We start from the raw sequence: 144,179 nt of genomic DNA, 5'->3' as shown, positions 1-144,179 counted from the left end.
TATAGACACATAAAGTCAAACACATACAGATGACATGAAAGGGACTCAAGACTCTCTTGGGGAACAAAGGAGATTAATGGGGTGAGAAAAGACGGGACAGAGGGGCAGGATGGGAATTACTCAAAGTACGTTTTATACTTCCATGAAACTGGCCTCATGTAATCCAGTATAATAAAATTAAAAGACCTTAAAGAAAAAAAAAAAAGGTGAATCACTGGCTTTGGAGACAAAAGTCCAGAACAGTCTTTTGTCAGCTTTTCTCTTCCAAATAGTATGTAAGCCTTCAAAACTTGCTAATGCTTGTCTTTCTCAGAACTACAAAAACATAAAGCGCCGGGTGTTTCAACCCTGAACTGGGAGTTTGTTTTGAGCTTAATCTGTTTTGAGCACACTCATATGATTTCATACAAGAGAGCAGGGATCCACTGCTGGGTCCCTTATGAAGCATGGCTGAGAAGAGGCAGCCCAAGGTCCTGGGTGGAGTGTTCTGCTGCTCCATGTTTCCTCCCAGGACAGAGAAACAACCAGTGCTCTCTGGAGATGCCTGAGGAACAACCAGTGCTCTCTGGAGATGCCTATCAGCCTCTGTTTCTTTTCTTTCTTTTTTTTTTTTCTCGGAGCTGGGGACCGAACCCAGGGCCTTGCGCTCTACCGCTGAGCTAAATCCCCACCCCTCAGCCTCTGTTTCTACAGACTCCTTTTCTCTAAGTGGGTTTTGATCTATTGAGGACGCAGCTCAACCTTCACCTTCTTTCTTGTGATTTTCCCTGACAGTCCCCCCAAATATTAAGGCACTGTCTCCACTTTGCCCCACAAAGTAAGCTAGCACATAACCCTTGTGACACTTTTCTGTTTTTGAGCCAAGGTTTTATTCTAAAGATACGTTTATTTACAATCCTTCCCAACTAAATAACCAGTCAGACATATTCTTCCCGTTTTTGTTCTCTCAACAAAGTATCCACCACAGTGTTTGTTGAACAAACGATTAAATTCCTTTTCAACTTGAATGTGTTCTACTCAAAATTCCCATGCAAAGTTAAAACCTAATATGATGATCTTGTGAGGTGGATCCAGTGGGGGTAGAATCTTTACAAATGAAATCTGTGACCTTATCCAATAGCTAAAAGGAAGGACTTAAGCGTTGTCTGTTCTCCACCACATCCAGACATGAGACAGTCCTCAATAGGCACCATGTGATACCTCTTGATCCTCCAGATTAAAAGAAATACATTTGTGTTGTTTACAAAATACTCAGGCTCAGGCAATGTGTTACAGTAGCACAGATGGACTAAAATATAGACTAACCATCACTTTGTCTTTAACTCTATGTTCAATTTATATCCCACCCAAGCCTACCTGTTGCCATACAAATTCAGAAGAAAGGTGGTGTTCTGGCTGGTTTTGCATCAACTTGACATAAACTGGAGTCCTTGGAGACAAAGGAGTCTCCGTTGAGGAAATGCCTCCATGAGATCCAGCTGAAAGCCATTTTTTCAATAGGTGGGGCAAGGCCCAGCCCATGGTGGGAGGTGCCGTCTCTGGGCTGGTAGTCCTGGGTTCTATATGAAAGCAGGCTGAGCAAGCCATGGGAAGCAAGCCAGTAAGCAGCACCCCTCCATGGCCTCTGTATCAGCTCCTGACCCCAGGTTACAGTACTGCTTGGGTCCCTGTCCTAACTTCCTCCAATGATGGACTATGGTCTAGAAGCTGAGTAAACCCTTTCCTCCCCGACTTGCTTTTTTGGTCATGGTGTTTTTCTTGAAGCAGTAGAAACTCTAAAACATGTGGAACAGAGGGATGAAGGGAAGAAAAGCTGTTTCCTGAATGTTCAGCTGTATTGTAGGTCCTGGATAAACAGATCTCAGCTTGATGAGTCAACTGATCTCAATCAATGGTTATACATATACACTTATAAACCAATATATGTGCTTATACAAATACATTTGTACAGGAAGAGATCTTGATCTGGTTGATCTAAGAGAAGGTTTCCCTGGAACCATATCAATCTCCCTAATAGAAGGGGGAAACTAAAGCGAGGGGGTGTGCTGCCTGAGACAGCATTTGCAGCAGGAAGAACACTGTGTTATCAAATAACTGAGACGAAAGGAGAGGCTAAGAGGAAGCCAGGGAGGTAATTCAGAGGCAGGGCCTATGAAAAACCACAGAAAGGCCTGAACCGAGTGATGTTATCAGCCTGACATTGTCCCCAGTTGAGTGCTGTATCTGGCCTTCCTCAGGGGAGCCTCTTTACAACAGCAGGGGCAGCTCATTCAGAAACCCATATAACTGGCCCAAGTACTGAGAATACCGTGATGACCAACTGCTCAGCCCTAACTGAGGCATCTAAATTACTTCTCCAGAGCTCAGAGAACATCAAGGAAGAGGGGACAGAAATAATATAACAGCCAGAGAATGGGGAGTCAAAGATGTCTTCTGGACAATGTGGCCAAGCCACCAAGACTTCAGTGTGACTGCAGTTGTCTGCACAAAATTGGACCTGTCAGCATTACGTCATGGGCTGGGCAGGGCCAACCAGGCCCCATCCTCCCAAGAGACGGTAACAGTTTTCTTCAATAAGTTAGCCTTGCTCCTAAACATACCCTTAACCCACCCCACCCCTGCCTAGAAATGCTAATCAAACTCAGTGAGCTGCACACAAAAAGAAGACAGGAAAATAGGCAAGACTTGTTGAGAAGAAAGGGAGAGAGGGAAACAAGTAAACGTTATTCTCTACACATGTGAAGCTGTTGAGTGATTTAAAAATTAAAAAAAAAGAAGGAGTGAAGGAGGCTTCCTCCTCAAGGAAGCCCACGAGGGGCCAATAGCAGAGATCCAGAGAGGAAGAACGGACTTGGAGCACTGCAGTGGTAATGATGGAGAAAAGGGAAAAGGTAGGCAGAGTTTCTGATGCCAAGCTCAGCAGGATTGGTGGTGACGGACAGGTCAGAGGAGGACAGCATCGGGAGGAGAGACCACGCAGTGTGGGCAATTCACTCTGCACTTACTTCATTCGCGGAGACTAGAGTTATTCCAACACACTGAATTTGAAGGGCCCCCAATGCTGTGTTTTTATAAAAAGATTAGGAGAGAAGGACTATGTTGGGTGGGTGTACAGTCAGGTATGGGGGAAGGGAGTGCCTCTGCAGGCCTATACTGAGGCATCCCTTCCCCCTGAGGGGCCAGCCACACAACATCGGTATAGTATAGAATAGATTTTATCCGGGACATAGGGAGGGGAGTTGAGTTGGTAGTAGAGACAGAGAAAGGGGGAGGGGGAAGCAGCATCTTTTATAGTGAGTCAGGCACACCTGACTGTTGCCAGGTAACTGTGAGAAGGAGCTTAGACAAAATGCTAACACCCAAGACACCAGAGCAGAGCATAAGTGTCTCCCCACTGACCTGTAGGAATGCAGGGAAGTCTGCCCTCTGGCTTGGAAGAACAGACCAGGAAAAATCCAGGAGGGAAAAATACATTTTTCTCATGTTTCTCATTGGAACTAAAGGCCAAGTTTTCTCTGTCTTTGTCTGATCTTTATGAGATTTCTACAGACAGGGCTATCATCTACTGCAAAAACTGGCTTGCTGCAGGGACACATTGCCCAATGCTGCACTACCCACCCACCCATCTAGTCACTCCACAGGTCTGTGTTACTGTTTTCTGATCATTATATCACGTTTTACAATTTTGCTTCCGGCGGCTTTTATAGCTATACGTTTCCCTCATTGTATAGAGAGTTCACAGAGACAAGATCCTTCTCTTGAAGCCTCTTACACCTCAGGAGATAGACCCAGGGAAACACTCTGCCTCAGACTCTTGGTGAAAATCACTTGAGAAAGTTGAAGGAATGCTAAGAAAGTTGGCAAAGATGAAGGCATTTTGAGTAAGGTAAGACCATGCTCCGGGTGACTTTTATGTGTCTGCAGACGAAGTGTTCAGGCACGAGACTGGCCATGCTCTCAGCCTTCAAGCTTTTTATACTCAACCAGAAGGAGCAAGATACCAAAGGAAGCAAAGATTTGTTCTGAGAACTCTGGGGAGCCTCCTGGCCCACCTGCCTGGGTGTTGACTCAGCCCAGCGAGTCTTTCTCCAAACCACCCAAACCACTGTCTTAGTCTCTCTGTGGTCGCTCTAACACGATGCCACAGACTGGGGATATTGAACATAACGGGAAAAGATCTCTCACAATTCGTAGTCCCAAGTATCTAAGATCAAAACACCAGCAGATGAGGAGGTTTATGAGACATTTTGGTGTATCTCAGTCTTCTTATACCAGCCTTCAGTTGAAGGAAGGGATAGATCCCCATGATATTACGCTCTGAGAGCACGTCCAGGTAAAGGAATTCTGCCCCTGGACCTAAATGCACCCTAAAAGCCTCTCTTTCTACGCCAGTGTCCCAGTCCTTCGGGGTTTTGTTCTCTGTCTCCCAAAGCGGAAGAGTGAGTGGTGTACTTCAACCAATGGGAGATGCTTTTTGCGGAAGTCAACAGGCACATGGACGTGGACAGGAAGAGTCTTGTCCAAAGTAGCTGGTGAATGAAAGACGTAGCATCCCTTCTCTCTCCTCCCAACAGCTCTGAGATACTCTAGGGTTGGGCCCTCCCCTTCAAACGACTCCTGGCTACAAAGCCTTCTTCTCTGCATGGGGTGGGAAAGCTCAGATTCCCACATATGGTGGGGTTGGCTGGTGTAGCCTTGGCTTTAGAATCATTCTGGATCCCTTGGTAGTGCCCTCCACTTCCAAGAGAGGAAGAGGGCTATCTCAGGCCCATCACCCTTCCCCTGGATGCCAGAGCCTGGTGCTGTGGGGTCCCTTCTACAACCCAGATCTCTCCTGAACCAAGACTGTTGAGCGCATGAGGGAATTCCTTTGTGCTTGATTTTCTCAACTTTCCTACCAAGTTTGAGTCTCCCTGGCTGCCCCAGGGCTGCAGGGAAGATAATAGGAGGCTATAAAATTCCTCCTAAGTATAAAAGCATGTTGTTGTACATAATAATTTCGATGGCCATTAGTTTTTTTTTTTTTTTTCAGAGTTGCTTGGGAAGTGGTGGTTTACCCAAATTTCTGAGCTTGGGATAATTAAAGAATAATTAAGCTGTCTTGCCCCGGGGCACCTGGGCATCAGTGTTAGACACACACAGAGCAAGGTTAAGCTGAAACGCTGGCTTACTCTGGGAAATGACAGGCTTGTTTTGCAAGGTGTAATAATTTCATTGCTGCAGACTTGTGGGGCTGAGCTCTGCAGTGACGAAACGCCGGTCCGCATCTCTCATCGGCCCCGGAGTTTTTCTTTCATGCTGGATAGCTGTTAAAATCAAAGTCTGTAATGGCCCAGGAATGTTTAATTCTTTACATATGGCTGTTGTTATCTTTACACTCTTGATTATTTTCTTAATCTACTTTCCAGCTTACTTATTTTATCAGCTGAAAAGCTGGAAAATATTCTTATGACTGAATACTTTGCTGTTTATTATTTCACTTATTTTTTTAGCCAAACCCTATGATAACATTCTAATTTGATAATGTTCCATTAAACACATTAATAGACGATGGGAAAATGCAACAATTAGGGAATGTTTTAGTAGTTTTTAGTCGAACGCATCCTCTAGCATAAAAGCACTTTTGTTTAGCTTTTCAGGCATTTGGTTCATCTGTGACAAATGATTTATACTCACGAGCTCCAGGACTATCAAATGTGCACATTTGGAGACACATAAACTGGAAGAGATGTCACAGGAGTAATGTTCAAGAGCAGCATTATTAAAACAAAGCTCATATGGGCCATGCATGGCGGCCCTCGCTTCCATCCCAGTAGTCGGGAGGATGAGGTAAGAGGGTGGGTCATACATTCAAGCCTAGCCTGGACCACAGGACAAGACCTTGTATTGAAATAGAACAAAAACAAGCAGGCAAAGAAAACAAACAAACGCACAACAACAACACTCGTTACACCAACAAATCCCCTAGCTTGCCTTCCTTTCCACCATGAACTGAGAAATACAGGAAGTGATGTCAGTTTACCATACTGGCGTCGACATGATCAACTGTGCCCAGAGACTTCTGAACATAAGTCAGAACTTGGGCTCTAAGCACGTTCCTTCCACAACAAAACCAACTTACCTGCCATTTCATGTCTAATTAAATTGGATGTTACTATGTATACGTGTTCTTTTGTTCTCAGCTTTTGTTATATTTATTTATTTGTATGCATAGCGAGTGTTCTCTCTTGCACTGTCTCTGTCTCTGTCTCTATCTTTGTCTCTGTCTCTGATTCTGTCTCTGTCTTTGTCTCTGATTCTGTCTCTCTCTGTCTTTCTGTCTCTCTCTCTCTCTCTCTCTCTCTCACACACACACACACACACACACACACACACACACACACAATATAGAGTTCAGAGGAACTTGTGAGGTTTGGTTCTGTCCTTCTACCACGGGGGTACCTGATTGATGGACTTAGCAGCCAGCCTTTACCCACTGAGCAATCTTGCCAGCTCTTGTAAACATTTGGAATGTAAAGAACTTCTGTTCTGTTAGGATTTAAGTTACTGCTTTTGTAAGGTCAGCATTGCAATCAGGAAGACAGAAAACCCAAATCATTATTTGTTTACTCAGCTAAGGAGACATTGCTGCTAAGATAATCGCACTAACCCCACCCTGAACAACAATTCTTATATTTGGCTACCCTAAAAGTCTGTATTTATTTTGTACATTTCTATTCCCCCCACATTGTTTTTTTTTTTTTTTTTTTAGTAGCAAAACTATTCCAAAATTCAAGTTTTGATTCTTGTTTTTAGGAAATAGCTCTAGAGGTGGTGAACATCTATGCAGCTTCCTAAAAATTGAAAGTGAGGAACCCCGAAATCAGTAAGACTAAATAATACTGTTGCTGAACCCCTTCCCTGGGAGAGACGTAAGAACCATGTACCCCTCTTCTTAAGAGGCACTGTTCCACTGAAGTTCAAGCAGAGAAACTGTGAGTTCATCAGGAGTACAGAGCAATGCGTAGGAAGCTTTGATCCTGGGGATCCTGGTGGGTCGAGGCAGAGAGTACGAGGATGCTCTTCTTCTGATCATCTCCATCCTGAGCAAAGACTAAGTCTTTCAACATATTGTGATTATTGTAGAAGTCAAGCCTTCTACCTGAAGGTATCCTGGCCCCTGTTTGTATTTTTCTACAGGACATGTGTACATGTGCTGGGGCAGATGGGACTCCGTTTTTCCCAGCAGAGTATATCCAGTAACGTTTCTTTTTTAGCATTTGATACCTTGTGGTACTGTATTACTCAGCCTGCTTTCCTGCTAACTTCATCTATTGGTGCATTTATCTTGTTATTCCCTACATGGTAGAAGTCTTCATTTGACATGTGCAACCTTCTTGGACTTTTCCCTCACTGTTTCCAGGCCATAGACACCTACATTCCTAGAAGAGACAGACGCAGAGAAAGTGCCTACTAATAGCTTAGGGCCCAGTGAGGGTTTGTTGAATGAATGGATGGATGAATGAGTGAATGAATGAATGAATAAATGAATGAAAAATCATGTGACTCATTATTTCACTTCAGCCTCCACCCTCAGCAATTCTTTCACATCGACAAAATGAATAAAGAAGATGGTGTCTTCTCAAAGCCTCTAACCTCACCCCACTTGTAGATGTGTCCCTCCAGTAGCTACGTCTGTGGTCACGTGGCTTTTCCTCTGTCTGTGGTCACGTGGTTTTCTCTGTCTGTGGTCACGTGGTTTTCTCTGTGTGTGGTCATGTGGCTCTTCCTCTGTCTGTGGTCATGTGGTTTTCTCTGTCTGTGGTCACGTGGTTTTCTCTGTCCGTGGTCATGTGGCTCTTCCTCTGTCTGTGGTCACGTGGTTTTCTCTGTGGTCATGTGGCTCTTCCTCTGTCTGTGGTCACGTGGCTTTTCCTCTGTCTGTGGTCACGTGGTTTTCTCTGTCTGTGGTCACGTGGCTTTCTCTATGTGTCTTTATCCTCACTTGGTATTTCACTCTTTGCAAAAGTGACTCCAGTTATATTTTAGTGGGACTCACCTTAATCACATTGTCTTGACACGTTGACCTCCGCAAGACTGTTTCCAGAGCAAGTCGCTCCAGGAGCAAGGGCTTAGTGTGTCCTACAGGAGGACACAGTTAAAGCTCCCCAAGAGGCTTTTTCTTACCAGAACTGAATGAGCTTCCAATCCTTCCTAAATAACACGGACAGCAGGCCTGACAGCAGCAGTATGTATCAAGCACTGAGGGAAGCAAAATGACCTCCCAGGCTTAGCGAGGCTTACCTTCGAGAAAGCAAGCACTCGTTCCAAACAAGCTGACCACAAATCTTACCAGAAACAGTCTCTGCGCCTTTAAGAAGTTACAGACCAAACTTAGGAGGGTTTTCAAAAGATATGAGAAGATGAAAGACGGAGCACATGATAATTATCTCTCATGATGTAGTTAGGCCTCCATGGCCAGAGGCCCTCAGGCTGGCCTGTTATTATGCCACGCTTGAATTATTGTGTGTGAGGAATGCCGGCCCAGCTTCAGTTTGGATGCTCTGGGATTGCTGTCGATGCAGCCTGATATCTGTGCAATAGCGAGAGGTGCACAAAGGATCCACACACACATAACACTGGGGTTTGAGTGGAAAGGCAGGTAGAGAAAACACAATGGCGGACGCCATTGCAGTTCAAGAAGATTGTACACCATTATTAGGAAATGCTAGGAATATATCATGAGGGAGAAATGGTACTAACACAGATGGAGCAAGTTGGGAGATAGAAAACATTTGATGACTTTTACTTTGAAAGGAAAAATAAGGGAAGTGGGGGGTAACTATTGGAGTCTTAAGGAGAAAAGGGAGAAGGGGGAAGGGGCTCCCTATGTAGCCACAGATCTGAGGGGACTGTCTAAGACAAGTGGTGTCTCTCAGAGTGAGAAAGTTATTGGGAATTTCTTGACATGCTAACAACCACAAGCTTTTTAGCCTCTGCTCCATAAGGTTCCTGAGAAAGTCTCATGCTGTGGGCAGATGTGAGGGTGTTAATTAAATCACCAAGATGACCTGAGAAGCAAGGTTGAGGAGACAGCCAGGGTTTGCTTCATGAGTAGTCAAGAGGGGAGGGAGCCAGGGTGCACATTATATTTTTAGGAAATACAATTATCAAATGTGTGCCTGAAGGTGGGAGTAAACCACTGTTCTGTGAGACTGACCAGAGTCAGTAGAGAGCTTAGAGCCAAGTTTGGCTTGTTTTTCTTGGCTGCTTCTTGCCAGGGTAGGAAGCTGCTAAAAGTGAGGTTGGGGGCTCTTGGGGATGAGAGCTATCTGTAGGGTTGTGAGGTGGAAATATTCCGGGGAGTCTGACACAGACATTTAAAGTTCAGGGCACTTGGCCAAAGTCATCACCTCAGCCCCATGTGTGGTGCCATGCAGTGAATGGCAGAATCCCCAAGAACCATGCACAAAGGCTTAGAGCTGTGGCGATGTCCAGAATCCAGAAACGCCACAGCTGTTACTTGACTATTTTCTGGACTTTCCTAACATAGAAAGTAAACTAGCCCATTAGAGGGTATCCCACACACTTTTGTAGCCATATTGCTTCCTGCGTGTGGCTCCTTTCCCCTGGCTTTCCAAAGCAGGACCTCATGTTGTTCTTCATGATTCTAGCTGTTTTTCTGGAGGTCATCAAGGGCATGGGATTTGTCCAAGACACAATCATGGTGGAATGAATGTTGATAATTCAGCCAGGCTTATTGGGTGTCTTAATTCGGATTTTACTGCTGTGAATAGACACCATGACCACGGCAAGTCTTTTTTTTTTTTTTTTCTTCATTTTTTTTCTTTTATTGGATTTTTTTAATTTAAATTTCAAATGTTATTCCCTTCCCCTGAGACATCCCCCTACACTGGCAGTCTTATAAATGACATTTAATTGGGGCTGGCTTACAGGTTCGGAGGTTCAGTCCATTATCATCAAGGCAGGAACGTGGAAGCATCCAGGCAGGCACGGTGCAGGAGGAGCTGAGAGTTCTACATCTTCATCTGAAGGCTGCTAGCAGAATACTGACTTCCAGGAGGCTAGGATGAAGGTCTCAAAGCTCATGCCCACAGTGACACACCCACTTCAAGAAGGCCATAGCTCCAAATAGTGCCACTCCCTGAGCCAAGAATATTCAAACCATGATATTGGGAGACAGGAAAGGGAAAGTTAGGGGGAAATTATTCTGAATGGGTCAACAACTCATGCTTGTAACTGTTTTGCCCACTGCTAATGATGATGGGAGGAGTAACTTGGTATTTACCTCCCTCCCTTGCCTTCCGCCTGTCTGGCTCTCCTGCAGTAGTAAGCTATTCCCTTTACATGGCAACAGAATATTAAAGCCAAAGAATTGAGAATCTGACTCAATGGGTTGACTGACAGCCTGCTAAGAGTCATCCAATAGGACAAAGAAATCTTGTCAGGTCGCACGTGCAGTGGAACTCAAAGCAAATACCCAGAGATGGATCAAAGACAGACCGCTATTAATGGGAGAAGTAGGAAACATTGAGTTTTGTTAAAGCAGCAAGCGCTACATGATGGCCTCCTCCTTGCCTCCAACACTACTTGGATTGCCTAAAAAGCTGAGGAGGAAGATTTGTTGGTCAAAGGCTGCTATTTATTTATTTATTTATTTATTTATTTATTTATTTTACACCATGTTTCAGAGTCAAAAAGCTGAGGAGGAAGATTTGTTGGTCAAAGGCTGCTATTTATTTATTTATTTATTTATTTATTTATTTATTTATTTTACACCATGTTTCAGAGTCAACCTGGACCAGGAATGGTTAGGAAGAAGGTTGGGACAGTGGAACTGTGGAAGCTTATCGTGTGAAAACACATCTTTACTTGACCCATGTCTGACAGTTCTCAATGTCTGTCACCTTCTGGCCCAAAGTACAGACTTGCTTTTTGCACTGGCTGGTTTTGTGTGTCAACTTGACACAAGCTGGAGTAATCACAGAGAAAGGAGCCTCAGTTGTGCAAATGCCGCCATGAGACCCAGCTGTAAGGCATTTTCTCAATTAGAGATCAAGGGGGGAGGACCCAGTCCATTGTGGGTGGTACGGTCCCTAGGCTGGTGGTCTTGGGTTCTATAAGAGAGCAAACTGAGCAAGCCAGGGGAAGCAAGCCAGTAAGTAACATCCCTCCATGACCTCTGCATCAGCTCCTGCCTCCTGCCCTGCTTGAGTTCCAGTTCTGACTTCCTTTAGTAATGAACAGCAATGTGGAAGTGTAAGCTGAATAAACCCTTTACTCCCCAACTTGCTTCTTGATCATGATGTTTGTGCAGGAATAGAAACCCTGATTAAGACACTTGAATTTGTGGCTGAATGCCTGCAATTTGAGGCGGACACAGAGGAGACACCAGTCAAGGACATGAGACAGCCACGAGAGTTTGCCAGTGCTGACCATGGGTAGAAGCAAGTTTCAGGCAGTGGAAAGGAATATGGGCCACCTGTTCTGTGTGATGCATGTGAGTCAGTTCACTGATGATACCCGGATGAATAGCAGTGATTATGAAGAAAGACATGGCTGTCTGCTTTGAAAAAATGTCCAGCAGAGGAGAAACACTCAGCTGGGCATTGTGGTCCATGCCTTTAATACCAGCCCTGGGGAGGCAGAGGCAGGTGGATCTCTGTGAGTTTGAGGCCAGCCTGGTCTACAAAGTGAGTCCAGGACAACCAGGGTTACACAGAGAAACCCTCTCTCAGGAAGACCAAATGGGAAAGCAAAAATCTGCTATAATATCTGTCTACACATAGGGAGGGTGTATTGACTTACACGTTGAAAGCATCCAGAATAATCAATTATAGACTTGTAAGGTGACTGCTCAAAGTTTAAATTGTGTGTGTGTGTGTGTGTGTGTGTGTGTGTGTGGTCTGTGTGTGTGTGGTGTGGGGGTGTGTGTGTGTGGGTATGTGTGTGTGTGTGTGTATGTGTGGTGTATGTGTGTGTGTGTGTGTGTGTGTGTGTGTGTGTGTGTGTGTGTGTGTGTGTGTGTGTGTGTGTGTGTGTGTGTGTGTGGTGTGTGTGTCATGTGTGTGTGTGTGTGTGTGTGGTGTGTGTGTGGTGTGTGTGTGTGTGTGTGTGTGTGTGTGTGTGTGGTGTGTGTGTGTGTGTGGTGTGTGTGTGTGTGGTGTGTGTGTGTCATGTGTGGTGTATGTGTATGTGTGTGTGGTGTGTATGTATGTGTGGTGTGTGTGTGTATGTATGGTGTGTGTGTGTATGTGTGGTGTGTGTGTGTGTCATGTGTGGTGTATGTGTATGTGTGGTATGTGGTGTATGTGTGTGTGTGTGTGTGTGTCATGTGTGGTGTGTGTGTGGATGTGTGGTGTGTGTGTGTAGTGTGTGTGTGTGGATGTGTATATGTGTGGTGTATGTGTGTGTGGTGTGTGTGTCATGTGTGGTGTGTGTGTCATGTGTGGTGTGTGTGTGGATGTGTGTGTGTGTGTGTGTGTGTGTATGTGTGTGTGTGTGTGTGTGTGTGTGTGGTGTGTGTGTGTGTGTGTGTGGTGTGTGTGTGTCATGTGTGGTGTGTGTGTGTGTGTGTGTGTGTGTGTGTGTGGTGTGTGTGTATGTTTGGTGTGTGTGTGTATGTGTGGTATGTGTGGTGTGTGTGTGTGTGTGTGTGTGTGTGTGTCTATGTGGTGTGTGTATAGGTATGCAAGAGCTATAGAGGGTAACTTTTGCCAACAGGATCTCACCTTCCACCTTGTTGCGTCTCTCTTTGTTTCTGCTGTTGGGCAGCGCACTGCAGGGTAGCTGGCTCAGATAACTCCACTGTTCTCCCGTCTCCATGTCCCATCTCACCATAGGCGTATTGGGAATAGTGACGTGCACCACATCCAGCTTTCCACATGGCTCCCTGTGACAGAACATAGGTGGTTGGGGGAATACACTAAGCACGTTGACTCATTAGACCATCTCTCCAGGCCTTCTTTGGGTAACATTTAGAAAATAAATAAATAAATAAATAAATAAATAAATAAATAAATAAATAAATAAATCCTTTTCAACAGGGTAGAATGTCCTCTTTTCTGGCCTCCAGTCTCGTGACACCTGCTCCCGGGAGTGAGCGCCATGAGACCTTCATTCATATAACACCCACGACTGTACATTAGTCCCTCTGAAGTGCACACAGATAGCATGTTGTACCACACCACAGAATTCTGCATCTTGCTGTTTCAGGTCCCAGAGGACAGTTCTTACAGCTTAGGGGTTGCCTCACAGCCATCTGACCTTGGTCACCGTGCACTCATTCTGCCTCACTGTGCGCACGCACACGTAGCTCCCTCAAAACCACTACGGCGCCCTCATTTTACAGGCACGGCGTCCGTGGATCACGTTTTCAGTTCACTCGTGACGCTGCTGTGAAAGCCTCTGCTCGCACGTCCTCCTGCATCACTGAGTTTGTCTGGGATCGATGCCTACAGCCACACATCTGGCACGTAACAATGACTCCTGGGCTCCCTAAAGTTATTTCGCCGATCTATAATTTCAGCAAAATACGAGGCTTTTTTTTCCCCAACAAAAGCAAAATTGGCCATTCACTTGGCTAAATTGTACGGTTGCCTCTTGATTCACACAAGCCTTTTTACGTACGACGGGTCTAGATAAGAGGAAACCTCACACAAAGCCTGTGGGACTTGAGGCTGATTGTATTACCGCCAGGTTCCTGTGTGCTTTCGCTGAGGAATGTGACTGACGTGTCGCTTTGAAAACAGAGGTTTCACAAGCCACAATGTGGATCTCCATATCTGCGGCTGACCTTGATCCACTGTGGTGCGACTCGAAGTGAGAAGGCTAACAGGGACCGGAGATGTAGCCAGCCCCAGGGGGACACAAAGTTGAACTGAAATGCAAAGCGATTGTTGGCACACACTTAGAAGGTGCGCCCATTTGTCATCGCAGCACAACCTTGCTTATCCTAACTCGCACACAGGCCGGAGGACGGCAGCAACCACGGTGATTTTGAATGGGATGAGTCGAACAAACCTATGTGCACCCTGAGAGAACATGTTTCCAAAGCTCTGCTGTGCAGGCTGAGTGACTTAAAAAAAAAAAATCAAGAACCTCCTTTTTTGCTCAAAAACAACTATTGTACATTGTAGTAAGTAACTACATGTTTCTCTAACCATGTTACATGTGTATATAATCATGTTACATGTATCTCCAGCCATGCTACATACATACTCACATTCCATGTGTTTCCAACCATGTTACAAATGTGAATATGCATACTACATGTGTCTCCAACCCTGTTACACATGTGCATACTCACACCACATGTGTCTCCAATCATGCTACATATGTGTTTACACATACTACATGTATCTATAGCCATGTTACACATGTGCATACTCATAGTACATGTGTCTCCAACCATGCTAAACACATATTCATACTATATGTTACTGCAGAATAGAGCAGGAGACACCCAGCCTTCTTATTCAGGAAAAAAAACAAGAAACAATTTGTATATTCTGCAAAACCATCCTCCTTAAAACTCTAGAATTAGAACCTGAGGTTCCAGGAGAAGCATGAACTTGTTCTCTCTCTTCTGAATATCACACAGTATTTGGTTGTGTCTGTTTGTTGATTTCTATTTTTGTAATTAAAGATAGACTGGGATTTTATAATTTAGCATTTGTACTGTCTGGTTTTATGTGTCCACTTGACACAAACTGGAGTTATCACAGAGGAAGGAGCCTCAGTCGAGGAAATGCCTCCATGAGATCCATCCGTAAGGCATTTTCTCCATTAGTGAGCAAGGGAAGAGGGCCCAGCCCATGGTGGGTGATACCATCCCTGGGTTGTGATCCTGGGTTCTATAAGAAAGCAAACTGAGCAAACCATGGGAAGCAAGCCAGCAAGCAGCACCCCTCCACGGCCTCTGCATCAGGTTCTGCCTTCAGGTCCCTGCCCTGTGTGAGCTCCAGTCCTGACTTCCTTTGGTGAGGAACTATGATCTAGAGGGGTAAGCTGAATAAACCCTTTCCTCCCGGCTTGCTTCTTGGCCATGGTGTTTTATTGCAGCGACACTAAGACAGCACTTCTTCACTATGAATCGGGAAAGGGTTAGAGGTTGGGGAGACGGCTCAGTGGGGAAAAGTACTGGATGCTAATGGCATGTGTTCGGTCCCTGGGACCTGTATGGTAAAAGAAAAAAGATCAAAAACCACAAATTGTCCTCCGACCCCCACATATTACACCATGGCATAATCAAACTCATGCACACACCCATGTGCACACATGTGCACATGCACACGCATACATAAATATAATTTATATCTGTTTAAAAGAAGAAGAATTAAGACGTCAAGGGACTTCTAAGCCATTGTGATCCTCAGCGTTAACTCGCCCTCTCTAGGAATGAACTTTGGAAACTGAGTTGTAGTGATATATGGGGCGGCTTAGGCAGTCCTGAAGCCTGTGATCACAACTATATTCTTTAGTTGTATGTTATTTGAAAAGGAATGTTCTTTCCCCAAAACTATGTCATCCCCAGTCTTCATGTTTGATTTTTAAATTATCTTTTATTAATAAAATAACACAAATAGTAAGAGTGAAGTTATTTTGGACAAGTTATTTTGGTACTGTATTTGACAAAATAAACAGCTGGAAATGCTTTTTAAAAACATTTTTTAAAAAAAGTATATAAAAAATGACAAGGATGCATGGCTTGGAGTTATTTAAGAAAACAGCTTAATCAGAGCATGAGGAATTGGAAACATGGGAAATTACATTTGTGCACAAATTAGGTGTCTCAGTATTCTCGAGTGGGAGAAGGTAAAATACAGAGGCATGAGAATGGATAGCCCAACACTTGAAATTTTACTCATATGCCTCCAACAATAAATAGTTGTTATGCTCTCTCGGTATGGAGTCACCGAATTATACAAAAGCGACACTCAAAAAACACAGCGCTTGACTCTCCAGCTTGGAAAGCCCTCAGGCAAACGGTACACCAGCTACAGAAAAGGAAAAGTGCCTCCCGATACAGTCAACTGCAGGAGTGGTGCAGAGAGAGAGAGAGAGAAAGAGAGAAGGAGGGGGGAGGAGGAGGGGGGAGGGGAGGAGGAGGAAGATAGGAAGAGAGAGAGGGAGAGAGAGAGAGTACCAGCTGACTGCAAACCCTTATTCAAGACACAGCAACCAGCAGATGGCCAAGACCAGCCTAGAATTTGAGCTGTGTTAACTCTGCTTTTTCTTCAGAAATTACAAACTTGTGGTCAATGGACTGAACACAGAGCACAGGCTTACTTACACTGACTTTCATGTGTGTGTGTGTGTGTGTGTGTGTGTGTGTGTGTGTGTGTGTGTGTGTCTGTGTCTGTGTCTGTGTGTCTCTGTGTGTGTGTGTGTGTATGTGTGTATGTGTTTGTGTGTGTATATGTGTGTATGTGTGTATGTGTTTGTGTGTGTATATGTATGTATGTGTATGTGTGTATGTGTATGTGTGTATGTGTGTATGTGTTTGTGTGTGTGGTGTGTGTCTGTGTGTATATGTGTGTGTGTTTGTGTGTGTATGTGTGTGCTTGTGTGTGTGGTGTGTGTCTGTGTCTGTGTGTATATGTGTGTGTGTTTGTGTATGTCTGTCTGTGTGTAAGTGTGCGTGTATGTGTGTGTGTGTGTGTGTGTGTTGTTCTTGTTTGCTTTGCTTTGTCTCATGAAGTTCACAGAAACACAGTTTAGAATGTTCTCTTTCTCGTGTCCCCACTGCCAATGTGCCTTTCTTCAGGCACCTGCAGGCTGAACTTAATTGATGGAGCCAGGCTCCGTCCACCCATGAAGAGCCATGTGGCCACTGCAGCCCTGCACTGATCCCTCAGGCAGCCTTGCCTCTGACAGGTTATGATAAAGATGTTCAACAAATGTTCCCTGCCCTGCTTTGACTCCTCTAAGAAGCTAACCCCTCTCGGACCCGGGAGATAAACAATAGTTCACATTAAAGAAATGCCATTGGTTGCTTACAGTTGTGACATTATATTACCACCTGCCAAGTGTCCCTAACCCTGCACCTGGGTCTTTGCTCTGTTTCTGCAGCTTTCCATGCTACTGAACTCCTATTTTAATCTCTGTTTATGCCTCCCCCTGTCACTCCAGCTTGATGCATAGGTCACCTCTCTTAGAAGACGACCTCGGCTCCTCGCCCGCCTCTCTGGCTTTCATCGCTCACTCTCTTTGGCTCTTTCATAAAACAAACACCCTCCCTGCAGCCGTAGCCTGGTCCACTGGCTCCATGACCCTCCCTCCCCTCCCTCCCCTCAGCAGGTTCTCAGAGGGGCCACCTAGTAGGAGCAGCTGCTGCAGCTCTGTTGCTGAAGTGCTGCATCTGTCAGCCTACCCCTCATTTTGTGGATTGGCTTAGTCGTGGTGTCCTTCTTAAGCAGTTAACTGGGAGAAATGCACAGATGCATAACGTGGTTAAAACAAAGTATAGACAGAGCAAAGAAAAAGGTAGGAGAGGTTGTATATTTTAAAAAGAGGGCCACTGAGGAACGGGATGAGCCTAAAGAAAAGGAAGGATGTATGAGAGGACACTGAGGTAAATCTCAACAAAATATCACCTGTGGTCCTTCCTGTTAGAATCTCAGATTTAGGGATCAATCTGAGGGAAATTCCAGTATGGTTCAGGGGTGAGGGAAAGATTCGAAAGGGGGAAGGAGTAGGGAGGAGAGAGGATACGGACAGGGCAAAGTGACACACGTGTGTGAAAATGTCACCATCTAACTCGTCACCTCCGTATGCTAACTTTAAAAGATAGTAGCCAAGAAAATTAAACCGTAGTAATTTCACTGCTGCATCAAACTTTCCTGAGCGTCCTGGCAAACACAGCAAAAGGGTGATGTGCCTGCAAGTCAGTTCGCTTACGTCTGAGGCAAAACTGCCAGCCAAGCAAAAACACGCGCTATGAAGGGCAAAGAAAAAAGGTTCACTAGGAACTGTCTTTAGGGCTAGGCACCATTTTTTTAATTAATTAATTTATTTGTTTTTGCATATTAAAGATAAACAGACCCTTCTCTGTTTATCTTGATTGTAATTTTGATTGAATATAAAATGAATTTCCCCTCTGAGAGTACAAGAGTCCCTGACATGGTGTTAACTTCTTGGCTGGAATGTTCTTTCCCTGGGAGTGAGGCTAATCCTGGGTCTCCGTGCTGTCTCTGACACAATCTCATTTTACTGAATGCTACTACTTGACTTGGTGACTTTAATTACCACTTAGCACCTGGAAATGGATACTTTGAAGACCAGTAAGAACGGCTTTCCACTCTTTTCTCTTGACAGGCCTATTGTGTGAAATAGACCCATCGTTTCATTATCCACGGACATCGGATTGTTAGGAGCTGTGGCTGTCTCCCCTGCAGCGTGTCCGGGCCTGACAGCTCCCGAACAGAGTGAGTGACATCGCATTATCTCCGGCCACCCTTCTGACCTGCCCTTTGCCTTGCTGCCATCTCCCCTCTGCGGGGGAGGCCACCTTAAGCCCTTTCGTTCAGGGCCTTTGAGAGCTGCTCTTTTAGATGTCCGACATGAGTGCGAGCCAACAAGGGCTTCGCAGAGAACTCTTAATGTCCACCGAATGACCTACCCAGAGTCCTACCTCAATTGCTCGATGGTTTAAAGTGCTGTGCGAGAGGTCCCAGTGTTTTCCTTGAAGGGCAGCTAGCCCAAGATATGGTAAAGTAAAACCATGGGCACATGCTAGTCTGATGGCTTCAAAGCAAATGCCAGGCCTCCCTTATAACGATGGGCAATCCCATCCCTCCTTCTCCATTCTGGCTGATACTAATTTTAGAAACACCATCCTTCAACTCTCAGGAGACAGAGAGAGCAAGGCAGCGGGCTAGGGGGGTGCTTTTCAATTAGCACATTGATCTGCCAATCTACCTGGACTTGCTTGTTTGCACAGAGACCGCAATTAGCTGCTTCAGATGAAGTCTGAGGTAACTATGTGAAAAAGAGACCGCAGTTAACAAAGTCAGGGGACAAAAGCACATCACATCAGGAACCCGGAGACAGGTTAGCTGAGGGCTCCGCTGGGCCAACCATCCCCAAAGCTGCTGCCTCAGGGGACAGGTGGAATGTGGCAGGAACCTCTGAGGAGGAGTTCAGACCTGACCTTCCTGAGAGGGACGTCTCTGCCTTACGAGCTGAGCCTGGAGCTTCCTTGTCTGTTCAGACTCAGGTCACCGTGTGCAAACCTTTATAGCTTGGAACCCAAGAAGGGCTACATTTTTGGCTTTAAAAAAAAAAAAAAAAAAAAAAAAAAGGCCAATTGTTCATGAAATTATCCTAACATCTGTGGAACGGCTAACAGGCCTAAGCGTTCCGTGGGGATCCGTTGGTGGTATCTGGTTGCTGGAGGAGCAGTGCTATAGCCACTAGTAAGGAGATATGCTCCTGTAAGAAAGTCTCACTAAACTCACTGGAATACGCACACAGTAGTGTGGGGAGGGGTAGAGAAAGATAATTGGTGGGGCGGGAGATGTCTCAGTACATAAAAGTATTTGCTTTGAGAGCCCGACTGCCTGAATTTGATGTCCAGAACTCATACAAAAAAGCTGGACTTGAGGTGAAGACAGGAGAGTTGGCTGGAAGCAGGTTAACAGTAAACAACAGACCTGCCACCGAAGGTAGACTATGAAGAGACTGCCAAAGTTGTTCTCTGACCTCCATGACAGCACATGCACACGCACATACATACAACACACATGTACTTATACACATGCATACATGCATGCACACACATATACACATGTACACACATATAAGAACACATGTATGCACATACACACATGTATGCAAATGTATATAAATATGTGCACATATATCAAACACACATGTCTACACATATACACACATATATAAACACATACACACATGTATGCACATGTATATACACATACATATGTACACATAGACACACATGTTTACATATATACACATATACATGAATACATATATATGTACACATGTACACAAACATACATGTATACACACATATACACAAATATATATAAACACATACACACATATATAAACACATACACACACATAAACATATGAAAGCACAAATGCACATATGAATATACACATACATGCAATAAATAAAATCTTTTTGAAAGAAAAAAGATGGGGTGGGAATGATTATGATAAAAATACATTAAATGTATTAAAATGTCATAACAAATCCTGTTACTGTTTATTAATTCATTAATATATAATTAGTATACACTCACTAATTAATATATGCTCATTAAAACATTTAAAATACCCTAATGTACTTGCTACAACTCTGCATTCTCCAGCTACAACCTTGGTAAAAGCTCTCTGGATGCTATTCATGTACTCAGATTGAAGAAGAAGAAAAAAAACCTTCCAGATTCAATCCACAGAAAGAGCATTTCCCACACAGTGCAGGCAGCATTCCCAGGTGTCTCTGGGCCTCTAATCCAAACACCAGGATTTGTCCTTGTTGATGCATGAAGGATGCCAGCCCCACCCACAAGAAGGAGTGGAACGCTCTATGCCATCCATAGATTCTCACGGACAGGACATGGGATAAATCACGATTGCTGAGCCACAAAGCATCGTGGGAGCCTGGCCCAGAGATGGCATCTAGAGTCCTGAAGCTGTCTTGTCAGTTCTCCAAGTACCTGCTGACAGGCAAGGCCATTGGCAGAGTGGAAGTGGTGGGTTAAAACTGGATGAATAACTGAGCTGTGCTCTGTATGGGTTCTGGTTGCCATGGTGTGGGAGTTTTATTTTGCTTCTAGACTCGAGAACTGAAATCCAATGAAAGCAAAGGGCCCGGTCTCTTTGTAAGGTAGAGAGGCGAGCTCTGCAGCATTTCACCATGAGGTTTTGAGAGACACAGGGAGACCATGAAAGGAATATTCTGTGTGGTGGTGGGTTGAAGAAAAGAGGAAGTTCTGTCTTCAAGGGTATATTTTAAGTCACATGTCTTTATTGTTTGATGGTTTGTTCAGTTCAGATAAAAAAAAAATCCAATCTAAGGCTGGTGTGGCAGCACATTCTTCTGATTCCAGCATTTGGAAGGCAGAAGCAGGCAGATTTCTGTGAGCTTGAGGGTAGCCTGATTTACATAGTAAGTTCCAGGCCAACCAGGGCTATAACTTTTTTTAAAAAAAAATCCTATCTACCACAAAACATTTTTTTAAAAAAGACGACAACATGTCCCTTGGCTCCTGGGTACTTCTCTGTATCCCAATGCTACTCCTGGTTTTGGATGAGTTAACCTGGAAGATCTCAGACAGAAAAGCAAGGAGTATAAGTAAGTTGACTTGATTTATCCCCATTGTGGGCATTCAGCCATTTTTAATCTGAAATACTTTGGAGACACTTGGGGACAAACGCCTTTATTTTTTGAGTCTATCGAGGTGAAGAATAAAAGAAGCCGTGACCACATCACCTTCACAAGCACCCTCGTCCTGTCAGAGAAAATACCCTCAGAGAACAGCTTCCCTTCTGGTGCTGACAGGGCTGCTGAGTCTCTGGTTGACTTCTTCGTGTGTAGGCCCCAAACAACCCATCACTTTTCCAGGTTGTGTATTAAAGTGGCTCCTTGGTCCTCTGAGATTTAACAGGGGAACCTCCTGGCTTGTCTCTCAAACTAACTAAGGCTCCTGTGTTCTCCTTCCTAGCTATGGACATTTTAACAATGTGGTTCTATGCATTGATGTAAGCTTCATATAGGAGTTGATCATCTATCTCTTTTTTTGGTAGTGGAAATTGAAACACTCACTCATACCAGGGAAGCATTCTACCGCTGACCTACTTCCCAGACTTTTTTTCACAATGTGCTATAAGACAGGTTTTTGCTAAGTCACCCAGGCTTCCCATACACTTAAATTTTGTAACCCAAGGATCCTCTTACCACATCCTCCCATATCGCTGAGATGACAGGTTGGCACCACCAGGCCTAGCGACACAAACATTTCAAAGCAAGTCACAACCCCTGCGGTTTTGTTCAGCCAGCCCTGTGCACCTAGCCACAGTGAATGAAATAGTGACGACTTTCAGGTGTGCAGCTTGAGGTCCACAGCAGGCCCCAGCCCTAGATCATGGCCTCGTGTGCTGAAGGGACAGTCCAGACAAAGTAGGAAGAGATCAGTGAAGGGCAAAGCATTTAGCTCTTCTGGAAAGAAAGGAAGGCAGGCGAAGGGAGCCACAGTGGCCAAAGCTTATGTTCCACCATTTAACCAGCTTCCCCATCCTGGATTGCAATTTGAAAAACTGACCTCGTGGCCTTGATTGATAAGTTAGAGGCATCAAAGAGTGTTTTCTTTTAGTGAGCCTCTCGCCCACCCTCCCAAGGTATGAGCATGATACTATTTCCTGACTTGGTCATGGGAGGTGTTACATTTGTTTCTAACATAGATACCTCTTAGTCTCAACAGGTCAAGATTGTTAGCGAAATTTTGAAATGCCCCTGCAGGGTGGGGCTGTAGCTCTGCAGTGTACCACCTGCTTAGCATCCACAAAGCCCTGGGTTCCACGTCTACCAGCACAATACAAGAGAAAACCAGCAAGCATAAAACCAGGCCACTGCACTCGTGGCTACTACACTCAGGTTATCTGGGTACTCAGTGTTTGGGAAAGAGGCAAATGTTTTACATTGTTGCAAATATAACATTTGATAAACATGTCCAGGATACTTGGTTTCCTTCGAGAGCAGTTTCAACGAAGTTGGTTTTGTGATGTGCTGTGTGCACTTTGGTTTAAGGGTTTTAAAATATTACCATTGGGAGAAAAGGACCTATGACTTACCCAAACTGCTGAAAGTGTCCTTGACCACCAAATTGATCAAGTGTTCCTTCTTGGCTGCCTCACTGTGACACACTTTTCATAGAAGTAGAGAGTGCCACTTCCTGAAGGAGAGTTGCCTCCCTGAGCAGACAGGAGTTCTTGAGGCTGAGGGTGGGGTCCAGCAGTTCCTGGGGCAGCTTGGGTTCACCAGGCAGGCAGCCTTGCCAAGCTGTGAGTCATCTGTGCCCCAGGAACTGGAAGGAGCAGGTGGGGCAGGCAGACTCCACTTTACAAACTCCAGACTCCCTTGTCTCTGCTTATCTAGTGCACTGTGTAGGCTCCAGGCCTGTCTCACCCTCTCACCCAGGACTTTCATCCCAGCTCTGACTCAGCTTCCTGGGGTAACCATGCACACCCCAGGCTCTGGATGACCAAACCTACTTGTCCCCACTAACCAGGATCTTGACTTGACAGAATTGCATCCTTCCAGAGTCATGTGGACCCAATGTGGGTTCCTTTGAAGCAGCTGAAGCAACCTTGCTTCTATTCACAATGGCATCAGAAGGTGAGAAGCTGAGCGAGGGGGTGCAGATGAAGAGGGAGCTTTGGGGTTTTGCTTGTGCTTCTTGTCTGGGTTCACAGACCTGAATGTGAGTCACAAAGCTATCAGATGCCAGGTCTTTGCTGTGTATAAGAGGGGAGGGACATCTCATTTCCTTGCCTGCACACTGCTCCCAGCTGAAATTGGCTCCTACAATATTCCTCCAGGAGCCCTGCCTTCCAGGCTCCTTCAACTCTCAGCCTAGGGCTACACACGGCCAATGGTAGACATGAACACAGCCCACCTAACCTGTGGTTACCGATAAGATTAGTACATTGTTTGCAGTTAAAAAAAAAAATTCAACCCTTCGATTAGCTCTTGAGCGTGAACTCTGTAAATGACAATTTCCTGCAGCAACAGCAAAGGTTTCACCAGTGGGGTATTCTCAGGACCACAGCTGAGTTCCATTCTCTTCTTGGCTATAGGGGCCTGAAGCTCAGATTGCTATGTCTGGGGACTTAAAGGACCAGTTGGGTCCCCACTCAAGGCATCCTTATAACTGTGGCATTACTGCGGCTATTGCCCAGGTTGACCTAGGCTGCTTCCAACCTTCTTTGCATTGGTAGATTATACTAGCAATAAATTCAAAGTGTTGTCACCTGTGACTTGGTGACCATTAAGCTAAATGCCACAAGAGCTGATAGTGTACTCTTGTGTGTTTTAATCATAACTCTTCATCCTGCCATGAAACGGCAGTGGGTGTGGTTCTTGAACTTAAATAATCATGTTTTAAAGCTCTGCGCTTATCCACTCACTAGATCAGCTACATGGAAATGCTACAACAATGGCAGGCACAGAAACCAACCACAGGCAGCTGTGGACTTTGCCACACCCCACTGAGACAACTGAATAAGACTGGAATACTTTACAGACGAGGACACTGGGACACTGGGTCAGAAGCTGGAATGTGCTATAAGTGAAGAGTTATTACATTTACTTATTTAATTTGTGCTTGTCAGAGCATGGAAGTCGGAGGACAACTTATGAGAGTTTACCCTTTCCTTCCACCACATGGGTGGAAACAAATTCAGGACATCAGGCTTGGAGGCAAATGCCATTTCTGATTGAACCACCTGGCCGGCCCATGTGATCTGATTTTTAATAAGACAAAAAAGATTTTAAGTAGAAAAACAAAACAAAACAGATTTTCACAGGAGCGAGGCAAAGTCACACACACACCTGCAATCTCAGCACTTGAGGGACTAAGCCTGGAGGATACCCACAAGTTAAAAGCCACCCTTAGGTCCTAGGTTAGCTTACAAGACGTCAGCAAATGAAGGTAATAGTATGAGATGAGACTCCTACAGCTGCTCTGTAGGGTCTCAGAGTGTGGGGTTCAACCCACTGAGAAAAGGAGATCATTATGAAGTAAATACAATGAATTACTTAACACACACACACACACACACACACACACACACACACACGCACGGTGAAATGAAAATCTACACAAAGTGTCAGATGATGCCACTGCATATAACAATGTTTCATCATTGAGTCTTGGTTTCAATTGCATGGTGTGTGTGTGTGTGTGTGTGTGTGTGTGTGTGTGTGTGTGTGTGTGTGTGAATGCACACTGTAACCCATAATCGGGCTGTAATCATAAGAATTTAGTAAACACCTCCCCACCCCTATTGGACTGGGTTACATGGCTTTGGGCTTGACTTAACTGACCCCACCAGAGAATGAGGAACTGGTCCCTTAACCTTATCTAGAATAAATCTTATCACTTGGCTTTTGAGCACAGTGACAGCCCTCAGCCAGGTTCCCATATGGTACACTATCTTCCTAGCCAGACTAAAGCACAGACAAGGGAAAATGGAATGAGCCCTCACCTCCACTGTCAACAGGAAGGAGGAAGGCAGCAGACCTCCTTGTCCTCCTGCTTCAGTACCCCTCCCACAAGGATATTCAGGCATCTGGCCAGGAGTAACTTACAGTATCCCAGCCAGGAGGCACACAGGCTAGTGAATACGGATTCTCCTGGGTTAGAATTCAGACACCTAGAGGGCTGACCACCTCCCTGTCTTTGTGTCTTTCATGACCAGCTGCAGGTCAATAAGCGTTTGTGACATTTGAAGGGACATTGTTTTGGTGGGTACAGACATTGTCACATGAGTTGCATTTTACATAAATGTATTAGGACAGACACATAAACGCATCAAAACTGTGCAGGTTTATGAGGCAACAGGACATTTAGACATTTAGATACAGTCATACATTGTATATTATTAACAGGAAACTTACTGGGGGGATTTTGAATAAAACATAGTTTGAACAGACACATAAAAACAAAATTCTGTAACAGTTTCTTCACAGAAATGTACTAGGTGTTGGTACATTCATACTTTAAGACCCAGTGAGCACAGACTCAGTCCTGGGGGAGAGAGAAGCCTGCCTTTCAAGCCTCCTCTCAGCCTCATGTTGCAATGTGACCCTGATACTTTGTCTGGATCCAGAAATTTCTCAGGCTGTGCTGGACCCAGCAGGTGCTTGACCGATCTCCAACCCCAACCCTCTGTGCAAATAGCTTTATGACTGTGTGGTTTTGTTACCTATTTATCATACAGTTTGGAATCATGAAACATTGGCAAAAAATGTTCAAGGAAACGTCCCGGTATTATGCAGCTTGGGAGATACAAGTTTCACTCCTGGTTACAGACTGCTTCTCTCTAAAACCAAATTGCTGACACAATGCAACAGTCCCCGTGGACGATTACCTTCTCTTTGCTGTGTCAAGCTCTCTCACCAAATCTCTGCTTTCAGTCTTCCCCTCATGTGAGTAACCACTCTCATTTAATCAGCCAGTGCTCTGGGAGTGGTGAGTGCACCATGGCACATCCATGGCACAGTTACTCTTGACTTCTATCTCAGGAGGCAGAAGCTACCACCAATCCCACTTTGCACAGAAAATATTTAGGCTCCACAGTTTAGGAGAAAGCCCAAGGTCAGGGAACAGGATGGTCAGGTCAGAAATGCAAATCAAAAACTGTTTAATCTGAGGCCCTTGCCTCCGAACTCTCTGGCTGGGTAAGCACCAGGATCACCCAGAAATCCAAAGCAAAGACACTGGCTGTCTGCCCCACTTCAGAGCAGACTGTCCCCAGCCTCACGCACGAGCTTCTGTTTGTACATGGCACGCCTGCCACTGCTTTATTCTGCTCATGGCGTTATTCTTTTGTGCGGTGCTAATGTATCTTTCCCCCAAACAGGACAAATTGTGACTGTCACGTCAATGAGAAAATGAACACATGCTATAGAACTTACTTAACTGTCTTTAGTTTGTGGCCCTGGAGATTGAACCTAGGGCCCTCTGTGCACCCTAGGAAATGACTCGATCTCTGAACTCCAGAGGTCGAGGACCTCCAGCCCTATCTAACGCTTCAATGAGGGAACTAGTTAAATGTAGCAACCGGTTTAAGGAAGATACAACCAGGTAGATGCCCGTAATCCTGGCACTCAGGAGGCTGAAGCAGAGGGATTGCTGTGATTTGAGGTCAAACAAACAAACAAACAAACAAACAAATAATGGAAGCCAGGCATATAGTTATACTAGGAATATGAAAATGAAAAGTGGGAACACCCAGCTTCATCCACAGTGGCTGCTAAGTCCGCCGAATGCTCAGTGCTATCTTCTGACATTGCTCTCGGGGACTTATAGATTTAAGATTTCTCAATCAAAAAAATCATAGAATATATGAGTCATTTAACCGGGAAGATATGGGTCTGGGATTTACCAGCATGGCCCCTTTGTGTGGGACCTTGATCCTAGCCACTTCCTTGTGGCCTTTGTCAGCCTGCCCCATCCCCTTCTCACTCCTCCCAGTGACGCCAAGGCAGAGTGATCACTAGGGACTTGTGGATCACAAGGCTTGACCCACATCCCACTTGGCCCTTGATGAAGATCTCCGTCATTCCTTTAACAGTGTCCAACTTTCTGTGGAAGCACAGAATCCTCTTTATACCAGGATAACTGCTTGGCGTTCTGTGTGCTGAGCAAACAGAGGTTGAACACAGAGGGATCCCTTCTAGAATACTTCATTTTTTTAGATTTTTTTTTAATTGCATTTTTTTTATTTACATTTCAAATGTTATCCCCTTTCCCGGTTTCCTCTCCAGAAACTCCCTATCCCACCACTCCACCCTTGTTTCTATAAGGGTGCTCCCTCACCCACCCATCCACTCCCTCCCACCTCCCCACCCTGACATTCCTCAACACTGGTGCACCAAGCCTTGACAAAACAAACAGCCTCTCCTCCCATTGATGCCCGACAAGGCATCATCCTCTGCTACATATGCGGATGGAGCCATAGGTCCATCCCTGTGCTCTCTTGGGATGGTGGTTTAGTCCCTGGGAGCGCTGGGGGAGGGGGTATGGTTAGTTGATATTATGTTCTTCTTATGGAGTTGCAAACCCCTTCAGCTCCTTCAGTCCTTCCTCTAACTCCTCCCCTGGGGACCCTGTTCTTCGTTCAATGGTTGGGCTGCAAGCAAGCATCCGATTCTGTATCTGTCAGGCTCTGGCAGAGCCTCTCAGGAGACAGCTATATCAGACTCCTGTCAACATGCACTTCTTGGCATCCACAATATTGTCTGGGCTTGGTGGATGTATATGGGATGGATCCCCATGTGGGGCAGTCTCTGGATGGCCTTTCAGCCTCTGTTCCACACTTTGTCTCCGTATTTCCTCCTGTGAATATTTTTATTTATCCTTCTAAGAAGGTCTGAGGCACCCACACTTTGGTCTTTCTTCTTCTTGAGCTTCATGTGGTCTGTGGATTGTATCTTGGGTATTCCGAGCTTTTAGAATACTTAATGGAGGGGATGTTGCGAACAGTAGCTTGCCATGTTCCCAGCTATCAGATCGGCTTAATAACAGGGGCCTCCTCTCTCACAGGGCACAGCCTTGGAGGACAAAGGTCAAGGTGTCTTTGCATAGAGTTAAAGGTGAGCCTCTCCCTGGCTTATACAAGACCTTTTCTGCCATCTTTGTGTTTCATTTTTTTGTTACCATTCTCTATCTATACATTCTGCAACTCAAGCTAGTTTGGAACTCACTGGATAGCCACAGATAGACGCCAAATCTGTAACAGTCCTGCCTAGGTCTCAACATATCGCCTGAGACGTTCCTTTTCATCTAATATGGTCCAGAGGAGCCAAAAGGTTAGATGCCCCCCTCCTACCATGTTAGAATTATAAGCAGGAGCCGTCTCCTGCCACTTCCTGTCTGCCTTCCTGTGCCCTGGCTCAGTCATACTGTGTCACAGTCTACTCTAGAAGCTTCATTTCATCTCAGTTTTGATACGGGTAGATTTGCACGCTCATCGAATAGTCTGTGAAGGTGCTCCACTATTAACTCTCCTTCAGGACTGCGCTTTTGAGGCTGTGAACCAAAACAGACACGTTGACATTCACTAAGACCGGAAGCAACGAGCGGTTGGCAGACAACACAAGCCCTACCCTTAGCCCTTACAAACCTTGCAGAAGTCTTGTTCTCTTGCTGACCTGGCTGCTGTGTTCCCCAGAGGTACCTGCATACACAGGTGTATGTTTTTACATCGTCATAGCGACTGTGCCTATCGGTTTATTGTACAAAACCAGGAAAAACCAGATCTCGGCTTGGGTGTGAGTCAGAGGCCTATTAGTGTGAAGGGTATATTGGCACCAGCAGCCAGAAGTATAAAACACTTGTCCTTTCCACCCTGGGAAAGAAAAGTGGGAACGGTGTCCTTGTCATTTAGAGACGTCAGGAGATTCTGCGTGGGAATTGTAATGTTATCAGCAATGTCTACATGTCCATTAGAGACTTGCAGCCATAAGAACCCATTGGCAATAAATGGTGCTCATGGGTAAGGCCCTTTGGAAAGCCTGGCCTTGGAGTTTGCCTCTGGTCAGAGGTCCTCTGGCCAGTACAGGGGTATGTACTGCCTTGCAGTTTGCACATGCTCTTTATACCGAACCCCCGAACCCCCACCCCCCTGCCAATAGTTCTTCGAGGAGGGTACTAGTAGAACTATTTTCTGCCATGAAGAAAGCAAAGTTTCAACAGGTAAAATGGCTTCCTCAAGACAGAGCTTCTCCTTGAATCACCATCAACAGAAAACGACCTTGAGAGACCGAGGAGGTGGATCTGTGGGTAAAGTGATATCCTATTAGAATGAAGGCTTGAGTTTAGATGCCCAGGACCCATGTAAAAGCCACGTGTGGCAGAATGTATGTGCCTGTCATCCTAGTGCCAGGGAGGCCTCAACAGGCAGATTCCTGGAGCACATTAGCCGTCCAGCCTAACCAATCAGTGAGCTCCACATTTAGTGAGAGACCTGTCTCAAAAAACAAAGAGAAATGGAAGACAGATGATAGATCACTTATGGAGACCCGAGTCCTTCACACACATGTACAGACACATCTAAAGACATGTGAACACACACACACACACACACACACACAGAGACACAATCATCTTGTGTGTCTGTCATGGACGCTGGCTCTGGGTAGCACTGCATTCTTTAAAGAAGCTCTTCCTATGCCAGATGCACTGGTTTAGAGACGTCTCCCGCGCAAGCTGCTCTGTGAGGGATGCCTGAGAGGGGTGGGGATGTGTAGCCCTTCAGGGGGCTGCATACCTCTAGATGCCTAACACTGGGGGAGAAGGAGCTGGCCGGCCAAGGCTGCTCTTCCTCACCGCGGGACTTTCCCCTAATGTGTTTGCACAGCGCCTTGTAGAAACCTCCTGCAGCTCACACCACAGAGAGCCAGCCCTGTCGAGCTGTCTCCCCACTGGTGCAAACTGGCAGGAAAGAAAGGGAGAGAATCTGAGAGCAAACAGCCGCTCTGGTGTCTCCTCCCTTCCTCCCTGATCACCAGCTGTTGATGGCCTGTGTTTGGCAAAATACTCGAAAGCTGCTCCCACCTTCTCAATTCCTATAAATGAAAGAGAAGTGGAGGGGGATATTCATAATATGGATAATAATAATAATAATAATAATAATAATAATAATAATAATAATAATAATAACAGCTTCTATTTTCTGTCCATGGGAGCCATGACCAAAGCCAGTTTAACATCTGGACAGATGAGGCACAGCTCGAATGTTAGAGATGTTTTCCAGGCCAAAAGGCATATTTCTGTACTGACTTGCTATAAGCTAGCTAGCTTGGAAGGAACGGGAAAGAATGGAGTACTGAACTCCAGTAGGCCACCAGTTTCCTGAGTCACCTTTGCAGACAATTAAAATTCAGAGACAGAGGACCTGAGGTTTCAACTAGGGCCTGTGCTCCACACCAAAATGAAACGTGGTGTGGTAATGAGGAGGTGGGAGGAATAGAGGTTCCTGGATGTTTAGGCCCCCTCAAATGCTGCAAGGCTTGGAGGAAGAAGGAAGCCAGCACCATGCTTCCTCCAGCAGTGTCTCTGCTGGTCCGCCTGCTGAAGTCTTGTTTACGTCTTGGTCTCTCTTCTCAGGCTGTTTGAAGTCTGAATGTGTGAGGACAGTGAAGCTCAGAGTATGTGCTTGTGCAAAGGCTTTTGAGACTAGCCCTGTTTTTCCCTGCGAGTGGGTAGGTGTATGCAGAGCAGGGTCTAAATTGGGTAAAATTCAAGTTCAGCCCTCGGATCCGAATTACTTGGGAAGACTGTGAAGGAATGTACAAACACATGTGTCCTTAGCCCTGCTCATCCTCCTAGCTGCTAAGTGAAATTATGCTAGCTCTTTAATCCTTTAATTGAAGAGATTGAGCCTTATTAAAAAGGGGAACTATTCTCATGGGAGAAAAATCTCCAGACTGTTATGGGTGGTTTATATGGTTGCTGGGGGGAAAAGTGCTGTGCCACTCCCAGACCTACTGAACCAGGGCCTGGCTTCAAGTACAGGAATGTCTCTCTCTCTCTCTCCATCTCTCTGCCTCTGTCGTCCGTCTCAAGTTAATAGAACTGCTTTTTATGATTCTCAGTTACAATTCTCTGTCATTTATTCTCCTAAAATTTAATTTTCCCTAATAAAGAAAATCTATTGCTAGGCTTGATGACTTGTACCTATAATCTCAGCCCTCAGGAAGCTGAGGCAGGGGGATCACACAAGTTCAAGATCAGCCTGGGCTACACAGCAAGTTCTAAGTCATCCAGGGCTTCATTCAATGCATGGAGCACTATTTCTAAATCCAAATGGCAGAATGATTTTAGATGCATGATACTTTCAGAAAATCTCCCTCACACTGTATTGCATGATTCCTGCTTACAGGTCAATTCTGTGTCCCTGAAACTTTTTCTATGCTTCCCGAAGTATGTCACAGAGAGACACATACATGAAGTGAAGACACAGAAGAACCGTATGACCCTGTATATGTGGCAGTGAGACATGGAGAGACACAGGCGGTGAAGACACAGTAGAACCATATGACCTTGCATGTGCCTCTAGATGTATGTGTCTAGCCATTATTTTAACCTCTTCTTTCTTAGTTCCAGATTTGGGTCCACAAGGATAGAGTTCCCACAAAGAGGATGGTGCTGAGTATTTAATGTTGCTTGTGTATATAGATTTCAGGACTGACCATTTGGTATTAGATTATCCCTGGCAAAGACTGGTTCTCCCTCCCTTAGCAGAACTTGGTTGCCTGGAATCTTTATCTAGGAGTTGGACCCAGTGAGAGGCTCCTTCCATGTTACCTGTCTATTGGTGCTGTCATTGCTCAGGTCTTGTTCCGGCAGCCATGTTGGCGAGGTATATTGGTGTAGCTTCCCTGTCATTTCTAGAAAACACGATCTCACAGCAGATTTTTTACTGAAAAAAAAATTTTTTTTTTTTTACTACAAAGACTCAGTCGTTGGTCCTATTATGAAGTGCTTTTGGATGTCTTCCAGGTATAAGTGACTTTGTGGTCACGTGGGTGCATTCCTCCTTCTGTAATGCTAGAATGAGGGAAGTCAAACTTTACATGTAAAAATGCATAAGAATGCATGCATGTGTGTGGGCACACACACACACACACGCCTACCTAAGTGTGCTAGAACACAGGCCATACACTTGTGATTAAAACACAGTAAGTTGCATTGCAGACTTTTTTTATTTTTACTTTCGTTTTATTTGAAAGTTTTCAAAGTAAAAGACTAGAGAAGGAACAAAGGATAAAAGATCACAAAATTGGGGGCACAGATGGTGTCTTTCCACCGTGCTATGGGGAGGAGTTCAGAAACAGCTATATTCCAATGACAGCACTCAGAAGTCCACGTCTGAAACCCACAAATATCTCAGCATACCCTGGTGACAGGGTTGCTGCAGAAGTCTTTGAGGAGGGTGTCTGCTCTTTGCTTAAAGAAGGTGGGACAACTGGTCAACGTGCAGAGAATTCTTGTCATCTCAGCCACAAAGGGAACATCTGTATCCCCAAGTCTCAACCACCATCGTGAAGATGGGGTGGAAAGAGGACAAGAATCAGAGGTCAGGGTGGACTGAGGCTAACCAATGGCTTCTGGTTACCATGACAGGACCTTCCCATTCATGACCTTCCCTACACCTTGAAGCAGCTGTAATTGCCTACACGAGATGTGCACAGTCAGTACCCTAGCAGGACAGGGCCTCTTGTCCTGACCCCTTAATCGAGGAGCTGTTGACAGTTGATGCCTTTGGGGCAGGAAATCAACTACATTCCAATGGATGCTCCCCCAACCCCACCCTCAGCACCAACAGGTGTATCTGGAGCACAAATTGAACTCAGTGGGTTATTATTTTTTTAAAAAGAAAACGAGAGATACAATGTTGCGGGGAGGGGATGAGAATGGATCAGAATACACTGTATGTATGTAATTCTCAAAGAACTCATAAAAGTATGAGCAAAGGCAGGTAGGAGGCCTGACTGAGTACCATCAGGGCCGGCTTCTCGCACAGTTCTATCTCCATGGTCATCACCGTATCTGCATTGCTAGAGGTGCCACTTAAACAGACCCATTGTGGTATCAATGTTCTTAGCGCAAAAATGAGTCTTGGAAGCATTACTCTCTGTGACTTATCCACTCTCTCTGGGTCCTTGAGGAGGTGGGTGATTCAAGGTTAAAGTATGTTTCTGCCAGTTGCTCTCCTCCCAGAAGACCCTCCAGGGAACAATGCTCACTCGCATTTGAGATCAAGGCTGGGGCTGCGCACTGGGTTGTACACAACTCTTAAAGTCTCCCATTCTTTCAGAAAGTCCTAGGGGGAGGCTCTGTTCCTGGAGTATGCGGTAAGAGATGGGTAAAACAAAACACCAGGAAGCTCTGTCTTCCAGAATCTGGTTCACCTTCCTCTTTGGAGGTGGTGGTCAGGGCTTCTCTCCCATCCAGGAGACAATCTATACAAATCCACTATAAATTCACTGTATAATAACTATAATAAACACCTCCAGCCCCTGACTATGTGCCCCTTGGAAAAGGGGTTGAGCTTGTCTTTTCCTCATACGAAGCCAGCAGTGTGTGAGTGAAGGTGTGATTAACACAGTCATTATTTCATCTGAATCGTTTCTATTTTAGGAATTGGTAGGAAACCCTGGTCTTTCCGGCCCTGTTTACCAGGAGGAAGGTAGCACAGAATGGGGCTCTGCTAGGAGGCACCCAGTCGCCAGGCTGAGAGGCTGGGCAGTACAGACCAGTATCACTGGCGTGAATTCCATATCCATCTATGTATGTATGTATGTATGTCTGTGTGTGTATGTATGTATGTATATATGTATATGTGTGTATATATGTGTGTGTATGTATATATCTATGTATGTATCATCTACTTATCTATTATCTATCATCTATGTATCTATCTATCATCATGCACTTATCTATTATCTATCATCTATCTATTCACTTATTTTTTCCTCCCCACCCCGACTCCTTTTTGAGCTCCATACTATTGGTAGCAGACAGGACACTCTCTGTAGTTCTTTCCCTAGAATCAAGGAAACCATCAAGTGTAGCCAAGAAATACTCTTTCAGATACATAATCCACATTTAACGTGGGCTGGAAACCAACTGCAAACTTTCCTATTTGCCCTTTAAGGCCAGAGGCAGGCTCTTTACTTCTAAGACGCTCGAAAGAACAGAACAGTTGGACTAAATTTAGCATCCCAGCAGCCAGTTGGCATATATGTAATGAAAGATTTAAAAGGGAAGAAACTCAGCCACAGACAGAGAAGGCAGTGATGGATGACAAGAGGAGTACTAATAGACAAATACATTTTTAAAAAGATGCTGAAGGAATGTAAACACAGTGGTTACCAGCCTTATCGTTTCCTTCCTCACCAGCATCTGAGATGCCTAATTGTTATTCACGGAAGTTTCTGAATTGCTGACTGAACTCCGAATTGCCTATAGGGGATGCCTGTCTTTCATGTTGCAATGGCCAATATTGTGCACACCGCCTAGCATATAATAAGAGATAATGAATGATGCATGTTGTATAAGTGAACAGATTGGTGTGTGTGTATGTGTGTGTGTGTGTGTGTGTGAGAGAGAGAGAGAGGAGGGGGGAGGAGGAGAGAGAGAGAGAGAGAGAGAGAGAGAGAGAGAGAGAGAAGAGCACCATGCAGGGGCTTCTAGACTTGTAGATTAATTCTAGACTTGTAGGTTAATTTCCCGTGTCTCGAGCTACTCTAGCAAGTCCTCCTCTGAGGATGGCCAAAGCCCGTGCTCTCTACTGCCCTACAGGTGCTTCTACCTGAGCTAGAAAGGCTACATTGGCTTGTTGGTTCATCAACTACCCTTCAGTGTGCTGAGACCTTATGATAGAGGTAGCCCAACCTAAACGTAAGAGCAGCCATAGCCCAGGTCACATGACAGGGCAGTGGCTGCAGACATCATTGGTGCTCCAGCCTCAGAAAGTTTTCCCTCTTCAGTGTCAAGCTAGGCTTTATCTAAGCATGACCTGTGTGAATCAGAGGAATATGGGGCTATGGTCATAGAAATCTCGCACCATTGCAAAACATTATTACAATCCTATTATGATTGTGTGTATGTGTGTGTGTGTACGTGTGTGTGCACATGCCACATTGCATATATGTGTGGAGGTTTGTAGGAGTCAATTTTCTTCCACCACGTGGGCTGTGGGGATCATCCTCGGGTTCTCAATTTGGCAAGTACCTTTTCCCGATGGGCCATCTCATCTCTGGAATCTCCAATGAACGCACAGATTAAAAGTCGAAAACTGAGGAGACCAAACATAGTACCTCAGGCCCCAGGATGCGCACACGCAGATCTAGAAGCTCTTCCTTGATCCTTCTTTTTCCACTCTATGGGTCCTAGAGTTACAAATTAATTCCAACTTTTTAACTTCCTTTCATGGTGTCTTAATAAAGCCAGGTCACGCCTGAAGAGGAAATTTGTGGAGCTTAAAGATCCCGGTTGGTTTGAAGCAATTTTCATTGAAGACATCTAACTCCTTTATTATTCTTGGACTTAAAAACAAAATCAAAATCCCTATGCCTCTAACAATAACAGCACATGTTTCCAGACCTTCTAATCTCCTCATTCAGAATGAATGGTATGTAGACAGTAATAGCTCAAACTAGCGACTACATTTTCAGTGACACTTTTCCCTTGCAGACTGAAGAGGTATAAGATGTGTTTCAGATCCAGCATGAGAAGAAGCCAGAGTGAGTTAACGTCAAGTCTGCAAAGAAGGCAAGGAGGAGTTGGGCCACGAGAGCTGGTGGAAGCAAGTCCACCACCACTTACCCATCAAACAATTGGGTTGAAGAGCGGCCAAGAGATAGAGACGTAGGTTAAAGGTAGAGCATCTCCAAGCTCCCGCAAGTTCTCAAGTTTTGTGTCAATAGAGGAAGTCTTATCTCTTGTGAGCCACCTGAATACTTTTTTTTTGCTAACCAACAAGTAAGCCAGTTGTCCATTTTTACACACTGTTGAAGTGACAACTCTGAAAGTCATCATCATTTTTTCCATTGCTAACTCTTCTCCTAGCTTCTCAGCCAGCTTCTCTCAGCTGGTTCTGGAATCTGACAGAGCTAGCCAGCACTTCCTCAGTGGGCAGCATTCTCTCAAGAACCTTTCTCCTTTCTATTGCAAATCTCACCAGTGTTTGAATGAGAAACTCTCAGGTTAAAAGAAGGAAAAACAGTTGATAATACTGAGAGTTACTCTGAAGGAAGCAGTGGGCTGGGAGTTGGCTGATGGAGTTAGGGGTTTTCAGACAGGATGGAGAACACTTGCTTATACCATTCAGCCAAGATACTTCTTAGTGCAAATCTTTCTCCCAAGCAGAAGAGCAAAACCACACGGACACATCTTAGTTCTCTCATCACTGACTCTGGCTAACTCAGTGCGGAGAGTTGTCTCAGAAGAAAGGTAGGAAGCAATAGTTGTGAAGACTTTTACACGGGCATACAAGCCAGAGTCCCATGGTGCCTTTGCCCACGTTAAGCCAAACTAAGCTTGGTATGCAGGATTGAGGGTCCCAGTTAGTAACATGGCTATAAAAGGTGTCATGAAACTTGCAACCAACTGCAACTCCTGGAGCCACAGGAAAATGCTGGAGATAAAACTTTGAAGAATTGACTAAGACCGAGTGCCTCCCAGGGCTTTCTGCTGGTCTGTAACTGAGAGCATTTACACACCAAACACTCGCTGCTGCCAGTACTGGCTAGAGGGAAGCTTCAGATTTCCACACAGGGGTTTCATTGTTACATCTTGCAGGGGCATTCAGAGCCCTGGGCTTTTTCACCTGCTGGGGCACAGCAGTCAGGTCTGGGAAATCCTCTGGCTGGTTTATTGACCTCAGGTGCCATATTTTTTCCCCTTTTTTTTTAAAAAAAAAATTCCTACCAAGTTCTATCCCTCCGGGGTCCAAGGATTAACTGAAGTTAGTTGGTTATCAACTGATTTTTAGCAATGATGCTAACCCCTGTGGGTTGGACGCCTGCTGTTTGCAAAAATTTCCATGGAGTACAAAGATCAAGACCCCAAAGTCCACCATAAGCCCAGAAAATACTCCCAACCGTCAGGTCAGTCAAAGGGGCATGTTAGAACTGTTTCGTTTTCTAAAGTGTGTTACATACCCTTATAAGCACAGACGTGGGCATACGTTTACTGGGCTGAAGCCCATGCAAGGTGACATCAGCTGTTTCCCTTTCATGACTCTCCACCAGACCTCATTTTAAACTGATTGTCCAGTCTTTCCCCAGAAGGGTCCAGGACAACACAGGCAGCTTTCACATGGGGGACCAGGGTACAGGATATCAGATCTCAAGCTTGCATACGTTTACTGGGCTGAAGCCCATGCAAGGTGACATCAGCTGTTTCCCTTTCATGACTCTCCACCAGACCTCATTTTAAACTGATTGTCCAGTCTTTCCCCAGAAGGGTCCAGGACAACACAGGCAGCTTTCACATGGGGGACCAGGGTACAGGATATCAGATCTCAAGCTTGCATAACAGGTACGTCACCGGGTGAGGCATCTCCCTAGCCTCACGTTTTCAATCTGTTTGCTGGACCCTGGCTTGCCTTAATCAAGTTTTACAACGAGTTTTCCTCAAGGTAAAATTTTATGAAGAACATCTGACTTTCTCCGTTACCTTGGGGTTAATCTGCCGAAGAGGTTGACTGACACAGACATGTAATCCAAGTGCATTATTTCCCTCCTCTTTCAGGGTTCACCGTGAGGATGACCGCTCTCACTGTGCAACACAGGTGCAACCAGAGGCATTTCCTACGTGGAAGCCAGGGCTTTAATCAAACTTTATTTGTAACACACGCACAATTTGTCTCGAGAGGTGGGCATAAAAGGATCCAGGAGCAGAAGTCTCTGGGTAATGGTGACTTTGGAAATAACAAAAGGAAGGAAATCATAATACAAAACAGAAAAAAGAAATAAAATCAAAAGAAAAAATAAAAAGGAAAGGAAAATACTTTGAAGGCGCTTTTTCCATAGGAAAAAAATATTTTATTTTTTTAAGAACAAATTCATTTTGAAACAGACGTGGAATGTGACTGCTCGGATCTCATTTCTGGGGCTTAACTGTCATGTGGGACTAAAGCAGATTAAAAAAACCTATGACAGGCTATTAAAATAAAACAAAGAAAAAAATATTTATAACTCAGGCATAATACTGTGTTACTTACAAATTGGACAACGAAATTAAATAAATATTCATGGTACATAATTACGGCACAAATATGCAGCAATTTGGCAACCTTTTATACCTTTTTTTTTTCCTCATTACAGTGCAAAGGGGATGACACTGCCGTTAAACAAGCTGTAGCTAAATACATTGCAAAATTCAGATTTTTATACAAAACATCTTGCTTAGACTTTATAAAAAACCAACATTGCTCTATGTACACAATCTGGGTAAGAAAAGCCATTACTGTCTTGTTTTCATGTGTATTTTTATTAAAAAGGTGAATAAGGCTACTGTAACACCCGAATCCATAGACGGTAAGATCTGAACCTATTTACAGCGTCTTCACTTAAAACAAGATGGTGCAAGCTCCATCCTAGCCAGGCGACTAGGGATGATAAAACAAGCAAGGCATTTACAGTAACTTTCCAAAGCTGAACCAACTCCAAGTAAGGGGACAGTTGGTAAGATTGTCATTTTCTGCACCAGACACAAAACAGACGCACAGGACACTTCTCAATGGGTTGCAGGTAACTCAACTCTTCATCAATTCATCTGATTCTTCACAGTTTAGCATAGAACCAAGACGTAGCCAACCGATGACACAGACATTTGATTTCATTAAAAAATCAGACGGTTTCCCATGTCTCCCCCTCCTCGTCCCTCTCCCCCTTCCTAGAATTAACTTTTGATGGCTTACAAGAAAATCTTGTATGAATGCACAGGAGAGGTTGGGGTGATGGAAAGAATTACATATGTACTGTGGCTGGTCGCCGTGGCAACACTCCACAGAAATATGATATAGATATATATAATATATATTGGAGATATATATTATACATATATGTACACACATGTACCACACACCCACTCATACACACACACACACACACACACACACACACATCGAACCAACATCATCTTCAGGTTTGGGAAGTAGGGGGATAATTTCTGTGACAACTCTTTTTTTGCAGGTACTCACTGGAGGTCTGAGAACCTTCAAATGCTGTCATTAGAATTTTTTTTTCCTCCCAATTCAGAAAGCAAAATGTTACCATAGTAACAGGACTCTGTTAAAGATGTCTATTTTGCATAGCACTTAAAAAAAAAAGGGAAGGCTTCCTGCTTCCTGTTTATTCTTCTGGAAGGGCAGGGATGGGGCAGGAGAGGAGGAGAGACCCACAGCTAACCGGTCAGCTGTTACCCCCTCAGTGTGACCTGCTAAATCCTAGAGAACACTTCAGCCCATAAGGCAAGGGAAAAATCCAACACAGAAAATAAAGGCCAGCACGTCTTGTCGCTGTCTAACCCGGGGCTAGGTCACATCGATTTCCTGGTGTTTGGGGGCTGGCATTCTTAGTCTACAGTTCTTCGAGATTTCCACAGGACCTTGTTGTTTTTGCTGTTTGCTCTCATTATTGGTGTTTTCCTCGTAATTTTGGGGAGTAGCTATCCAATCTTTCACTTTTTAAAGCACTAATCGCTGGGATCACTTTAATCACCACCACCAATGAACTCCACATCTTCTGGTGTGTATTGTGTGTAATCTTAAAATATATATTAGTAAAAATCTTTCATTTTATATCCCTTGTGTTCTATACACCTATTATAAATATGTCCTATCTTCCTCCTTCCCTTCCACGTCATAACTTACTTCCGTCTTAAGGACTCTAAGAGGTGGGCCATGTGTGCTTTGCTTTGACATGGAGCCCGGGTACAGCCTTGGAGCCCGGACAGCACGGCCATAAACCAAAACCCAAAGTGTAAGGCTCAATTAGGGAGGGGGAAGGGGCACTTACGGGGACTGGGGATCTGACCTGCCTTTCCTAATGAGAATTCTCCAATAACCTCAGTGGTGATGGACTTACAGCCTGTTTGACCTTTGGCTTTTCAACTTCTAGGTCAGATTTGGCTCTCTGCTCTTCTCCTAAATGCTTTCCCTGTGTTTAATAAAATGTGGTAATATAGCAGCTGCGTCTGCTTAAAACATCTCCCAAAGCAGACGGACTCTCCCACAGCTCCACGGCTGCACTTTTTATTGCCAGTACCTCAACAGTCCTGCTCCAGTACTTCACCGGAGGCCTGCCCTCTCCTGCTCCCTCTGTGCTCTAGCCGGTCCTTTCACAACAATGGCCCCTTTGTTCCCCTGCAGGAGAGGGACTTTGATTCCCTGCTGCATAGCTGTGTGATGGTGAGCAGCTCCCCACCACTCACCAGTCACCTCCCACCTGTCTCCGACCTCTCAGAGAAGCCAAAGCACTATCTATATTGGTTCCTCCTCGCTTCCCTACTGTGCTCCAGGGGCAGCAGCCAGCACCTTCTCACTCCTCCACACCTCCGTGCTTTCCCCGCTGACCCAGCCTCCAGGCAAGCAGGGTTCTGTACCTAATACCCATCTAATGTGATCTTGGTGTAAAACGGTGAAGCCGGGACTCTCTGGGGTGAGCATCCCGTGATGATGCAGGACGTGGAGTGAGGGGTCTGGGGAGGTGCTGCAGAGCCCTGGTACGAGAAGGAGTGAGTGAGGACTAAACACTAGAGATCTTTGAAAACCATACTGAACCCGAGGTCCGAGTGATAAGTCCAGTGTGCACGGCAGGAAACGTGGAGGCAGAGGCCGGCCTGGTGCGCAACCTTCTCCTAAGATGTGGCTGCACTATCCATAGCCTACCGTGTCCCCCCCGGGCTCTGCAGAGGCCTGAGTGGCTGGGTGCATGGCTTGGAGGTCCGCGTGGGAACGCGGCAGTCCAAGTGGGGATCTCCTAGCAGTCTTCCAGCTTCCGGGGAGGGTCTGTGGTCCCCAGGGTCGAAAAGCTACAGACTACAAAACTGTCCAGATCCGGGCTCTTCCGGGAGGCATCCTGCCCCCAACAGCCAGGCTCAGGCAGTCCCTGCGTGCCCAAGAACAAGGTGCGAGTTCCCTTGGGAGGCGCAGGTCTCAGGCCTCAGACCTTGTAGTAAATGTTGGCAGGACTCTGTGGGGGCATCTCCTGCACGATGTACACCGGGTGCCCATAGTCCCCGCTGACCTTCTCGTAGTGTGGGCAGAAGACACTGTCTGCAGTCCTTAGCGGTATGATAACGTCACTGGGCTCCGAGCCATTGTTGTTGCCACCTCGCTTGGGCGTGGCCAGTGTGCTGAGAGACAGCGTGGTCGTGTGCTGTGGAGAGTGTTTGCGGTGTCTCCTGCGGTACTTGAGCAGCAGCACCACCAAAGTGATGATGATGACGATGAAGATGATGCATCCTGATGCAATCCCTGCGAATAAGGCCACTTCGGAACCCAGGAGATTGTTCCCGGAATGCCCCGCGCTGTTGCCATCGGTGCTAGAACCTGCACAGGAGCAAGAAGAGCGGGTTACCAGAGTCCTGGGTTTGCCCTGTGGCTTGCAAATCCCTCGAAATGTAATACTTATGCCTGTCCAACGTTCAACCCACAGGACGAACTTGACAGACAGGGCAAAGGAGCCTCAAGGTCCAATGCTCACACAATCCCCAACCGCTTCCTTGTCTGTGTCACATGCAGCAGAATGGCGAGACATTCGGACAGACGGCCCTGGGCCCCCCTAGCCTCCATACGTCACGGTGATGTACCAGGCCCAGCTGGAAGGAAGGCACATGCCGCTACTCCAGAGCGCGGTGCTGCTCCTGCCCCTGCCCTGGCCTGCTCTTCCCTCAAGCTAGAAACCAGGTCTTTATGTACCTCTTCAAAGGCCCGCCTTCCTCAGCGAGCCCTGCCCACCCAGCAAAGATGCACCAGAGAGGAAGGAGTGATGGGACCCGGGAAAGGCTTCAACTCGTAACTCGGTTGTATCATTTGATTTACACTTAAAATATATTTGGAAGGCAGCAGACGCTCTGGCACGGAGCAGGCTGCTAACCCAAATGTTAGCGCTAAAGAATTGCCTGGCACCATTATACTATCCATTTATCAGTTTGTCACAAGAATTTGACACATCTTGTCATTGAAAGTTAGAGAGAGAAGGGGGGAAAAAAAAACTTCCTTTCTTGACTCTTGGAAAGAAACAGAATATCCAAATTCTCATGGTCTCCAAACCAGCAAAAGGAATCTAATACAAAAGTAGTGCTGGTGTGTGTGTATGTGTGTGTGTGTGTGTGTGTGTGTGTGTACGTGCACGCCCCAGCTATTCCATACAATGAAGCAGGACTGTGGAGAAAATGAGCCTGTTTTATACAGCACGCTGTACTTCGGCCAGTCAGCCCTTTGATATTTTTTTTTTATTTTCACACACAGAATGTGAAAACCATTAAGAACAGCCACCTGGAAGGTATACCATTAGGCGGCGTTTTCTGAGATTCAGAAAAGGATCGTCGAGGCTCTTTGTGGATTAGATGTAATTAGACAGGGATTAAGGCACAAATTATATATACATTAAATCAGCTTTGGGATGGTGTCGGCGGTGATCGGGAGCCAGCATCAGCCAATGAAAACCCGTCTGGTGGAGCATCACTGGTAACTGACACATCTGGTGAGCTCTGCTATTGTAACTGTAGGACTTCGCTGGGAATGAGTTAGTCTGTCTTATTGGCCAAGTTAATACCGGCTCACTGAGCGCAGTGCACAGGCACCACGGCTGTAGTGAACCCCATCAGTGCAGAAGTACTCTGAGGATTCTCAACCTCTGGGGGGGGGGGTCTCACAGATGCACCCCACAGACTTACACACACATACGCCACGCCACCGTACCTGGATTTGGCTTCACAAAGGGACTTGTTGTTGAACTTCTCCCATTCGTACCAGCTTCTAGCTCTGGACGTCTTGTTGGATCATTATTCCTGGTTGATCCAGCAGAACTTGCATCTATATGAAGAACAAGGGATTAATCACGGCACAGACATCTGACTAGAGCTAGCTTCAGAGCTGCACAGATATCTCAAGAGGCATGAATAGCAACGAACATAAGACTGTTTATGCAAAGCACTGTGAAATACAAGAATATAATCTTCCTTTTTAATCAGAACGGTTATCCTAGTTATCTCGGAGGTTTAGATTGGGAGGCCATCTGTGGAAACTATAGGGATTCTTGCATTTGGCAGTCAAAGCATTGCAGATGACATTTCAATTTAACTGAGCAAGTTGATTGACTACTGTACCGGCTTCTAATTAGAAGGATAATTCTCTCTTTCTGCACAATAGGTTATTCTACATGAAAACATGGCTCTTTGGTTGTCCAGATTTGAAAATGAAGCAGAGCTTGCAGAACCACTGTTTACATACTGGATACTTTTTTTTTTTTTCAATCAAAGAGGTATTCTGCATTTTAAAGAGAAACATGCATATCTGTGGTGATGCACAGATACTCTGTCTTGCTGGCCTGAACTTTTAGAGAGATCTCCAATAAGAAAAGCTGAATATACATACATACATATATATATATATATGCATGTATATATATTACCTTGGGGGACACTCTGCCAGTGGTTCAAAGTGCAGAGAAGGGTCTGCCTTCAAAACTAAGAAGAGGGGTGACAGTGATCGTCACCTGGTGCCACTAGCTGGGGATACACCAGGTCACAGTGGCTTCACAAAGAAGCAGATGATCTTTACCTTGTCCAACTTTCATGAGGATCTTCATGGCTCTTGTCTGGCACACCCCTCCCTCCTGGTTATCCAGGCCCTCCAAAGACCCATTTGATGTAGCTGATCAAAAATAAAATGGACAAAACAAAAAAATAAAGAAAAAATCAGGAAATCAATAGGCAAGATTACATGAACATGAAATGTCTGAAACCAATTTGAAAAATAAGAATTCACTCTTTGTCACAGGTTCTCTGAATGTATGGGATGCTGAAAGCCAAAAAGAAACAGAAACGGAAACAAAGAGAAATGGATCCTGGAAACATTGCTGCACGTGAGCTACCTGCTTCTAAATGTGCTTACACACTCCCTCCCGGACACATCTGATTTAGCATGGCTCTACAGGTAAAGGGGACAGCATCCTCCAAAATGCCCACAGACTGAGAGAGGGCCAAACTAGAAAGCACAAAAGAGTGAACCCGGTAATTTCAAAACTCGGCAATCATCTCCCAACACCTGCTTCCTCCACTCCAGACTTCCTGCTTCAAGAACAATTAACTTGATGCTCTGCTTGTCAAGCGTCCAAGCTCTGCAAACACCGGCAGGGAAGCATTCTCACACCCCCTAGCTCCTTTCTCCAGCCTGAAATGCACTGAAGAAGCATCCTAGAACTCAGGTCTTCCCAGTCTGCCTTCTGCTCACTGTGTAAATGCCACCAAGCATGCATTATCAGCAACCCCCATGAGCCTCCTCAGCCCGGCTTTCTGCAGGGGAAACCTCCAGCTGAACAGAGGTTTAGCACACTCCCTTCCCTCAGTGACAACTTGGATACCAGGCGGGGGAACCACCTTGTCCCACATTTGCCAAGTGGATCCTTTCCACCTTAATGAAGGCCAGAGCAAAGACATCCCTTCTACCAACATCTTTCTATTTTTTAAAGCAGCCATGTTCTATCTCCACACGTAGCTGTTTGTCCTTAGGCCGGTGAAATCTCTAAATGGCTTTGTAGCTCAAGCCGTAAGGAGATGGGCTGTCAATCTGTGTAATGAGGAGCAGGCTTTCAATTACAGCTCCAGTTTGAGTAGGAAGAGAGGGTGGAATGTGTTGGACACTGCCTCCCCTTGAGTTCAAGGGGCAAGGAGCAGAAGTGTTTCATATACACATCTGTAACTTCTATCACCTTCCACTTTGGCTATCAAAGTCCTGTCTACAAACACTACACTCGGAAGAGAACGAGGACTGGACAGGTGTGCTCGCAACTCCTCTTGATTTGGGTGTTTCCTTTTCCAAGCCTACCACCATCACCAAACACTTCTAAATGTCTTCTGAGCAAAAGTTCGCACTCACTGGATAATTGAAAATAAGCGCACACAAATTTCCTTCTGTGTTCTAGAATTGTCAACTTCTATGCTCCTATTTTCCCTAAAAGCAGAGGATGCCTCGTCTGGGTATAGATCTCTTGGGCCTAACTGAGAGCTTGCCTAAGTTGGCTCTCATAATCGCAACTCATTCAGAAGACACTGTTGCTGACGCTGAAGTTTTTCCTGGGAAAACACCTAATAGTTGCCATAAGAACTTTGTTGCGGAGTTGCAGTAAGTTACACAGTATCCACTCACACACTGGAGGAAACAGTTGCCAGAGAAGTCAAAATAATGGTCTAGAGAGATTGCTTCTGGGCACCTAAAAAGGCCTTTGTTGTTATTGTTAGTATTTTCCTCATCTTTCTCTTTCCCTTCTGCAAAAACAGTAGCTCAGCCTCAGAGCCTCTCTCCTAAGGCGGCTTCTCACAGAGTGGGTTCCTCTGAGCGCTGTTTCTAGAGTGATCTAGGGCAATGCTGAATCTTTAATTATTGTTTAGAGTTCTCTCACACCTTTTCTTGGGAGTCAGGATAAGTCTCCATAGAGAAAAAAAAAAATAGAAAAAGTGATCTGGTTTGTTAAATCACCTAGTTTTCTTAATTTGAAGAGAAGGCCAAGTTTTAGACTCACGGATACATAAAGCAATTCATGCTTAAGTGCATCCCATTGAAAGTTAAAGAAACAACTTTTCTTGCCAAAATTCTCAACACTCATCTGACAAAGGACAGAGTAAAAACTAAGCAGGGGGAGGGAGGAGTACAGGGAGCAGGGAGGACTACAGAGGGGAAGAATACAGGTGGCAGAGAAGACTACAGAGGGGGAGGACTACAGAGGGGGAGGACTACAGGAAGCAGAGAGGACTACAGAGGGGAGGACTACAGGTGGCAGGGAGGACTACAGAGGAGGAGGACTACAGAGGAGGAGGACTACAGAGGGGGAGGACTACAAAATGGGAGGAGTACAGAGAGGGAGAAATACAAGCAGTCAAGGAGAAATGGAAGTGGGGTGTAGAGGTATGTGGTGGGGAGGGTTGGGCTAGAGGGGGCAGGAAGGATTACAGAGCTCTTTGGTTTAATCTTGAAGGGAAAAATCAGCTTCAGATTGAAAAAAAGACTGGATACCAAAAAGTAGGCAGGAAGGGAAGTTCCACCACCTGCAAGTGCCTGTACTTGCAGGGCCACTGATGAATTCTAAGCACGGAAGGATAAATACTTTTTTAAAAAACAAAATTTGCAGGTTAGTGCCTCTTCTATACCAGAACATCTGGGCTGAGTTCCCCCAGTTTACTCCAAAAGATGTAGAAGCCACCCCACAGTTGTAAAGATCTCGAAAGAAACTCAAATCAAATTTCAATCTGTGCTTTAGCACCTAGAGACCACAGAATTGTGAGAGGGAGAGGAATTGTGTAAAATGGGAACCATTTCAAAGCTCTAAATGCTCTAACTTTCCCCCCCTTGATTAACCAAAATGAACAAACAAACAAAGGAGTAGGGGAGGGGTGGTGTGCCATTAAGGGGGGAGGGTGGAAAAGACTGGGGAAACAAGCATTCTGACCACAGATGATACACACACACACACACACACACACACACACACACACACACACACACACAACCTCAGCTGCTGTTCCTTTTAAGCTAACTTGGGAGTTGTGAAAGTCAGAAGTAGAACCTGGGAGGAACTCATGACCAACTGTTGTTAAAAATGACTGAACTGTGTGGCACCATTACACGTGCCCCGACAAAAGGTACCGGTCACTGAAATGTGAGGTCTAATCTGACATCAACTTGATTGGGTCAGGAACTTTGTAGGGAGGGCACTTGTGCCTCTCGTGTCTTTGAGTGTATCAGAGTCTCTCCCTACACGGAGACCACTGAGGTGGTCGGATCTGTCCTACACTCGTGTGAGTGGAATCATCCAGTGGGGTCCCTGACAGGATGATGGGCAAAATGAGAAAGGCAGCTGAGGCTAGGCCCTCTCTCTGCTTCCAGACCCCTCTAGAGGAGACTGCTTGTATCCCCTTACACTGCAAGCCAAAAGGAACCCTTCCTCCTCTAAGCTGCGTTTGCCCCTGCAACAGAAGTAACTAATATTTCTAGCACTGCTATCTGACAAATTGTCATGGAAAAACCCATTTTCAGATGTTCCTACCGACAGAAACCTTTAGGAGTGTAACCAGCAATAAAAGCCTTATATGAGATACAAGCCTTGAATCTGATAGAAGTGTGGTTTTCTACATGCCCTCAAAAGTTAGGATAATTCTAAGTCTAGAGGACCTGTCCCTCCTGGAACCCTTGTGTTCTGTCTTGATTGTGCCTGTTTCCTGGCCATGAGCTACTGAAACAGATCACAAGATTAGTATTCCGGTGTCCCCCATCCTCACCCCATCAACCTGGAACCTAGAAGCTTTAAAAGGCTCAGCACTGATTTTTGAAACATAACAAGAAAATTGCTAATACCTGGGGATAAAATCTATTTCCATTTCATTAGATTTTTTTTACAACTATTTATAACTTTCACTTGGACATCCCAGGGAATTTTTTTTTAACTTAAAGAGTAAAAATATACATTACTTCGTTATGCTCAGTTTGCCTTTGTATCAACCCACCAGCATTCTCTAATGCGGCCATGAACGTTGTGTCACCAAATGAATAAAATCGCATTTAATCACCAAGAGACAGGGGAAATAGCATTGCTGTGCTAAAGGTTTTACTTAATGTCCAGACACTTTTCTCCCCTGGCCTGGTTGGGAGGGAAATAGACTTTTTATAAGATTAAAAATTACTTGAGAACTTTCTCCATCCAGTGGAGAGATAGGTTTAATAGAGATATTTGGGCATTTTATAGTTGACTTTCCAAAACTCTTGCTTCTTGGGCCTAACTCAGAGCATTACTACACCTTCCTGTCTCCTCTGGAGGGAGCGAAGATGGCTGCCCAGCAGAAGGGCGCCCTGAACTGGGTGTGGTATCCATGTCTGCAATCTTGGCCACCAGAAGCCTAAGCCATGAGGATTGAGGGTTCGAGGCCAGTGCAGGAAACACAAGAAGACTCAGTCTCAAAACACGAAAAGACAAAAACAACAAAGCAACGAAACAGAGTCTGAGGTGCCTGAGTTTGCAATTATCTGCAGATCTTCTGGGTAGTGACCTATCTGATCGATATGGTACTGGCTATATGAGCGTCAAGAGAGCTAGAGAGGTGGGAGCTGCTAAACAGACCACACAGATGGGTTAGGGAATCCCCACAGACACGAGCCGCTCCATGTGTCATCGTGTGGCTGTATCTGCTCTGCTCCGAGGCCAAGCTACGGCTGCTGGCTGTCCTGAGTCCAATGGAGAAGAGTAGGTTCATTAGGTGGAAGGTGAAACAGCCCACATGTGGACCTTGTTCCCCAAGAGACATTCTACGATTCAGTACCATCCCGCCAAAGGACACATCTTTGGGTCCTGTGACGGATGGTCACACTATGGAGGATTGGCCACACTATTTTAAGTGGCCATGAGGGACTTGTACATTGACAGTCATTTGGAAGTAAATATATCGACTAATCAAAGCAGGCTCACCAAAGAGACACACGGCACTCATATATTCAGGAAAACAACAGAAGCTCTGTCTTTACATAGGGCTGACCTTGAGGGAGTCTCTTTGATTAGTTAACAGTCAGTGTTTTTATAATAATCTCTGTCAGTGCCAAATTCTATCTGTGCTGCCCTTGCCTGCTCACTCTATACCACACAGTGGCCATGCTACCTCCATTTTGTTGGGTGAGATTTTCTACACATGCCTCCCCCAAGCTCAGCACAGGCATCTGAAAAAAACTAGCAGGGACCTAAATGGCAAACTGAAAGGCATCATCCAGAGAGAGAGAGAGAGAGAGAGAGAGAGAGAGAGAGAGAGAGAGAGAGAAAGATGACTTTAATGTCACCCCAACACACAGAACCAGACCGCTGTGTCCTCCCACCAGGGCTGCATCTCTGAGTGTCAACAAAATAAAACAAAAAGGGATTGACATATACATTGAGAAACAAGGACACTGGACAAGATGCAAGTTATTTAATGTCAATGTACCAGCTGGGGAGCTAAGATCTTTTTACTTAGTCCAGTATCTGTTTAAATTCCGGAAAAATACAATTCAGATTCAGGGTATATACCACAGAGACAGGATTCAGTCTCTAGAGCCCAAGTTAATGCATCTTCATGGCTCGGTTAGCAAGGTCATTCTCCAAGATAACTGACACAGAAGGAGAAAAAATCCTAAACACAGAAATAATAATGTCCGGGAAAAGCCAAAAAAAATCAATGCCTGTTTTTCAAAAGGACAATGAGACAGTGTCTGAAACAAACATCAGTTCAAAGCACTGGGAAGAAGAGGGAAATTTTTTTTTTTTTTTACTATGTTTTTTTTCACTGTGGTTGCTGAGGGAAACAGTGGAATGTATCTCCTGGATTTCCAATGAGATAACAGGAATCTGGCTGAACAGTAGGAGTTCAGCCTTCCTTGTCTCAGAGTGTCTCACTCCCTAATACCAAAGCTTGCCTTGTCCGTCAGCAAAGGCACCAGGGCACAGTCCCTCACAGTGTCCCAGGAGGGAACAAGAATGCAAAGTAAGGCATTCTCAAAGAGAAACACTCATTCGGCAAAACACAAAACACGTACACAGCAAGAACGTTCGTTCAACAGAACACAGACACAACAAGAAAGCACCCGGCTTGGCTCCGTGCCTGGCTTCCACTCCCATTTGATGAACTTTCTTGGCAGGTAGGAGACTGTCCAGACTTAAACATCATAAACCAGCAGGACATGTGTGTTCCTCATCCAAGGGAACACAGGCCCGACTCACGGGAAGAATCACTCCCATCAAAACTGTGCACTGTTACTGAATTTCAAAATCTCCAAGTAGACAATCACACATGGAGAATACCTGGCCCCAGCAGCTTCTACATCACAGAAGCTCTTGGCTTCTGTACCGGGCAAATGACTTGGAAAAAGCCAATCTGAAAAATAAAAACTTAGACATCCCCTCTTCTCTTCCAGCACTAAGGATTGATGGAAGCCCTGGATTCAGAGCAAATGGATAGGTTTTTCTTGTGTGGGTGTTAGGAGGGGTGTCTTAATTTTATTTCCTGAGCTCAAGCACTCTATATGAACCACAATGGTATCGTTCACTGATAGCTCAGAAACAGAAGTCTTTAAAAATGTACCCACTTGGACGTGTCTTCCAGCAAGCCATTCTTACGTGGTTATGCACCGGGAAGACTTTAATGGCAGTTACTCGATCGCTTTCAGGAGCTGAGAACACTACATAGCCGTGTGTTCAAGAGTCAGCATGGTAAACAAGGCTTGGACCCCAAGGGACAGCAATCACTTGGGAGAACAGCCGCAATATCTAATTATGAGCGCCATAGCTGAAACTAAGATTTATCATGGGCTACTCCTAAAACCTCTCAACCACGGAGAACTCTATGAAGATTAAGTATGCGCCTATCCTAGATGAGTCAGTTACCTCGGATAAGTAGTCCTCAAAAGAGAATGGCTCACAAAAGAGGGGACAGGAATACACGGTAGACACACGCGTTTGTGCACATGTCTATACAGTACTTGTGAGAATGTGTGTTTACGCACACATGTGCGTGTGCATGCATACATATATGAGAGGACATCAAGAAAACAGGTTGAGGGCCAGGTATGGCAGTGCATGCCTTTAATCCCGGCACTCAGGAGGCAGAAATAGTTGGATATCTCTGAGTTAGCCTGGCCTACGTAGTGACTTTTAGGCTAGTCTGTGCTACAGGCTGGGAAAGAAGTCTCAAGGCTCAGTACCCAAAACTTTGCAGACTGTGGAATCTTTTGGAATCTTGGATATTTGTACAGAGTTGTTAGCACCAAAAGTTTTGGGTTCTGGGCTTTTGAGTATGAGGTCAGGGCTGTTGAGCCTGTACCCTCTGGGCTCAGTACAGGCCCCTGACATTATCCTGAGAAAAGCGAAAGCAGGGCAGGCCATAAACTATCCCTGGTCCTGTTTTAACTCGAGAGATGCCTAAGCATGGAAGATTATTTCTGAAGCTATGTATTTTTCCTCAAGATACTGCCCCCGTTAATTCAGTCTCTTGATTTCTTTTTTTAATGACTTCTGTTGAAAAAAATGTTGCTTTCTAGTGTAAAACTTCACTGTTAACATGGCAGCAACTAGCACAGGCAGGACTTCTCATTAGGTAAAAATTACTACAATAATAAACTTTTAAAATAGCTCCATTTAAGAAGTACTCTTCTTATTTACATACTCTGGGGTGTTTTGTTATTGCTACAATCCAGAGACAGCCATCAGCTGAGAGAGTATAACCAACAACAAAGCAAGGAGTCACCATCGACCTGAACTAAAACTACTAAGAGAATTGTGTTTTAAAAATAGGTGCCAGATGACTGTTTCGATAGTAATGACTAAAGTCATTAAAAAAAAAAAAGAATGATATAATAGTTCTAAAGATAAGACATAATTCTCTATTGTCCATTAACTTAAAACCTCAGATTTTTAAAACGCAAACTTCCTGCTCAAGACGGAGATAACATCTCAGGAAAATACCCTGAATCTGAGCCATTGCATCTGAGAGAATTATTTGTAGCACACGACCCATTCTCTGCCCTCCGGTTTTGCTTTGTTTATTTTTTTTTTAACATCCTCGATTTTTAAAATCTCTTGGCCGCAAAATGGAGATACCTAGCTAGGAACGGGTCAGGGTAGAATGTCCATGTGGCAGTGTGGATGGGGAAGGACATCCCACAATCCTCTTGCTTGCCCGACTGTCACTAATTGCAGGCAATGATATTAATGACCCAGTAATTACAGAAAGAGCAGCACTGGAGTAGAAAACGTCCATCCGAGGACAGTTCATGGCTGCACCGTAGCAACTTCTACAGTGGCTGAACTGATGCCTGCTGACAGCTTAGGACGGGACGCTTCAGAAGAGGCAAGCGTTACTCTGTGGCCTCACAGTTTAGATGGCCACGGCATTTATTTGCATTTGCTTTGACCATTGAGAGGCCAGCAGTAACCCTGATGAAGTGTCCCTGTTTGAATCTGTCCTATGTGTGAGCCTTACTCATACAGGCAGGAGACATGCGCTCTATCCAAGAATCTGGAGCAGTTTCTCAGACTTTTATTTCAATGTAAGAATTAGCTTCATCCCGTAGTTTACCAGTAGAAAGAGGAAAGCTGGGTTGATTCACTAACGCAAAGTAACTTTTAAGTCCAGTTATCATCACTCAGCAACACATAGTCTGGTTTCTCCATATGAGATCCATTATGCTCTTGCCCAAGACTGGGCTGATCTATCAGTCCATCCTGCTATCCAGCCACCCATCCACACATACACCCACCATCCACCCATCTCCTCATCCACCACCCACCATTCACATATCCAACAGTCTACTTATCTACCATCCATATATCCACCCGTCTGTTCACTCACCGCCTACAGGCACGCACGCATGCATGCATGCATGCACGCGCACACACACACAAACACTCACATACACACACACACACACACACACACACACACACACACACACACACACACACAGGCAGCACTTGCATTTAGCAAAGGAAGCCTAATGTCTCTTACCGTCCTCGTCCTATACTGAACTAACTTGATTTTAATTACATTATTACTTAGCAACTTCTGTCAATAGGCTCAAAGTACTTGCAAATGCTATAAAGTCAATCTAGTATAACCTTGTTGGGGGAATAAAAAAAAAAAACACAGAGATTTTAGACTTTTATTAGTAGGTCTAAAAAAAGAAAGAAAATTTGAAGTGTGTATAAGGGTGTTTCTCCCATCTTTCTCCCCTGTAGGCATTGCTATGTTGCCCAGTTAGTGTTCAACCCCTCCCCTTGGTCTTCTGAGTAGCTGGGACTAAGCACATGCCCTAGCACCCAGCCTACCTATACTCTCATAGGATTGTCTTAGTTCAGCTCGGGATGCATGACTCCGCCAGTTATACACTATATCATGTATGACAGGGCACCACTGCCAACATGTTTGATAGAAACAGCGTTTGTTGTTTATATTATAGGAGCTTATAACACAGCTCCATGTGTACTGTCTCTCATCTTTAACCTCTTCATGTATGTGTAAGTATGCATGCATGCGCCAGTGTGTCTGATCCGCTGCACGGTCATGCATGTGCTTTGCGTTTCTGCACACCATCATCACTATTATTTTCCAGGCATACTTTTCTTGCTACCCATGCACATATATCACCCATGTCTGCATGTTCTCATGGCCGTGCACACATGGCCCAGGAGCCATGGTTACACACTTGCAATGGAGACCTAAGGGTTTGGAGGCCTGGCATTGGGCTTGGGCCTGATATTTCATGGCATGTAAAGTGTTCTAAGCCACTAGCACTGTTTGTGTTTCTTCCAACAGTAAAAACTTTCTATTTCCTGTGCTGCTAGACTTGAAAGTGAGGCGGGCATGAAGGCCATAGCACTCCCCCAAGGATCAAACGCATCCACACTCAGAGTTAGCGCTTTAGGAATACATTTGAGCCTCTTAAGAACTATATAAATCAGTTTTTCTCAAAGTAATCTATTTTTTTTTCCTCCAAAATGTCTGTCTATGCCTCTCGGCTATTTTTTTAAGTGTTTTATTTGCTTGAAAATTTTATCTTCGTGATGAATATTTAAGGGCTGTTAAGAAAGAAACGTGTCCTCTTTTATGCACTGGGTCTCTAGCATTGTTCAATTATTTATAAATCTATGTGAACCGTTAACAAGCTATAAATACGAGGGTAGAGATATAAAGATGAGTGCTATGAAATAATAAAGACAGTTTTATTCTGAATAATTCCTGAATAACTTCTTGGTTATGTGAAACCCTTTATTTCTCATCTTACTTAGTTTGCATTCATGGTGTTTATTCTTACTCGATCTTTGCTCCTCAAGCTGGGATCTGTGGTTGCACCTCTCTTTCCTTGGTTACTTTCATTGCAGGGTGTGGTAATGGCAGGCCTGTATGTGTCTGGTTTACATGGCCCCCTTTTCTTGCCCCCTTTTCCAGGAGACGCCAATGACTGTGAACAGACTCGCACCCAGGCAATCCATATCCTCTGTACCGCCCAGGCCAGCACCCCAGCGGCCATGACTCTGCTAGACTTGGGAGCCCCGAGTATCTTGGTGCAGTCTCAAGATAGGCGGATGCAAAACTGAGTTTTCTTTATATTAAATTCCACACGGACCCTGCTGACCCTTGGGAGCGGCTTCCTACAGATGGAACTCATGGGGCTACTTTGGCATGACGACCGATATTTCCCGTGTCCTAGGGAACCAGAACATGCGAGAGGCCGGTGAACTGGAAAGTTAGAGCCCCAACTGTAGGTGCGTGACACTTCTCCCTGTCTGAGTCTTCGGGGTCTGTCAAAGAACCTGCGAGTAGCAAGCTCAGGCAATTCCAGAGCAAAGCATACATTAATGTGTGCTTCTTGGTCCACAGAAACAAAAGGACTTGAGTGACAGTTAAAGAAGACAAAGTGGGAATTGCTGATGAGTAGAAATGCCCAGAGAGGCTGAGGCTGGGCAACCCTCTGTGGTTTTGTTTATGCCCAGACTACAAACCAAGGATACTTTCTGTACCCATCCTTCCCAGGCTCCCCCTCTCTCAATGAAGCCCACTTTTGCCTTCAACCTCCAGCCTCTAATCACCTCTCAGTTCCACTCTTGATTTGCTCTTGATTGGTAGCCACACACGGACACCAGCAATCTGTCCTTGTGGGAAGTGCTTTAGCTCATGAGCAAGGATTTTAAGGATGAGAAGACATCTTGGCACATAAAGCCCAGGGTGGCCAGACTCGGGCTCACAGCTCCCGTGCCAACCGTGTCTCTAAACGTGGCACGTATCCTTCTTATGTTCCTTCTATAGTGTGGCCTCTGGCAAAGTTCCATCACAAGAAGAGCAGTTATGGAGGAACCATGCCTAAATGCCTCCGCTCAGTGAGTGGGTGCAATGACATTATCAAACGCCAATTTTTGCCCCTAAGCCAGGGAACAGGAAGACAGGATGTCGTTCTGTGTCACCAAAGCTATCCAGTATCCAATGAAGGAGCGTACCCGCTGGACATCTCCCATACATAAATAACCCACTGAATAAACTCCATGATCTCTTTACGGCCACCATGTGCTCTTACGTGTTCTAAAAGCATCTGAAAGCTGCTCTGGGATTTAGTACGTTTTTCAGAGAGACAGTACAGGGCACTCAGTATGTGAGTGTCACCTGCCACACTCATCACCCTAAATGAGCAAATCAAAGCCAGGAAAGAAGATGTGCGACATACGCTCCACCAACACGAGGGGCAAACTATTATGTTGGCTCTTTATTTAATATTGTTACTTGGTTTTATTTTGTGATTTTTTCCCCCCTCTAAAATGGGATGTATGCTTGAAAAGAACAAAGGTGCACGTGGATCCTTCCAGGTTTGCACCCTTTCAGTAAAGAGGTCTAAGAAATGGAGGGTCCCCCAGACTTGATGGCTCAGCAAGGCAGACTGAACATGGAGAGCTGACTTTAAGAAGGCACTCAGTGACTTCAGTAAGTCAGAAACAGTGACTTCTAGATGGTGCTAAGGGACTGTGATCTGACTATGGGTATACAGTCAACCGACATTCAAACCACATAGAACCCAAGGGAAGACAGCACCTGCCTTCAAGGCCAACAAAAAGACCTTGCTGACTCAGCTAACTAGCCCTGAAGAAGCTTGGACAGTTTCTCTACGAAAACTTCAGTGGTGAAGCTGGGCACCCAAACAGTAGACACTCTCCTGATAAAGACCGGGCCGGATTGTTTAAAATGATATATCCAGCTGTGAATATTTATTGCAAGTGGATAACATCAGAAGATGCTGCTACTTCATAAACAATTACGCTAAAGGCATGATAAAAATAACTACAGGTTACATGAACCCAAGCTCTGCTTTTAAGGCCATCAAGGATCTAAATGCAATAAAGAGCAGGGGGTTTCAGACTGCGCGGTCATAACATCCCCATCTTTGGCTCATGTATGATTAGAGAAGTTTATTATGCAAATTAAGCCCGAGGCTGATTACTGAAATAGGTCGCTTGAGAAGTCAATTCTAAACACGAAGCGACTCCATATATGTCACTCTGCCACTTGTCAAAGCAAACAATTGTGTGCAGGAGGGTTAATGAGGAGGCCTAGAGTCCCATCATGTCCTTTCTTAGGGGAACCCAGTGGAGAGATGGTGGATATAGAATACACTCCAATTACACACTCATGGTTATCATAAAACCCAAAGATGCAGGAATTTTAAGTTGGGTAACACTACAAGTCAAATGAAAAATCCTTGTTAAAAAACTGGGACCAGATCCTGTCAGCTGTAAAAGTATTGGTGACCGGGCCGATGGTCTGTAGGTCTGACCGTCAAAGTTTGCACAACAGTGATAAAAGACTGTTCTAGAGAGGGAAAAGAGAAGTGACTTCCACCAAGCTCAGGCAACAGACATGAGGTTCTGCACTCCTGGGAGACAACCCAAGAGCAGCAGAGACCTGTGTCCCTCCCCACAGGGGCGAGTCAAGCACTTCTCCAACCACAGCTGCTCCTCCCACCCCCCCCATCTCCCACCTCCTCAGAATGGAAACCACCCCATGTTTTCCTGACACTGCCTGGGGTCAAAGTGCCAACCGGCCAGTTGCTAAGACTGGAGTCAGAAACTCAAATACTGGTATTATTTCCTATCTCAAGGTCAATCAATCCTTTGCGGTATTAACACTAGACTTGCGAATCTGAGCTTTTCCTGTTGTGCTACCCAGACCTCTTTATGAAGAGATATATGAACAGGTATAAAGATTGTTGCCGGCACACACTTTCCTTCTGGAGAAAAAAAAAAAAAAAAAAAAAAAAAAGAATGTGACTGTGACTGTGTGTGTGTGTGTGTGTGTGTGTGTGTGCGTGCGCACGCATCCTGTACACATCTGTTTGACAGGAAAACTGGTGACTTTTTCAAGTCCCCTGGTTGTTTTGTTACTATTTTAAATCTTATCATTTCCCTCCTTTCAAGGGAACTTGTTCAGCAGTGGACACTGTTACGGTGTGGGTGAGAAACTGCTAAGTATTTGAATGCTCTCTTCTGCCTGTGACGTAGGGGAAGCCTTTCAACTCTGCTACAAGCAGCGCTGGGCTTCCTGAAAAGTCCGGAGCCACTCACAGGCCTGGGAATATCTTATTAGGAGAAACATTCTCACACTGCTTTACTGCTTGCACTAGGGCGGCCAACATGTATTTAAAGATACTTAAGGTTTCTAGTTATCTAGTGCACAGAGGAAACTTGTGTGTAGAGTAGAACGGCTTTCCCATTGAGATCATCTTGCTTCAGCCTCTTGAATTACAAGTCACCCCATGCTTTGACATAGAAAATCCCAACTCTAAGGACAGTTCTGAGGGCCAGAGTAGCGAGAAGCATATTAAAGACCTGTTGATGGCCTAATGAGTCCTCCAAAAACAAACAAACAAAACCCATAGATAGGTGCCAGTGTTGGGTAGATGGAAATTTTAACTACAAATTAAACTGTATGGGCAAGCCTAAATCTCCTGCACAGTGATGTAGAGCAGTTGTGACAGGCTCAGACGTACCACGATGCACTAAGAGATGCCGGTAAACCACTCATTTAGCTGCATTTTGTGTATATTATCTCAAACGGAAGGTTAAACCTTTAATGTTCACCAAGCTTCCACTTGTCCTAGGTAGGAAGCTGGGATTTTCAACGCCATCATTCTGAACGTGGGAGCCCTCGGGGTTCCTTTGGCTGCATTCAGCTCCAGGGTCAGGCATTCCCATCTTGGGAAATGCTGATCCCTTTAAGCTTTTCTTTCTCCACTCGCCTGGAGCAGATAAGATTCAAAGATTCTGAAGGGGGCAGTTTCATTCTCTATAAAAGTAATGCTAGATCATGGCACCCGTTAAAAGTCTTCTCGTTTCCAAAAGTTCATCTCCCACTTATTTTACTTTGTAACTACTTTGTATCTTCAAAGATGGCCCTATTATCTTACCACCCCGTCTGCCTGCCTCGTTTCATCTCAGAATGCTTTCATTTTCATTTAATGGTAATTATTCCATTAAATATCTAACTTACCACTTTCTCCTCTTTTTTGTTATTCTTAGAAATCTATTCTCTATGTATCATGTCAGCTTCAAAAAATTATTTCTTAGTCTATGTGGCATCTGAAGCAACAGACAAGATAATCACTGCCCGAGACCACCCTTTGCTTTAATCACTAATCACACGAAGGAACAGAGAGTGTTCCCTGAATGTACGGTGAACTGCTGCTTCTGCGGTATAAGAAGCAGATGAAACAGGAGAAGGGCGGACCTCCAACCTAAGGGTACTGGTAAGGCAGCCAACCTGGGCCCAACTGCACCCCCAAGGAACTGAAGGCCCAGGAGAGAGCACAGAGTGTAACTGGAGGGCTATGGGTGTAGTTTAGTGGTCAAGTACGTGCCAGCACACATCAGGAGTTTCATCCTAAACACTGCAATTTAAAACAACAGCCAAAAAAAAAAAAAAAAAAGACCCATATAAGACTATTCCTTGAACTGAAACAAGTTAACCAGAATCCATTGTTTAAATCCGGTGAGTAGCTGTCTCTGTGTACTAGATTCCACTGTGCCAAGATTCTGGGAGCAAGCCTGCTTGGTGCTAGCTGTAATGGACGCACAGTGGGCATGTGTCGCCATGGGCACGGCTCACAAATTCGCTCCAGATTACCTCCACTGATACCTGCTCTCCACTCCTGATAATGCTAGTGCTAGGACAGACATGGGGGTGTTATTCAGGCCGCACGTCCTTGCTTTAGTCCTTCCCGTCAATGCTACCTCTTCTACTGATGCTTCTCTGCGATGCCCAAGCATCTAAGCTCTACCTATCTGGGCCGATGCTGTCATGGGAAACTGTACCCCTGCTGTTACTCTTTGCTCTCTCGAGTCCTAGCTCTGAAACTCGATTCTTAGAACAGAATGCACAGCGATGAACGAGCGGATGGATGGATGGACAGATGGATGGTTGGCGAGAAAAAGCATTACACAGATTTACCTATCAAAAATCTCACCCGAGGTCCTTAAAGATGGTTTTTTGTTAGTGGAGATGCTAAGTCCCTTCATGTAATTTACTTATTTTAACACTGTAAGAATCCTGGCAGGTTCGCCCCTGCTGAGTAGTTATATTTAATTAATACGGTTACTACAGGGTCCCAAATTAAAATTATCTTAGAAAAAAACAAATGGAAAAAAAAGGCTTCTTGACAAATCATTTACCATGGTGATTTAAAGGAAACAGAAATGAATACAAACCCACTTAGCTTATCCTAATTCCTACGGAATAAAGAGAGAGAGCTATACTTACATATAATGTAGTAATCTTTGTTCTTCTGAAACTCTAGACCCCAGAGGTTAGGGCTGAATTCTTGGAACTTGATGGTGAATTTCACATCTTGGTCCGGTCTGGCACAGTTGAGCAGTGGGGTATTTTCCTTCTTAATAGTGCATCTGTCGGCTTGCTCTTTATCAACCATATACACTTTATAATATTCATACTGGCCAACAGTTTTAGAGTCCACTTTGGGGCAAATAATATCCAATTTGTCTCCTATCTGTGGGTATAGTACCAGGCCTTGTCCGGGTAGAAATCTAAAAAGCATAAAAGAAAAACCACTGAGTTGATACAAGTGAACATCTTAAGAGCGGCCATTAAAGAGCCAGGTGTTACCAATCACCCCAGGCAGGACAGCTCAGTGCTGTGCCCTGATTCACCGAAGGTGTCTTCCTGGGGCAAAGAGCCTTCCTGGGGCCCTTAGGATCAACCCAAGAAACAAAAGCCTGATGAACTCGTCTTCCTTTGAGGCATCGGGACCAGCGGGCTGCCTGATGACACCAGGGTCTCACCCTGCCCTTGCAATACTCCAGTACTCTTTTGTGCGGATTTTACAACAACTCTTCCCCCCGGTGGTGAGTCAGACCATCCCACCTGTTTGTTATTTTTTTTAACCATTGGCATCTGGTTTATTGGGCATGCCAGAGAGATCCCATCAATTCCAGGAACAGAGCATGCACGGAGCCCTTTGTTGTCCTGGTCGTTTCCATGTGCTGTTGATGTTAATTAACAGACAAGTTTCATCAAGAATGTTTCAAATTACTTATCATAATTAGTCAGTCACTGATCAAACAATGGGTTTTTTTTTTATTACACAGAACAAAAGAAATGTCTTACAAACCCATAAAAGATAACCAGAAATAATTAGTGTCTATTGATTCAGCTGCAAGATGAAGAAGAGCCCTCTCCTTTTGAGGACAAGTACCCTCCTTGCTCTACAGATCTTCCCTTTCCCCCTCCCTTGAGACGTATTTGCTCCAATTAATTCTTCGAAGCAAATCTTTAGAACTAAGACTACCGACACAAAATCCCTTGGATGTTCCCAGCTAAAAGCTTCTCCTCCTTTCCTCTCTTGCTGGCCATGTTGCTGAAAGATCTTCCCTAATGGGGAGTTTCTCTGAGCCACCGAAACAAGAGCTTCCTAATGAACATCCTTCTGCGAGTGCTAACACTAACAGCACACTCGGAGAGAGCAGCCAAGCCTGCAGGCTCATTAAAATATTAAAGCTCCGGAACAAAGCAGAGCCTCCCAGTGCTTCCAGCCTGGGCTCTGGCATTATTTAGCCAGAGAGGCCCACCAGCCATGATGACCCTTGGGGCCAGGATGCAGCAACAGATGAGAAAAGGATGACGGGGCTCCCAAAGTTCAAATCCACACCAACTAAGGTGATTTATGTAACCGGGCCACCAATTCTCAGCTAGGGTATTTTGTGGTTACAAAGTAGCAGATAGCCCAGCTCACACTGTAGACTCATACTCAAAACTGATTACTTTAAACTTTGTTTTTAATTTTGTACATGTGTACAATAGATCTTGGCCTTACCCATGTTCTACTCCCTCCTTCCAGGTCCCACTGTATTCCCCTCCCATCAACATAAGTTCCTTTTCCCTCCCAACTTCGTATCTTAAAAGCAAAGCAAACAAACAAGCAAAATACAGCGGTGGCACAACCAGGACTACACAGAGAAACTCTGTCTCCCAAAACCACTAGTAAGACTACTAATGATGGTGGTGGTGGTGGTGGTGGTGGTGGTGGTGGTAGTGGTGGTGGTGGTGGATGATAAGGATGATGACGACCTCTCGCTGATACTCTTTAAAGGTGAACACACACACACATACACACACACACACACACACACAAACGCATGCACACAAAATTGTTTGTTACTTCCTTGGGTGTTATTGTACAATGGCAAAAAGAGGGTGGTCTACTGACATCAGTGTCTTATTGTTGTTTGTTTAACTAAATTAGTCCCTTTAGCAAGAACAGATTTACCATTCACTCACTTAAAAACAACAGTGTAGCAGGCAAAACGGCTCGGTGGGTAAAGGTGCTTGAGACCAAACCTGGGGCCCATGTGGTAGAAGGAGAAAGGCAACCCCTCCAAGCCATCCTCTGACTTTAGAGTACACTGCCATGTGCACTTGCCCTCCTCTGGAGCCATGAGGGAAAAACTTTGAGTGAGGAACGGGATCCATTTATAATGAAATCTTTTCATTTAACAGAACTCAAAATGAACTTATAAAATGGTGACAAATTTAAAACATCCGTGTGTATTTTGCCAAAGAATTCTCTAGGACTTTTGGCAAACCCAGGTGATTACTGAGGACCTGGCATTTTCCACAGTTCTCAGGGGACTTTGTAAAACTACAACCCCAGGGTCTCAAGAGCTTCCCCAGGGAATTCTAAAGCCCATTCTCTCTAGGTAGGTTCTTCTTGCTAGATGAAATTCAACTCCGTTCTGCCAGGCCTGGACATAACCCAGTCCTCCTTCTCCCCAAAGTGATTCTAAAGTGTCCTGTGGCTTTTGCAGGACCAGACAGGGGTGAGGGGGTTGAGGGGAGTGTCGATAGGTGTGACACTAATTCCAGGAACGTTAAATTGCTCGCCTTCCCGATCCTTATGCCTATCCCTCAACCTTTAAAGGAAACCCTTAAGACTTACACAAACTAACGGGCAAGCACTAGGGTCAATTCCTATCTGAGCTCACCACCCCACGTCACATGTTCCCTTCCCTGAAACAGCTCCCCTTGTAGTTGGTACAGCCGACACGGTGGGAAACCATGTAAGTGCTAGCTAGGCTTGGTACACGTCTCCTATATAAAAACAGGTCTGAACTACAGGCTAGTCCTTCCACCATCTTAGAGGGAGAGGGAGTAGTTTCCAGGTTCCCACAATCAGGGGTCTTTGTAACCGAGGTGTATTCCATCTACTCATTCAGGTCTTTGTGAGTGGTTGGCCATGCCCTACTGACCAGTGTATCTGTGAGAGCCTTGGGGATACTCCCCTACCCCTGCCACAGCATTCCTTATGTCTGAAGTCTGGCTCATTAAGGTCTCTCTTCATTCAAATTTCTCCTAGGTCTCTGGGAGGATCGATCTATCTATCATCTATCTATCTATCTATCTATCTATCTATCTATCTATCTACCATATCATATCTATCTATCTATCTATCTACCATATCATATCTATCTATCTATCTATCTATCTATCTATCTATCTATCTATCTATCTATCTATCTATCTATCTATCATCTATCATCTATCTACCATATCTATCTATCTATCTATCTATCTATCTATCTATCTATCTATCTATCTATCTATCTATCTATCTATCTATCTACCATATCTATCTATCTATCTATCTATCTATCTATCTATCTACCATATCTATCTATCTATCTATCTATCTATCTATCTATCTATCTATCTATCTATCTATCTATCTATCTATCTATCTATCTATCTATCTATCTACCATATCTATCTATCTATCTATCTATCTATCTATCTATCTATCTATCTACCTACCTACCTACCTATCTCTTTCACTGCTTAACCAAGGCACCACAGGTGGCTGGCTCCCCTACTCAGATAAGTCTCTTTCATCACCAGGACACAAGGCTCCTGCACCCAACCCTGGTCCTGATGAGCTGAGGGCGCGAGCACATCAGTCAGTGTGGCTTTCACAAATTGCTGTGCTTCTGATGATGTTTTCAGCAGGAACAAATCACGTAAATAGTTTAATGAGTTTTTGATTCATCTTGCAAATCAGCCTCAGTGTTTACTTTCGATTCGGTGTGCACAGTCTGATGATGGGAGCATCAAGGTAACCTGTGAATGGACAAGTGGAAGGGCAGGACCTTACGGATTTAGTACACATATACGATGTGGTTCAGGCCAGGCCTACTCTTCCTAAAGCTTCAAGGAAGATACATACAATACTACCGTATTGAACATTGAAACAGAATTTGATCTGTTGCCTCTAACAAGTTGCTATTCCAAGTATTCATTAAGGGGGGAGGGGTCTGTGTGGCAACCCACAGAAAAGGCCCCAGCACTGTAGTGCTGGACAACTGTACCTGAAGTCTATCTGTGGAGGGTCAGCACACCATCAGTTCAATTGGTAAGATAGGGAGCACAGCTGGGCAGAAAAAAAAAAGCTATCGCAGATCTCCCAACACAGACCTCTGGAGAACCCTCACCTTCCCAGAGCTAGAGCGATACAACTTAAATGACCAAACTGGGGCTTTTGGTGTGAGGCAGGGTGTTGTAGAGTGTTGTTTTCCAATCATGACCAGCGTTTTCATCAGGACAGCTGTGACTACCTCCAAGAGTCTCTTGATCAGGACTGTTACCTGTCGATATCCCCCTTTTGGAAAGAAGGGGTGAGGAGGGCCAACGCACCTTTGGACTCTGGGTGCTCCTTCACTGGCCAGCTAGCTGCGTGTAATTCTGTCCCATGGCCTTGTATTCCCTAGGGGTGCTAGTTAGTGTTCATAAACTGTGAACGGTCACCGAAGGCACGTGCCATTCGTGCAGCCATGGAGAAGTAGCCATCCATGCTGGGCTGAGACCATTCTGTGGTGGTGTCTACTTTGGGGTCATCCATCCTCACACAGACAATCCCTTACCCTGGTCTGTAAACGAGCCCAAAAAACCTCATTGGTTCTTCAAGTTGGGCTTTGATAAAAATTGTACTTTGATTCAATGGTGTCCTATGAGGAGGGGGCATTTGCTCACATCTTCCCAAGGAAAGAGTCCACCCAGGCTGGCCTGGAACTTACTATGTACATGAGGCTAGCCTGATAGTCCTGCCTCGACTGCCCGGGTGCTGGGATTACAAAATTTGCACCAGCATGCCCAGCAAGCTACATATTGTCCCAGATGCTCTGAGGGACTTTAACAGACGACAATTGAGCTTTTAGGGGCTGACAACTCAGCTCCCTGAAGTTGAACCACTCCCATAGTGTGCAATTGATTTCACAGTGAGGGCCCAAGTGGTGATCGTACCATAAGGCTAAATAAAATGATGTCCTCATGGAAAAAACATGAGTGGATAAACAGAAGCTAACAGCGACACATGCTGAAGTCAAAGTGCCCCAAAGTGAAGGTAGGTCACAGATAAGGCTGGTGCTCTGAAGTCAGGCCATCTCACCAGGGCAAATACACAGAAGGGCCAAGCCAAGGTGCCATTCCACTGACTGTCCCCCCAGGTAGTTTCTTGCCCTGGCTCTCTGGGTCTCCACAGCTTTCAACAATCCTGCTTTGTCGAAAGTACAAGGCAGCTACCATTTGCATCTAGGGCTGCAAATCACAAAACCATGGCCAGCCTGAAGCAGAGCTGAGCCTTGCTCCCTGCCCGTTACCCCAGTGTCTAAGTCACAAGTGTATACCTTGTATAAGAGGTAAAGCCCTCAGGGGTGAGAGAAGAAATCCAACAGGAAAAGCCCCTTCCCTGCCCCTCTCAGTTCGCATTGTGTTCACAGGAGTGTCTGAGTCTGGTTCTGTGAATACATGTTTTTCTAAATCAAGCTATTCATTGATGAGCTATGAAGTCAAGGGGGGTGGAGGGACCCTCAATATGCACTGAAGCCTGCGAGAATGCCACAGAGAACTATGGACATCTAGCTGCCTGCCCCTCATCCAATGGCTGGAACACGAGGCGCTTTCTGAGGTGGCCACCCGGCATGCGTCCCTTGCCAAGAGCTCGTAAGGTGAAGAAGTGAGCCAACCACCTAGAATCTGTGTTTTAGATGTAAACTTACAATGGACTCCAAACAATCCAGGCAGATACTATTCGTTCCTCAATCATGCTTAAACACACAGCCATAAAACCAAGTCAGTCGACAGAACTCAACCTTCTCCACAGCGGGAGTCACACAATGACTTATTTTGGCAAACTGGGGTAAGGGTCATCTTGTAACCAAAACCAGTTGTCACCTACACCACTTGTACAGAGGGGTTTGGGTTTAAGGACCAGGGCGATGTTTCTGGCCTAGCTAGGAGAACAGAGCCAGGCCTTCCCTCTCTGTATTGGTTACTGAGCATGAACGCGGAGCTGCCAGCCGACCGGGGAGCATACACCGCCCCAGGGCAACTTCTGCCCTGACTCTCAATCCCTCACTTTCCCTGGGGAGTCCCTGGGGCTCATGGGGAACACTGGGCAGAAACAGGTCACTCCTATGGTTTTCCCCAGTGACTCATTTCCAGTCAAGACAATAGACTCCACGACTTTGTCTCCAGTAGGGGAGAGAAGAGAACTAGGATAGAGTAGGCAACTCTGAAGTACGGTTTCCAAAGTCAGAAGCCTGGTGGAGCGTGAGACGATGCCACAGTCTATTTTTACCTGTGGGCTGCCCTATTGACTTAAGTTTGAAAAAAAAGTGCTCTGCCAAACTTAGAGCCTAACGAAGTATTCCACGCCGAATACTTTGAGCAACTCTAATGATCTGCATTAAACATTAATATTTAGTGATCTAAATTAGATCTCTAATAATTTAAATTAGACATTTCAATCTCATACTTTTCATTGTAAAAAAAAAAAAAAACAAAACAAACCTCGATTCACATCACACAACTTAATATTCCTCAATGTTCACAATGGAGAACGTGGTGGAATTAATGAGCGGTAGAGGAGAAAGCCCTAGCTTGCCTGCATGTGAGCCAGACTGGTTTCAAATGCTGGGATAACGCACAGAAAACATAGTCAAGGATAGAGACAGAAGGCTGAGGCATGCGACTTCTGTGGGCTTAACAAATCCTGTCACCAGGAGCCTGGGGTCAGATGGACGTATCAACTGCTAGCTTGGCCCCTGACCTTTACCCTGTGCCATAGGACATGAGATCCTGGGGGTCAACTGAGCCGAGGACCTGAAGGTTTTCTCCACTTCTCTCACCAGGAAAACCCCAATTTCCCTTACTCATCCTTTAGTGTCCACAGTAGGGATCTCAGTGCAGACACCTCATGACTTCATATGAGTTTCCTCACACTGGCCAATCCTCACAAAGGCTAAGGAAGAAGTTACAACGCAGCTGCTCAGAGCCGATGTTGTCTGTGGCCGTGCAGGTGAAATGACAGGCGATACATAGAAACAGGCAGTCTCCATGTCTGGTGAATTAGGCCAGGTGGGACTCCTCCAGACAGGGCAGCATGTCTCAGAAATGCCAAGCAATGGCTTCTGATGACAAGATGTCAGTCGGTACCTAACACGATTGATTCACCAGAAAAGAAAAAGTGATTTAACTGCTTCCTATTTCTGCACCATTAGGCCAGGTACAAGCATCTATGAAGTCTGGCCCCAGAGTGGATGATGCAGCCAACGGGGTATAGCCACAGAAAACTGTAAGCTTTCCTCACATGCAGAATATTGCAAAGTCAGATTCATAAACCAATATGCAGTACCTCCTATTAAAACATTTAGCCTTCTTTTCATTTGAAATGACATCTAGTATAACCATACAGTTTGCAACATCATCTTGGTCAGTCATGGACTGCGTATGGAAAGGTTCATACCACAATTATCTTAGTCTGAACATCAGATTCCCCTACAGAGATATTCCTTGAAGATGCCCCACTGTTAGGCAACCCAGGACTGTGTATGACCACTGACACAGGTGACTTACTCCAGCTGCAGAAAGGCACATCTGTAAACCATGTGGCCTGCGCTGGACTGATCACAGAGACTGACATACACAGACAGCTGCACCACTGACAGTTACCTGTGACCATTTGGGGCTCTGGTGACTTTTAGGTTTCTGTGGGTTTCAAACTTCTCCTCAGCTAACAGTGGTTTCACGAACAGACTAGACAACTTCAAAAACTAAACTTGCTGGGCCTAGAGACATAGGTCTGTAATCCCAGCTACTCCAGGAGGCTAGGGCAAGAGGGTCACGATCCTGAGGTCTGTTTACACTACAGACTGTTGCTTACAGGGCAGCTCAGTGAGACCATGTCTCAGAAGAGAAGGCAGAGAAAGAGCTGAGAAGAAAGTTTAACCCCCAGGACCCAAAAACTTCAAACAATAAACAAACGTAAAAACCTGAAGTATACTTTTGAACTAGCTTTCTCAGCTCTGGCTTCGGAAAGCGTTTTAGTTGTTTAAAATGCTTATGGATATTTTGACTTTCTGAGGCGATGGCCTTCGAAAGCACAACCTGACACTGTGGCCTACGTGTTAGACAGCCCTCTGGCCCAGAAATTTAGAGCAGACGTTTATCCAGATAAATGAAAAATAAGAGATTAATACAATTAGATTTCACTACTGGTAAAATCAGGAACTGGGCTGACATTTTTAAGGAGCCAGTTTTACAAACTGGGTCATCCTAGAAAGAAAAAAAACCCCAAATCACATTATTAATACATTAGATTATTCCTAAGCCAGCACTGTATATCAAGGATACTTAGAATTTGTCACATTTTGGCAAACATACATACATATATGTATGTATATGTATATATGTATGTATATATATATTATATATATATAATGCTTGTGTTGCTTTTTAACCCAGTGGTAAAGGCTACAGGAAAAAGACAGCCACGTGTAAGCTGGCTCATCCTCCACCTAGTATGGATTCTAGAGCCTTTCAGGATCAGCCTAGTCTCTTGCCCAACTCTGCAATGCCTGTGGTGTCCATACGCAGTTAGGCCAGCATGACACAGCAGATGAAGATTCCTCTCTGGAACGTTCCGTGCAGCGGGGAATATAAATACTCCCCAAGAATGGCTCCGCGTCGTGAGTGTGTGAACCTGATGCAGACAGGCAGAATATTCAGTCTTGTGTTAGTTCCGGTTACTGCTAGAGCTCTGCTGTAGATTAATCGTCTGTTCTAGAAATGCCCTGAACAGAAGGGTTTGTTATAAGATGAATAAGTAAAGAAGCAGCGCCCAAGAAAGACACTGCAATAGCTTCCAGAAGAAAGTCCTGGGAGATGTGGTTTTTTTTTTCTCCCCCTTTTTAGTGAACAGCACTTTACTGCCCCCTTTGGCACTTTAACATCAGAACAAGTTTCTACACAGACTTATTCTGAAACCAGGGAATAGTGGGGTGTAGCTAGCGAGCTCTGAGGTGTCAGGTTCACACAGAACTAGGTTACCAGATACCATGCTTAGAGTAACAAGTAATTACCCTGAAACTTCCAGCAAGCACACCCCTATGCTAGTGGCTTCAAACCTTCAAGAAGTAGGGTAGTAATTGGAGGCTTTAACTGACATTTTCTGCTTTAATTCGAACGTGCATGGGTAGTTGGAACGGTGGCCTGTTTTCACAGGTGCCCCTTTTCTTTCGGTGTTCTAAAACAAATGCTCTGTGCAACCTGAGCCCGATTTATTCAAGGATAAGAACAGGGGCCTGAAAGCAGGCTGTACAATTGGGGGGGACCATTAGAGTGTTCCAAATGGGAGACGGTGAGGGGTGGGTGGGGTGTGCATTTCAAACTTCACACCAACCACAAGCCAAACCTTTTCAGGAGCCGAAAGATGAGAAGAGAAGAAATCCAAGCACCCAGGGGAGTGAGCACACAGACCCAGAACCAGTTCCGCAGCCCCAGCAGGTGGGGAGCTGATTGAAGAAGGGACCAAACTAGTTATCAGGCACTAGTAAGGGCTTTCCTTCTCCAGCCTGATGACCTCACACTGCATCCCAGAGTCATACCAGGGGGGATAGTTCCCTCCAAACATACACCAACGAGTCACAGTGAAATCTCACAGCTTACAGCGCTGTAACAACTGCATGAAAATGAACACATTCTTATGTTAACCTCCTGTTTGTGGTATGATGCTAATTTAAACAAAATACTCGTCACTAGAGTAAATTTGATCTTGAAACACTCAGAGATGATATCCTCACCATTTAAACAGTCTCTTTTCCTCTCCTGGGAACACAGTACAGGTATCTGCTTCCCTTCTACCTATACTGTCTAAACGCCTTCATTCCCCAGAGGGACACACCTGTAACAGGCTGAGGTTGTATTTTCTGCTGATTATCTCCAAGTCAGCCTTCAGCTGGGTGACGCAGACACCACAGCTGGTCCCCCCCCACCCCCTTTCACAAGTTAACAGACACTATTTAAATCTGCTATGGAATGAAGAACAAAACCAGGTCTCCATTTACGTAATTGGCCAAAGGATATTCCGGGCTTATTCTACACCACCTCCCTTCAATTAGAAAAAGAAAAAAAAAAAATACTCACAAAAAATTCTGTGGCCAGCCAAGGCAAGACTTGAGGGCCAAAGCACGGTGCTGGAGTGCTGGAGTGCTGGAGTGCTGGGGTTGTATGTTGAAAAAGCAAGAGAGGTATGTGCCAGGCTGCTCTGCTGGTAAGCCAGCCCGGCCGGCTCCATGATTGAAACTGGGATTTCATAACCCCAGTGACAAGAGGCATTGCGGCCTTCTTTCCCAACCATAATTTGTTAGCACCTGTACGGTCATGTTTCCAGCCGTGCTTTCAGCAAGAGTCTATAAAGGAAGGTGGACCCCATGTTATTTATAGGCCAGGCCCTAGAGGGAAAGATGGCTCTCATGGAGGAAAGGTCCAAAGGGCACCTCCAGCTGGCTCTCTGTTGTTTCAGAGCCATTTGCTCATTTACCTCAATGGTGAAGTCACAGGGATGAAAGCCACCGGTAAATTTAACAAGGAGCGAATGGTTTGACACTCCAAGACCAGGCATCCAGGAGTAGTGTTGGCGGGGCACACCGTCGCTTCCCTCTACCTGCCCCATCCCCGCCAGCGTACGTACATTTCTTCCCTCGTTTTGAAGCCTTCTCTGCCTTTGGGGAAATCGATTCACTCTGATCTAAGGAAGCCCATCCCTTTTGTGAGGTGTCCAGCAAAAAGAAACCCTTCCCTACTGTGTGCCTGCCCCCTCATGTCTTCCCCTACGGTGCCTTCTCAGATGGTGCCTTCTGTGGCTGAAGGAATAAATCTGAGAAGGACAGAAGGGACCATGGTACTCAGTTTCGTGGGTCTGAGAGGTAACCTCTTTGACAGGCAAGCCTCGTAAGTCAGCAACAACAGTTTACAAGGTTGTGTGCAATGGCTTTACAGGCCCCTAAATGGCAGCTTCCCAGGCTCCAGGAGAGGGGTCAGGCATAGGTCCCCTTGGGTGTGGCAGGAATTATTTTCCTCCTGTCACCGCCAGTGGAGAAGAGGAAGAAGAGGAAGAAGAGGAAGAGAAACCCGGTATGTGACAGAAATGAGGAGTGGGAATTGGTTACTGACTGATACAGATCACCCAGCACTGTGTCACATGGTGGAAACATGAACAAATGGGGTTTTTTTTGATAACTCTCTTCCATGGCCCAAACACAGGACACTCCAGAGTCACTCCAGCAGGCTCCCACTGAACAAGAGAACGGGGCAGGGAGGAGCTGAGAGGAAGCCAGGCTGAGGCACTTCAGAGCCTCAGAAGTCAAGATTCAGCTGCTTTGTCAGACAGGCAGTTTGTTCTGGTGGTAGGCAGATTGGGAGTGAAGAAAATGCAAATCCAGAGGCGCCACCGTGGAGTCCAGAGAACCCCAGGCCCACCAATATTCACCGCCTGGCTTCCTTAAACAAACTGCTCCAAACTTGCAGAACATCAAAAGCCAGATGGGCTGAACTGAATGAATCCACAGGCAAGAAGCCAGACTCCCCGTTTGCTGTAGAAATAGGCCTGGACTTGATTTGAGTCTTCTCAGCTCTGACAAGCTGGAAGCTGGCACGGTTCCCAAAATCCAAAATAAAATGGCATTTAATTGTGACTAGACTCTAAAAAAGATGTCATACTATCTCCTTAGTTTGACACACACTCAGCAGCAAACTGGAGATGACTCTGGAAGCCAGACTTTCTCCCAGGGGGAACTGACCAATCACTTAAATTCTTAAAAGGAAAACAGTTGATAGTCAAAGGCGTCATAAGCAATAAATGCATTAATATGATATGGCATAAAAAAACTGCCTAGTCATCCTTTAGTTGGGCTGACAATGACTCTGTTTCCAGCAGTTGGACCTTCTTAGATGTGAGCTTCAAAGGGTCCCTTTGGAACTGTCCCCCAGGATAAAGGAGAGTTACTCCTCACATGAAGAGTAGAAGACCACATTCACTGTCTTTTCTCCACCTTGTGTGGATTGCTTTGAGCAACTACACACTCAACCTACCCACAGCCAATTTCTTGCACCACGTAAGAGACTTGAATAGCCAGACACCAGAGCACTTCAGCCAGATCTACTTCTTAGCTTCCTATGACCTTGGAAAACTTGGTTAACCAACTTTGGTCCCAGTTTCACCAACTAGTATTAAGTGGCTAACACTGTTTCCCATTGGTGGCTCCAAGAAAGTTTAATGAGTACGTATGTATATGTATCCAGCCCTTGGAGCAGTAGCACGTTGGTATTTGGAGAGTGCTGCATTCAATTGTTGTTATGTAAAATAGGGATCTGCAGGAAGCAAGGGTTCTAAACGTGGTGGAGGGTAGGGGGGGAAGGGGGGGTAGGGGGGTAAGCCACACTGCCCATCCCTGAACCCAGGTTGGATTCATATACTTATTCAAGGATGGACATCTTTTATCAGAATACACAAAATGGTTTTTACAAAGAACAGTTGAACAAGAGTGTCTAAGGCTTGTACATGCACTTGTGTTCTAAGACAGCACTGGTGGGGGGGGCGGGGGGGGGAGCAAAGCAAGAGGGTCCAGCCTGGTAATAGAAAAGAGAATTAAAAGGTGCTCATAAAATAGAAAGTCTTAAAGAGTCAGTAGGAATAACAAACAAACAAAACTAAACAACTAGAGAGCTTAAAATACTAGTGTTGGTCTTTATTAGCAAAGTGTGTTTTCATTTTTTTTCCTTGCATGGGGATGGTATTCAGGAGACATCAGTAAACATGATTAACAGTAGCTGATGTCTCCTGGTTTCGGGTGCCAAGCTCAGAGCCAGGCCCTTTACACATTTAATCCTGCCCACAGTTTTATTACTCTCTCTCTCTCCACTATGTGATTGTCTCTAATCTAATGGTAGACGGATGAGCAACACAGAGCATATTGTTCTAAACTGCACAGCCAATCAATGGCTAAGCAAGGATTGGCTCACACAGGTGAAACCCTTGATCAGCCACCGTCCTGGTGAAATCAATAGCCAGACTTGCCCATGATGACACTCACTTTTAAAACAATGGGTACTGATAATCCCCACATCAAAAAGACTGTTGAGATCAATGAGTTGCTGTCTCACAGGATCTGTTTTTTCCACGCATGGGATTTGACTCTGTGCTGTGGATATTCAGAGGCGCAACACATTATAGACGCTGCTCTAGGCCAAACCGTCCTGGCTTGTGCACTGCCGTTTTCCAGCAGTCTACTGTGACTTTGCTTAGAGGTACTGCTCTCATTAAAAACTCAAGTTCCTTCTCGCCTGGACTGCTCCCCTGGCCTGGCTACCTTCCCCTCCCCTCTTCTGTCCTCTCTCTCTACATATAACACCATGATATCCCAGAATGGAATATTTCTGTTTTCACTTGGCTTTCAGATTCCAAGGAGTGACCCAGGGGATGGTGGTACATGACTTTAATCCCAGAACCAGGGAGGAAGAGACAGGCAGATCTCTGAGTTCAAGGCCATCCTGGTCTACAGAGGACAGCCAGGGCTACACCGAGAAATTTTTAAACAAAACAAAACAAAACAAAAACCAAACCAAAGCAAAAATATCAAGTAAAGAGATGTTTCTGCTTTGACTTTATTCTTGGCATAGGGCCTTACTGAATTAATTAACCAAGTTACCACTGCCAATTGTCTTGGGCCCTTGTAACCTCTATAAGGAAGAACAGAGGCAGGGTAAAGGCCAGATTTCCTCCTGGGTCCTAAACAGCCTTTGAAAGTAGGAAGACTGCTAGATTCTCTTCCAGAAAAGGCTGACCCAAGACCGTTCTCCCAAATGGTTTCCCATCACCACCAGTAGTTGGTAGTAGCATCTGGGAACTTGCAATAAAAGTGTTTATCTTCCAGCCCCACCTTAGCCCTCAGGAATCAGAAACTCTGGGTTGGGTCCAGAAACCAGTTTTCACAATCCCCAAAGGCAACTGACTTTGGTACCCTTGAGTTCAGGGGCCCTGATTCTGGAGGGTGGATCTTGGATCTCTGACAGCAGGTGATAAAAACACAGGCAATCAACAACATAAATCTGGGTTGTGCCTGCCCATCCCACGAATACTTACTGGATGCCCACAAGGGTCAGAGGTGAATGAACTGCCGAAATGAAGCAGAGTCCGCCCCTGCCTTGCAGATACGGCAGGTGGTAAGCACCTGAGCATGCGTGGAAGCCGCCCTGTACATAGAGACCTGGGGTTAACTGTCAAGCCTACAGGATCGCAAAGGAGGGCTGGAAAGAGATTGTTTGATGTAGATCATACAGAACAGGACGCTTCTAGAGGAACTCTAGTCTTCCCTCACGATCTGTTTTCTCACACAAAGAGGAGATTCAAGACCTACAAGAGCTTGTTTGAAACCTAAAAGTATCCAGATGACCAGTTACATGGAAAATGTAACTCCTTCAATTAGATACATTGTTGAGTTGGAGATTTACCTGATTTAGCCCACTCGGTGCAATCATTAGAGGATTCTAACTGAGGCTGGATGTGGTAGGGACTCAGGAAGGTAACACAAGCTAGGGAAAGGCAAGGGCTGAAGGGTTTTCATCGAGTGGTGTGACCAACCATACTGTGCCTGGGGATCATCTGCCATCCGGTGAGTAGATGGAAGAGGTCATCTCAAAGGCAACTTTGTCTCCAAGGATAGAAACTCCAAGAGATACACAGAGGCAAGGGAACGGCCCAGCCAGCAAGCTGCCCCACAAGTCACGTACCTCATCACTCCCTGTACACACAAGCGCGGAACTTAGGAGCATCACTCACACAAATTCTAGGGAGGTTCAAGATGAGTGTCCATGAGAAGTACAGATAAATGTCTCGGTGGCTGTCTGCGCCCCACCATTAGGGGAGTGCTATAAATACTGTGATTAAAATTTGACACGACTGAATTTCAACAGAGAAAGTGAGCTGGACTTTTTAAAATCATTCTGTGTAGGATCTATCTACAATGCCGACGAAAGGGATGTCTCCTGAGTGTGTAGCTCACCAGGGGCTCGTCCACTGCACTTGGAAAGCGCTCCACCTGGGCACTTCCAATCTTCCCCCATGCAGGCTGGGGAGGAGGGGAGGCATGAGCTCTACCTTCTTCACTCAGAGCCTATTTGTTCTTCCTGTTCTGTGGAGAGAACTGGGCAGAAGGGTCCTGCTTTCTGTGAGAGAGCTTTTTCCCCACTGTGGTTTTAAAATTTGAAATCAGCCAAGTATGCATCCCAGACCCAGAGTGCTCCGCACTAGAATTATATGTCTGACTTTGGACATGGAAAACATTTGAATGAGCCCCTTGCTAACCCCAATGCTGCAACCCTTGAAATGCTGCCACACTGGGAACCCAGCTCCACTTCCACACAACTTGTCTGAGCCCTCCATTCTGATAGAGGAGGACACTTCTACATGTATCGTGCAGGTACGCTCTGGAGAATGGAGGGCCCTGGAAAGCATGGTCAGTAAACAGATGCAGGGCTCTCCTGCACAGCTCTTTAATCACTTTAACCCTGTGCCTCACGGAAAGCTGGAGGCCAAGGCGATTCAGCTTCTCCTTTTGTCGGGTTGCCCGCCATAAATATGCACCAGTCTGTGTGTGAAAAGCTGAAGGAGGCGGCAAGCTTGCTGGACATTTATCATTCTCTGTTCCCCGCTAACAAGCAAATACTTTAGTTGAATGGGCCATTAGCAATCATTGTCAAATGGAGAATGAAAGGTGCTGGGATGTGACCAGCTTGTAAATTAGGGGTGTCCCTCCCTTTTGATGAATCTCAGCAAATCCAATGGCCCTTTTTGGTATAGATTCAGAATTAAGATAGAGAGGAAGGTGCAAACTAGCAGGTGTTTCGATATACTACAGCGGAAGTCTCTCATAATTCTCAGAGTAGTGAGAAAAGCAGATCCCAAGGGGACCTATCCACACCCCCAAACTATGGTCCAGCGTGAGAACCAGGGAGAAAGTCAATAAAATGGATCTAGAGAGAATATTTAATAACAATCTTTATCATCTAGACAGCTCCCAGATTCCATGTGTAAATTAACCTCCAAGACCCACTCCATGAAGAAAGCCCTTGTCCTGGAGAAATAGTAAGACTTTCTTAAAATGCCAAAAGATGACGATAAAGCAAATATTTCCTTTCTGGTGGCTTGAACCAGTTCTGGGTGTCACTCTGCACCTAACCCAGCAAGGAGTCAATGGCTCGCTTTGTCTACTGACTAAAATGGGTAGTGTAGAAGACCAGCACTAAAGTCCAGTTCCCTTATAAGCTGCTGGGGACAGAGGGCAGTCACAGTCAACGCCACCAAGAGCTCCTGTTCTTGCCTTTAGTGTGGGTTGGCGCCACTATTTTCTAATGGCGTCATTTCCACCAGGGAGCCTGTCCCATCCAACTTGCAGATTACCGATCACAGTGGTCAAGAAAGCCCGGAACCTTTGGAATCCAAGTTTTGATATAATAGATGGATTATTTGAACTAACCAAATCTTACCGTTTTCAAGATTGTAACCTCTTATTTATTTATTTATTTATTTTTTTCTTAAATTTCCCCAGGGAAGAAAAGACCAACCTCACAGAAGAGATAGAAGCCCAGGTAAGGGCCAGCAGCTCAACCCTTTCTTTGCCTTGGCAATGCAAAGATACACCCCCCCACCCCCACCCCCGAGCGGGGGAGGGGGTGTCCTGAAATCAAAAGGCCTCTGTTTTCTTTTCAGATCATTCAAGGCCTACCTATCCTCCTTCTGGTCTCTGTTGCTGCCCAGCAGGCCTCTACCCGAAGCCCAAATAGATGAAGGCAAGGGTGGTGAAGGGCAGTTAATCCTACAGAATGGCTGGCTCTGTCAGGCCAAGAGTTAAGCAGGAAAAGCTTCCAGACCCTAAGGACTGCAGCGAGCTGTGAGTTTTAATCAGCCTCCATCTCGGGTCTATGAAAAGGCTGTCAATGAATGCTACCTTGGCCATATTATCTTCCACCAATGAGCAAGAACTGTACAGCTCCCCTTCTCGGCTTCAGCCGTCCCAGACCACAAGTGGAGCTTTCATGATTCTTAATCCCGGTTCCCAAGTCTGTGTGGCTCTCACATAATACCAAACAGCCTGGAGCAAGGGCCTTCGCCCCACACCCTTTCAGGGACGTGTCATTTCCAACATCAAGCTAATCTATATGTTGCCATGGCTTCCCCTTTATCTGCCTTTACATCTCATGAACTGCGTGGATTTACCACATTATTTTTATCTGAAAGACAGAAAATGGTGGTTTTATTGCCATACAATCAGATTACTGCCGCTAGCTTCTCTATGCCTTTTTACCGTACTTCAATCAAAAGGGATCAGTTTCTTTATGCTCTGCCCTTGATTTACTTTACATCTGTAAAGACGTAGCCGGGGTTGTAATCCCCTTATTAACTATGACCAGGGTTGATTTGCCTAAAAATAAAAGCAAATTGTGTCAGACCCTTTCACTTTGGTTTTTTTTTTTTTTTTTTTTGATTCCGAACTACAAAATGGATTACTAAAGAAATCTTCAGAGTTCACACGGGGCCCCGGTATAGTCCTGAATTTAAAATGAGAATTAAACAAGTTAAACAGGGGAGCCACGTCAACGGCTTGCATCTCCCATCACGGGAGAAGGGCTCACTGCCTGCTTTTGTATTCTTCAGCACTGCAGAGACAATGAAGCCACAGGAGTTTTCTTCCAGGCGGTTCGGAACATGTCTCCTTTGCTATCCTTCCTTTTGGGCTGTTCTTATTCCTGGCCGCGGCCCCCTTCTAATCCACCCCTTTATAGGGGGTGGGGTGGGAGGGGAACCTACCTAGAGAAAGAGCTCACTCCTCTCCAGAAGCTTATAGTTCTACGGGATCTGCATATTTTAACCAAAATATTTTAAACAGCCCAACACTTCTCTCTATGCAGAAGTGTAAGTGACCTGAAAAACAGGATTCTTTACTCAGCAAAGGAAGGCAGTCACTAGAGACATTTCAATCATCTCTTTTGGAGACGGGGGCTTCTTAAATGTCCAATCTGTAATTATACATCTTAAGAATAAAGTTTTCATTAGAATGTCAAAGAAATATCATTCCTTAAAGCAATTCTTTTCCCCAGGGGGGTCTGCTGTTCCCCGCCACTCCCACTTCTATGACGATGTCCTTCAGTCATGCTTGGATCTGGAATAGTCTCCCATTCCGTGAATGCCTTCTGAAATGCGGCTTCAACAGACTAAGCTCCCCGGAGCGACCCAAAATATTTCAGTCGAAGATTAGATAACAAGGATTTAGTTACTCCGGTGCCCACACTGCGGGTCTGAAGGAGGTTATCCTGTGGACCTGCCAACAGGATTCGTCTTAGTAAGTGGGAAGAGGTTCTGGGTAAAGCTAATAAGCCCGCCAGTTCTCCAGCAGACTGGAACCCATTCCAACACAAGGTCTTTTTAGGTGGTCCCTGGGGATGGTTAATTCACCTGTCTTCAGGCTCTAGCTGCAGAGTCAGAACCACTGGGGTCATTTGCATTTCTTTGCATTAGTAGGACAAGTGTCAAGAGCTAGGCTTTGTCAACCATTTAGAACCAAGGGCCCAGCAAATCATCTTAGCCTCAACCCTCCTTTTGGGGCTGGAAGCTGTAATTGCAGGAGGTTAAGAAGTTCAGTCCCGGGACGCATGACTCTCAGATTCTCATCTGAAAAGGCATCCACGTTTGTCTTTGTGTTCTGCCTGCCTCTGCTGTGGAACAAGGGCAACGCACAACCTATAGTCTATCATCCTGACAAAGCGTGAGGACTGTGGATGTGAGCGGTAGCCATTCCAACCCCGGTGCCTTGTGGTTTGCTTCTCCCCCAACCCCCTCTCTATTAAAACCAGCAAGACTGGCCCAAATGCAAACTGTGGAGCACGGTTCAAGGGGCTATTCAATCAAGGCTGAATCTGCATTTGTTTATCTACAAAAATAGAAATTTCAGACACAATGGAAGGTAGGCTGGCATATATATGTTATTGACCGGTTATTTAAACAGTGCTATCCATTGTAGTTTAGTTTATCAACCTGACAGGCCTGTATTTATTCAGAGCCTGACTAGGGAGAGGCCTGTGTTTCAGGTTATCTGGATACTATCCAGCCATTCTTTTGTATCAACTCAGTCAATTTCAGGAATTCAGTATTATGTGTGGAAAAACATTACACGGGAAAAGCAGGGTGCTTTGTAAATTAACTAGTATGTAATGCCTATAGAATAAAAACCCCAGACATAAATTTATACTGGAAGGAAGTCTTCCAGGGTGTAACTTATTTCAGAATACTATGTCAGTGTAGAGTTGCTAATCCTAAGTGAAACTATTACTCACCAAAACAACAACAGGCAGGCACCACTCTGGAGAGGGTATTCTACCGAAATGTTAATTAGAAATGGTTACCAGGCATTGCTCCTCTTTCCAGAACTTAAAAACAGTTGAAAACTGACCTAAGCGGCACCAGCATCTTCAGATACAATGTGACTAATCTGACAGGGCAGCCGCATAATCTTTGAGTACACAGAACTTCTGATTATTACATAAACTCTCCAGGATGGGATGGCAGGCAATGTGATTAAAGTAGTTATGGAGACTCCAGTTTACAAAGGATTTTCCTGGGCTCTACATGCACACAGCTGCTGCGTGCTCCCTGTGTCGACCACCTGCTAAAAAGGCTGACCCCAGAATGAAACAAATCTAATTACCAATGCCTGCTTCATGACAAGCCACTTGTCCCACAGTTCAGGAAAAGTGAAGTGAAGCTTTCAAGCATCCGATTACCCACCTACCTGCCGCATTTTACCTACAGAAACTTTCCTCTGGAAAAGTGAACTAGGGAGGCCATGCCAGGCACTAAATACTAAAAGGCCCTTTTGTATTACTCTTCCTAGGAAGAAGTCTTTCTGATCTCACAGACAGCATTCAGCCACACAGGCTTTCCAAAGACTTCCAGCCATCCTCAGGAAAATTCCAAGACACTTTATTGTGGAGGCCAGGGAGTAATCACACCAATTGCACGGTCCTGCCCCTCCAAAACCCAGGGCCCTAGCAGCTCTCTATACATCTGTGGCCACAGCTCGGAAAACTGTACTGTTGAAGACCAAATAGTAAATGTAAATTAAGTCACCACTCCCTCCCTTAACACGTTTCAAATAGAAGACATTATTCTCCAGGTGCTAGGTGTGCTCGGTGGTGGGGTTTAAACAACTCGTTATTTCTAATCCTTCCGGCTGCACACCCAAGTATAGTGGTCACTAGGAACACAAAAGACGGTTATGTTGCTCGGAAGGGGTTCACTGGAATTTCTTTAAACTAGATTTAAATATAAATATTAAATCCGAACCGAAGGGGGGGGGGGAGAAAGACTCAGCCTCTCCAAAAGAGGCTGTGAGTGAAAGTGCAAAGTGGAGAAAACAGGCAGCCCGGGGAAGGGAGGGGGGGATGGGCGCGCCCACAGCTAGCATTCGGCAGGGAAGGGTGACCTCTGTAGGCACGGCGAGCGTCAGCAGCAGCCACCACCAGGGCCCCAGTCTGAGTGAAGAAGGCTGCAGCGCTCAGATCCCAGCCAGGCGCCTTCTGGCACCACCAGGTGCCTGTAGATCCCGTGTGGCTGCAAAGATACCACGCCAGGAGAGCAAATGCAAACACCTCGCTTTAAAAAACAAAACAAAACAAAATTATTTAACAGATGAAGACTACACTAGAGGGGGCCTCAGTAACTTTAAAACAAGGGCCTCCTGGCAGCACGCAAAAAAACGTTTTGGGTCATTTACAACTGTAGATTATTTTTTGCTCCTTCTTGGGGAAACATGTTTGGTCAGTTATGTTGGTGAATTTAAAATTTACCACTTTCAAAAGAGTAGGTACAATTCTTTGCTTATGGAGTAATTAAAAAAAAAAAAGAAAAAAAAACCAATTCGTTCACCTCTACTCTGAAGCCGTGCACCACACGCTCAACTTCAATTAGGCCATTGATTTTGCTTCTAATCTGAAAGGTCTGAGTCCGGCTAGGAGACAGCCGGGTCTCCACGCTCTCCTAGGGCTGAGTCCAGAATTCCGCACAGCACTTTCTGGCGATGGTTGGAAAATGAGATAAGAGGCAGCACCCAGGCGCGGTTACTGGGGCCATGGCTGCATATACCAAGGGATGGCTAGCATTTTCGAAACGCGGAGCGCACCCTGGGAGCCCAGACCTGAAAGTTACTCAGGCCTGGTTTTCTCCCGACTGTGAGCTTTGCTAAAAGCAAATATGAACAAGGGACTCCCGATCCCCCAAGTGCAAAGGCTGCAGCGTTGACTGGGTAGGGCCCTGAAGGCGTCGTTAAAATTAAGCCACCCAAGCGGACCGCGCCGCACGGGAGCTAGACCACCAGTTGGGACGCGAAAAGAGAGGCCGACATGCAGAGGGCTCGCCGCCGGAGTTTACGGCCGAGCCATCGAGCTCCCCGCACACATTTGGGCTAGGGAAAGGGCGCCGAGGCACCCGGGCTCAGGGACGCCCCGGGCCCAGCGTCCCTACTTCAAAGGGACTCTCCACTACCCCAGACCCTCAGTTCTTGTCGCCTTCTCGCTGGGCCCCGACCCGTGGCTCCCGCGCTCCTCGCAAGCGCAGCATCTCTCCAGTCCCTGTAGCCCGCCAGTGTGTGTCTGTAGCCCGGTTAGTGGCAACGTTCTCCGTCCTCGAAAAAGAAGGGAGGGCCGGGTAACGCCATCAGACACCTTTCCGGACATGCCACCGAGTCGCCAGGGCTTTGGAACCCCTAGAGCACTTGAGGTTGGAACCCCAAAAAGAGTACCCTTGGAACCCGCGCTCTCTAGCTCAGCCGGTCCTCACCTAGAGAAATGTGGAAGGGTGGGGGGTGGGGGCCATGAGCCCCAGGTTCTAGAAACAGGCTCCAAGGCCTCCTCCCGCCCGGACCATACGGCGTACCCACGGGGCGCCGGCCGAGGGCACCGCGGAAGAGGGAAGGATCATGGACGCCACTTACTTGGAGTTCGAGGAATTCCAGTAGATAGGCTCTAAAACTATCGATCTGGAGATCGCAGTTCTGCACAAAACCATCAAAAGTCCCCAACAGTACTTCCACACGGAGTCCCTCCTGGACCGGGCCATGGCCATGGCCAAACCGCTCCCAGTTCTGCGTACTCCGGAGCGCGATGGGACCGACCGCCGGCCGCGACCACCAATCCTCCCGGGCGGACGCGCCGCTCCCGCGGTCGCCGAGGCCAGGTGCGCTCACCCTGCGCTGCCCTCAGCGCGCGGGGTGGGGTCGAACGCGCGGGGCGCGGCGGCTCGGCGGACTCGGGGCTCCGGGGCGCCGCGCCGGACGCAGCTGGGACAGCCGGCTCCCGTGCGGCTCCAGGGTGCCGGGCCAGCCGCGGAGGGCGGGCGCGGCGAGGGCACTGGGCCGGGACAAAGGCCCGCAGCGGAGAGACCAGTCGGTGTGAGGTGGCGGGTGCTGCTCCCCGAGAGGGGCCGCCTGACTATAGATCCAGGACAGCGGGCAGCGGCCCGGGCAAGCGAGCGCCTCGTCGGCGCGGTTCCATGTCCTGGAGCGCAGAGAGAAAGGGCGCCTCCTGAATCCTCGCAACTCGCCGCCGCTAAGCAGTCAGGAGAGCACTGGGACTCCCGCAGGCGTCTGACGCGCGCGGGCCTTTGTGTGCTGGGAGGGCGCCAGGACCCGCTCAGCGCGCAGCTCCGCGATCCGACCGGTGCCTCAGTCCCCGCCGCGGAGAGTCAGCGCGCCCAGCGCGCTGTCAGAGCACTATAAACGCGGGGCCCCGCCCAGTCGCATGCAGTCCATTGGCTTGCCGCGCCGCGAGCACGCGCTGATTGGACAGCACTCCCGTCCGTCTGCCGCCCTATCCGACACTGGGCGACCAGAGGTACGGCGCCCCTGACAGGTGAGCCCCGCCCCCGGGACGAGCCCCGTTGGGCGCCGGGGACCGCGCACTAGTGGCCCCGTGAGGCTCAGGGCACAGGGTTGGCCGCCTCTTAGCCACTCGCGACGGCAGGGTGGCCTCGGCCTGCAAGTGCCTGGGCTGCCGAGTGCCCTCGCTAAGATAGAGCGAGACCTGGCGAACGCAGCGTTCCCCCGTGCGGCGCTGGCTCCCCGCCGCCCCCCGCGCGTACGGCGCCCTAGTCCTTCGCGGATTCCTTTGCGCCTCCAGTTGAGGGCCTTCTAGCTTGATTCTGGCACCAAGTGATCCAGCCCGGCCTGACGCAAGTCAAAAAAGACTCCCGCGAGGCTGCGAGCCTTAGCTGCCCACCGGCAGTGAGAGCCCGTCTGCCGCCCATCCCGACCCCGCGCTCCAACTCCGTGCGCCTCGCGCCTATCTCCGTGCGCCCGCTCCCTTTCCGGTCCTCTCTCCGCAAGAACAGCGCCTCCAAAGCTCCACTGCCAAAGTCTGAGTGGATTTTTCTTCACTAGCTCCCGAGAGACCCCGCGACCCCACAGTGGCCGGGAAGTTAGGGCTGACCCGGACGACTATCAGTCAGAGAAGTGGCAGTTGTGGTTCTCGGTTGCTTGCCCAAGACCGATTTTGAGAACTGCACCACGGCTGTGACTTCTACGGATCCACAGCGCCCACTAGCGCCCACTTTTACCCCTCGGTACTTCAGAACAAGTCGACCAGCTACCGAATCAGATCTTAAGGATCCAAATACTCCCAAGTTGAAAAACACTTAAGAGGCCCGGTAGCAAGGAGAGCACAGTAGGTGGAAGGCACAGTCTCATGTATAGCCCATGGCCCAACAAAAATTAACCACGTCTGTTCTTAAAATGCTGTCCATCAATACCAGAGTTTCTTCATATGGAACTAAGCAGTTTCCACACCAGTATCTTTAAACACAACACCCACGTGGCTGTATGAACACCGGATTTAGTTACTATGGCCCCCCTTCTCTAAAGCAAATTTCGAGCTCTAAAAGTGTTGGCTTTCAAAAACTGTAAGTTAGTGTGTGCTAAGAGTTGATTTGGAAAAACTCATCTTAAACCAAAACACTAAAACATCCAAAGTATTGAGCACACTCACCAAAATACAGCTTTGAGAAAAGCTTTTCTGTAATTACTATTTTTAAGTATGCCTGCAATACGATTGGGGGTGGGGTATTGAGATGGGATTCACACTAGGCTAAGCAAGGGCTACACACACACCAGGAATGTTTTTTGAACTTCCTGACTGAAAAACTGACAGGCACTGCTATTTGACCTTTACTGGGGGAAGAAGAATAAAAGGGCACTTTTTTTTTTTTTTTTTTTTTTTTTTAAAGATCTCACTTAAGAAATTCATAGAAATCTAGTGTGAAGTTAAAGGGTTTTTAAGTCATGGTCTGACTCAGTATGTGTTATGAAATTTAAGTTGTGACCTCTTAGTTCCCCATACATCCTCTCTCTGGTAAACTAAAGGAGGAAATTTGTAAGGTCTGAAAATAACCCAGCTTCTAAAAATACCATTTTCAGTAAGCCAGATATTCTAACACCCAAAGCATTTTTACCTTGGGGTCAGTGTAAATGCACTTTTTAAAAAGCACACACATAATATTCCTACTGTGTGACTTTACAAGGGGACATGGAGCTAACTTCAGATACCTGTAGTAAGCAGATACCTGTGGGCACAAGGAGCCAGTAACTGCACACTTAACATTCTGGTCAACTGTTTATCCAGTAATTTGGGAAATTAAAACACAACCTCAAGCCACTCATATTTAATATTACATTTGTCATCATCCTAGGCAAAAATGTCATTGTGTTTTACACAGACGGCGACCAGCAGAAATTCTAGAGCCTGGCCACACCACACTGAATGTCTCCGACTGGAACTTCATTTTACAAATACATTCTTGGGTTTGTTTTGAAAACAGGACACAACTCTTTGCCAAAGGACAACAAAGTACTTCAGCAGACGAAGTCACTGAATTCTAAAGCTAAGGATGTTTCTCAGTCAGTAGACTTTGGAATTTTAAAAGTACAAGTTATTACAAAATACAAATGATTTCTTACAGAGAGGAAGCAAAGCCGAGTTTCAGAAAGAACAATTCATTAGCCAGTAAAAATGTACCATACACCACACCTTAAAGCCAATGCTAACCACTCTGGTCTTCTGACTGTTCTTCAACTTGACCACATCAAAGGCTCCCAATCTTTGATTTGGAGGGGAAAGTGTGATCACATTCCTTAGGAAAGGGTTGCAGTCAACTGGCTCTAGTTCAACCTTTTCTTTTATGTATTAATGGAAAAATAGTATGCTTCAACTGCAGTAATGGTAGTGCTATTTGTATACTGTAAGCAGTGTAGGCAGTAGGAAACGAAGCGTTTCCTAATGTGAACTGAGGGGTCATGAAGGCCCACCCTGCAAACTGGGTTAGGTAATGCGGTAGACAACGCGCCAGTGTGTAACTGACCTTACCATAAACAAGGTCTCTGCTTTATGAACTGATTAGGTAATTGATAAGGAACATGCAAAGTCAAATGTCACTGCTTGTAACCTACAAATGGAACCACTGACGGCAATACCTAGGTAATAGGGCCATGTTACAAATGGCCCAAGAGGGACTTAGAGTCAACCAGTCCCATGCTTAATTCTTTATCTGCCAATTCAAAGTGAACAGCCATTTTGCCCTAAGAGACCCAAGAGCCACCCACATGTATAGTGAAGAAGCACTTTCATTTTAATCCCATAGTTATGAGATATTTAACAAAATATGACTGTGTGAACCTTCTGAGTCATCAACATGCAGTTCTTTAATTTACTGGTTTCAAAGTTTAAGTATGAAAAATGCAATCATCCTCACATCCTCCGATCAATAATCTGAGGATTGAAAGGGGAACCACGTTCTTTTCAAACAGTACTTGTCAATCCAACGACTGAGTGTAAAAGTTGTACCTCTACATATTTTGCAGAACACTCTAGTACAAAAGCAAGCACTGTGGTTTGCTTTAACAGATGGGGCTGAAGGGCTCTCACCACACTGGAATCCTGCGGACTCTGACCTGCTCTGCTGCAGTGCAAGGAGAGCAGCCCAATCATGACAAATGGCAACTGGCTACACGTGTATGGTGATATGCATTAGCCAGTGCAAACCTACATTAAGGTGACTGTGTCCTTCGCCAGGACGACTCAACTCTAAAACCATCGGCATACACTTATGATGGCAAAGGAATCTAGGCCAGCTGAATGGCAGTCCAACCAATGGACAGGTAAAAGGCTTACTGCTGGGGAAACACTATCTGCATGTCTTGCCTTTAAACCTAATAGCGAGCATTTACCATACTTCTGGAGCTGGTGGTTAGTCCTGTCTTCAGCACCTCTCATGGCCAGTAATGCAAGGTGCACCGACCGCTCTAGGTGAGAGGCAACTGAGGACAACTGTGATACCAGAGGCTTGGGCTAAAAGCAGGATGGGAAATGTCCAGTAACAAGGAGGCTCATAAAGCAAGCATGATTTGCACACACTAACTGGAATGGTACTAGACTCTGTGTTTACTTAAACTGATAAGAAATATAAAGCCACTGGTTTAAAGCACTTAATATACTGAAGTGGAGACACATGCAGGCAGGCAGGCATGTGCAGAGACACACATGCCCACACGCAAGCCTGAACGCAGTGATTAACTGGCCTAGTCATTACTCAGAACGCCAGCAAGCTCACTTACTGCATCCTAAGCGAAACTCAAGTAGTCCTCATGTAATCACATAGGCTTCCCTTCCCCTATTTGAAGCATTAAAGAGTCCTCACACCAAGCTAATTTAAAGGTTTAGTTTATACAGTTGAGATTTCTGCAGACTCCACAATATTAATGGCAATAACTACAAATTTTAAATATTATGATAAAAATAAACAGTCAATAATTCTATAATGCAAAGAATTTCAAGTAACTCAAGAAAACAAGACTGAATTAAAGGCGTATTTATATTTAGTAAGTTAGGGAACATCTGAACTGCTCAGAGAGTAGGGAAAATTAGCTTTTATAATATGTAGAGAAGGGCAGTGGGACAGATGAAGAAACAAACTACCGCACTGCTATAGCACAGTAAAAGGTGGCTGCATTTACTGACAATGACACCCTCTTCCCTGTAGCCTGGACCCAACAGCAATCAGTTACTAAGCACAGGAACAACCCAGTATATCTCGTGGAGTCTCCAACAGCAGACACTCCGTCACCTAGCAACTGATTTCTTTTCACGTGTTGCAGAAGAAACTGAGTGACAGGGTAAAGGCACGAAAAGGCTGATCTCAAGTATCTGGAGCCCAGGCTACTCTTCAGATAGTGCTTAGAACGCTGGCAAAGCAAAAGCAACTTTTAAATAACACGTCCAAACCACGAACATGCAACCGAGAGCAACAGGGACTGGATTGAAGAGTCACATTAAAATAATAGAGTGTAGGAATCAGGAAATAATTTGAGCTAAGTTATGTCAAGAGATTTAGTTTTATAATCTATTCAGGTAAATGAAGCAGACATGTACGAGTACTAAGGTATCCTGTTCACTAAAACCTTCACACTATATACCTCATGCTTATCTTTAAAGATATTTAAAATGATTTCATTCTTCTTTACCACAGTGAAGAGTTGAAACTAAAGCAACAGCGGTTTCCAAAGGATGCAAACACAAAATAACCCACCAATTCATCGCAAGCAACATTTTCAATGAACAGGATGACCTTTCTCCGCGACCCTTGTACTGCACTAAGCCATCCCCACACATCTCAGATAGCATTTTATAGCCTTTCCTGGAGTGTCTTAACATTAGTAAACTTCAAACCAAAGACCAAATGAGGCAGATTCTATTGGGTTATATGTGAGTTTCCACATGCAAAAATACCCAAACAAAGCCCAAGCCCCCAAACCTAGTGAATTTAAATGGTTTTATCACCCACCACAACATGCTAGGGTGAAGACTATTTTAGTCATTTTGAAAGTCCAAAGCCAAGTTCTAGCTGATGGTCCACCCTCTCTGAAAGTAACAATATTCCATAGTTTTAAAACATACTTTCTAGTGTTTATTAAGTATAATTTATATAATTTCTTTAACAGAGGCACAGGTTTGGTATTTTCCAAAGATAATACTTGATGTTATAATTCTTTTATCAGCATAAAGTAGTGTCTGTAAAAATAGCCAGTGAGTACTAATTCACAAGTGCATGTGATGTACATAGAAACCCTGTGAGAAGTATAAACCAGAGGAGATACAGTACAGCTCTATGGCTTCTAAAAGTAAGCCACCCTTCGGATTTGACAGAACTAAAAAAAAAAATTGCTTAAACATATGAATTTAAGACTTTACTTTATTCAGCAAAATCATTTATTTACAGTGGGGAATGCTGGTTTGATTGTGTCAATGAAAGGAACAAGAGTCCGACAGACAGTACCGCACTGCAGGTGCTTCTGTAGCAGGTGACCAACTGTTTCCTTACCTGTTGTCAGGAACGTCAAGAGCCCCAGCATCACAAGGACACTGCTCTAACAACACACCACAGGTCCAGTAAAACCCTGGCAACTTTGCAATACCAACTTTTTCTTTTTTTATAAATGCATAAAAAAACAAAAAGTCAGCAAAACCAGCATTATGACGTAGTAAACAGAGTATAACTCCGAAGTCAGTGGTCAGTGAACACCTTACCAGACCAGCTAGTCACCAAATGACCTGCTCTTCAGCAGACCCAACCAGTACAGAATCCCAACAGGTGCAAAATACACCACTTCTAGAAGATAGCAATGATCTGATAAGGACTTGACTTAATGGAGGAAAAGAGGGAAAAATAAAGGGATTTGCAGAGCATAGCCCCTATTAGAACAAGCTAACTTTCCAGATTTTCCAAATTAAAAAAAAAAAAAACAAAAAAACAAAAACAAAAAAAATAAAAAATAAAAACAAAAAAACCACTTCAACATGAAGCTACAATACGAAGTTTTTTCATTTTTCTTTGCAAAAAGTTCAGAGTTTGCCATTCAATCCTGGGTTTTTAGTGAGAAGGACAGTTTTGGCCTGGACTTCCCCTTGCCCAGGATAATTTTTTGTTCTTCTTTTTGTTGACGCTGTCGTTCTTGTTCTAGTTTCATCCTTTCCTCATGAATCTTTCTTTGTTCTTCAACAATTCTCAATTGTTCTTCAGCCTGAAAGTTAAAGTACAGACAAGATCCGTCAGTCCTGTCTCTCAGTATCTCTCACTAGCAGGTAATAACCTAAAAATCTATCTAAATATGCAGAGACCAGGAGAGGAACAATAACTGAGGGAAGAATTATTTAATACTACATATTTTCTCTATTTCATCTATTAAAAAATATTTTACAGACGTCATGCCTTGATCAAACTGGATTCTGTCTTGATATACCATGAAGATTAACAGTTACGTAAAGCCATGACACAGACTCAGTCCCAGGTATGGTATCTACTCAATTACTATACTTATAATCAGACATATACAAGAATTATAGCTAAAAATTCCCACTGTGCTTCTATATTAAGTCAACAGTGACCAAGAATTTAGCTAGGCAGTAGTGGATCTCTTGAATTCAAGGCCAGCAGTCTACAGAGAGTTCCAGGACAGCCAGGGCAACACAGAAAAATCCTGTCTGAAAAGATAAAATTAATTGTTTTCTATTATCTAAGACCTGTTTTCTTGGAGAGAAATAAAATTAGCAAAGGTTTTGACCTAGCTGATTATAAAATGCTACCTAATTTCAAATCAGCAGCAGAGCTAACAGCACCTTCAATTTCAAGCAGGTGACTCACCACCTGCATGGCTCTATACAGCATTCCCGCCATCACCATGGAAAGTCAAGCTACTCTTCTCCCCACTCTCCTACCAAATAAAACCTTCCCAAGGACCAACCCTCCCATCTCCTGGCATCCCGTCCCTTGAGTCTAACTTTACCCCTTCTCCTAGAGGGCATTAGGCAGCACTTAGCTGGTAATTCTGAATATTATGGTGGGAATGACACGCAAAGGGTAGAGGACAAGGACAATGCCATGACAGCCTGCACAACAAAGAATCCGCACCCGGAATCACAAGTGTCGTTGGAAAGATTAGAAAGATAGGCTGTTTTAACCCTTGAATGTCTCCATCAGTTACCAGCACATGCTCCATTTTTTCCTGACTTTGACCTAAGCATGCAGTGTTGTCCTTTGACCCCTTCCATCTCCTTTCAAAGTTACATGTGCAGTCATTGCGTCTGCCTTATTTTACTTACAGCTGCTTTAAAGACAGAAACCAACAATAAACCCAATGATTTCCCACTACTTGATTACAGCCTTCTGTCCCCTCTACAGTGTCATACAAATCAGAATTCTCTGTTCATTATCACTCCTCTGGCCTAACAGTACTTTTTCAAGTAAAATGCGGTGTAGCTAGAAGTCGTCAGCAAAGGATGGAAATGACTATTGCTGTTATGGAACACAAAACGTGAAATTATGTCCTGTGGCTATCAAAATGGCAGTAGTGTTGAAATGTGGGCCCGTAAGCATAGCTACAAGATGAAAATGGGAGGAACTTAGCAGCACTCAGGGTAGGCCAGATACAAACTCCAGAGCAATGATGGCCCCTGCATTCTCCGTCCTCCTAGGCAACTGTTGCAGTAGCCTGGCAAACCACGTACGTACTGAAGAGACCAACAGCTCCCAAACTCTACAGACTTAATATTTAAACTATTCCACCCTTTCTTAAGCCCATCCTTTGAGGGTCAAGTTCTTTTCTCCCCTTTTCTAATTTTTAAGATCACATTTATTTATTTAGTACATAGGGGACACCACAGCACGGTTGTTGAAGTCAGAAGACTCCTATATGTTTACAGAAGTCAGTGCTTTCTTCCCATCACAAGGGTTCTGAACATCAAACAAACTCAGGCTATCAGGCTCGAAGGAAAGCACCTTTACCCATCTTCTGGCCACTTCCTCTCATTTACTTGAGACAGGGTCTCATGCTGTAGCCCAGGCTGACCTCAAACTCATGGAATCGGATGGGAGCACTGTTATGACTCCTAGGCTTTGTCCTGCCTGCTGTGCCCTGAAACAACCCATCAGCTGGCTCATGACCACTCTCTCACTCTTTGTTGAGTTATTTTCATCCCCGCTGTCCCCACACTGGTTAAAGGGCACACAATGTCTATGCACCTAAGATGCTGAGGCTGTTCACCCTGTACACAGTACTAAGAGACCCCTTTGCCTTCAATTCCCCAGTGATCTCCATGGGAAAGACAATAACAGCCGAACTTTCAAAATTACCATGCTCCGTGAGTGGTAAGAAAGCCACTAAAAACCTACCTACACCAAGTCATTCAAGTTGCTATCTTCCCTAGATTTACCAATGATCACAATACGAAAAGGGAGGTGGAGGGGAGATGGATCTATGGATTAAACCACTGAGGAAAACTACAGTCCAGATTCTCAGAAACCACACATAAATGTCAAACAGGTGAAGCAGCAACATCTGCCAACAAGCTGCCTAGCTGACAACGGGTGAGCTCCCAGTTCATCAGGTTAAATAGACGATATCCATGTTAACTTCAGACCTGAAACCTTCATGCTAACGATCCATATCAAATAAAGCACCTATTGGGGGTGCCAGCGCTAGAGACTAAGCCAAGCTTTCCCCCCATGTGTGTTTGTATGCACTTGTGAAATCTCCAGCAGTTAACACCCAGACTCAATCCTACTTGAGTTGAGCCTAATAACCATTAGGATCTTGTGAATGAGTTGAAAAGAACAGCATTATTCCATGAAAACCCTTTAAAATCACAGATACAATTTTCAATTCCATCAATGTGTGACTGATATGCTTGCTGACTAAATGAAGAGCAGCTAGATTCAAAGCTACTTTATTAGAATTTACTCAACTACTTCAATTTCTGGGATTTTTTTTTTTTTTATAAATGTATCTGTAAATGTGCAAAATTTATAAATATTGTGTGTATACAAGCCAGGTCAGACTTGATGCTGTTCTCAATGACTTCTTTGCTCTGCCTTTGGGGCCACCTCTCAATGGGCCTGGTTAGGCCTGGAAGGCTGGGCTACCATGGCAAGCTAACAGGCCCAAGGATATTCCTTGTCCTACCTACCCAGGCTGGGACTACAAGCCTGGGCTGAAGGACAGTGCTGGGGCTCAGCTCGGATCTTTAACAGCAAGCTCTTTGCTGACTGGGCCATGTTCCTTGACCCCCAGATTCGTAATTGTACAAAGGTATCTATTGTATAGTTTGGGGGGAAAAAACGATGAAGGCTAAATAATTTATAAAACACCTGTAAAACAATATTGAATACAATGGAAAAACAAAACAGGGATGAAAGTGGTGGTGGAGAGATGGCTCAGCAGTTAAGAGTGGTGACTACTTTTCCAGAGGACTCAGGTTTAGTTCCCAGTACCTACATGAAAGCCCACAACCACCTTTAACTCTAGTCCCAGAGAATCAGAGAAGTACTCAAAGACATAAATAGAATATTATTTAAAAGCAACAACAACAACAACAACAACAACAACAACAACAACAACAACAACAACAACAAAGAACTAGAGATAGACTGTTCTGGGGTAAAGTGCTTGCTTTGCAAATATGAGAAGCTGAGCTCAGATCTCCAGCACCTGTGTGAGAAGTTGGGTTCAGTAGGAGTGGAGTTAGGAAGATCTCTGAGGCTCACTGGGCAGCCATAAGACACTGTCTACTTCTGGTCTCCTCGTGTCTGTGCCTGTGTGTATGCACTCATGCACATACACTTAAAATATAGAGAGTCAGTCAGTCAGTCACTCTCATTTTTGTGTCTTATTTTTGTGTGATCAGGGGAAAATAAAGCCATAATATATTTATATATGCTTGAACATGTATTTCAAGAACGCTGGAAAAACAAACTCACAATTTGAATGTCTCCTTTGAAGGTAGAGGATGGGAAGTGGATACATAAGGTTTAGAAGGAGGAACTTAACTGTGCTTAGTAACAAACAAACAAACAAACCAAACAAAAAAACACACACACACACACACACAAAGACTTCAAATATGATCACATTACACAAGCAAAAACTCAGGAGCAAAAATTTTGCTTTAGAGAATCATACTGCACTGAGCTCAAGTCTTCGCTTCGACTAGTTCCCAGTCTAAGATGCCCTTATGAACTGCCTCATCTTGGGATAACCTAGCAAGGGGATTAATCTCCAGCACTAGAAGCACAATTAGAAGCCTTTCCTTTTTCAGTGAATTAACACATAAGCAGCTAGCTTCACATTCCTTGACAAATGGGATCCTTAAACACAAATTAGGCGAGCTCACCTTTTTTAATACCAGGCTCCCCAGTGATGGAAAGTTAGTTTGCTATCTAGTCTATCTGTGAGCCACGCCAATACCTTTACTTGCTATGTATTTTCCCAAGCCCTGACTTCCTCTAATTAACTTCCCAGCCCAGCTGACACAACTCATCTTCTCCCCTTCTTGTTCCCTGTGTAATGAGAAAGAGTGTTTGAATGGGGAAGAAAAAAGCACAATACCCACCTTACCCACAGAAGATTATTCTGTGGACATCCTGTGAGGCCAAGGTTAGGGCCTACAGTGCAGTCATTATGACCACTGTGTCTAGCTAGTATGCCTAGACCTCTGCACCCCACTGCCTTAAAGTAGCTGGTGAAAAGAAGTCACAAGGCTAAAAGCACCTGTCTTAGTGCAGGTCCTGGTTGCTCTTCTGTACCATCTAGTTTATCAGAGCTGACCACACGACATAGTCAACATTCTCTTTCTTGGACTGACCAAACTCTAACAATCTAAAGGACCACACGACATAGTCAACATTCTCTTTCTTGGACTGACCAAACTCTAACAATCTAAAGGACCACACGACATAATCAACATTCTCTTTCTTGGACTGACCAAACTCTAACAATCTAAAGGAAGAAATGCTTATTATTCGTAATGATTAAAGGGACAAGGGGAAAGAACTGAAAACTGCACCAACAGGCACCATGCCTTCTAGATTTTAAACCCTCTAAAGCACAAAACTTGGTTGGCTCTGCTACTTGTATTTCTAATTCTTCCCCCCCCCCGAATATATAATATGTAAATCTGGTTTTTAACAAGGGAATGTTTAAAAAAGAAATTAGTACTATGCATAGAAAGGCACATCCAGCCTTTAAGGGGTCAAGACAAATGGATCTTGAATTCAAGGTCACCTTCAGCTACAAGACCCTGCCTCAACACATATAAACTAAAACTGTTTAAAATGTGATCTGTTGGTCAAACTTTTATACACTTTTCTCTAAGTTTTCATATACAAGACTAAAAAAAAAAAAACACAAAACACAGGTGGGTGCCAAGCCTATACACAGGCTAAGACACAAGCACCTCAATTATGCTGACCCTGATCTTCCTGAGGAAAATGTTCCCCTCTCCTCTAGAGCATTAGTCATACCATCTAAGTGAACCCATGCTCACTGCTTCTACAACCTTTTCTCCTCAAATTTAATTACCTATAAACTCCTAAATCAGTTTGAAACTTCAATTCTAGATACTTTAGTAGATTTTGGATTGCCTAAAATGAGGGTTTAATGTGGGATCTGAACATTCTCACAGCTTCAAAGACTTTGTTCTATAACACTGACAAGAAAAATGATGTCTTCAGGGTTTTCTTTTGACTTTATGTGCTAACATTTCACATTAAGGGCTGGAGAGATGGCTCCAGTAGTGAAGAGTACTTGTGTGTTACTCTTGCAGAGGACTCAGGTTCAAATCCCAGTGACCACAGGATAGTTCACAACCTTATCAATTCAGTTCCTTCGATCTAAATAAAACCTTCTTCTGACCCCAGGCACCAAGCATACATGCAGTGCACACACATACATGCATATAAAAGTGAATAAATCAAATAAACATTTATTCATTTCCTTCTAAATGCCTGCAGGCTTCCTTCAAGGCCTAGAGCTCCCCGCACACAAGATGTCTTTCCCATCTTGTTCCCTCTAGGCACCACTTGGCAAGTTTGCCCATTTATCAATTCTCTCTAAAGCATCTAACTGCTACTGTGTGGACAGAAGACCATCTTCTCACTTTGTTTCTCTTCAAGTCACTCTGCAATGTCAACACATGCACCGAGTTCTGAACACCTGCTTTTTATACTATGTTTCCAACTACACTAACAGAAGGTTAATCTGTATTTTCTTCCCTGAACTCTCATAGAGAAAACCCACCCCTCATCCTGATTTCTTAGTCACTTCATTTCATGTTAAATTACACAGCTGGTGCCATCTCCTGAGAGGAATGTACACAGCACTATTATGTACCCTAACTATTACCTACTCTAAAATGGCTAAGTGACATTTTAGCCTATATTCTCACACCTTAAAGGTGCCCTCTAATTGTGTGATTTCCTGTGTCTATTGTATAAAAAAAGTTTAAAAGAAAAAAATCACCACAGTCTTCACTGTACAGAATGAGAGCAGCAGGTCCTCAGCCAGCATCTTTGGAGCAAAGTCAACTCTGCAGCCTCTGGCTAGAGTAAGAATCTGTTCCATTCCAACACTAACCTTTAAGGCTACTATCACCAAATCTCTGTTCACCTCCCATTAACAGTCCCAGTGGACACAGTCTGCTGTCTGTTCTCAGTCTCACCTACCTGACTTTCCTGTTAACTTAATGGACTCAGGAACTAAGTGTCCTAGCCCCCTCCTGCAGCTGTACCAAAACAATGAAGACTGGGTAAACGTCAATACGGATTTTATTTCTCAGTCCAGAGGTCAGTATTCGAGATGCTGGCTATCCAGTGAGGAGCCTATGACTACAGCACACTACTTGACAGATGAGCACTGACTAAGAGAGAGGAAGGCGGACTCACAGCCTCAAGACCTGAGTAAATTACACTTTATAAAGTGCTTCAATGAAACAAGCATTCAAACAACAGCAGTTTCTAACTAAGTCGCCACACTGGAACCCCCTTCCTCAACACTCCTTTCAGTCCTAAGCATCACTGAGATGGTCTGGGACCTACGCAACACATGCAAAAAGCTGTCTAGAGGTAAAACCTTTCTACAGCAAGTTCTTCTGTGACTTTGCAAAATGCAATATTTTGGTTTTTGTGTTTGGCTTGCAGGCATGTGTGTGCATTGTAAGTACTCAGTACCCACAGAGGTCAGAGAAGTTAGTGGATCCCTTAGGTCTGAAGTTACAGAGAACTTTAAATGGTCAGGAGTTGAACCTAGATCCTCTTCCAAGTACAAAACTGTTCTTGCCCACTGTACAACTATCCAGCTCTTCCCCTTTTGTGATTACCTTTTGCAATCAGGGTAGCCTGAGATTCTCCTAAATAACCAAGCGTTCCTTTTAAAGTCTTTTTTCTTCAGCCTCTTTTTTGCTATTTCCTATGAGGGCTGAGAAGCCTTACCTCCTACACTTGGTTTAGAATCCCTGTGAGTTCTACCTTTCACACAGCTGTAGAACACAACTTAGCTAGCTAAGGTCTTCCCTCTAGTTTCAAATAACACATTTTTAACACTTCTGAGCACTAAAGAAGCACCTGTAAATAATTCACATTTCTATAGTCTTAAAAAACACCAACAATTGGGTTGGGGATTTAGCTCAGTGGTAGAGCGCTTGCCTAGCAAGCACAAGGCCCTGGGTTCGGTCCCCAGCTCCGAAAAAAAGAAAAAAAGAAAGAAAAAAAAAAAACACCAACAACCATGTATTCCCTATTATATGCCTCAAAATCTTCCAATTTCTACATAATTCCAAAGGAAGCTTGATGCAAAACTTTATTCTAGAGTCTAAGTCAAAATGTGTTTTAGGGTTTTACTGCTCTGAACAGATACCATGACCAAGGCAACTCTTTTAAGGATAACATTTACAGGAGTAGCTAAAAGTTCTACATCTTTTCCAAAGGCAAATGGGAGAAGAGGTCTTCCAGGCAGCTAGGTTGAGGGTATTAAAGCCCATGCTCGCAGTAACCCATCTACTCTTAACAGGTCCACTCACAGTGACCCATCTACTCCAACGGGTCCACACCCTCTAATATTGGCACTCCCTGGGCCAAGCATATACAAAACCATCATACTCCATACTCGTTGGCCCCCAAGAATCTATATGTAGGTCATACTTACCCATAGCATAATAAAAAATAGACTTAGTCCAACTTCCAAAGCCCCCGTAGTCTAGTCTACAGCAGTCTCAGCAATGTTAGAACCAAAGTTCAGGTCTCTACTGAGTGTCAACCAATCACTTAACTGTAATCCCCAAAGCAAGACAGGAGGAAACCAGCTGGGCAAAGTCCAAACTCTGCCATCTCCATGGCTGATGTCAAAGCAGTTTAAACTCCTTTTTCATCTTTGTTGACTGCAACAAACTGCTTTCTCCTGGGCTGGTTCCACTCCTTGTTAGCAGCTTTCCTCAGCAGATAGCCCATGGCTCTGGCATCTCAAAATTCTTGGGGTTCTCAAAGGCAACTTTGATGTTCTAATGTCTGAGATCTATCTACACATGATCTTCTGGGCTCCTCCAAAGGGCTGGCATCACTTCTCCAGTCCTGCCCTTTGTAGTACTCAAGCTCAGGTTGATCCACTCTCCACTACTGCTGCTGTTCTTGGTGATCATTCTATGACACTGGCATCTCCAATACACTGGGGTCTTTCATTGCAACTAGGCTTTATCCTCTTACTGCCTCTTTTCATGGTGCCAAGCCTCAACTCCTTTGCATGACCCCTTCAGTCCTGGGCCGTCAACTCCAACTGATGTTGCACTTTCACCAAAAGCTTTCCCTGACCTCTCAGAGTGCCATTCTCAGCTGCTCTCCATGACCCCTTCATGCCTTCAAAACCAGTCCACCAGGGTGACTCTTACACATTACCAAGTTTATCTGCAGCAGGAGGTACAACCTTGGCTACATCTGGAACACAGCTTCTTTGTGCTCTCAGAAAATACCTCCCAGAAGATATCATTCACCTCAGTTATGCTTTAATCACTGCTAATTTCTTAGCTCCAGCTAACCAGCATCAATTGTCCCAGTAGTCCCTTCTATTCGTGACTCTAAGGCCAGAGCCACATGGCCAAAGCTACTGAATTCTGCTGCTTGCTGGAGCTGGAACATGGCCCCTTTGTTCTACTACATTATTACCAGCTTTCTGTTTTCCAGCTCCTTTCCTGCCTAAGCGTGACTGTCCGGGAAATTGCTCTGTAGACTGACTTTGAACTCATGAGATCTGCATGCCTGTCTCCTAAGCACTGGGATTAATGGTGTGATCCACCAAGCCCATACTTGCAGTTTTTCTTCACCTAGAACTTGCTCTGTTCTATGCTGGCCTTGAACTCAAAAATCTGCTTGGCTTTGCCTCCTGAAATTAAAGGCTTGTGCTACTATGCCTACACCTAAACTTAGCTGGGCAGGATCTTGCCCCAAGGTACTCCCTTAATTCAATTTAATACCCTTGAATATAGGATTTAGCTACATTTCACTTCCTGGTGCCCCTTTAATACTCAAACCATATGTTTAATATTTTTCCTTTCTAAGCTTGATATACTTGTTCAAAATTCTCTTCTTGAGACTTGTCCAGAGAACAGTCTGTTGGGCTTTTTTGAAACTTTCTTTGATAAGGCATATACATCTCTTTACCTTAGCCTCAGGTAGACTCTTCAGACGAGGGCAAAAAGCAGCCATTCTTCACCAAAATATCACAAAAACAGTCTCTGGTTCACATATTAAATTTTTTTTCCTCTGAAACCTCTAGAACCAGGCTTCCACACTTCAAATCACCCGCAGAAACAATATCTTCCATATTCCTACTAGGATGGCCCATCAAGCCCCACTTAAAGCATTCCATGACTTTCCAAATCCAAAGACTCAAAATCTACATTCTTCCAAATAAAAGCATGGTCAGGCCTATCGCAGCAATGCCCCAGTCCCTGGTACATCTGTGTTTTAGGGTTGTACTGCTGTGAGCAGACCCCACGACCAAGGCAGCTCTTAAAAGGATAACATATATTTGGGGCTGGCTTGCAGGTTCAGAGATTCAGTCCAGTATCATCAAGGTGGGAGCATGGCAGCATCCAGACAAGTATAGTGAAGGAGGAGCTGAGAGGTCTACATCTTCATCTGAAGGCAGCTAGGAAGAGGGTCTTAAAAGTCCATGCCCACAGTGCACACGTACTCAGACTAGGTCTCCTAATGGTGCCCAAGGTTAAACATATACAAACCATCCCAGCATGTTATCAGAAATGGGTTCTCTTGGAAGTGCCAGGAGGCCCTTGAATGCTTCTTGATTCATTGCCTCCAGGGACATCTTCTAACCACATAAATCTTTAAATCCTCTTTTTCTAATGAGATAAGATCTCCCTAATATATAGTTCTGGCTATCTTGGAATTGCTATGCACCACCATGGGCAGGTAAAAACAACATTTTGAAATCTCATTCTGCTATGTCCTTACTTCAGCTTCTCTGATATATGTCATGAAGTCAAAGACAAACTTCCCTCTACCTTACACTTAAAAGGACACATGTGATGATATATAAGAAATAACTGAGAGCCGTCTTGTTCTTATGATAACTCAATCACACGTGATGATATATAAGAAATAACTGAGAGCCGTCTTGTTGTTATGGTAACTCAATCACACCAGCAAAAAGCACTCCTCGCTATTTTGTCCATAGAAAACAACATCCAAACATTCTAAGAACTAGATATGGGGTCATGTGCACTCAGAAGTAAAACAACAAAACCCTACATTTTCCTCAGAAGTCTTTTCATAGGTATCCATTGCAAAGTGACTGATAATTTCTATTTGAGTGCGTACATCTTTCGACTTTCAAACATGAGATTTCCAACCTCTCACACAGTGATAAACTCACAGAGTAAGAAAAAAACAAAAAGTGAAAGTGACTGAGGAAAACATGTAGTACATCCTTTGGTTTCCACTAGTGCATGCACATTCAAACACACACAATAGAAACAAAATTCTGCATTAATAACTCAAACTATTTTAAGACAGCTGGTTGTCAATTCAAGATCAAAAACTAGGAATGTACCTGCTTATCTGTGTCTTTCACTCTTAAGAGAAAGTACTGCGTGCAAATGCAGTTTACTCATGTAAAAATTTACAAAATACATTTCTGGAAGCAGAATTTAAGGTTTGTGGTATATACCTACGCATTTAAGCATTTTTTGAACCTTGCATATTCCCAACTAAACCCACAGCATCACCATGTAAATGTTTCCATTGTTCTATATCTTACAATAATCAATCAATAACAATCAATACAGAATATTTCCTAAAGAATAAAAAACTCCTAATTTAGCCAGGTGGTGGGCTCGTCGTTAATCCCGGCATTCTGGAGGCAGAGGCCAGAAGATCTCTAAGTTCAAGGCCAGCCTAGTCTACAGATAAGGTTCACAGACAGCCAGGGCTCACAGAGAAACCCTGTCTGAAAGGGAAAAACAAACAAGCAAGTAAACAAACAAAAAACCCCCAAACCATAAAAACTCATAATTTGGAATTGGACCTCACCAAGAGGAAAAAAGATTTCTTTTTTACAGATGTAGATCTATTTTCTAGAAACTACAGTAGTTAATTTATCATATCATATGTAGTTATATGAATGTTTCTAAGTTCTTATCAGGAAGCTGGTCTTTTCAATTTTCAAAATTGGTTACCCTTCCAGAACTGTAAATTCAAGGTCCACTGTCTCCTCAGAGCACTTTCTTTCCTGGCCTGCCTCTTGTTCTCACACACATCCTTCTTGGCACACAGACACAGACACACACACAGACACACACACACACACCACCCCCCCCACACACACACACCACCTCCGGTCTATAACTATTCTCAGATTCTACATCCCTGACTTACCTCAATGCCTTGGCTGTTTTACTTCTTTACCCTCTTATGTGCCTTCTATCCAATGCCTAACTGAGAAGAGATATCTCGTGGGAGGCTCCTGGACACCACCTCACCACAATTAGGTCAATTATATCCTATTATCCACACCACTTAAAGATTCCTGTATTGTTAACTTTTCTTTCAATCAGCTGTCGCCTCAATAAATATGTTAAATGTTTTACAAGAACATAATTCCTTATCTTCCTTCCAAGCGACTTTTGCCAACATAGGTTTTAGTGAATGGTCACCTCCTCAGCTAGAATAGTTCCTATTTCTTTTTCTTACAGCATATAAACAAGCATATTCATTACAAATTCCAGCAGGTATAGCTGCTGCTTCAACCAGACAAGCACCATAGTTGATGTAGCTGAGAAAATTCCTGTGTGTTTGTAAGGACCTACTGCTTCCCCTTCCCTTCTCAAGTCCTTAATTTAATAGCTTCAGTGCCTTGTATCAGACATTCCAGTAAACACAAAGAGCATCAAAGCACAAAGCACATAAAGGGTCAATGTTCAAAAAGCTTTAACTTGCCCCTGCCCTCATCATCATGTACAGTTCATCTTTGACTCTCCCATGAAGGACAGTCCACTTTCTACTAACAAAATTTTCCTCACCAGCCATTTCTAACATTATCACAGTGACCATAAATGGGCTAGATACATCTAAAGTTTTCACCAAAGTCACCAGACGTCCAGGTATTCTTCCACTGACTTTACTGTCATCATGTCATAAGAATGATGTCACTCCCTACAGTCTATGAGCAGACATCTATAACTGCACATCAACCCACAAAGAGAAAACAAGGCATTAGAAGGTCTACAGAAACCTGACTCCATGAACAGACTTAAATGAAAACTCTCTCACACACACCCCCTCTCCCCACCCTACCCCCACTACCAACAACAAAGAAACTAGAGGAAACATATTCCTCATATGGATGACTAACATGGGTAGACCCACACCAAGGTGAGACTATCTAAACCCATTCACAAGCCGAACCTAAAGCAGTCCTCATAGAAATAGTTCACAATCGTATTTCTTTTCTGAAATGTCTTTTCGTCACAAACCAGACTTATTTACCCTTTCAAAGTTCAACCTCCCAAATCTGAAATAAAATGTTCTCCTTTCTTCCACCTGCAGTAGGACACTCTTCCTCCATGCATGCTCTAGTACTAAATAAATACCCTTCTGAACAGTCAGTGTTTAAAGAGAATCAACCTGCTCTTCCCCCTAAACGTACGTCTCAGCAGCAAATATGTCTCTTGATCTTGTTATTTCTACTGCATTCAATTCAGACTTCTCTAGAATCTCTCTTGGGTTGTTCGTACACTCACAGGCTTGTTATCTTTCTTGGGGGTTTGAACTACTTACATTCAGGCTCTCCTTGTATTGGCCGGTTTTAGTTTTTAATTGACCTACATTTTACACTATGAAATAGTAAATTATTCTCTGTACTTCTGTTTAGATTATAAATTCAGAAGTAAAATATGTGAGTTGGTATTAGCATACCTGGAATTCTAGCACATAGGAAGTAGAGCAGAAGGATCAGGAATTCAAGGCCAGCCCAAGATATATGAGACCTAAGGTTGGGGGCGGGGGGATAGACTGTTCTTTGATCAAATGTACAGTCTTCCTTCTGTCTAATGATGGAGTGCTTCTGTGTCAGCTATCAAAAGAACCTGGGTGTTTTGCTTTTTTCCCCCTAATGGTTTCCAGGCCTAAGAAAGGTTAATAAGGTTAAGACTGAGTGAGATACTAGGAACAGAGTAGTATATCTCCTCCAGGAAATGTTTTAAAGCACTGAAAATGTCATAACTCTCTCCAAAACTCAACCTCAAGGTCCTTAAAGTAGCCTCCTCAAGTTTGCCTGATGACTCAGTACAAATCCAATCAGTCTGGAAGACCCCACATGACACCTCCCAAAAGCACAGCACTCACCAGTTTGGCCTGTGCTTCTGCGATTTTCCGGTTATTTTCTTCTAATATCCGCTCCAGTTCCTCACGCTTTGCTCTCTCTTCCTCCTAAAGGGGAGGACATGTTACAATGTTAGAAAAATAAAGTGTTTCCCTCTACAGCAAATATTTACTAATCCTCCTCTCAACTCTGTTGATCTGACTTACAGGGTAGCTTTACAGCTACCTTTCTGTCTGACAAATGATAAACTGTGCAGCCACTAAACAGTTGGTTTCTAACACTAGATTTAAATCATCCCTCCCAGTCCAAAACAGCAACCGACTAAACCCTCCCTAGTAGTCTCCGGGTAATTATTACTAATACTTTAATATCACACAAATCAACAAGGACAACTACAAAACTGGATAGTATTTACCAAATTAAAAATATATATATAAAATATAAATAAAGTGAATATTTGTCTCACCAATTATGGATACCTACGTATTCTTTACCTATACTCCTTTAATCAGCATTAAAAGTTGAGTATTTACTGTCTTGTCCAGTGTCCTGCAGAGTGTGCTCCTCGGCTGCCATACGCGCCAGCTTCCTCTTTAAATGATTTGTACTGTTAGCTTGGCAATACCTGCATCCGCAGCTCAACCATTTATAAAGAAACAACATACAAGGAAGGCTGAGCTGAGGAATGCAGAGGTTTATGGTAAGAAGGAACAAAAAATGTAATTCATCATTCCTAAGGCAAACAATTAATAAGAAAAATACATTTACTGTTAGTGGAAAATACAAATGGTAATCCGTACTAAGGACTGCTTCCATGGGGCATGGACTGAACATCAGATGTTGACAATCACTAAAGGCAGCTTATACTGTTCATCTACAATCTGCACTGAAATTCAGGAATCCAGGGGATGCACAGTCAGGAAATAAAACTCTGTCATTTCTTTTCTTGGAGAATTTAATGAAGTTTTATAATGCAAGCTATATGAAGATTGCTTGATGGTTTGGGCAGTGTTCAGATCACAGCAGACATACTCAAATGATTTTAGTATTTGGAAAGACTTATCAGAGGATTGTGTCCGTGTTAAAAAAAAATGTTAATATGAAACAAAAAGCAAATGAAGAGAAAAAAATCTTGCTATGATTAATAACTCGCTACAAGATAGCACAATTACTCCAAAAATATCTCCATTATTAAGGGCATTGATATAAATAAAAATACCATACACTGAATTTTAGTCTGTGAAACCAACTACAGACAGGTCTATGTAGTTAAGACAGGACAAGGGAAATGCACTGTACAAGCAAAGCTTACTAGAAAGCAGAGACTTAACACAATGTCAACTTGTCCACAGTAACGCCAGGATGAAAAATGACAGTAAGTCATGTGTTTAAGCCGAATATTTACAAATTTATGTCCAAGAAAACATTAACTACAGATTCCCTGTGTCACACAAATGGGATCTGTGTATTTATTAACCAACTGTGAATGGACACTCAGGGCTGGGAAGCGATTAGCCCTGAGTGCTTCTGTGACTTTCGCCACACTTTACGATCCTGGAGTAATCAGTGCAAACAAGCCATAAAGCTTCAGTAGCAAATTACTGTCTCACAGAAAGACATTTTCAACTTCTGCTCCAGCTGCTGATAAAACAAATCATGTGTTTAGCTTGACTCCAGACAAGGACAACCTGTTCCTTCAAAACTCTCTAGAGAAAAAAAGGAGTTGTTAGTAGGTACTTTAAAAAAATAAAAATAAATAAAAAAAGATGAACAATCTGGACATTTTTCCTTAAAAGATTCCTTGAAACACATTAGGAGAATGGAGGGCCTTATAATCAGAATGCTAGAATTAGTCCACTGTGTTGAAAGGATCAAGGGAGGGGATGAAGGATAACAGAAGGAAAAGAATAGTGAGAAAACCTACGTATCAAAAGCAGGTGCTGTCACTCAGTGTCGGGCCCTGCTCTCTGTAATCTGACTGAAGGCAAAAGCCTCTCACAGTCTAGGTAGCAGTGATAACAGAGAAGAAAATGCAACCGCGGGAGGATCTGTAGCCTTTTCCCTTTACCACTCCCTGGTCCCCCACCCTCCCAAAAAAGAATGTAGTCCTGCAGCCATGGCAAAAGTTTCAAACACTTCTCAAATACGTAAGCCAGTTCCATTGATCAAAAATATCCTTGAATAAGTTTTAAGAGAGTAACTTTTAAGTACCAGTCAGCACTTCTGGCTAAAAAATTATCTTTCGCAGCCACGTAAGTTTAGATGAGAAAGGAATTAGATAGTCGCATTCCATCTCGTTCTGGACTGAGCAGGAGGCACACCTGACACTGAAAGTTTTGCCATGGACTGTCTCTACTTTCCAAACGACCGAGCGTTACCTCTCTAGCTTTTTGTGCTGCAAGCTCAGCTTGTCTCTGTCGCTCGAGTTCTTCGAGCAACTGCTTTTCCATGATGCGTTTGGCTTCTTCAACCCTTCGGAGAACTTCTCGCTCAATTTCATCCTTCCTTTTCTCCAATTCTTCTTCTACCCTTTTTGCTACCAATTCTTCTACTCTTCGTGCTGTTTCTTCCTCAATGAGTTTTTCTTCTATTTCCTGCTGCCGACTAGCAAATAAAAGTAGAAAAGACAACTTAATATTTTAAAGAACATAAGAATTAAAACTAACTTTAAGCCTACTAAATCAAAGTGTCTCATTTCTTATGTCCTTAATAAGCTTATTTTCACATCACATTAAAAAAACCCAGCAGTCAGGATAATACAGAAATTCAAATGAAGATAAAAATCTTGGGGGTGGGATCCAGACATTCTAAATAGCGTAGTTAGCACAAAACAAGAACCTGAATTATTAGATTTAGGAACCATAAACCTGAAACAGCAATCTGCCTCTGCTAGAGTCAATGATGATCTTAAGTGACTCTATCCAAGGTTGAGCTGTAGAAAGATCCATTCATTTTCCCTACTCCTTACAAAAAGGGCAGACAACAGAGAGACTACTACTCAGTTAACAGCACTGTGGCCTTTACCTCCTTGAACATGTTTTTTAAGTTGTTCTACAGGCCAGAATAGAAAGGTAAAAATATATTATCAAAGCTAAATAAAGTATATTACTATTCTCATTATTTTAATCCCACTCAAATAGTGTGCTTATAGACTGGAAATAAAATTTTCTCTAAAAACATCTATCAAAGGACTATCATGGAAAAATTGCACATTTTGATAAGTCACTGGTCCCATACATCTATTTTGAGGTTGGTAAGAGGAAAAACCTGAAATGATTTTCCATTTTTATTTGGTTAGATGTTAAATGATAGTATTTTGGATACTATATAACTGGAAGCATGTTAATGCTACACTGATCTTTTAAATATAGCTACTAGCAAATATTAAGATACCATTTTGATCATATCATGTTTCTACCTAGCACTGGGCTAAACAGTATTTTGTACAGAATGAACAAATTTAAAGGTTCTTAACGATGCATCTAAAACCAAAAGAGACCAATTTACTAACACTTCCCCCCAAACTATCAAATTAACAAAACAAAAATAACTTACAACTTTCACCTTTAGAATCTATCTGACATAAATATGTAGGAGAATCATTCAACTTTGTGACTCTTAAGCACTCTGATACATTGTGACTCAATTCCTACCCAAGGGCTTTCAGCTCAACCCATCATTTCAGTCTCTACACTTTCCTCTCTCTCTTTACCAGAGAGAAAAAAAAGACAGAACAGTAAGTCTGGTTTTCCTCAAGGTCCTAGTTATTTCCAACACTGTGAGGACTTATTTGTATCTTTAATATTTCCTTCCCAACTACAATTTTCCAACAAAATATGAAAACCTAAGGTTTAACCCCCCCAACGTCCTATGGGATAAAGAACTAATTAGCATAAGCCTTTTGTCAATAGCCACGTGGTAAGAAACAGCAGATATCCTCTAAAATGATAAACTACGAACAAGAAAAGGACAGTGAATAGAGATCTCTACTCAGTGGCAGTCAATACAGAATAGTTCTGTCTACCGAAAGGGAAAAAGAAGATGAAATGAGACTTTAGACTGTACTATGGGCTACACAAGGATAGTAACAAAGACACACTACTGTGTACACACAAACTTTCAGTTACTTCTATAAAATCAGTTAAATGTAGTAAAGCCTAAGGAACTCAGCTTCATATCTTCAAAAACTCAACTCATCAGGGTGAAGTGGAGCAGAGTGCGAAGTACAACGGGAATAATGCAGCTTCCATCAAGATTCAGGTGAGAGAGAGGCTAGAAGAGGGAGCCAGGGAGCAAATAAAAGCCCTAGGAGAGCTCATCAGCAAGACACAAAGCTCTCACTCACTTTAACAAGAATTGGTAAAAGTGCAAAAGACTCCTTCTTGGGGCAGTCAAGCCATCCCTAAGCAATACAGCAAGAGCCAAAGCAGCTTTAACTGTCCGCTCTGGCAGTCTTCATTCCCAGTGATCACACCAACCAGAGGGCAGATGACAGGCATGAGTTTCTGAACGAAGGTGTCAAGGTTATCTAACTGTAGCTCAGAGACTTTAGTCTACAGCAGTGCAGGATAGGAACTGGCAGCCCCCTTTTTGAATAGGGCTGCTGGTCTCCCTTTGTTCCTGGGGGAATTGCAAGGCACCCCAGCATGCCTCTGATAGCCTCATTTATGCACCCTAAATGGTGAGTGGGAAAGGTCAGGGCTTCTCAGCACTGTGACAAGCCTCACAGAACATAACTTTGATTGTTATTCTCAATAAGATTAAAAAAGCATCTTCAGGATCCAGAGATAAATACTGAATCTGTTTCAAGAATCTGTGGCAAAAAAAAAAAAAAAGGTAAAGTCCATATTATCTTATTCCCTTTCTACATAAAGTTCAGAAAACAAGCAGGCACACAGACTACCAATTTAAGTACTAGTGCATCTTCACTGCTAGCCAAAGTTAACAGGAAACTAACAATAACACCACCATCAGGCCAACCCTTCCATTAAACCAACAATGTTTCTCCAAAAGGGAGCCAAAGCAATTCTGGTCCTGACCTTACAGAAGGACTCACAAGGATTCTCTGAAGCCTGTCCTCAGGAGCTGCTGCTCTCAGGGCCAGGATGCCCTGTTCACTGGTTCCTTGGGAAGGGGGAGGGGAGGTTGCTCTACCTTGCCTTTCTCTAATCTTTGTCTCGACTCATCTGATGAGCACAGAGCTTTGCTGAGAATCTCCTAGGACAAGTTACTGAATCAAGATCAAGGTTTTATCAAGTGGCACCAGGTCCTCATTTCCTCACGTATTTCAAAGATGGTAACTGATTAAATAAACCAAACAAGGGATGGCACAGTTCTTTGGTAATGCTAAGTGAGGCCATGGCTTGCTATGCAGAACTGATGCTGTATTTTAAGGCATCCTTAAAACAAGGGAACTCAGCTCTTGGAACATCCAAGAATTGCAGTAATTACTAGTAAACACTAATTACTTCATACCTAACAAGGTACTAAACACTGGGCCCACTTGGTGTTCATGTAGCATCCCATTATTTAAAACTCCTGATTCTGAGGTAAGTTAGTCACTTTAATGAACAAGAGGAATGTTGTGGTGACATAATGAACCTTAAGAGACCCTAAAGCCAACGGGCTTCAATCTTTTGCTGCCCAGCAGTTTCTTCCAGGACAAAGATGAGGCAAGGATGGAAAGAGAACCAATACCACAGTGAGTGAAAGAGGTCTTTGTGCTTGCTCCATCATTGTCTTAAAAGCTCTAAGTTCCAAAAATACATAGATTCATAGAGTAAAACGAGCTCTGCTTATTTTCCTAAGAATCATGAGTTCCAGTTCATCTGGGATACTCTTAGGCTCCTGATTTGTAATTCAGATAACACTAAGAATTGAAAACTCACACGCCACTAGCTGGAGGAAATTCCTCGGCCAATGATATGTTTTGGACAGGTTGTTTGCTACCTATTTTTTCCAGCAATTAATACGACTTAAAAGAATACCTAAGAAATGTTAATATTGGTATAGTACTTGGATGAGGGATCACGACACTTGGCCAAGACCCAAGGACAAGAGGAAGATCTGATTCAATTTTAAGCCATGCAAACTAGCTCAAAAATGTGAATAAATGTAAAGGTCTGCCTTTTAATTATGTTATTGAATTACCTTAATGAACTAAGATTATAATTACTGGATGCCTTCTTGAATTATTCAGCAGGCTATGCCTGCAAGCATGGTCAGTTATACTCAGTAACACTGACTGACTCACTCTCACGCCAAGCACTAAGTACTTGATAGCATCTCCAATATTCATGATAAAATGGGACTCCATTTCAGACAAACTCAGATGATTTACTGAAGGCCTGGGGATTATACTAGTCTCCAATTATCAAGACAATTAACTGGTTCAACCCAACAGATGATTCTTGTTTTACTTTGTCTTCAATCTAGCCCCAGACTCCATGAAAACATCCCAGGCACTCATATACTATTAGTGTCGCCATGTTCCACCCTGGGCTTTTCACTGCAAACACACATTCCCTGAGGTTCAATCCTGGAACCAGCTGCTCTTCCCTCTTTATAAAGTCCCCACAGCATTCTGTCTATCCCCCAGGCATATTATCCAAGTAAAGCCCTGTTACCACCTCAGTCAGCTCAACGTTTTTATATACAGAACCAGAACCTAGGTGTGCCAAGGGCAGACTCTGCTTTTCCCTCTCAACTACACTGCTTGGCAGTCTGGCCTCATTTTAGGCAACAGAAAGCAAAGAATGGTAAGTTGCAGCAACAACACTACAAACATGACAGCTAACTCCGATGCTTTGCCTGTGACCTACACTCAACTATATGGACCCCAAATACTTTCAGTCAGTTCCTTTTCCATTCCAACAACTGCTCTTGACCATTCCCTCTACTTACCTTCCTTCCATTCTGTTCTCTGAGAGACTCAGGAAGACAGCTTACTCCTTTGGTCCACATATACACTACAGGTCTGACAGCCTCACCATCTCCTATCCTTCACTCTTGGCAAGTTCCTCACAACTAAATTTACTACTGTATTATTACCTATCAAATGACTGAGCTAGATCACAATGTCAGAAGGAGCAAATCAATCATCTATCAACTACACCTACTATAGCACCTGGAACTTATTAAAGGCTCAGTAAATACTAGCAACTAGCTGAACGAACAAGCCAACAAGTATTTGTAAACAGACAAATTACTTGCCCTCATTCCCAAGGCTCCAAGATCATTGTGTTCTCAGTGTATTCTCTGCAGGACGTCAGACTACGTTGGAGCAGTGTCTAATGGACACGCAGAATCTAGCACTAACACCACATTGGAGCAGTGTCTAATGGGCACTCAGAACCTAGTACTAACATTGCTGCCAGACTTTCCTTTCCCTAGTGGCATCATTTCATCCTATGCTGACCATGTGCTGCGTGATGATTCTAATGAGTACATCAAGTTTCCTTTGTTTCCACGTGAAGAATTGTCTCAACTGTCACCCATATCTTTTTCTATGTTCTACCAGGCTACAGACTTGTTCCAGACCCTAACAGGATTCTGTGTGGCCAAGGTGTACTGAGAAATAATCTGGTAACGGTACAAGCCAAAGCTCCAGTTCTACTTACAGAATTAGCTGTGCTCAATCCCTTACCTCCTAGGGACTTCTGGAAAACCTGCCTACCACAAAATCTGCCATCTACTTTTTACAGAAAATAGAAAGCCCCTACACAAGTCATATACCCGAACTACCCAGTTCCTGCTTCATAACCACTTACTCAAGTCAGTTAAGAACTCCGGAAAAGATGGCTGGCTTAACAGGGAACACATATGTTTAGTATTATTGCTCCACGTGGCTGGGGGCAATGAGCACATCTAAAAGGAAAAGGTACTTCACAACGTACAAGTTGACTCTGGTTGGGTCATCAACACCTACTTTTACAAGGAAAGACTCCTCAGTCAAAACCACGTGATCTTTACCCAAATTTCACGTTAAGTCCCTTGACTGTAACTGGTTTTGCCCAATGTGAAAATTTCGGTTTTGGGTACTCCGAAACTAGAAGCATTTATGCAGGCAACAGCAGGATCAAGTATGCTCACTACCGAGACTGAGGCCATGACAAAAAGAGGGGTCGAAGGCACCCCAGGTGTCCGCTGGAAGTTTGTGCATCTGTCTTTGTACGACTGTATAAAAGGAGGTTCAGGAAGAGCCCACAATGAAGCAAGGCGCGCAACGGGGCGGACACCTCACAGGTACCCTCCGCTCCAACGCCCCAGGCCCAGAGATGCGCAGCCCCGCCAACCTCCCGCCTCGCGCCCTCAACTCCGACTTCCGGGCCGGCGCTCCCGCCCCACCAGCCCCAAGCGCGCCCTCGCGCCTCCAGTCGCGCGCCCCTCACATTTTTCGCTGTCGCTCGAACTCCGCCTTCTTCTCCTCCTCCTCCCGTTTCTGCTTCTCGTCCAGGCTGCTGCGCTTGCTCACCGTGCGCCCGAAGATGTCGATGCGGTCGGGCGGGGACGAGGCGCGCTCCCGCTCGCGCCGGGATGCCGCCGCGTTGGTGGAGCGCGAGCGGGAGCGCGACTCCCGCCGCCGGTTCCGTTTGCTCTCCCGGGACTTGGAGCGCTTCCGCACCCGCTCCTTGTCCCGCGAGCGCGAGCGCGAGCGGCTGCGCTTCTTGTTGTGCTTGGAGCTCTTGGTGTGCTTAGAGCGGGACGAGCTCCGGCTCCGCGACCGGCCCATCCTCGCGCCGTGCGGCTCCGCCGCCTGTCGCCCGCTGCCCGCCGCAGGCCGCCCCTCGCCGCTGGGAAGCGCGGCCCCAGCCCGCGGACCCTCCGCCTCGCCCCAAGCGCACCCGCCACGCACACGGCCGCCTCCGCCGCGAAGGCCTAGCAGGCCTGGCCCGGAGTCCCTAAGATGGCAGCTGTGGCAGCACCGGCCGCCCTTCCCACAATGCCCCGCGCCGAGCGTGCCGGCACGAGCCCCGCCCCCGGCGACGTCGCCTAGGCGGGTCGGCGAATGTGACCGAACACGCTCGGCTCTTTCCGCCACCGCGTGGAAACTAAAGTCAAGAGTCCTGGCCAGCCCTTAGGTCTTTCGCTACTACCACCCACAAGACCCACAAAAACCTTAGGAGTTAGAAAATATTAATGATGAACCTTGGCTGAAAGACAGAATACGGCCCGAGTAATTGGTAAAGTCGTGTTGTTTACTTAGCCAGCATTAAGAATATATCAATTGTGAACCGGCTATGCCCATAATCCTAGCTCTTAGAAGACCGAGACAGGAAGATCAGTTGTTCATGGTCAGCCTTGGCTATTAGTAAGTTGGAGGCCACCTGGGGATACATACATACAAACACGCATACCAACCACTAAATTAGAACAATTCCCAGAGGAGTCCCAAGTTATCTTAGGAATGTATATGACAGAGCCAGTGTTAAATACTTTTAATAAAGATTTGTTTGAAAGTTTCCATAGTTTTGGATTTTCAAGAAATTCAAGGCCAGCCTGGGCTACATAATGAGCTCAGAGCCTAGTCTCAGAGAGCAATGGCTCTCTTTAAAAACATTGAAATGAAAAATTGGTAACGGCCTATCTCGTTGAGTCTTTTAGCTTTTGAGCTGCTATAACAAAATACTCATAACTCATTATTTTATACCTAAGGGAGAGTTGTTTCCCACAGTTCTGGGGGCTGAGAACTCTATTAAGTAGTGGGGTCTGTTTGTGCTAAGGGTTCTGTCTGAGCTTGTAGCAGGAGGCCTTAGGAGGGGAGAAAGAATACAAGAATGCATAAGATAAGGGCTCCCTTTTAAACATCTTAAGAACACTAGGCCAAAAAGCCCCAACCAAACAAAAATCACACACACACACACACACACACACACACACACACACACACACACTAGACCCTTTTTTTTTTTTTTTAAACCAAAGCCCCAGGGTTTACTCTCCTCCCCCAAGGGGCCCCATTTTTTAATGCTGACACATTGCATATTAGGTCCAATTCATGAATTTTGGAGGAAGGGTTCTTCCAGAGGTTCCAAGGCAGCCTGAAGCAGCATGGATTCCACTCTGCCTTGTGCGTGTGTGTGTGTAGATTTTTTTGTTGGTTTTGTTTTGTTTTGTTTTTTGAGACAGCAGCTCTCTCTGCAGCTCTGGACAGCTCTGTGGCTATCATGGAATTAGCTCTGTAGTCCAGTCTGACCTGGAACTCAGAGATCTGCCTGCCTCTGCCTCCCAAATGCTGGGATTAAAGACATGCACCTTCACCACCCTAGCCTCTTTTTTTCTTTTTATGTGTGTGTAGTGCTGGGGATATAACCCAAGGTCTTGAGCACCATAGACAAGGCTGCTTCTGTACTATATCCCAGCCACAGGACACCTTCTTATGAGAATTGGGTGTTGTTTTCCTCCATGCTCCAGTGTGCCCTGGTCTTCATGACATCTGCAGACATCCCATCCTGTGTTTCAAGCTAGATAGGAGTTTGAGGGTAACACCCCCCATCCCCCATCAGACTTTCAGTACCTTAGCAGACTGTCAGTCACCTTAGTAATATTCTGTCTTGCCAAAAATTGCTCCTTGAGAGAGGCACAGCCTCCTGATCTGCCTTTCAGCTAGTGAACCCATGTCAGGCCTAGTACCTGGTACTCTGGGAGCATTTGGCTAACATCATGAGTCAGTAAATAAATACAACAATCTTGTTTGGCCTCCATAGCAACATAAAACAGCTTTCTAGAAAATTTAAAATGACAGAACTTTGCACACTTTCAACCCAGAGTAAGCCTCTTTGATCACAGCTCTGGCCATCGAATCTGGAGAACTCTAACTTCCAAAAACCACCTTTTGATTCAGCCTAAAACTGATCTTTTCTGAACAATACAAACAGCCTTTCCTTAAAGACAAACGGCCATCTCATTCTTCGTCTGAAACTAAGGTTGGGAGGGCTGATAGGATCCGAGGTTAATTATTCAAGACAAAAGAAAGCTCTCCTGTGCCCACAGGAAGAAACTAACAGAAAATCTTTTACTAAGGAAAAGGCAAAAAGCACACACAGGTATGAGATACAGGGATCTGGGACCATGCTGTTCAAATGGCAGAGAAAAGAGGCCAGTAAAAGCTGTTGACACTACCAGGTTGAAAGGCACAGGACTTCCTTTCCAAAAGCTCGTTTGAATTGCACAAGATCACAAGACAGTGACAATATGGTAGCATGGGTTGATCTCTGAGAGCTGGGACAAGTAACCTGTCTAAAGTCAAGGCCAAATCTAGAGCATCAGAAAACGTAAACTTAATAAGAGAGGACTTTTGTTTGTTTAATGGATTGTTTTCAGCAGCTACCTGGGAGTAGAGTGAAGGTACACAAAAGACCACTGCAGCACTGAGAAGCCCTGGCCAGGTAATATGCACCAATTCCACCAGTTAGGGAAAAAGTGGTCCTTCCCAAGACAGTATGTCTTGAAGCCCTGGGTGCCAAGAAGAAGGAGAGTTGGGATAGCAAATATGAGAAGGTTGGAGTAGGAGGCTGGCCAGTGCTATGAACACCAGGAAGAGAGGTGAACCTAACGAAAGGTCTGAGAGCAAACACATTCTCACTCCTCCTTGTATTCAAAGGAGCTCAGCTCATGGATAAGGAAAGGAAAAGACCATAAAGGGTCAATGTGTGGTCTCATCACAGGAGGCAAGAGTGCTTCAGAGAACCTTATTTGAAGCACATAAGGAAGGGGTTGTCTCTGTAAGCAACCATACCCTGAACACAAAAGATAGGACATTTCTGGACCCTCCCCTGTGGCTCAGGGGCACCTGGTTTGAGTCTAAGTCCACTCTGCTAACAGGAATGCTCTCGAAGGACAGACAGCTCAATAGCCTTTACTTCTCCCTTTTCTAGCCCTCTCTATAGAGGTATTTTCCTTCCCTCTGGAAACCTTTCACAATTCTTTGCCAAGTCACTTCCTTAGAAACTCTCCTGTGTTGGTTTTACTAAGGGAGCCTTTATTTCTCCAGTGCATGTGGACAGTCACCTGGCTGGATGCAAAATTCTCGATTATGGAGTTTTCCCATTTCAAAACTTTGTATGTTTCTCTCCACCCGTCTTGGTTTCTGGCTGATCAGCAGTCCCCTGTGCTGGCCTTGTCTTCTTGCTCAATGGGCAAAGTGTCCCCACCCTAAGCTCCTCCAAGTGTCTCTTTTTGCTGTTCTGCAATTTAGAATATGCCCACTGATTCACGTTAGATGAGTGCTTCCAGTGTCCCAGGCAGTAGGTCTGACGGGTTTCCCAGTAAAGGGCAGATACCGGGGCTGTCCCTCTGTCAAGTTCTCAGCAAGAGAGGGGGATATTACTGAAGTGATTGACAGCTACCTACAGTGCTGGGGAATCTGATGCAAATACCACCCTCATGTTTCCGTTCTTTTTCCTAAAAAAAAAAAAAATTCTCATTCTTCTTTTTAAGATAAAGTCTCACGCTGTAACCCAGTCAGATCTTGAACTCCTCCCAGAGATCCATTTACATCTCTCCTCAGAACCAGAGTTAAAGGTGTGTGTCCCCACACCTTTCTGACTAGCTTGCACTAGACTTCTTTCTTGTTCCTCAGAACCAGAGTTAAAGGTGTGTGTCCCCACACCTTTCTGACTAGCTTGCACTAGACCTCTTTCTTGTTCCTCCTGCATCTTTAAAAAACAAACAAACAAAAAATTCTAAAGTTTCCTGTGAATTTTTTCTTAGCAATGTCTCTTCTCTGCTTTCAAGTCCTGTCTGTCTGTCTACTCACCTTTTCCCTCTCAGTCATGCACATATGAATCATAGATACTTGGAATTCCTGAACTGGAAACTCTAAAGTCTCTGTTCCAGTGAGCCTGGTTCTGAGCCTTGCTTTGTCTCGTTAGATGTTTTCTTCTTGTCCTATCACATGGCTTACGATTCCTTGTTGAAAGACAGAAGTAAGGAATCTGGCAATAGGAGCTGAGAAGCTCAGTCTTTGACATAATGTGTCATGCTTAGTAAGGAGCTGTCAGGCTGCGTCTAAAACTGGCTGTACCTAGTTCTCAGCAGTTGCAATGTCCCTTTGAAGGAATGGAGGTACAACACCACCGTGCCCACGGCAGGCTGAGGAGTCCTTTAGATCTTTTAGGAAACTCGACTAGGGCCAAATCAGGGCTTATAGCTTCTGTGCTGTGAGGAGTTTAAGAACTAGGCAGTGGTAAGTAAAGATGGGTTTTTACTATTAAAAAATAGAAAGAACAGTGCTTAGAAAGAATAAAGCAAATTTTCAGAGCACAGATGTGGGCTTCTCAAAGAAGAGTTGCTTAAAGACATATTAAGTTTACATTAAACATTTCAGTAAATATCAACATTTACTTAAAGACATTATTGACAATAGATTTTTAAGCTCAGGGGAATAAAGGAGAGAAGCTATGGGAAAGAATAAGGCATGTTCAAATGTAGGTGTGGGCGTCATAACGGAGAGTCACAGTTACTTGTCCTAGCATTAGGCATATATATGTGTGTGTGTATGTGTGTGTGTATGTATATACACACATATATATGTATAATATATGTATATATGTCTGTGTATATATATATATAAGTATAGACATATATATAAGTATATGTGTATACATATACACACATACTCCTAATGCCAGCAGCTCATCATGTATATTTATATATAAATATATACACATATATACATATGTATATATTATATATTTATACTCTTCGGGTGGCTCTTGAGTTACATTTCAAAGGGTTGCTAAGAAGCCTTTCCCCCTCTCTTCTCTTTGGTAAGTGAGACTGCAGAAATACCTTGGATGGGGTTGCAATCTGGTAAGATATAAGGAGAGCTACAATGAAGAGTTTCGAGTGTGTCTTACTGTACATAGTTTCCTAGGAAACTATAGGTTTGTAGCTGGACCTCGTGAAAAAGTTGACTCAGCGAAATCCTCTCTTTTATTATTTTTATTTGGCATGTACAGGTGTGTATGCACACGCACACACACTCATGTGTGCCATGCTACATGTATGGAAGTCCGAGTCAGAGAACAACTTGTGGGAGTCACTTCTCTTCATCCACTGTGTGAAATAGAGCCCAGGTTATGTGGTACCTTTGCCCACTGAGCCGTCCTGCTAGGCTGGCCCTTGCCGGAATTCACTTTCTCAGCTTCAACCAAGCTTCTTCACCAGTCTCCAATGATTTTTCCTTCCTATCCTGCCTTCCTTCTGGACTCTGCTTTAGTCTTTCTCGGGATCTCGGTTTCTGTGGAAACTCCTCCTTCCGTAGCTCCTGGCCTAGGCATGTCTTTCGCCTGTAGTCCCATAATGTCACAGAAGCTCACCGGGTGACGTGGAAGCGTGTGCTATGGTCAGGTCTGCATGAGCCTGCACCCCTGGGCTATGTCCTTCACAAGTGTTTCTCAGGCCCAGACAACAGTGAGAGGACTTTTCTTCTGTCTTCACAGTGAGAAACAGTGGGAGTCCCAGAAGGAAAAGACAGGCAAATCTTCTCCTTACCAGCAAGGTCCTCAGGAGTTTTTAACTCAATTTAGTTTGCACCTAACTGGAAGGGCTCATCAAAGTCTTCCAACCTATCGCTGGCTTTGGCCTCAAGTAAAGTAATCTGCATTCTCTACCTAATTCCTCCAACATCCATGGCTTCAGTTATCTCAAGGCCTACCTAGTCTGAGCACATTACACAGAAAATTCAGAAGCAAATGGTTCTCAGGTTTTAACCAGCACAGGGCTTTGAGTAGCAGGATAAAGTGTTGTGCTTTACCCTGCCTGGGATGCACAGTGTATCCATACAGTATAAGCTGCCTTCCCCTTAACTGCTAAGTAGCCATCTTGGTTAAACCCTCTCAGAGGTATGTGCTTTGTATATAGTAAAGCCTATCACATATAGGGGCTGTTGTCTGGTTTCATGAATCCATTGGAGCATTGGGCGTGCGTGAGTCCTTGTAGATATGAAGTGGTTGTTATATTGAAGGGTCTCTTCTATTTTCAAGGTGTTGGTTCATCCAGTGACCACGGTCCTGTGACAGATCTAAGAAAAGTCACTGATTTTCCGTTTCTTCAGCCTGTTCTTATCGTGTTACGGAGAGCCATTCTAAGGTCCCTGCGAGTTTTATTGTTTGTTTCACATTTAAACAAACAAGGAAGTATACCTTTTCCTCCCCAAAAAGTTGCTTTTGGTCACAGTGTCTCTTCATAGCAGTAGTCACCCTAACTAGGACAGTGAGCTACTCATCACTATAGGGAGTACCTGAGATAATCAATTTACAGAGAAAAATGTTTACGTTAGCGGTGGCAGCCACGATTCATTAGTCCCTTTGCTCGGATAAGATGGGACTGGCACGTATGCAGGGCACATGATGGAGAAACAGCTCAACGTAGGACCATGAAGTGAAGGTGAGGAGTGCGGGTGCAGGAACCTCCCCCACCCTGAGGTACACCCCATGGTCTTAAGGCTTCTCCCCATCTCCCAATGCTTCCACCATCGTTCAGGTGCATCAGCCTGGAGAGCAAGCTGTCAACCCAAGAACCCTTAGAGGACATTCTACATCTATACCATGAGGCAGGGGTGTTGCACTAAGTGAGTCTGATGTGTTGGTCTTTAGATCAGGGAAACACTTTACTTACTTTTATTTAAAAAGAAACACCTTAAAATAGTCAAATTTTTATACATAACATTTCTAGTCATATTTGTGCTTTTAACAACAACAACAACAAAAAGTTCGTCCCCTGATGACAAAATGTGCATGAGGCAGGAAGAAGAGATGGGTGTGATCAAGTATCTAGATTCTCATTGGGCAACTTTATTACTACCCAATGTCGTCCTCTGAAATTGTATGGCATTTAACACGTCCTCCTGAGATCGCCAAGTGATCACTCCTCAAAGAAACGTCTGCGCTGCAGCCATTTAAAACTCAGAACCAGGTTTTACTTCATTCCTCTTTTCAAATCAGAGTACTATGGCGGCGCTCCTCAGCCCCGAGCAAGGATAAAATAGACTGGGAGTGGATTTTCTTTTCTCGTCCTAGCTTACCATCCAAAAGTCTGTAATAGGAAGTAATACAAACCACTTCCTGTTCCAACTTCTGAACTGAAAGTCACCGTGAAGCTGACTGGCAGAGAGCAGCCATTTCCTTACTCGTGAAGTGGACCAGGTACGCAGACAGGTCACAGTTCAAGGGGCTGGCCTCTGCCCTGCAGTGTGCGGGGGCTCAGATGAGAATATCAGGGGGCAGATGGCAGAAGCCAGAAGAGGCAGTGTGCCTGCACGGTCAGCTGGTGATGCTTGCTGAGGGGTTCTTCAGTCATATGTCCGGCAGTCCACACTGTCTACACTCTTAGCTGTGTCTACCAGCTGTACCTACATGCGGCTTTTACCGATGGAAGGGTATAAGTGTCTCCTTTGTTTGTACGTGTGTACTCTGAGAGGCCAGACAAAGGTATCGGATCCCCTGGAACCGTAGTAAGAGTTGTGAGGTACCATGTGGGTTCTGGAGTAACCAATGCTCTTAACAGCCGAGCTGCCTCTCCACCATCTGTCTGTCCGTCCATCCATCCATCCATCCATCCATCCATCCATCCATCCATCCATCCATCCACTTATGCTTTTGAGACACGATGTCACTGTGGAGCCCTGGACTCAAACTTACTTTGTAGGCTGCCCTTAAAAGTGAGTGTGATGGTTTGCATATGCTTGGCCCAGGGAGTGGTACTATGAGGAGGTGTGACCTTGTTGGAGGTGGGGGTGGGCTTGGAGACCCTCCTCCTAGCCGCCTGAGGATGCTAGTCTGTTCCTGGCTTCCTTCCGGTGAAGACGTAGAACACTCAGCTCGTCCTTCGCCAGCCTGCCTGAATTCTGCCGTGCTCCTGCCATCGTGATAATGGACTGAGCCTCTGAATTCGTAAGCCAGCCCCAATTAAATGTTGTCCTTTATACAACGTGCATCGATCATGGTGTCTGTTCACAGCAGTAAGGCCCCTAACTAAGACAGTGAGATTGCCCTGCATTTGCCTCCCCAGCACGTGACAGGCAGGGACTTTAGTTAAGGTGGCAGACAAGCACTGCGGCGTCCATTCTGTGATTTTGAGTGAGATGTTACACCTCTTGTAGCTCTTAATTTCCTCAACTGCAAGATGAGGGTTTGTGCTGGGTGGGATCCCCATGTCTTTCCCAGAACTGTGATTTGGTTTGCAAGCATGCGAATCAAAACGTGAGGGGTTCCAGATTGAATTTGAATTTACAACAGGCTTTTATCTGAGAAGACTTTTTTTTTTTTTTTTTTTTTTTTTGCGGCTCACACAGCTATCTAGGACAGAGTGAAGTAGACACACGTGCTGCCTGGATCCTTCAATTCTATTCCATCTCATTAGTATTGAAACTGTCTTTTACCAGAGCACTGCTGCTGTTCTTGGTCTCCTTGGCTGTCCATACTCACAGTGCTCACCTTGCATGGCAGTGGTATTCTGACCTCTTGCTATTGTGATCCTGGCTGGTCATGCACAACCCTTAGTAAGGGTTTTTATTGCTATGACAAAACACCATAGTCAAAAAGGAAGTTGGGGAGAAAGTGATTCATTTGGCTTACACTTCCATATTGCTGCTCCTTATGGAAAGATGTCGGGACAAGAACTCAAACAGGGTCAGAACCTAGAGGCAGGGATGGATGCAGAGGCCATAGAGGGGTGTTGCATACTGGCTTGCTTCACATGGCTTGCTCAGCCTGCTTTCTTTTAAAACCCAGGACCACCAGCCCAGGGGCAGCACCACCCACAATGGGCCGGGTCCTCCCCCCATTGATCAATAATTAAGAAAATGCCTTATACCTGGATCTCATGAAGGCATTCTCTCAACTGAGGCTTCTTCCTCTCTGATGACGTTAGCTTGTGTCTAGTTGACACAAAACCAGTCAGTACAGAGACGTTGACAGTTCATTTAGCCCTCTGTGAAAAAGGCCTCCTTCTGTACCCACTACAACACCACAGCATCAAGCATGATGGTTCTTATATGTAATCCTAACATTTGGGAGCCTGAGTTAAGAAGACGAAGAATTTAAGCCCAGCCTGAGCTATAATAAAATCTCGTCTCAAAAGAAACAAACACAGAGCAAAGGAGAAAGGCTCAGGATACAAAGGTTTAAGGCATTGGAGCAAAGTTGGTGTGGTTAGCAGGCCCAGGCATCAATGGGATGCACACCTTTAGTTCCAACACTTGGGAGGCTATGACGGTTTGAATGTTCTTGGCACAAGGAGTGGCACTGTTAGGAGTTATGGCCTTGTTGGAGTAGATGTGATCTTGCTGGAGGAAGTGTGTCACTGTGGGGGTGGGGGTGAGCTTTGAGGCCCTCCTAGCCAAGTGGGAGCAGTCTTCTGTTTACCCTCAGAATAAGATGTAGAACTCTCAGCTCCTCCTGCACCATGCCTGCCTGGATGCTGCCATGCTCGCACCTTGATGACAATGGACTGAACCTCTGAACCTGTAAGCCAGCCCCAATTAAACGTCCTTTATAAGAATTGCCCTGGTCATGGTGTCCGTTCACAGAATGGGAATCCTAACTAAGACAGAGGCCAATCTGACTATATAAGGAGATCCCGTTTCGATCTTTTTTTAAAAAAGCAAAATTGGTGTGGTGATCAAACTGAATGCGGTTGGGCATGAGGGGTGGGCATGTCTTGTCTAGACTTTTATGTAAAGAATATTTCCAGAAGGGTCTAACCAGGCTCCTTTGGACCCTTGAAGGAAAAGGCTCTGTCTCCAGTTGCAATGACATCCTTGGTGTGGCCCATGACACCACGATCTGCTACCGGCTAGACACAAAACTCAGCATTTCCCCTGAGTCCTCATGACAACTATCTAATGTATATTAGACGTATATGACAAATATCTAATGTATATTAGACATATATGTTAGACGCACCGTCCTATTTGTCTCCTTTAATTTACAGGGCAAAGACAGGATGCTGGTGGCCTTCAGTCTCTTGTCTAGGATGGTCCACTGCTAAATCACAAAATTTGCTGCTTGAACCCAGGACACTGACCCCTGAGCCCATACCCATCCACTGGCCATAAACACATAGGTTTTTTCATGTTTTCTTTATAGCCATTCAGCACAGAAGCCTTGGTGCCATCTTTGATTGTAACACTGCCCCCTGCTTTAGTGACCACTGATGCCCTGGGCCAGCCACACTGTGTAAAGAGCCCACTGTGAAATGAAAATGTGGGGCTCTTGTTGCAAAAACAGAAGTCCTGTTGGAGACACTAACATTTAAAACTTTTTGTTTCTTTAGCGGGCGCTCCCTTAGCCGGAAGTGAGAGTTGGTTTGCTAACTGAATGCTTAAAGCGTCCACGATTTTCGGATGATACCCCAGACTCAAATGGTATGAAAAGTATGTATAAAACACAGAGTGCTTATTCTGCAGAAGTCCAGCAAGCTGGAGTCTCCCCATTACCAAGATAGAGAGACAACCCAATGGGTTCGAAGGCCTGATTTAAAGCAGGTTAGGGAATTCCAGGATAGGTGACCTTTATCTCTAAGGACATTCCATTACCAGGGCGTGGAGGCCGGAAATCTTACTGAGGAAGTCCAGGGTAGGTGGTCTCTATCTTACTCCATCTCTAGGGACGTTTCATTACCTGGGTGTGAGGGCCGGAACCTGTTACCCAGGAGGTATGGAAACTTGCTGACCCATTGTCCTTGCTTCAGGCTACCTGGCTGGGAACGTTCTAGTTTCTGACTAGCTGCCTGAAGGTTTTATTTAACCGACTCGCCTGGACTTTCCCAGTTCTTAGGCCTAATCTCCTAGACCGATTTCAATACTACGACATTTCCTTTGGCAGGCAGGTGCTCCCAGACAAGCACAGACGCTCTGAGGTACTAGGGATTCCCTGCCTGGGACTCTGAACAGTCAGGCAGGTGATCTAGGTGTAGCTTCTCCCTGGGATCCAGCTAGGCGTCTGGAAGGGGGCTTGACTATTACCGTAGGTACACGCTTTGCTAAGATGGGGGGGGGGTCAGGGGAGTAGCTGAGCTCTGTTGGGAGCTGAGGTCCAAGTCATCAGACCTCCCTAACGAGACACACATTCACAGATTAAGGACAGTGCCGGAGCGTGGTGACACATGCCTTTAATTGCAGAAGGCAGGGGTGGGATCCCAGTCCAAGGTCAGCATGTTCTACAAAAGAGATGCCAGAAAAGCCAGGGCTACACAGAGAAACCCTGTCTTGAGCCTCCCTTCACTGACACCACACCACACCACGCCCTTCCCCAAGTGAAAAGAAGGGAATTCACCGGGATCCACCCGACTCTGCCTGCCTCCCGAATGCTGTGATTAAAGGAGTGTGCCTCATGGCCTGGATGAGCACATGCGCTTTAAGACAAGCGCTGGCCACGTAGACGCAGGGTTCCATGGGCCTGCCCCTGCCCGCACTCACCCCGCCCCTGTGTCTCTGAAGGCATCGCTGAACCACTGATTCAACCACTGTGTGAACACAAGTGCTGATAACCCTGAGATCTGATTACCAGTGCGAGGGCACACGCACACGTTATATGAAACGTTTTGGGCCGTCTTTCGTACTTTCAGGCAAAATCTGTACTCACAGGTGACCCTCAGCCTACTTGCTTTCTTCAAACTGATGTTTCTTATTGATATCTCTCCCGGGCTCTTGCTTTCCATCCAACTCAGGACATTATTCCCTTTATTCACGAAGCCCTCAGGAATGGGCAGCCCTGTTTTTTTAATCCGAGGTTTTCCACTGAGGCCCCGTGTTCTCGTGTTCTCTACATTTGAAATCTGCATCCCCGTCCACACTCCACTATCCTGCCAGAATGACCTCCTTACCTTAGGAACAGCCCTGTCCTACAAGCATGGTAAGCACCAGCCTTGATGCCCAGGAGAGGCGATGCCCAAGTAAGCGCTTTTACTTCCCAGTCTCTCCGGCTGTATGAGGGCTCAGCCACCCACAGAGGTAGTGGTTTGGGAGGTTGCCTCTACTGTCTGTTCTCTCTTCCATTTCCATGTTCCATTTCCCTACCGCACTTCTAAACAGCTTACCACCGAAGCCTAGTCTTCTGGCCTTGTTTTGTGTATTTATGCACTTCGTGACTAAGTTCAAACGTGCTTCTACACAGCGGATGTGGGTGGCATTATCTCAACATGGACACACATTATAATGAGTTGGGAGAAGGGCAAGTCAGAAGCCAGTCTGGGCTACCTAAGGCGCTGCTGTCTCAGGCAATCAAACACTAAACACAAGGAAGAGCTGCCTTTGTACGCAACTGTTAACCGGATCTATGTGTGAATGAAGATCCTTTCCTGGTCGTAGACAACTTCAACCAACTTCCTTTCTTTCACACTGGGGACTTGATTTGGTGGCCTTTGTGTTACTTTCTGCATTGTCCAATGTTGACAAAACAACTTAGTCCCAGTAACCCCACCCTTCATTATCTGATCGCCTCATTGGAGTAGGCGTGTCCTCGTTGGAGTAGGCGTGTCCTCGTTGGAGTGGGCGTGGCCTTGTTGGAGGAAGTTTGCCAATTAAGGCTGGCTTTGAAGTTTCAGATGCTCAAACTAGGATCAGTGTCACTCTCTCTTCCTGCTGCCTGAGGATTCAGTTGAACTCTCAGCCACCTCTCCAGCACCATTTCTGCCTGCCTGCCTGCCTGCCTCGATGTTACCTGCCATGAAGAATATGGAATAAACCATTCTCAATTGTAGCCAGCCCGGTTAAATGTTTCTCTTCATAAGACTTACCATAGTCATGGTGTTTCTTCACAGCAATAGAAACCCTAACTAAGACAGTATCTGAGGAGATACGGTCCTCCTGTAGACTGTAGCCCAGGTAGTATCAGCCTGTGTTCAGCAAGAACTCTGTTATCTGGCTGCAGCCCCCCTGCCTCTCAAGCCTCCACTCGATCATTTCTCCCTACTGACCTCTACTCTGCTCCTTAGCTATAAGTCCCTTAGCTTTATGTATCTGCCAAGTGTGGTGGTCTACACCTTTACTCCAGGAACTTGTGAGGTGAAGGAAGACAGATCTCTAGGAGTTTGAGGCAGATGAGGTCTCTACAGTGAGATCTAGGCTAGCCAGGGCTACACTGTGAGACCCTGCCTCAAAAAGGAATTATCGGATGCTCTAAGTGTTTTGCTTCACTGTTCCTGGTGGCTGGGAAGCCCAAGGTCAAAGACCAGCGGGTGCAGTGTTTGTTGAGAACACGCTCCGTGCATCGAACAAAAGTGTGGATTTCAGGCTGTGTCCTCATGTGGCAAAGGGGTGCCCCTACTGTATCTTGCTCATACTGCCCTCCATGTTTAGAAAGTTTTGCCACAGTGTCTCCCACATTCTCCCCCATATCATCTTTACTCAAGGCCCCCTGCTTTCCCTTGCGGCCTTTGAAGTTGAGCCCCACCTCTCTCCTTGTTGCAAACCCCACCACCCGTAGTCCCTACACCCATCACAATGCTATGAGAATGCCCGCCTTACTCTTTTCCTTTCAATAGATGTATAACATATTAGAACCCAACACGGAACAGACAGGCTGTGCTCAGTGTACACTACAGTTCCTGAGACTATGAGCCAGGGCTGAGACAAGTCACAAGTACTACATGTGACTGAATAGACAAAGGAAATGAAGAGGACCACAAAAACAACAAAGGCAGAGCCTACTTTTGGCTGGAAGCCACCGCTGTTCATCCTCTTAACACATGGTTTAACATAACCTGCTCCATTAGTTTGGAAGGAGCTGAAAGGAAGGGGCGGGGGTTCTTAATCCCGTCAAAGCTCTTTCTTTCTGGATCCTGGTGACAATGAGCAAGGATCTCACCAGGCAGAACAAACAATGTCTGTTATTCCACTGGCTTTTGCCAACCCGAGACTTGGTTATAAGGAAGTCACCTGACAAGCCATCTGAGAACCTGTGAGTGCAGACACACCCACTTATCAGGAAGGAACATATCTGCAATTTAACAGCTGGACTTTCCAGGTGCAGTGCACAGTGTCCCATTTTTAAAAAAAAACCACCAAAAAGCATGCAGTTGCTAAACGATGGGTTCCTGACATCAAGCTGCAGGGATGGGGATGCTCTGCTGCGTGACTTCATGCTTCTTGGCGATTCTGGACATTTACAGACTTCGCAGGTAAGCTACAGAACACTGTTAATTTCAACTCCAGACTAACAATAACTTATTTCTAGAGTAAACATGTCACAAATACTGTATTGCACGTATACAATTTATGAGACATATTTGCACCAAAACATTGTGTTATTTACAGAAATTCAAAGAAACTAGGAATCCTGCACTTTCCTTTGCTGAATCTCCCAATGTTAACACCCTTGTTTTCCTGTCAGAAGTTCTTGCAGAACACGTGAGTGGCTAGGACCTGTTGACAGTGCCTCCCAGACCACGTAGCTGTGGAAGATCTTGTGGATGCACAATATGGTAACTTCACTCTGGAACATTCTGACCAGCCCAAGACCATACCCACCCTCCCTGCCACTAATCTGAGCAACAGAAGGCTGTCCAACTTGATTTTTATTCTGTAGCAGATGAGTGGGATATTCTTATATCTCAACCTAGCTAATATATTTTCTTGCTGAGGGTCAGGTTGAACATTTTTTAAAAATCTGTTTAAGGGCTCATGGTAGTTTAAATAAGATAGTCTTGTGCATGTGAACACTTGGTCCATAGTTGGCCGTCTTGCTTGGGAAGTCTTAGGTGTGACTTTGCTGGAGGAAGTGTTGTATCAATGGAGATGGGCCTTGAGGGTTTCAAGACTTGTTATCTTTCCCAGTTCACTCTCTGCTTTTTGCCTGTGGTTCAAGGTGTGAGACCTCAGCTTCCTCTTCCAATGACACTTCCTGTCCCGACATCATAGACACCAATCCTCTGCAGCTGTATCCCAAATAACTCCTTCCTCATATGTGTTGACGTGGTGTTTTTAATCGTAGGAACAGGAAGAAACTAATAGAGAAGTTGGTAGTGGGGATTGTACTATTGCTGTTACAGTTCGAACTGTGTTGATTTTGGTTGAGGAATGTGGCTGAGTTTTGGTAGCTAGAGTAGAGAAACAGGGCTTACATCTGCAAGCCTGGGAGATACTGCCCAGAACAATTGAAACTGTGGCGACTCAGCTCGAGAGGTTTCAGAAAGGCACAGTATTAGCACCCAGGTTAGAGACCCTTCCTATGATATTTTTGACAAAGATTGTGGCTGCTTTTCTACTAATGTCCTAAGATCTTGCCTGAGGCTAAATTTAAGTATAAAGTACTACGGATTAGGAATTGGCCCGGCACTTAATAGCACTTGTCCCTGCAGAGATTCGAAACTGCATTTAGTTCCCAGCACCTACATAGTGGCTCGAGGCCATCTGTAATTCCAGTTCTAAGGGTCTCAGCTGCCCTCCTCTGACCTCCACTGGCACCAGGCATATACATGGTGTGCATATAAACATGCACAAAATACCCATACACGCAGAATAAAATAAACAAATCTTTTTTAAAAATTAAAAGCAATGGGCTAAGTTCTCTGGCAGAAGAGATTTTCAGATGCCCTGACAGTGGTTTTGTCACATGTTTATTTGTAGTCACTCGTATCTGGGACTACAATGAAAAAGAACAAATAGGGTATAAAAACACACACACACACACACACACACACACACACACACACACACAGTTACTGTAAATATATTGGGCTCTTGAAACCTCAAAGCTCACCCCTAGTGACACACATTCTCCAACAAGGCCACACCTCCTTTGGTGCCACTCCCTATGAACCTATGGGGAACGATTTTGTTCAAATCACCTCAAACACTTACGTCGGTGCTGTGCAGAAGCAGACAAGGGCTCACACACATTTCTCTGCTCCAAAAGCTGGTAATGGCATTGCAGTAGAACCTAGTGAGGGAGGACTGGGGGTAAGGAATGGAGCCCAAAGCACCACCCCAGCAACAGGTGCCCAGCCTTTGGGAACTGATGATCCTCTCATTCACTGAATGTTTGGCCTACTAGGCCATAATCCTGAGATTCACTTCCATGTTGTCTGAGGCCTGAAGGAAACCAAGCGAGATCTAGAAAATCAAGCCTATGGTTTTATCTGCTTAGATGAATAGAGACTTTGATACATTTTAGAGTATCTGACTGTTTAAGTTTGCTTCAAAAAAGGTGGTCACGCTCCCAGTGATGGGTTGGAGCTGAGGGTCACACATCTGTCCTGTCAGTTTTCATCTCTGTCTAAAGTGGTTAACATTTGTGCCTAACCAGACTACATGCCCTACTGGGCGTCAGATGCTAGGAGTCAGAACTCATTTTATTTTATGCTGGGTTTCGCAGTCCCTGCATGTACGTGGGTGGATGTGCTTTGACTGTGGTCATGAACGCTCTTGATTGAGTACTTTTATTTAGCAAAACTTAATGACTGGATTAAAAACAAACCTTTCTCTCAGATGAGAGGGAATAAGGTTTAATCATTATTGTTTTTCAGATCTCGTCCCCATTCTCCCACAACTAAAGCCTATTATATTATTATAGGGACTTCCATTTAAACATAAAAGGCACAAACACGTAATTAACAGTTTCCATACCCTTAACAACCCTCAAGAAAATGATGGAATGGTGGAAAGCAATTTTGACAAAAGGTGGTGTAAAGAACATGGGGGAAAAAAAAAACAGGGGAAGGGACAACATCAGACAAATTCAGGGCAACCTTAGAGGCTGAAAGCGAAACGGGAGTTAGAAAGTTAGAAAGGTAGAGAGGGGACTCGGAAGTCTGAACATTTCTAGGTGGAGAGTCAAGAAAATGTAACGTGGATCTTCAGGGATGGGAGAAGGCAGCAGGCAGGTATGGGCCGTAGGAATGGGTAACCATTTGCGTGCAGCATGTTCCATCTCGATTTCATCTCTCTCCATCAATGACCAGTTGGCCCAGCCCCACAGATGTCCACTAGGGTAATACTTTGCTTGGAACCAAGAATCCTGACCCTGGGATAGCAGGAACAGTAGAAGGAGAGAAGGCTAAGTGTTCTGGGATGGAAATATGGATAAAGTTAAAGTATAACCAAAGGTAGTCTGCCACCTGTAACGTTTTCCCATGGAGCCATCTGTCGCCCCTGCATGCGTCTTGCACGTGGCCTGTGGTATGTGTAAGGTGTGTGCTGCACGTGGCTCTTCCTCCGCAGCGTTCGTCTCGGTCTGCCCCTCTAGCCTCACTCTCGCGAGTCTTGGGTAAACCTCAGACAAGAAGAGACATGGCCAACAAGCAAGGCGGGTGAAGGCTGAGGTGAACAAGGCTGACCTTGTGGGCCTTTGTTGTTAGACTGTGTGTCTCAGAAAGATTTTCCAGGCTCCTGACTTCATCAGCACTGGGGTGTCAAGAGAAAGGCGGAGCGACGGGAGGACTTCCGGTAGGGCCAGCCTCAGGGAGACGGAAGTAGGCCAGGGAGTAAGTGGCTTAAGGACTGGAGGGGTGTGAGGTGGAGATGGAGGAGAAGGTGGAGCCACAGGACTTCCTGAAGAGCTTCAGGGAGTTCCTGAGCCAGCAGACCCACTCCAGAGAGAACATGCTGGCTGGGGACCTTACTCAGGCCCAAAGTCCCGGAGCCCCCGGGGATGCCCTGGACAAGAGCCGGGTGCTGATGCTGGACGACTTCGAAAGGACGGTGGACGGGAAGCTGCAGTGCTCATACTGCGGCTATTCCAGCCAGAGAACAGCTCGGCTGATGGAACATACGAGAATCCACACGGGCGAGAAGCCGCACAGGTGTCGCCTGTGCCCCTTTGCCTCGGCGTACGAGCGGTACCTCGAAGCCCACATGCGTTCCCACACCGGAGAAAAGCCATACAAGTGTGAATTGTGCGCCTATCGCTGCAATTACGGAAGCAACCTGTCCCACCACCGTAGGCGCAAGCACAATTTGTTACCGCTGACGGGTCCCAGGGCCTCCTTAAGCAGCGTGAAAATGTGGGGCACCTTACAGAGTAAGAGCAACGTGGAGGATGGCAAACAAGGGGTGCTCATCGCCTTAACTCCGCCTTCTGTGGTTCAGAAACCAGATCACCTGAGTGATTCCACACACACGATCCCAAATGTTCAGAATGGCTTCTGTGACAGTACGGATCAAACTTCAGTTTGCAGGCTGCCGAGGGACCCACAAGGACTCTTGTTTGTGGATGATCCTTTGAATCAGCTGTCTGACCTAACAGGACACTGGTCCACCTTGCCACCTGAAAACCAAAACTCCATTTCTGCTGATGTAGACTCCATCCTAGAAGAGTGGAAGCCTTTCGTGATGCAACAGCCCTCTGCCCAAGGGAGTGTCCCTCAGAGCTCTCTCATACTCTTCAGGCTTTCTCCACCGTCGTCGTCGTCGTTGAGTCAGAGGGACTGCAGTCCACTGGCAGGACCCAGCAGGCAGCCAAGTGGCTACCCCAGTACTCCCATCCTTGGAAACAGCCAGCCAAGCAGTCCAGCCCCAACCTTGAAGGTGCAGGGCCCTCAGCTTCTTTACTTCTGCCAGCACTGTGACACATACTTTGCAGACAATGTCCTTTACACTATTCATATGGGATGCCACGGGTATGACAATCCCTTCCAGTGTAACATATGTGGATTCAACTGTGAGAACAAGTATGACTTTGCCTGCCACTTTGCACGAGGTCAACATAACTAGAGCTGAGGAGGACCAGCTGTCGCTTTACCCATGTTAGCCTTTTGGTGTGTTTGTAGTTTGGTTTTAGGTTTTATACTCTTGGTTAAGGCTTTTTCTAATTTAAAGCTTGCTGTAGTTGGTAGAAACCTCTCTCCCCACTCCTCTTTTGATACAATTTGACCTGGTCAGGGTTGTATGATAGATACTTACCCTTTTCTTTCCATCAGAAAGTCATGTGACAATTGATGTTCAATCAAAACCTTACAATGTATTCATGTATTTTCTCTGTTTATGACCCTTTAGGCTTTAAGGATTGTTCACACTCTTGGCATTTCTCATAGTCATTGAATTTAGGTATTATTTCTGTTGTATTTCAAAACAGAATAATTTCCCCCTATAAATTTGTTACACCCTCTTTCCTTGCTGGTATTGACTTTAAAGTTGCCTGTAGTTGAAGTATTGTCTAGTTCCTATACTGAAATTGGACTAGTAGTTTCAAGTGGAAATAACAAGGCTGTCTCAGTATAGTAGTTGTTTGTTTTTTTTTCTACAAAGTGGATATAAAACAATTTTTTGGAAGTTAAAATAGGTGAAAGTTCTGAGAAAAAAAAAAAGAAACTTGGGACCAAGTTTCCCTTAAACTAAATAGTGTGTTTAATATTTAACACCATGGAGACAGTGTCTAATTTAGATATGTTAATAACCCATTGAGTTGTTAATGTTTCAAGTTTGTTTTCTAAAACCAGAGGAAAAGGTAGCACAATATGAGGCACCTTTTTGCAGTTTCAACTTCTTAGTTAAATTCTTCATTGCCCCATGACTGGTATTAGTTAAGATTGGTAACTTTATTTATTGGTTGATTGATTGATTGATTATGAGTACACTGTAGCTGTCTTCAGACACACCAGAAGAGGGCATTAGATCCCATTACAGATGGCTGTGAGCCAGCATGTGGTTGTTGGGAATTGAACTCAGGACCTCCGGAAGAGCAGCCAGTGCTCTTAACCCCCGAGCCATCTCTCCAGCCCGAGATTGGTAACTTGAACGACACTGTTTCTCAGATTCTCTTGATGACCAAAACAGCAAGAGGCAGAGTGAGATTTACCCATTTGAAATTACAGCTGTTCCCTGAGCCCTTCTGAGGCAGCCAGTGACCCCCCTACCAGTTCCTGAACTGTGAACTTCAGGCCTCTAGGGCTGCATAGATTATGTTATCGCTGCTGCTGTGTTCATATGACTTTGATAGATCAGCCACAGAAGCTTCAGGCGAGGCTTCTGGGAAAATCTGATCTTCAACTTTCTGTGTGCCTTACTGAAAAAGGAAGTATCCCCCCCCACCACTCTTCTTATGAGCCTGCACACTAAGGCTAAACAGACCCACTTCCCCAGTGCTCTTCTTTTGCCTCTAGGGATGCTCCTGGCAAGATCTGATGGCACAGGGTGATCCCCAACCCCGAGGAAGCTCTCCTTCATTATACTGCATGGGCAACAGGGGCCAATAGAATCTATGTTAACCATTGCTCTCCTGCAGGACCCAGCCTGACCTCTACTGTGTCTACTGTAGCTCTCCTGTCTTGTAGCAGCAGCAGGGCTTGTTCCAGGAAGGCGCCCACAGAGGAGATGAGCTGGTAGTCCTGCCTCACACTCCACACGCCACATCTACGTCGCTAACCCTCAACTGCAGGTACAGCACGGCAAGTGCCTGCTGCCCCGCTCCCGTCAGACTGAGGCTAGGAATGGCTTCTCTCCGGCCGCTCTTCCACCTTGGGTGGGCTTCTGTGAGCTTTGATCTCACTGTTTAAGGGTTATATCTCTGCCTCTTTGATCCATGCCCTTTCCGACAGAAGAAGCCTGACCCATTCAACCTCCTTTGATTCCAGGGTTCCTACCAAGCTCTCTAATGGACACTTGAGTAGTTCATAGTTACTGATTTTAGAAGTTTTCTTTGGGTTTGTAGCACATACGGTGGGCCTGAATGATGTCTTGCCCAAATTCATATGTTGAGAGCCTCTGAGCTCGTGAACGTGACTGTATTTGGACAAAATGTCCCTAAAGGAGCAAAGTCAAATAAGGTCCCGTGGATGAGCCCTAATCTGTTATGATTGCATCCCTATGAGGAGAGTTGGACACAGGTCTACACAGGCAGATGACCAGGGAAGGACAGAGAAGCTGTCTAGCAGCTGCCTGTGATCCAAGAATGGACAGAGGACTGAGAAGGACTTGACTTGCTTGTATTTTGTTCTCAGGTTTCTAGTCCACGGAACTAAACAGGAGTAAATGTCTGAGCTAAAATGTCCTGGGTTGTAACAGCAGATTGCTTCGGAAGCCTAGCTACTTGATAGAGTACACCAGTGTTCCGTGTTTGGTTTTTGAATTTCTTTGGTTTTGAGCCAGGTCTCACTACGCGGCCTTGGCTGGCCTTGAACTCACCGTGTAGACTAGCTCATAAAGATCCACTTGCCTCTGCCTTCCTAGTACGCAGATTAAAGGTGTGTGCCACTAGGCCACCCTGTTTTCCTTTTCCAGGAAGGAAATTTTCTAAAGAGACAGTTATGGAGGGGAAGGAAACACAGGTAATCCCACGACCCCATGTTTTATAGCTTGGTGCAGTGTAAGAGCAATTTCCTGGGCTTATCTAGTTCCCTATTCATTAGATTTTGCTTATTAGTGCTTCCTTTGGAATGTAGCATCCACTTTATGTTCTCCTAATGACTGCCACTTACTCACAGTTCTTTGTAAGTTTCCTTAGCTGCTTCCCTAGCTTATCACATAATAAACGCGAAAGTCAGCTCTTGAGTTAAGATTGAGTGGACTCACAAGCGAGGCTGTTGAGGGCAGCTGTGTTCCTTGACCCACATATCCTTACTGATGGCATTTATCACTGAGGTCAGTACCATGGGGACAGCGACATTCAGGAAAATGAGTCACACTTAAAGCATCAAAATCTTTTGTTTTAAAAAATTTTTGTGCTTAAATTTATCCATCATAGTCAAAAATAATTAAGTCAGAGAAGCCAGCCACCATTATTTGTACTTCAGGGTAGAGGATTGATCCTGCCAACTATAATGGCCAGTAGGTATTTGGCTCTGAAGGCTAATTCCTTCCTAATCTTTCTACTCTGTGGACTGTGAGGTCCACTGCTCCTCCACTTATGGCCCCTCAGTATCCTCCTTACCAGGCTCTTTAACAGTGCCCATGTACTGACTGACACAGATCTGCCTACAGATCTGAGTTCACTCCTGGCTGACTTCCCAGCCCTGGGTATTGAAACTGTTCCCTGATCATCCCCACCATATCCCTCCGAGTGCCCCAAGCTCACCTTGCCCAGAGTGTTGTTGCCAGTTCCTCTATAACCCTCGTGTGCATTTCCCATCACCAAATTCATTCCCTCCTGTCCTCACTCTTTCCTGCACACCTCTGTCTTAAACTGTAGCCCGGGCTGACCAGGAGCAGAGGGTAATCCAACCGCAGTCTCCAACGTGACACAGTTATACAGGTATAAGCCACCATATCCAGCCGATTACTGTCTAAGAGTCCATTATAGCTGATTACTGTCTCCTGAGATAGATGCCCATTACCAGAGACCTACATACCCCAGCTTGTAAACCCAACCTCTTCCTTTCTATCTCCCGTTGCCACTCACCAGGGTTTATTTATTTCACTTCTTCCATATTGAATACTCAGATCAGAATAATTAAAAATGTATTCTGTCTCACTAGTGTTAAGACATGCAAATCAACAGAAGGCAGGGTAAAACTACAAAGGCAGCACCCAACATGGCTAACGTCAGAGCCGAGTGAACACATTTGCAGGCGGCAGGCTGGAAAGTGAAGCTCGTGCTGGGCAACTGGCAAAGACACCAGCAGGTTTTAAAAATGCACATCTTTAACTCAGCAAACTATCTTTTAGAAATTTGCCCCAGCGAAGTAAGTTGGGAAACATATGGGTTGCACTTTTGGCTTACTAGATCTTCATAAACACTAAAAGATCATAAATATCATCAATGCCAAACAGCCTAAATGAGGGATCTGCTTAATATACTGGGTTAAATGTGAGTTTTGGCACCATTAATGACTATGCAAGGTGTGTTCATCAAGTCCAGTGAAACCCACTTGCACTTTACCTGTAAAGAGTGTGAAATAGTGTGTAGATGGCAGACACACTTGATACATGCACCATGGGCATTCTCAACAAAAGACCAGACAAGCTGGGAAGGGCTTTGTGGGCTATCAGTGGTGTGTGCTTCAGGAGACGGATCTTGTAGAGGATAAACTCTTTCCAAGAATTTTCTTTATTTGCTCACTCTTTCCCTAACAAGAGTAACTCCTAACAAGGCAGAAGCTCTTATGAAATCTGTGAGTAGGAAGCACCATAGGGTACATTCCAGTAGACAACACAGAGGTAGGCAGGTGCCTCTGCTCTGTCCCATGGCAACCTTAGCCCGTGGACCATGCACTGACCCAGAAAGGAACAGCAACATCTGTCCAGTATTGTCCAGTGACCAACGCCAGCTAGAGCTACTAACCGTTGTCTCACAGAACATCGTATCTGACTCCAGTATCCCTTTACATGCATACCCCATGTGATGCATTTCCTCCCAGGAGGCCCTACTTCCCAGAATTTCTGACATCTCCCTCCCAAGAGCGCCACAAACAGGGTGCCAATGTTTCAACACATGAGCATTTGGAGGTCTAAATTGTAACAAAGTCATGTCAAAAACACAGGGATGTTGGCATCTTAAAATTCCCATGTGCCACTTTTGTGACTGATATCTTTGCTTGTGTTCCACAGTTAAATACACTTCTAAACTTAGTGTGACAAACCTTTCCATGCCTCCCTAAATGTTTCTCCAGAATTTGCATACCATCCCACAAACTACACATTTTTAGCTCGCTTAACAGAACATACTATTACTGTGTGTACTCTAGCACCAGCTTTTTTCTGAACAAAGGATTGATGAGATTTTATTGTGTTGACGAGTACAGATAGATTATGTTATAGGATAGCACCGTTTGAATACTTTAGTATTAGTTGTATTTTTACTATTGAAGAACATTTGTATTATTTTTAGATTTTAAAACTGTTAGTAAAAATGTAGAAAAGCATTTATGTATGTTTATGTACACATCTCACTATGTATGTGTACATATATGTGTAAGTCACAGTACATGTATGTGTGTGGAGTGCTCTCTATCTGGCAGAGCACGGCTGCTGTCCACATGAACTCACAGTAGTTGATCATCTGTAGAAGCCCTGCCTGAGACTGGGTCTATTACATTCCGTCATGGAGGGAGCAAGGGGATGAGTTCCCACCTCTCCCTAGTGATTAGGCAGTTAGCAGTTGCCTGGGAGGGGCACATAAGGCCTCACCCCTCTCTGAGGATCTGAGGCTAATGGTTGGAGGAAGGAGAGAATAGTCTTTATTGGTGTAGCTTCTGGTGAGATACCCATGCTGCAGGAAATAACCTTTTATCTATGCTCATGTAAACAATATTGACAATACTCGGTAGATCATAAAGGAAGGGCAAGGAGGGAGGGAGGGGGGATGGAGAGAGGGAAGGAGGGAAGGAGTGTCTTAGTCAGGGTTTCTATTCCTGCACAAAACATCATGACCAAGAAGCAAGCTGGGGAGGAAAGGGTTTATTCAGCTTACACTTTCTCCATTGCTGTTCATCACCAAAGGAAGTCAGGACTAGAACTCAAGCAGGTCAAGAAGCGGGAGCTGATGGAGGGATGTTATTTACTGGCTTGCTCCCCCTGGCTTGCTCAGCTTGCTCTCTCGTAGAACCCAGGACCACCAGGCCAGGGACAGCACTACCCACAATGGGCTGGGCCCTCCCCTCTTGATCACTAATTGAGAAAATGCCTTACAGCTGTGTCTCATTAAGGCATTTCCTCAAGGGAGGCTACCTTCTCTGTGATAACTCCAGCTTGTGTCAAATTGACACACAAAACCAGCTAGTACAGGGAGGGAGGGAGGATTAGAAGAGGAATTAGCTGGCAGGAGGGAGGGGATCAGTGGTGTGGAAGTCAAGAGTGTCAAGAGCTGGATGGTGGGTGGTGGTGGTGGTAAATCGGTCACACTCTCTTAGACAGAAGAGGACAATGAGTGTGTATGCATACTGGCTCTCACCTGACTTTCTTCACCTACCAACACAAGCTCTCTCCCAGGAATGATCCCAGTCAAAGTTAAGATGGATCTTCCTACATCAGTGATCTCAAAGATAGCCCCTCTTAGGTGTTCTCATAGGCTAACCTTAGTCTATACCATGCCTCAGAGGTACGGCTAAGTGACTTGTCCATCACAGTCTTTGTGTCTTATTTTGAAAAACATTTCCTAAACCTCAAAGTTATGAACAACATCCTTATTTAATGTTTCAAAATTTTGTCTTCATATTAAAGATATTAAATTTATCACATAAATATAAGTGGGGGAAGACGTCTTAGTATTTCCATTGCTGGGAAGAGACACCATGACCAAAGCAAGTCTTACAAAGGACAACATTTAATTGGGGCTGGCTTACAGGTTCGGAGGTTTAGTCCATTATCAAGGCAGGAGCATGGCAGCATCCAGGCAGACATGACGTTGAAGGAGGTGAGAGTTCTACATCTTGTTCTGAAGGTAAATAGAAGACTGGCTTCCAGGCAGCCAGGAGGAGGGTTTCAAAGTCCACCTTCACATTGACACGCTTTTGATTCTCCTTTTCTGTCCATGGTATTTTCTTACCATTCCAGTTTCTTCTCCCTCTCTGTCTCTCCCTCTCTGTCTCTCCCTCTCTGTCTCTAACTCACTGCATGTCTCTGTGTGTCTATCCCTCTCTCCCTCCCTGCCTCTCTCTCTCTGTCTCTCTGTCTCTCTCCCTCTCTGTCTGTCTCTCCCTCTCTGTCTCTCCCTCTCTGTCACTCCCTCTCTGTCACTCCCTCTCTGTCACTCCCTCTCTGTCACTCCCTCTCTGTCTCTCTGCCTCTCCACCTCTCTCTCTTTTTCTCATGGGGACAGGGGGCAGGGGTACCTTTCTACATAGCTTTGGCCGCCCCGGAATTCACTATGTAGACTGTGCTGGTCTCAAATTTACAAAGGTCCTCCTGCCTCTACCTCCTAAATGCTTGGATTTTAGGTGTGTACCACTAAGTTTTTAATCAAATTGTACTCATACCTGTAGGCACTTGTCCACAGAGGATCTGCCAGTAAACTGTCAGGCTTTGCCTAGAAATATTTTTATTTTGGTTTTGTTCAAGAAAGGTATTTTTGGGTTGAAGTTACTGTAATAATTGTTTAAGTATCTCTATTCTACCACGTGGATTCCATCATTGTCACTGAGCCACTGCCCATAATTGGTGGCAACAAGATTTTGCATGCAGCATGCTCTTCCCAAACCTGTTAGAGTGAACAACGGAATTCTCTACAGTTACAGCAAACAAAATAAACATACTCAAATTAATTTAATCTTCGCACAACAACGAAGTATTAGAAATCGAGAAAAAGTTCCATTCGCAATAATACATGAAAGCAACATCTTAGAAACAATTTAAGCAAGAAAACAAAAGAGAACTTCATTCCTAGTGTTTGGGGGTTGATCCAACAGAGACCAGGGCTCTGCCACACAAGTGGGCTATATCACCAGCCCAGGAAAAAGCTAGATAGGAAACTTAAAACCTGAAGACAGACATTCAAGAAGTCATAAATGAACATTTATGAATCGGTTGGAATTGGAATAAATCTATACTACCCACATATTCAAAATCATTTTTTAAAATTATTATTTCATTATCCCATGTGTATGAGTGCTTTACCTGAGTGCATACCTGTGTACACATGCATGTCTGCTGCCTGAGGAGACTGGGAGCCTCCATATGTGTGCTGGGAATTGACCCTAGGTCCTGTGTGAGAACAATAAGTGCTCTTAACCACTGAACCAGCTCTCAAGCCCCTGAAGCAGTCATTATTAAACTTTGTTTTCTTCCTTTTTTTCAAACCAGGTCTTACTATGTAGGCCTGGGTGGCTTGGAACTTACTGTGCAGATCAGGATCTCCTCAAATTCATAGGGATCTGCCTGCCTCTGCCTCCCATTGCTGGAATTAACATGTGGTCTATAGTCAACTAAATTTTAAGTAAGCAACTGATCAGGGTTAGTGGGGAGATATTTTCTTTAGTAAATTTTACTGGGGAAGTTTGATATCCATATGTAGAAGAACAAAATTGGACTCTTCTCATACTGTATAAAAACTTTAAGTGGACATTAAAAAAAAAACACAGTGGAAAAAAGATGGAGGAAGAAGGATGTCTAGGGATTATCTTAGCAGTGGAGGACATAGTTTGCATTTTCGAGTCCCAGTCAACGAAGCAGAAGGTAGAGAAGGGAAGACACAGGAAAAGGAAGAATACAAGTGGCTAATATATAAATTGCTAACAACTTGAATCACTATGGAAATTAGAATGGAAACCACTATGAGATATCAACCTCACACCTGTTATTAAAACTATTAAAGGTAGTACTTGTTGGTAAGGGACAAGGAACAGCAGTACAGTTGTTGGCAGATACAAATGGATACACCGATCATGAAGAGTAGTGCAGTGTTTCAAGACGTTAAAGGTGGAGCTGCCGTGTGATCCAGCCATAGAACTTCTGCGAGTGTACCCTAAAGAAATGAAATGTGTGCGTTGAGGAGCTAGGTGTACTCTGATAATAGCCAAGATAGAGAAACCAACCTTTGCCCACTGACATTAAAGGAAGAGGAAGTGTGTGTATATGCAGTATAATTCATACACAGCAGAATGTCACTCAGCCTTGGAAAATAATCTCATCCGTGACAATACAGGCCATACTGGAAGACACAGTTCTAAAGGAGATAACTGAGGCACAGGACAAATACTGCATGAGATGATATACGTTAGCCTATTTCATTTTATTGCTGTGATTAATCCTCTGTGACTGAAAGCAGCAAACTTAAGGGAGGGAAGGTTGTCTTTAATCTTCCAGGTCATCGTCCAACACTGAGGGATACCAAAGCAAGGACTTACGCAGGGCAGGAGCTTGAGGTAGAAACCATGAAGGGATGCTGTTTGCTAGCTCGATCACTGACTGGCTCATGCCCAGGTAGCTCTCTAAATAGCTCAAGTCCTCCTCCCTAGGGATGGCACTGTTCTCAGTGAGCCAGGCTCTCCCACATCAATCATCAATCAAGACAATCTCTCACAGTCACGTCCACAGGCCAACCTGATCGAGATAATTCTTCAACTGAGAGTCCCTTTCCCCAGGTGACTTTAGGTTGTGTGAAGTTGAAAAAAATTAAGTGGTTCTTAATGGTGTCGGAGTGGTGGTTTCTGAAGCTGAAATGTTGGAGGAAATGAGCTAAAATCTCAATTAAGGGGGATGAGAAAGTTACCCTAGATATCTAATGTCTGATGACTGTATACATGAAATTTTTTTTCACTAATTTACTTATTCATTTTACATCTCGATCAGGCACAGCCTCCCTCCTGTCCTCCCAATGCCTTCCTCACATAGCCTTCCTCCTGTCCCCCCTCATCTTCTCCTACGATGAGGGGAGAGACTCCCTCTGGGTACCAACATACTCTGACACATCAAGTCACTGCAGAACTAGGCACATTCTCTCCGAAAGAGGCCAGGAAAGGCGTTGTTCAGTTAGGGGAACAGGGTCCATAGGCAGACAACAGGATCAGGGACAACCCCACTTCAGTTGTTAGGGGACCTACATGAAGATCAAGCTGCAAACCTGCTACATATGTGTGGGGGTCCTAGGACCGGCCCATGCTAGTTCTTTGATTGGTGGTTCAGTTTCTTAGAGGCTCCAAGGGTCCATGTTGGATGACTCTGGTTGGCGGTCTTTCTGTGGAGTCTCTATCCCCTTTGGGTCCCTCAATCCTTCCCCCAGCTCTTCCACAAGACTCCCTGAGCTCCATCCAATGTTTGACTGTGGACCTCTGCATCTGTTTTAGTCAGCTGTCGGGTGGAACGTTTCACAGGACAGTCATGCTAGGCTCCCCTCTGCAAGCATAGTGGAGTGTCTTAGGGTTTTACTACTGCGAACAGACACCGTGACCAAGACAACTCTTATAAAAGACAACATTTAATTGGGGCTGGCTTACAGGTTCAACTTTTCAATCCATTAAGGCTTCCATGCAGCTAGGAGGAGGCCCTCAAAGTCCACCCTCAAACTGACACACTTCCTCCATCAAGGCTGCACCTCCTAATAGTGCCACTCCCTGGGCCAAGCATATTGAAACTACCACATTCTATTCCCTAGCCCACACAGGCTTGTTCAAACACACAAGTCCATGGGGACCATTCCTAGACATAGTATAATGAAAAATACATTTAGTCCAACTGCAAAAGTCCCATAGTCTATCACAGTCTCATCAAAGTTTAAAAGTCCAATATCCAAAGTCTCTTCTGAGATTCATCCAATTGCTTAGCTGTAATCCCCTATAAAGTCACAATCAAAACACACATCACATACCTCCAACATCACAGGTTATATACTTCACTATTCCAAAATGTTATAGTGAGGAAATCCTGGACAAAATCAAGACCAAAGCCAGCTAGGTGAGCTCTAAACTCTGTATCTTCATGTCTGATGTCTAACTCCTTTCTGCTTTTTTGACTGTGAAACAATTCTTTCTCATTGTTTGGTTCCACTACCTGTTAGCAGTTTTCCTCAGCAGGTATCCCATGGCTCTGCATCTTGAACATCTTGGGGTCTTCAAGGCAACTTCAACTTTACAGGTTCTTGTTCCAATGTCTGGGATCCATACATGGTCTTCTGGGTTCCTCCAAAGGGCTTGAGTCTCATCTCCACCTCTGCCCTCTGTAGCTCTAGGCTCAGGTTGACTCCATTCCATTGCTGCTGCTGTTCTTAGTGATCACCCCATGGAACTGCCGTCCCCAGTACACTGGGGTCTTCTGCTGCAACTAGGCTTCACCAATAGCCTCTCAGAGGCTCCCTTTATGAGATCGAGAGCCTCGATTTCTTTGCATGGCCCCCTCAGTTCTGGGCTACCAACTGCAACTGAGCTGTATCTTTACCAATAGCCTTCCCTGACCTCTCACAGTGCCAAGCCTCAGCTGCAATCCATGACTGCTTCATACCTTCAAAACCAGTATCACCTGGATGACTCTTACACATTACCAAGTACAGCTACAGCATGAGGTACAACCTTGGCTCTCTCTGGAACACAGCTTCTTTGTGCTCTAAGAAAACACTTCCCAGAAGATTTCACCCTAGTGATGATGGTCTCTTCCTAATCACCGCTAATCTTAGTTCCATCTAACCAGCATCAATTGTTCCAGTTGTCCCTTCCAGTTTTGACTCTAGAGACAGAGCCACAAGGCCAAAGCTGCTGGGCAAAGAACCAAGATGTTCTGTGGCTTGCTGTAGTTAGAACATGGCCCCCTTGTTCTATTACATTATCACCAGCTTTCTGTTTTCCAAACTCCTTCACTGCCTAAGCTTGACTGTCCTGGAACTTGCTCTGTAGATTGTCCTTGAACTCAAGAGATCTGCCTGTCTCTGTCTCCTGAATGCAGGGATTTAAATTGTATATACTTGGGCCTAACCTTTTTTTTATCTGGAATTTGCCCCATACTAGACTGGCCTGAAAGAAAGATGGAATGACCTTTTCAAGACATAGTTTAGAGTGTCAATTAGGTGGCAGTTAGGAGGAGAGTCTCAAAGCCCACCTTCACATTTCCTCCAACAATGCTACACCTACTCCAACAAGGCCATACCTCCTAATAGTGTCCCTCACTGGGCCAAGCATATTCAAACTACAACAGAATATCATTAATCATCCATGGGATGGGTCTTGTCTTAGTTAGGGTTTCTATTCCTGCACAAACATCAGGACCAAGAAGCAAGTTGGTGAGGAAAGGGTTTATTCAGCTTACACTTCCACGTTGCTGTTCATCACCAAAGGAAGTCAGGACTGGAACTCAAGCAGAGCAGGAAGCAGGAGCTGATGCAGAGGCCATGGAGGGATGTTACTTACTGGTTTGCTCAGCTTGCTTTCTTATAGAACCCAAGACCACCAGCCCAGAGATGACACCACCCACAATGGGTCCTCCCCCCTTGATCACTAATTGAGAAAATGCCTTACAGCTGGGTCTCATGGAGGCATTTCTTCAACTGAGGCTCCTTTCTCTGTAATAACTCCAGCTTCTATCAAGAAAACACACAAAACCAGTCAGTACGGGTCCCAGGTCAAGTTGGACCAGTCATTGTTTGGCCATTTCCCCAGTCTCTCCTCCATCTTTGTCTCTGCACTTCTTGTGGGTGGGTTTGTATCCTTATCCTTCCACTAGGAGTCCTGCCTTGTTGCAGAAGGTGGCCACTTCAGGCTCCGTATCTCTCACTGCTAGGAGTCTCAGCTAGAGTCACCCCCATAGACTCCCTGGAACCTCTCCCATCCCATGTCTCTGGCAAGTCCTGGAGATGTGCCCCCTTTGATTTTCATTCACTCTCCTGGCCTTCTCTCCCTGTCTCTCCCTACACCTGATCTGTCCTCCATTTCCTTCCCCGTACCCTCTCCCACCCAGTGCCCTCCCCTCATCCACCTCCAATGACTATTTTATGAACTCGGTCTTTTAAAAGTAGATTTAATGTTCTTATCAATCACACATGTATACCTGTAGGCTGACGGATATGCTAATCATCTTATTGCCATAATGACCTGACAGTCTATACATCTAAGTTAGATACTGACAATCCCAAATAACCCAGTTATAAAATGGGGTGCAGAGGAATCTCAAATGGCTGAGAAGCACTTAAAAGAAATGTTCAACGTCCTTAGTCACCAGGGAAATGCAAATCAAACCAACTCTGAGATTCCACCTTATACCCATCAGAATGGCTAAGCTTAGAAACTCAAAGGACAGCACTTGCTGGTGAGGTTGTGGGGCAAGGGGAACACTCCCATTGTTGTTGGGAGTGCAAACTTATACAACCACTCTGGAAATCAATTTTGTGGTTTCCTGGGAATATTGTGAATAATTCTACCTCAAGACCCATCTACACTACTCCTGAGCATATACCCAAAAGATGCCCCACCATCTCACAAGGACACTTGCTCTATTATGTTCATAGCAGCTTTCGTTGTAAAAGCAAGAAGATGGAAACAATGTAGATGCCTTTCAACTGAAGAATGGATACAGAAAATGTGGTTCATATACACAAGGAAACACTACTCAGCTATCCAAAACAAGGACATCATGGATTTCCTAGGCAAATGGATGGAACTGGAAAATATCATCCCTAGTGAGGTAACCGAGACCCAAACGGACATACATGGTATGTACTCACTTATAAGTGGATATTAGCCCTAAAATACAGGATAACCACGCTATAATCAACAGACCCAAAGAAGCCAAATAACACGGAGGGGCACAAGGGAGGATGCTTGAATCTTTCTCAGAAGGAGAAACAAAGTAGATATTGGAAGTTGATGGAAGGAGGGGACTGGGTGGAAGCAGAGGAGAAGGGGAAGGGAGGGGTGGAGTATAGGGAGAGCATATGTAGGGAGAGCAGGCTTGAGGGAAGGGAGATCAGCTGGGGGGGCGGGCAATCTCTGGGTCATGCCAGAGACCTGGGATGGGGAGAGACCCCAGAGGGTCTAAGTGGGTGACTCTAGCTGAGATTTCTAAAAGTGGCCACTTCCCATAGCTAGGCAAGATTCCCAGTAGGAGAATAGGATATCAACCCACAAAGCCGTTGACTCAAAATGTGCCCTGCCTATACGATGTACAGGGACAGAAATAGAGCAGAGACTGAGGGAACAGCCAACCAATGACTGCCCCAAATTGAGACTCGTCCCATGGGCAAGAGACAATCCC

At 44.9% G+C, this 144,179-nt stretch overlaps 3 protein-coding genes across 4 annotated transcripts; 1 reads left to right on the top strand and 2 right to left on the bottom strand.

Moving 5' to 3' along the window:
- Window positions 1–41,174: 41,174 nt before the first annotated feature.
- Window positions 41,175–82,408, bottom strand: Efnb2 (ephrin B2). The gene is made up of 5 exons (XM_032919537.1): window positions 81,929–82,408; window positions 59,805–60,088; window positions 44,062–44,154; window positions 43,201–43,314; window positions 41,175–41,826 (listed from the first exon to the last, which is right to left on the bottom strand). The coding sequence occupies exons 1-5, from the start codon at window positions 82,057–82,059 to the stop codon at window positions 41,438–41,440; spliced, it is 1,011 nt and encodes a 336-aa protein (XP_032775428.1). The 5' UTR covers window positions 82,060–82,408; the 3' UTR covers window positions 41,175–41,437.
- A 5,804-nt stretch (window positions 82,409–88,212) lies between these two features.
- Arglu1 (arginine and glutamate rich 1) lies at window positions 88,213–111,636 on the bottom strand. Of its 2 annotated transcripts, XM_032918581.1 has the most exons (5): window positions 111,274–111,636; window positions 111,085–111,219; window positions 105,073–105,298; window positions 102,718–102,801; window positions 88,213–89,059 (listed from the first exon to the last, which is right to left on the bottom strand). In XM_032918581.1, the coding sequence occupies exons 1-5, from the start codon at window positions 111,423–111,425 to the stop codon at window positions 88,895–88,897; spliced, it is 762 nt and encodes a 253-aa protein (XP_032774472.1). In that variant the 5' UTR covers window positions 111,426–111,636; the 3' UTR covers window positions 88,213–88,894. The 2 variants fall into 2 exon arrangements, with proteins under 2 accessions (XP_032774472.1, XP_032774471.1); XM_032918580.1 differs by having other exon boundaries at window positions 111,085–111,636.
- Window positions 111,637–129,158: 17,522 nt separating this feature from the next.
- On the top strand, window positions 129,159–130,349 carry LOC116914363 (zinc finger protein Pegasus-like). The gene has a single exon (XM_032918572.1). It carries the CDS (start codon window positions 129,159–129,161, stop codon window positions 130,347–130,349), a length of 1,191 nt encoding a protein of 396 aa, XP_032774463.1.
- The last annotated feature ends 13,830 nt before the right edge of the window (window positions 130,350–144,179 follow it).

Source organism: Rattus rattus, chromosome 13 (assembly GCF_011064425.1).
Source record: "Rattus rattus isolate New Zealand chromosome 13, Rrattus_CSIRO_v1, whole genome shotgun sequence".
NCBI classification, from domain to species: domain Eukaryota; kingdom Metazoa; phylum Chordata; class Mammalia; order Rodentia; family Muridae; genus Rattus; species Rattus rattus.
The sequence above is the reverse complement of the archived record's forward strand: the minus strand, read 5'-3'. Positions and strand labels throughout refer to the sequence as shown.

Coding starts and splice junctions, on each gene's coding strand:
- Efnb2 (XM_032919537.1), bottom strand. CDS start 82,059: ATGGCCATGGCCCGGTCCAGGAGGGACTCCGTGTGGAAGTACTGTTGG. Junction 44,155..59,804: donor CAAAGATTACTACATTATAT/GTAAGTATAGCT, acceptor ATTTTTGATCAG/CTACATCAAATGGGTCTTTG. Junction 41,827..43,200: donor CTTTGTGAAGCCAAATCCAG/GTACGGTGGCGT, acceptor GCTCCTGTGCAG/GTTCTAGCACCGATGGCAAC.
- Arglu1 (XM_032918580.1), bottom strand. CDS start 111,425: ATGGGCCGGTCGCGGAGCCGGAGCTCGTCCCGCTCTAAGCACACCAAG. Junction 105,299..111,084: donor TTCGAGCGACAGCGAAAAAT/GTGAGGGGCGCG, acceptor TTTATTTGCTAG/TCGGCAGCAGGAAATAGAAG. Junction 102,802..105,072: donor CAGCACAAAAAGCTAGAGAG/GTAACGCTCGGT, acceptor CCTCCCCTTTAG/GAGGAAGAGAGAGCAAAGCG.
- LOC116914363 (XM_032918572.1), top strand. CDS start 129,159: ATGGAGGAGAAGGTGGAGCCACAGGACTTCCTGAAGAGCTTCAGGGAG.